The 144,179-nt window shown below is 32.4% G+C and overlaps 1 protein-coding gene across 1 annotated transcript; it reads right to left on the bottom strand.

Moving 5' to 3' along the window:
- Nucleotides 1–36,936: 36,936 nt before the first annotated feature.
- On the bottom strand, nt 36,937–129,153 carry LOC126886321 (uncharacterized). Its single transcript, XM_050653195.1, has 23 exons — nt 129,085–129,153; nt 127,599–127,739; nt 122,738–122,869; nt 113,682–113,835; nt 112,794–112,979; nt 109,710–109,909; nt 108,679–108,820; nt 103,003–103,172; nt 100,110–100,239; nt 95,641–95,779; nt 95,162–95,337; nt 94,436–94,623; nt 76,880–76,963; nt 71,012–71,152; nt 70,814–70,948; nt 64,308–64,461; nt 63,964–64,149; nt 60,316–60,518; nt 49,555–49,696; nt 46,237–46,409; nt 38,656–38,785; nt 37,231–37,363; nt 36,937–37,167 (listed from the first exon to the last, which is right to left on the bottom strand). The coding sequence occupies exons 1-23, from the start codon at nt 129,139–129,141 to the stop codon at nt 36,981–36,983; spliced, it is 3,483 nt and encodes a 1,160-aa protein (XP_050509152.1). The 5' UTR covers nt 129,142–129,153; the 3' UTR covers nt 36,937–36,980.
- Nucleotides 129,154–144,179: the final 15,026 nt, after the last annotated feature.

The raw sequence follows: 144,179 nt of genomic DNA, 5'->3' as shown, positions 1-144,179 counted from the left end.
TTAAAGTTTGAGGTTTATTTAAGGCCTTAAGGGTAGTTTAAAATTAAATAGTGCTATAGGCTGTTTTTTAGACCCTACTTTTCTAAAAAGTTTGGTTTTGATTTATTGTTTTAGGACAAACCTCAGAAAAAATATTGGCTAAAGAGCCAAGCCATGTTTTCCGTGAAAATGATTGACACGCTTTAACAAAAATGGCGGTCATCGGCAAACTAAATTTTTTAAAAAGAAAATGGATGCAATTTTATACTCTCTATAGACTGAAGTTTAAAAGGTAGAAAAATAAAAAATATTAAAAGTAGTCAAGCAACCACCTTTGGACCACTTGGCTTAGATTGACCCTTAGGGAACCGTCTCTCGCTGTCATTACTACTCTATTTGTTACTATGTTTTTTTTTATCCAGTTATTAATGTTCTTCACCTTGCATCTTCGTCGTATATCTGCACTTCTACTAGCTCTATCACATATGCATCGATTTTTCGAAAGATGTTGATCTCTGCTGTTTCTAGCATTCTTTTGTCGTTTCTGCATCAGGTCCTGTTTCTGCCGGGTATGTCATTATTAGTTTGATGACTGTATTGTAAATTCTGCCTTTAATTTTTTTCCGATATTTTTATTTCTCCATATTGTTTCATTCAGGCAACCACCGTTCCTGTTTGCTTTATTCACTTCTGCTTCGAGCTTTCCGTTGCTAGATACTGTGATTCCTAGATATTTAAACTCCATCATTTGTTCTATTATCTGACACTCCAACTTTAATCTACATATTATTAGAACTGCAGTTATAACCATTCATTTGGTCTTTTTTGGGGAAATTAATATGTTGAATTTTCTACATAGACCAGGGTAGAAAAATAAATATGAGCGATTTCAGGGTAAAAATCAATACAGGTATTTGAAGGTGCTAAGTGGTAGGATGGATGTAGTTATTTAAAAATACATGCAGAGGTACTCGTAAATCGACCTCATTTTTTTATAAAAAATGCCAAAATCAGAAAATATGGTTTTTTGCCTATAGCATTTTTGGTATCATATTAAACCGAATTGAAAAACGATTAATTTGAATTTTTATAAGTTAAAATCAATAAAGGATTAACCGAGATATTTGCAAAAAACCACGTTTTTTGCACTATTTTGTAACTGTTAATAACTTTTACCAAAGGGCCGTAAGGATCTTATTGTACCTTGATCACGAGGCAATTAAGAGCCTTTATTAGTTTACAAAATTTTAAGAAGATCTATTTGTTAGTTTACGAGTTATGTTAAATGTTTTTCCCACACATCGAATCTTTAAACAATCATTGTTGCCCTAGGAGTATGTTCAGAGTTTTTTGGCAAAGTACAATGAGTTCGTAAAGACTCAAAGTACTAAGAAAGTTAAAAAAAAGAATATATTTTTTTTTAAATGTTGTTAAACAAGTCGCTAAAAAATTGTGACTTTTTTCCTTAAAAACAAATAGAATATCTTTGTTATTTTTTCTGATAAATAATTATAATTGGCTGTATCAAAAAACTGGTAAAAAAACACATATTAAAAAAAGAAAAAACAACTTTCTAGGACCAATAATAGCCAAGTTATACTTTTTTTTTTAAAATCTCATCTCGATTGTTTGTAAATATTAAGAGTTGAAATTTTTACAGAATGATAATAACTATCTATATCTTATATTGCAATTGATAAGTACGGATTATCTTCTATTTAAAACGAGTAATAACCCTTTAAAGTGAAGTTACTCACGCTGACTGAGCTGGGACCATGTGATGGGGAAGACTGTCGGAGTCCAGTTCCACTCGTCGAGATTTTAATATAGAAAGTTCAATTTGGAGCGCTTGAAAAATTTTACAATATCTCAGCTTCCAGAGAACGTAGAGCCTTCAATTTTTTTAAATTGGAGTAACTCGACGAAAGAATAGCAACTAGCTAATTTTCATTTACCGGAAAAATCGGAAAATTCTGGAAAATGCACTTTTTTATTCAACATGCATTTACAACGTTAACACATATAACTTCATCAATATTGTCATGAAATATTATAAACTTGTGAATAAATATTAAAATAAAATTATAGTATATACCTTTTTATATACAGGGTGGTTCATTTTATTCGCCTCGGTGTCTGTACGGAAAACTACTTGATTTAAAAAAAAAATTCTTCATAGAAATATACCGGGCCATTAACACTGCAATCTAAAAATAATGTGAAATATACAGGGTGCTTCAAAAAAGAGTGGTATATCAAAGATATATTTTTATATGGAACACCCTACACCTGATGAAATTTTTAATTTGCGCTTAAAAAATAAGCTAGACTATACCTAAGTACAGGGTGTTTTGATTTATTTCAATTTTTAGAAAAATGTAAAGATTTAGAAAAAAAAAATTACAAATCTAAGAATCAGTGATATTTTTTTTCTTGTATCTTCATAATAGACTATTCAGCAAGTTTAAACAGATGTTTATTGTAACAAAATTTATAATTACTTAATCGTATATTTTTAGATTTAAGAATTAATTAAAAACAAGGACGTTCTCAAATTAAAAAAAAATTATGTGTAGATGATAATTATTCATCTTCGTTAATTCTACACAATTTTTGTACAGGTTGATTAATTTCTTCCACATTGTCCATAATTTCTTGAAATAAATCAATTGTACCGAGCTTTGCATAAATTGCAAAAATGACACTGGCGAAAAAAGATGCTACAAGCTTTTGACAGTTATTATAGATGACGAAAGTGGAAGTTGAAGAAGATTTATTTCAAAAAATTAGGGATAATGTTGAAGAAATAAGAAATTAATTAACCTGTACATAAACTGAGTAGAATTAACGGAGATCAATAATTATAATATATACACACATTTTTTTCAATTTGAGAAGGTTTTTGTTTTCAATTAGTTTTTAAATCTAAAAATGTACTATTAAGTAATTATAAATTTTGTTACAATAAACATCTGTTTAAAAATGCTGAATAGTCTATTATGAAGATCTAAGAAAAATTTGTCACACACTCTTGATTTGTAAATATTTATTTTTTTCTAAAATTTTATATTTTTGTAAAAATTTAAATGAATCAAAATACCCTGTACTTAGGTATAGTCTAGCTTATTTTTTAAGGGCAATTTAAAAATTTCATCTGTTCTGTAGCACCTGTACAATTCACATATTGCATACCTAGAAATGCGTAGAAAAAAGTTACAGAACAATGTTTGCGAAATAATGGGGAAATGGCCCAAAAATGCTGTGAGCGGCGAACTTTGAAAAATCCTATTTCGGAAACTGTAAATTGTAGAGACTTCTACCAAACGTCATTTTAAAGAGAAAGGATGGAAGTTATTTTTCTCTGAAGCACTGCCTATAACTATATCCCCTTGGAAAGAAGTTATGGGGCAAAAACTAAATTGCGTAATTTTGTGTTTTTTTTTGCTTTTATTTTGAAATTTTGTACACTAATAAAGGCACATAATTGCCTCATGATCAAGGTATAATAAGTTTCTTACGATCTATTGGGTAAAAGTTATTAACATTTACACAATAGTGCAAAAAACGTGGTTTTTTGCAATTATATCGGTTACTTCTTTATGGATTTTATCTTGTAAATATTCAAAATACTCGTTATTTATGATACACAAGTTTAGTGAAACAACTTTTGCCGTAAATGTAATACTAAAAACGCTATAGGTAAAAAACTATATTTTCTGACTTTGGCATTTTTTATAAAAAAATGAGGTCGATTTACGAGTACCTCTGTATGAATTTTTAATGAACTATATCCACCCTACGATTTAGCACCTTCAAATACCAGTTGTAAATCATATTCACTTTAACAGTATTATTGCGTCGTCTACATAGAAGATTGTTTTAAGTTGTTTTTCTTCCATGATCCATGATCAGGTTGAACAGTAGATGACTCCCTCCGTCTTATCCCTACAGGTTACATTAAATTGGTGCAGTATACGTTGTAAATCATATTCACTTTAACAGTATTATTGCGTCGTCTACATAGAAGAGTGTTTTAAGTTGTTTTTCTTCCATGATCCATGATCAGGTTGAACAGTAGATGACTCCCTCCGTCTTATCCCTGTCTAATTAAGCTGAAATTGGTGAGTTAGTTATTCTTATATTTTTAGTTTTGGTCTAATTATTGTGTTACATGCTCACCTTAGTTTTCTTAGTCAGTATTTTTAGAAATCTTTTATTTGCAAAATAATTGTTATTTGCTGCCAATATTTCCCTTTTATTTGTGACATTCTTTGTTCGTCTTTTTTACTTCCGCTTATTACTATTCTTCTTCTCCTCATTCTTCTTTTTCATGTTATACGTCTATAAACTCTGAAATTATTATTTTGATTTATTTTATTAGTTATTCCTAATTATAATATTTTTAAATAATGAAATGTATTCCTATTGTAATCTGTAATCCTATTTTACTACAATGTAATATTTTTGTCTTTTCTTGATTATATCTGAGTCCCATTTTATCCCGTCTTTTATTTGTTCCAGTATTCCATTTTGTATTTCTTAGCGTATCTATCTGAAAGACCATATTATTAAGCGTTTCTTAATGCATAACTAAGAAAAATAATAGTACCCTTTCAACATATACATGTACCTACAAGTAGTATTTTTATCCATATTTGGGTGTCATATGCAGCAGATTAAACTTACTTAGATACTTATTGGTTGTTAAGGTTAATCACGCAATTTGCAATTTATTTATTATATTTCGCAATAATTGTTTTTTCAATATCTTTTATTTTATATTGACGATTGACGATCTATGTAATAAGCTTTGTCCATAAAATTTTAAAATTTTCAATGACAGCCAAGCATATTATTTTTTATATACTATTCTATTAACAGATCCGCTTTGGTCTAAATATGTTTATCAAAATGATAAATATGTTATAATATAATACTGACATGTTAATGTCCGAGCAGATCTTTTTCAAATAACTCATTATCGCTCCTAATTGTTAAGCAGAGAAAGGACCAACAATATAATATTGAAGCGTCCACATTTCACGACGTTTTGACAGCCATAATAAACCGAAAACTCGTCGCAAAATTAAAGTCAAAAGCCTTCACATGTGTTTCTCGTGAAATATGTACACGTTGATGGTGATTTACAAAAGTGTATAGATCTGACGATCTCTCGTTAAAGTCAGACTTTATTTAAAGTACGTCCATGCAAGGGTGACTCGTTCAGGAAGGGTTCAATTTAAAATTGTTTTTAACGTAGGTGTCCTATATTGTTATGTTTATGATATAACTATATATACGCTACATTATTTCTTATCATCATTCAATCTTCGCTTGTCCACTGCTAGACATAGATCTCCCTCATAATTTTCCATCTGTTTCGATATTGTGCCCCTTGTATATAATTCCTAGGACAACGTTTTAGATTATCAGTCCAACGGGTCCTGCTCGACGACCTCTGCTTCGGTAGGTATCACTTCTTGGTCTACATTCCAATATCCGCTTTGTCTATCTGTTATCTGTCATTCGAGCCACGTGACCTACGAGTTGCATTACAGTGTTGCTGTTGTCTCTACTGCATCAGTCACTCCTGATCTTTGTCGTAGCTGGCGGTTTGGAATCTTTTCTCGTGATGAAATACCCAACATAGCACTACCCAAGTAGCACCAAACGGGTTTATTAAGTCTTTTAGGGATGCTTTAAAACTGTAGAATAAACAAAAATTAAAGCCATTTGGTTTTTAAGTAAACCTTAAGGTTGCAATAAAACCGCTTTCAGCATAAAAGGACCCACTCTGAAAGAGGTCAATAAAACCAAAAATAAAAACCTTCTTAAAACTTTGTTTTCTTAAGCAACTGGTTTTAAACCTGCTGTGACGGTGCTTTTAAAACCATGTTAAAAAACACTTTAAGTGCAGGCAGTTTTATAGCTGACTTAAAAAGGTTTCTTAAATGGAGACTTTTAAAAACAATTTACCATATTATATGATTTTTTAAACCGATATACTCCATACAGATCAACAAATTTTTACATGTGTTATGATAGGTAAATACGTATTTGTAAGCATAAAATATTAAAAACTGCTTGGTTATTTCGGACTGTCAAGGTAGAAAAACACTTGCGCACCCAACTTTATTGATAACGTTAACAAAAATAGTTCTAAATAACTCACGCGCCTTAAAATTTCAGAGTTTTGGCGATTAAAAAATAATAATAATAAAAAAATTTAAATCCGAAAAATATTAATTTGAAAGAAAAATAATTTTATCTACAATTTTATTGTTTTAATGTTAAAGTGAATCGAAGTTATGTCTTTAAGTCGATTATTTATAATTTTTATGTAAGCCTTATATTGTAATCTATCATGGCTTTCAGCACCTCCAGAAAGCAATATAGCCGAAATCCAAATAAAACTGAATGAAGTGAACATCCAAACACAACCCCCATTCATCATCCAAATAAAACTATTTAGTCTGTCGACAGAGAATTGTTAAGATCAAATGGTTTTATTTTATACCTTTCCAATAGCATATATCCTACATAAAAGCAAGGTGGCCCTGGAATTAAAACCGTTTAGACACGTACAAAGAATGTCCGAAGAACGACTCCCGAAACAAATCCTAACGTAGACCCCTCATGGTAGACGAAAAAGAGGAAGACCCCGCCTGAGTTGGAGAGAAGGCATAAATCGAGAAATGAGAGAAAGAGAATTGGATGAAGACCTTTGGATGGACCGAAGTGAATGGCGACTAGGCATCGGAAGACGTAGGAGAACGTTTTAAAACCGATATATATATATAGTTTTAATGCTGCTGTCAATAATGTCCCTCGGTTTTAATGTGAATCTAACCTAAAATCGAGGCGTCATAGTGCTATGTGTGTGCTTTGTATTCTTCGAAAAATAAGCCACTTCCACTTTTTACAACACACTACACCACTGTTTCGCTCTAAAACAAATGGCTGACTATTTTGGACATGACAGAAGAGGGGATGAGATTAGTCTTATTATTTCTAACAAGCAGAATAGTCTAGTCTTTACGATAACCAATTTATTCAGTTAAGAGCGTTTGGTTTTAATACAGCCTACTAATTGCTTTGAAGAAAGCAACTTTAAAGAAATCTAAAAAAAAAGTTTTAAGTCATATATTTTACTGACATAATAGTCTTGAGATCAAGTAGTTTTAATAATAGGTTTTATTAGTAATATTGGTAGAATCTTTAAGACAGCAATAAAACTAAAAGGTCACAAACTAGAATCTAATAAAACCAAACAGTCCAAAAGTTCTTCATAAAACTGATTAGTTTTAAAGTGAACTGAGAATAAACCATTTTAAAACTACAATAAGACAAATTATCTATTAAGATTAATTAGTCTTATTTGATAGTCTTATTAGATACTTTAAAACTAGTGACAAATGCTTAACAATTTTATAGTTCAGGCAGTATATCTACAAGGTAACTTTAAAACAATTATCTTCTTATTTACCACAATAAAACCTTTATAAATCTTTAATCAAACTAAAATGTTTTTATTGTGCTACTTGGGTATCCATCGCCCTTTGAAACACACGGATCTTTTATCACTGTTCCCGCGCTGTTCTCCTTGCCATGACCAACGATTCCCCTCCGTAACTCGACACTGGCAAAACAAACTGATTAAAAGTTTTCCTTTTAAGACATATTGGTAGGTTTTAAAGCATTGTTTCTTGATAGGAACAATCATGGTTCTACACCTTAGGACAGTATTGGCAGAACACTATGATCGAATACTTTCAGCTTCAGATTAATTGGTAAAAATAAAATACAAAAGCTACAAGAACAGGTGTGAATTTTGCAGAGTGTGTTAAATAAATAATTTATGGGATAACAATACAACAATGATGATTACAATATAACACTGAAAAGGTTTGTTATCTATACTTCCACAAAATTTATTATAACTATGTGACTACAGCTGTTTCGGCAGAGTGCCTTTCTCAAGTGATTTAGTTTACTATTTGTTTGCCTTTTTAAAGTCTTTAACTTAAGAAGCTAGGGAGTGGGGAGCTGTTTGTCTCGAGTTAGAATTCAGAATTCAGAGATTCAGAATTTTCTGTATTTTTTATTTTTATTAATTTCCATAGATTCCAATAAAGATAGCTTAAGGCCTTTATTTTGAATATGCAGTATTTGAAACCCTTCATTAAAAGAATGATTATGATCTAGAAGGTGAAGTACGTATGTAGAAGTGTCTGTTTTTCTATTGTTAAAAGCCCTTTTGTGCTCTGCTATCCGTTTGTCAAAGGTTCTGCCAATTTGACCGATGTAAGGTTGGTAGACACCACTCTGTAGTTGTTTTCTCTTTCGGCTCTTATTGTTCTTAATATATTTGCTTAAGTTGTTAGTTCTGAAAGCTGGTGTTATTCCTTTATTTTTTATGCATCTGGCTATTTTTGTTGTTATCTTGCCAGTATATGTGACAGAGCAGAAGGTATTGGGTTCTTTCTGTGGTGGTGGATAGACTAATTTCAGGGCTTTCTTATGGAGTTTTTGGTTTAAAATTTTATTAATTGTTTGTTCATTATAGCCACTGTTTATGTCATAGTCATTAAACAAATAACAGTAAACAATGGCTATAACGAACAAACAATTAACAAAATTTTATACCAAAAACTCCATAAGAAAGAACTGAAATTAGTCTATCCACCACCACAGAAAGAACCCAGTACTTTCTGCTTTATAACATATGTATACTGGCAAGAAAACAACAAAAATAGCCAGATACATAAAAAAGGAAAGGAATAACACCAGCTTTCAGAACTAACAACAACTTAAGCAAATATAATAAGAACAATAAGAACCGAAAGAGAAAACAACTACAGAGTGGTGTCTATAAACTAAGTTTTGGTGACTGTCCGAAAACTTACATAGGTCAAACTGGCAAAACCTTTGACAAACAGATAGCAGAACACAAAATGGCTTTCAACAATAGAAAAACAGACATCTCTACAAACGCACTTTACCTTCTAGATTCTAGATCATAATCATTATTTTAATGAAGAGTTTCAAATTCTGCGTATTCAAAATAAAAGCCTTAAGCTATCTTTATTAGAATCTATCTAAATTATTAAATTCAAAAATACAGATATAATTCTAAATGACCAGCTCGAGATAAACAGCTTCCCACTCCTCAACCTCTTCAGTTAAAGACTTTAAAAAGGCATAGTAAACTAAATCACTTGAGAAAGGCACTCTGCCGAAACAGCTTTAGACACATAGTTTTAATAAATTTTATGGAAGTATAGAAAACAAACGTTTTCAGGGTTTTATTGGTAGACGTTAAATTAATAAATCTAAAGAAAAAGACAATGTAACCGAAAAGTAATTCTGCAGGTAAAGAAGAAAATGAGAAAAAGAAGATAATGATCAGACTTTCCTGTAAAACTTTAAAAAGAGTCAAAAGAAAGAAAATGACTTAAAATCATACCAGAATGGCCTCAAAATGAATTAAGATTGACAGAAGATAACCAAATACAGTGGAACTATTATATGTGCGTAGGTATTGGGTTTAATGGGAACATCTGTAGATTTACATTGGTCTATTTATCGGAAGTGAAAAATTCCCTATGAAATACATCCAGTTCAGTAAGTGGTACTGTGATACTTAGAACAAACATTAAATGTTAGTTACAAGAACTTCATAGCAACTTTTCTGGACGATATTTTGGAGTCAAAGGAATACTGGCCAGATTTCCAGATAAATTTTTCTTCATCAATTGTTGCCGAGATGTAGAAGTGTAGTGTAAGAAATGCGACTTATGTAGCGGTAGAAAAGGCACTACAATAAGAACTTGTGGTAAAATGGTACAATATCTTTTAAGGGAGCCTTTTGAATGACATGCAGTCAATATTCTTTATTTACTCCCGATGCTATAGAGAAAAAACAAATAGTTACTAGTCGTAATGGATTATTTTTCAAAATGGTTTGAAATTACACCCCTTTCTAATCAACAAGCAACTACAGTACCAAAAGTATTTATAACGCACGTCGTATAAGACATGGAGTTTCCCTTAAAGTTACATTCTAATCAAGGACGAAATTTTAAATTAGAATTATGGCAAAAATTAATGAAATCCGCGAGTATTAAGAAAACTTGCACTATGCCTTTCCATCCCCAATCAGACGGAATACCTTTCAACTTCTAACTTGTTCAGCAGCGTTATGTTGAGTGTTTAAGCCTCCGTTCAATATAATAATATTATTGATCATACATCATCATCATCATCATCACCACCTAGCCCTTTGCGTCCACTGCTGTAAATAGACCTCCTTCATTTTTGGTCATGCTGCTCTATTTTGAGTACTTTGTATCCAATTTCTTGACATTTTCTTGAGATCGTTAGTCCAACGAGTAGGGGGTCTTCCTCTATTTATTTTGTCTAACCTCGGCCTCCACTAAAGTAATATCTTCGTCCACCTTTCATCACTGATTCGGGCGACGACATGTCCGGCCCAGTTCCATTTCAGTGTGGCAATTAGGGACATTAGATCGGTAACTCCTGTTCTTCGTCTAAAGTCTTCATTTCTAAATCGCTCACGAAGCGATGTACTCGGCATTGACCTTTTCATTTTCCTCTGAGGATTTTAGCGTTTTAGAATTTGTAGCTGTCGATGGCAAAGTTTCAGCACCATAGGTTATCACAGGTAACACACATTGGTCAAACGATTTACGTTTTAAAGAAATTGTTATATCTCTATTAAAGATATGTATGAGGTTCCGTAGCCTGCCCATGCTAGGTTTATTCTTCTTCGTAGTTCGCATGTTTGGTTGTCTCTTGTGATCTTTATTTCGTGTCCAAGATATATGTATTTTTCCAGCAGCTGTACTTCGTTGTCTCCAATATTGATATTTTCGATAGGTACTAGGTGTGTCATGGTCATGAATTTTGTATTGGAGATGTTTATTTTAAGACCCACACTGGCACTCACTAACTAAAGATCATGTAGCATTGTACATAATATTATCTCCTTGAGGTTGGCAGAGAACAAAACCATGTCATCTGCGAATTTCAAATTTAATAATATTCTACCGGCATTGTTCAGGCCTCTCTCTTCTGGGAAGAGAAAGGCCTGACCATACATAGCAAAGCAAGAAAACGACATCTAAGACTGATACAAAATAAGCTTTTTATTTTGTAAAGCCTGGTCGGGCTACCACTATTCACGCTCTTACTTCTTGTTTGTAATCAAGTTGATTGTTGAACCGGCAGCCAAAATGTTTTATTGGTCTATATATTCAAGCTGTTGGTGAATCACATTCATCGGAAAGGTAAATTTTTGTTCCTTGATACACACACCGGCAAAAAGTAGCGGAACATCTTAAAAATGGGACATGTTAAATGTCTCGAATTTCCTAAACCTGTTTTCTGATTTGAGTGATTTTTTTAGTATGTCATAGCTTTATTATTTAAGAATATAGGTGTAATAATATTGTTGCTAGACAGGTAAATGTCATGATATACCGGATATAACAATCATACTGTGTTTTTCCTTAAAGTTCGGAACACCCTGTGGAATATTCTAGCATATATTAAATATTGAAATTAAAACTCAATTTTAGCCTAAGGCTTTCTAAACAATTTCTATTTTGATTCATTAGCTTATGTTGGATAATAAAAAAGTTAGGTACTTTAACAACTAACCATGTCCTTCATCAATACAGGGTGTTTCTAAATAAGTGCGACAAACTTTAAGGGGTAATTCTGCATGAAGAAATAATGACTGCTTGGTTTATAAACATTGGTCCACACATCCTTATTTACTAAGATACGGGATGTTGATTTTTTTCTTACAAACTGACAATTTAATTATTGCCCTAAAACCGGTAAAGATAAGCAAATGAAATTTGGTAGGTTTTAAGAGATAGGCCTAGTTATGGTGCATTTTTTGACATACAATTAAGAACTTCATATTCACTATTGGCGTGCATACGGGTATAAATATTTTAGATACATCCCCTATGCACGCCAATGGTGAATATTAAATTCTTAATTGTATGCCGAAAAATGCGCCATAACTACCTCTTAAAACCTACCAAATTTTATTTGCATGTCTCAACCGGTTTTACAGCAATAAATAAATCGTCAGTTTGTAAGAAAAAATTCAACATCCCGTATCTTGGAAACGAAGCAATTGCGGACATATGTTTATAAAGCAAACGGTCATTATTTTTCATGCAGAACTACCGCTTTAAGTTTGTCGCACTTATTTAGAAATACCCTGTATTGATGAAGAACATGGATAGTTGTTAAAGCACCTAACTTTTTTATTTTCTAACATAAGCATATGAATCAAAAAAGAAAATGTTAAGAAAGCCTAAGGCTACGATTGAGTTTTAATTTCAATATTTTGTATATGCTAGAATATTCCACAGGGTGTTTTGAACTTTAAGGAAAGAACGCAGTATGATTTTTACACCCCTTATTAAATGACATTTACCTGTCTAGCAACAATATTATTACATCGATATTCTTAAGTAATAAAGCTATAACATACTAAAAAAATCACTCAAATCGGATAACATATTTAGGAAATTTGAGACATCTAACCTGTCCCATTTTAAGGTGTTAATTTTGCCGATGTGATTTTCATAACTTTGGTTATGTTGGTTAGTATTGTAAATTAGGTTTTTAAATAAATTGATTTTAAAGAAGTGTAGCAGTATTATTAGATACTATTTATAGCTCTCCGCCAATGGCTTTGGCGATCTAACTCTGATGAATGTAACGGGCTCCTGTGTAAATATCATGATTTAAACAACATCTACATGTCCTATACTCTGCACTGTTACTAAAAGCACCGAATCACCACTTTTAGCCAGGATATGTTCAATATTAGCATTTTTTCATCACCCGACATTTGCATACGGTCGCACATTTCATATCCGGTCCGTAAAAGGAAGATTACGAAGAGTAAATTTCATATTTTTTAGCGCAATTCGGATTTGTTAGAGGATTAGTAGATAATAGCGTTATGCCAAAGTAGGCTCGTCGAACAAAAGCTACACAAAACGCTGCTGTAATGTCATTTTTTGGTAGCTATGACATTCCTGTTTACGCAAACTAGGTATTTATTTCCAAAATGCGAAATGAGTGGTGCATAGGGAGTTTATTTTAAATAAAATTTCCATTGTTTCAGTTCCATTAACATTTTTTTACGAGAATTAAAATAAATAAATAGGTATCTAATTATGCCTCCTAAGGATGCAGCTAAGGAAGTATGTGAAACAAGTAAAAAAGATTCAACAAAACAAACAGACAGCGTAATTGTTCTAAGAAATAAAAAAGCAATAAAAGTAAAGTAAGAAGCATGGAAACAACATCTTCTTCTTTAGGTGCCGTCTTATTAGAGAAGGTTAGCAATGACTTCTACAAAGTCTTCTCTATTTTGGGCTTTTCTTATTAAACTTTGGAAGTGTAATCCTGTCCATTCTTTGATGTTGAGCAGCCAGGTCATTAGTCGTCTACCCGGGCCGCGTCTGCCCTCTATTTTCCCTTCTATAATAAGCTGAGGGAAATTATACCTGTCGTGTATAATTATGTGTCCAAGATAAGATGTTTTACGTTTCTTGACAATTTCTGTAAGTTACGCCTTAAAATTTCCTCATTTCTAAGGCACATTAAATTGAAGGAAACGTGACCGTAAGTACAAAAAAAATAAATCTGAGAATGCCGAAATTAAGGAGTTTGTCTGTACTACTCATGATGCAACTTCTCAGCAAAAATTGATTTTTTATGTTTTGTTAGGGCCAGATGTATTATTGATCAAAATTCAATATAATTTTAAACATCAAATTTAAATCCACAGAGGCTGCCTTTTACTTTGATTATTACTTCATGTATGTGGATAGCTAATATAAAAGTAAGTATTTGAGATAAAAGTACATACTTTAAAGATTAAAATAGCATAGTTATCTTCACGGAAAGGTGATTTTGATTTTGATATAATCGGCTGTCTAAAAACCTATACAATTTTTGATAAAATTAATGTTTGACAGTGTATTACGTTTATTGTGCCATCTTGTGCCACATTAAATCGTTGACTAAATGAAAGATTACAATGTAAGGAATAAAAAAAAATATAAGACAAACTGCGCAAAGGTGCGCAACTGAGTACATTGCGCATAAGTTTGCATCGGACGCCGCGTGCATTTGGTCTGAATTAATAATTGCACTCGTACGTATTGTTTATGTACAATGTACATTGTACATGTATGTCAAACACATGTCATTTGTTAGGATTACGAAAAGAGATTTTAGTTTTGATGAAGTAGTGCTATTCCTCAATAGAGAATATACTCTCTATGTAAATAACATACTCCTCACTCCTAACGATAAAATCATTAGTTTTCGAGATATTTCAACTTAAACAAATAAGTAACAGCACAGATATTTTGATTAATGTATTGTGTTGCTGAGTTTTTAATTTCAAATATCACGAAACCATGATTTTATCATTAGGGATGAATAATATACTCTTCAGTATTAACGATAAAATCATTGATTTTAGAGATATTTGAAGTTTAAAATTAAGCGGCACAATACATTAATCAAATATTTGTGCCGTTACATGTTTATCTTCAAATATCTCGAAAACTAATGACTTTATCGTTGCGAATGAAGTGTATGTTATTTACACAGAGAGTATTGGAGAATCGAAAAGTTGCACTAAAATGGCATTTCCGCCAGTGGTGTAGAATTTGGGAAGGGTCAACCGTTCACTGTCCCCTGTCGTACGTCTCTGGTCAGCCAGAAACGTTTGTTTACCATAATTTTATAGGGTGTGCAGTACCTACACTTTGTGCGAAGTATGAAAAGGATACGTCGAAAAGGTATAAACCACTGAGCAAAAATAATTAATTATTTATATGGGAAATAAGCCACAATTAAAATGAAAAAAATAATTTTATTAACGTTTCGACGCCCAAATCGGGTGCCGTTGTCAAAATACAAAATACTACTAATGGAAACAAAAATGTTGTTGGTTAGTAAAAAAAATTCTTCTAATAATTTATTTAATTTGACTCATTTATATCGGCAATTCAGATACATATGATACATTTTAAAGTAGAAGACTTTAAAATGATATTGCCAATATTTATGAGTTGCGTTCCTGGGACGACTTTACTGAAAGATAGTTCATTCGATTACATGAAATCAACCCCAACTCAAGAATATCCGTCACAAAAAAAAATCATAGCATGTGATCTGTCTTTAAAAAGACAACCACATGCAACGGTGACATTAAAATTCTAGTGTTAGAGATATTATATATATTAGAGATATATGTCCCAGGAACGCAACTCATAAATATTGGCAATATCATTTTAAAGTCTTCTACTTTAAAATGTATCATATGTATCTGAATTGCCGATATAAATGAGTCAAATTAAAAAAATTATTAGAAGAATTTTTTTTACTAAGCAACAACATTTTTGTTTCCATTAGTAGTATTTTGTATTTTAACAACGGCACCCGATTTGGGCGTCGAAACGTTATTAAAATTATTTTTTTCATTTTAATTGTGGCTTATTTCCCATATAAATAATTAATCATAAAAATGCCACAAGGAAATAGCTTCAGAATGAGCAAAAATAGTTTTTAATTTTTAAATAAAACCCTGTAACTCTTTAAGTAGCCACATTTTATTTAAGTGATTTGGGTTAAATCCTAATATTTTAAGGTCTAGAATCTACTCAAAGATTGGACATTCTTAATGAAACACCCTGTATAACGATATTTTTAAGTAACTCGCCCCCTAATGAAGGGATGAAAACTAAAAAAACGACCCCTATTATATATATATATATATATATATATATATATATATATATATATATATATATATATATATATATATAATATATATATATATATACTGGTTATACGGTATAATACCTCATAAATTCCAAGTTTTCAGCGAGATAACTTTTACAGTTTAAACAAATTTAGTTTCGATTACATTTTGACCAATTTTGAACACTGTGAGTCGGTTCATGGAATTTTCAGAACACGACGAAATACCCACATCTCAAAGCTCTCTAAACGTCGTAATGAGCTGACTGTTAACGTCCAAGCTTCCATGCTGTGTAATATTACGCTATATACGTAACACTTTATCATGTGGTATCGTTGGGGGAGATTCTCAATCAAACAATATCTAAAAAAGGTAAAAACAGGAAAGGAATACATGTTATGATGGAGTCTTGGAACCACGACGAGTAGGTTGGCTGAGGAATCATAATTGGAAAGGAATTGGTTACTTCTGCTAAAGAAATTCCTGTAAGATTACCCAGTGACCATCAAGAATGAGACAAAAGTAGGAAATTGTGTACCCGTCATGACCATAGTCCCTTAGACAACATCCCATGATTCCAACGACAAGTTCGACCAAATGGTTGCAGTTGCAGGCCAGTCTCTAAATCAGGCGGAGAAAAGGAAATTTCTTCGTCGCTTTCGTAACATCTTCGTACCGAAAGGAGAAAAGACTGGAAGAACAACGGTTGTCAAATATAAAATTTATACTGGTAACGCTAAACCAATTCTTCAAACAGCTCGATGATTACCACAGGCGAAGGGAGAGGAAGCTAAAAGGATTGTTCAGGAAATGAAGAAAGACGGGGTGACATAACCTTTTACCAGTCCACAGGTCCCTCTGGTGGTCCTGCTCAGAAGAAAGACAGAACTACGAGGTTCTATGTGGACTACCGTTTGTTAAAAAATGTTACCAAGAAAGATAGTTATTGTTGTCTAAGTTGGACTTGAAGTCTGGATATTGGCAGGTAGAGATGGACTTAGCGGATAAAGAGAAGAGAGCCTTCACCACTGGATCTGCATTGTGCTTATGCCATTATGCCATTAATGTGGACTCTGTAATGCTCCTGCGATCTTTGAGGGGCTTATGGAAAATGTGGTGAGAGGGTTATCCTGGAAGACGTACCTGGTGTATATACGTACTTAGACGATATCGTCGGTATACTGCGAAAACCAGGTAAATGACAAATTTTAAAATATTGAGTTAAGTATACCAGAATTCTTAGCTTTTTACGCTTTACATACAGTTAAAACCCAGTAAATGATACGATTTGCCATTCAGCAGATAATTTGTGTGATAAACAAACAAGTTACACATAACCAACTTTTCATTTTCAAGTAAAACAATATATCGCTACTTACTTCCACAAAATTAAAGTTCTGTTGCATGTAAAACCAAGTAAGCGCATATATATTATTTTGCCGGACAACAAATATATTTCTACTGCTGTATGCCATATTTAGTAAAAAGGTGATAAATGTCTTTAATACATTTTACATGTATATTTTATTTAAATTTCTCATTCATATCGACTGGTAAAATCGATAGTATCGACTATGTTTCTTTGAATGGTCAAGAGGTACAGATATGTGAGAAGTTTTTTTGTAAGACACTTTGTATATCAGCGTCGTTAATGCAAGATGTTGTAAGAAAAATTGATTTTATATGTTGTTATGCAAATACGGGCAAGAGGCAAGCATATACTGCCAAATAAAACAAGCAATGAAAAATGAAAAATTGTGAATGCTCATATTGAGTCTTTTCCAATCATGGTCCCACATTATATTCGCCAAAGTTCGAAGCGTAGATATTTGGACAAAAATTTGAGTATAAGGAAAATGTATCAACTTTATATCAATGATTGTCAGCTGAAGAAACCGGAAGGTAATGCGAAATTACATACCGAAGAATATTTTCTGACTCTGTTGTCAGCTGTTGTTACTAGGCCAAGGATGGACGGGTGATATCGACACCCGGACCATGAAAAAAGTTTATATGTTTTTGTGCAACGTGTATGTGGCCGTTTCTTTCTGTTTTTTTTGCTGTTTGCTGTTGTACGGAGGACTAAGTTAGCATTCAAAATTTAAAAATCAAATTTACTTTCCTAGGATGCACTTGTTTACACCTCTATATAGCGGTACTTTTTTAGTATTTGACCATTAGCTCCGATGATGACGTTTATGTCGAAAGCGCCCAGCTAAGGAAATAAATTATTTACACACTTTGACATACCACATTTTCATTTTCCCTTATTCATTCAAGTGTGTACAAACTTATCAGTCTTTCAACGAGATTTTTGAAGACCATCTGAAGAATTTAGAAGACGTTTATTATCAAGTCAAAGCTGCCTAGTTAAACGCCAAGCAAGAGGTTTGAAGAAAGAGGTACAAGAAATCCTCGAGCATATTAATCCATAAGCAGAAAATTCTATAAAATAAAAGAAAGCGCGCATTTACCTAGACTCTAGACTAAAATTGACGACTTGTAAGGACAAGGGCGGAGAACTATTAACAGAGAAGCAAAAAGTTATATAGAGAAGGAAAGAATACCTCGCAGAAAACCTAAACGCGGGGAACAGACAGTTGGCTTTATATATCCAATATACAGTGATGAGCGCGCTAATAACCGACAAAATAACACAAAAGATGGAAAACATAATACTTACATTGCGAAACAAAAAGAGATGAAACTAGTAGAGGTGGAAATTATTGGTATAAACGTATAAATTAACATTGAATTACAATTAGTCCAGGGCGCATCTGTTTTGAGATGGACGTTGAGAGGTGACTCAAATTTTTTTGCAGAAATTGCTTGAAAATTATTCATATAATAATATTTGAGTTATCCTTTCCCTCAAAAAGGTCCGGAACATTGTTTAAATAATCAAAATGTCAAAAATTGAAGGAAGAATTCGATTTTTTTCTTCGTTTTTTGATTATAACTTTAAAAGTATTCATTTCCGAGAAAAGTTGTACTGAAATAAAAGCTGCGTAATTAAATTTCCTACAATATAGAATTGGTTAAAAATTTAAAAAATAGTCACCCTAGCTGCAAAATAGCAATAATTGCGAAAAAACCATACAAAAACAAGTATTCGCATTTTATGTTTTTCAACAATTTATGCAACAATTAGGACCTTCATATTTCACGCGGAAAAACTTTATGATACAGTAAAACAATACTGTATATTTTATTAAGATGGATTCAACAGATTTTGCAAAATAAATTTTGCAATCCAGCTTTCGCAAAAAAAAATTCATTTTTCAAAATGTTACAGGACTGAAAATAAAGCAGATAGCAAGTTGATTTTTTTTTTGCTTATAGAAGTGTACTGTACCTTTCATTTGCAATTTTCAAAATTAAAATAGATTAATTACCACGGCGTCAGAAAATTTCTGAAATAAACAATAATTTTTGGTGCTACGCGCAGGACTGCGGTGTTCGATTCACACAAGTTGATTTCCACCAAAATTTCTTCCAATCTTTATCTAATATATTATTTTCTTACTCTATATTTTGTTGTATTTTAATATTTTAATTCCACAAAAATCAAACTAATTTTATTATTGTTTGTGAAATATTGTTTAAACAATTGCATATGCTTAAAAATAATAAAATTTTATTATTTAAGTTAAAATATATGAACAAAGAAAGTTTTTGCTAATAAAAGTGTTATTATAAAGGATAGAGTATGTGTTTTATTTTGCAATATACACATTTATTTATTTATATCGAAATGTAATAAAAATTAAAATCAATCATTATCAAAGGTCATTCGAATGCACAATCAGAGCAAACTATCCGCTGTCCTGCGCGTAGCACCAATATAATTAATATTTATTTAAAAAAAATCCTGACGCCGTGGTGTTAATCTATTTTAATATTGTAAAATTGCAAATGAAAGGTACAGTACAGTTCTATACGCAAAAAAATTTTCAACTTGCTATCTGCTTTATTTTCAATCCTGTAACATTTTGAAAAAATAAATTTTTTTACGAAAGCTGGATTGCAAAATTTATTTTGCAAAATCTATTGAACCGATTTTAATGAAATTTACAGTATTATTTTACTGTATCATTATAGTTGTTTTTCAGGGTGAAATATGAAGGTCCTAAGTGTAGCATAAATGGTTGAAAAACGTAAAATGCGAATACTTGTTTTTGTATGTTTTTTTCACAATTATTGCTATTTTGCAACAAGGGTGACTATTTTTTAAATTTTTAACCAGTTCTATATTGTATGAAATTTAATTACTCAACTTTTATGTTAGTACAACTTTTCTCAGAAATGAATACTTTTAAAGTTATAATCAAAAAACCAAGAAAAAAATCAAATTTTTCCTTAATTTTTTGACATTTTGATTATTTAAACAATGTTCCGGACCTTTTTGAGGGGGAGGATAACTCAAATATTATTATTTGATTTATTTTCAAAAAATTTGAGTCACCTCTCAACGTCCAAATGTACTAATATTTTTACAGATCCGCCCTGGTCTAAATAGTTTTCCACCTTTAGACGTCTATGACAGGAGTATTTTATAAAATTCTATTGTCACAGTGACAGTTCCCATATAGCACACAACGTCCGATAAACGTCCATATAACGTACATTTAAAGTCCAAACGTCCATGGACCAAAACTGGACGTACTATGTACGTCCATTACGCGACGTACATTGGACGTTTGATTTCAACGTACATTGGACATCCATTTGTGGTCCATGGAGATTTTACACAAAATGCGACTATTATTATGAGTAATTATATATAGCTTCTTGTTTTAATCAAAGCAATATTATTAGTAGAATACAAAAAGCTTCTAATAAATGTAGTCACATATTTTTTCATCATCGAATTAAAACACTGAACCACTAAAATTATTTTAATTAAACCTATATACAGGGTGGTTCATCTTATCCGCCGCGGTCTCTGTACGGAAAACCACTTGATATTTTAAAAAAATTTCTTCACAGAAATATACAGGGCCTTTAATACTACAACATAAAAATAATGTGAATTATACAGGGTGTTCCAAAAAAGAGTGGTATATCAAAGTTATATTTTTTCTTATGGAATGCCCTATATCTGATGACATTATTGAATTGACCTTAAAAAATAAGCTATACTTTCATAAGGGTTCCCTATACCTGAATACAGGGTGTTTTGATTTATTTCGATTTTTTAAAAATGTAAGGTTTTAGAAAAAAATAAATATCTACGAATCTAAGAAGCAGTAACAAATTATTTCTTGGATCTTAATAATCGAGTATTTAGCATACTTAAACAGATGCTTATTGCAATAAAATTTCTTACAGGGTGGTCAAAATATGAGATTGTTCTATTAACAAATTCAAGCTGTAATAACTTACTTATTTTAAATGGAACACCCTGTATCTTACTAGTCTAACGCGTAGAAAATTTACTTAGCTTTCAATTTGCACTAGGGTTTCCTATACCTATATTTTTACAGGGTGGTCAAAATATTAGATTGTTCTATTAACAAATTCAAGCTGTAATAACTTACTTATTTTAAATGGAACACCCTCTATCTTACTAGTCTATCGAGTAGAAAATTTACTTAGCTTTCAATTCTTATTAGTGTTTCCTATACCTATCTCCTTTCATTTTTTAAATATTTAAAAATTTCCTAATTTGTAAGCTTTAAAAATTAGAATTAAATACCTCTGTCATGGTTATGTACAACACATCACCAACACCGGCAATATACTTAAATATCTTAGTCAAAATAGTTTCATTAATAAAATTCACATTTTTATCATTTAATCACACAGAGTATTCTTATTTTAAATGCCATACTCCATATTCTATTCTTTATAATGGAAGATATTTAAAATCTCTTCAATTCCATGTTAACATTCTCAATACACATGTTATTCTGTAAATATAAATTCCCATGTTATTCTGTAAATACCCATTTTCACATATTTTTGTACAATAGGCTCGTTTTCGTCAAAGTAGCCATTGCATTTAATTGTTTGTAATTGCGATTTAAAGATTCAAACAAAAAGTGGCGTTCTTAAATTTACTTAATAACCGTTGGGTTAAGATATGGAAAATACTTATACGGAATGAAATATAATTTAAACATCTTCCAGAATACGGCATCTAATATAGGGTATGCAGTTTAAAATAAACATATTATTCAATTTCACATGTAGGCCAAAATCAACTAAAATAATACAACATTCTGTGTGATTACCTGATAACAATGAACATTTTATTAATGGCATTAACTTATCTAAGTATATTGCCGGTGTTGGTAGTGTGTTGTACATAAACACGACATAGGTACTTATGTCATTCTAATTTTTAAAGCTTACAAATTAGGAAATCTTTAAATATTTAAAAAATGAAGAGAGATAGGTATAGGAAACCCTAATAAGAATTGAAAGCTAAGTAAATTTTCTACTCGATAGACTAGTAAGATACAGGGTGTTCTATTTAAAATAAGTAAGTTATTACAGCTTGAATTTGTTAATAGAACAATCTAATATTTTGACCACCCTGTAAGAAAACAGGTATAAGAAACCCTAATACAAATTGAAAGCTAAGTAAATTTTCTACGCGATAGACTAGTAAGATACAGGGTGTTCCATTTAAAATAAGTAAGTTATTACAGCTTGAATTTGTTAATAGAACAATCTCATATTTTGACCACCCTGTAAGAAATTTTGTTGCAATAAGCATCTGTTTAAGTATGCTAAATAGTCTATTATTAGGATCCAAGAAAGAATTTGTTACTGCTTCTTAGATTCGTAGATATTTATTTTTTTCTAAAACCTTACATTTTTATAAAAATCGAAATAAATCAAAACACCCTGTATTTAGGTATAGGAAACCCTTATGAAAGTAGAGCTTATTTTTTAAGGTCGATTCAATAATGTCATCAGATATAGGGCATTCCTTAAGAAAAAATATAACTTTGATATACCACTCTTTTTTGGAACACCCTGTATAATTCACATTATTTTTAGGTTGTAGTATTAAAAGCCCTGTATATTTCTGTGAAGAAATTTTTTTTAAATATCATGTGGTTTTCCGTACAGAGACCGAGGCGAATAAGATGAACCACCCTGTATAATATTAAATGATGATAAAAAGATGGTAAACTTTTTCAGAATAACGGAGCTACATCGCGAATCGGTAATTATAGAACTTACAATAATTAAACACTACCAATTTAAATCTTAAATGTGCATTTTGTAAATCTTAAATTTCCCGCCAAACTAAATGAGAATCTTCTTGACAACGCTGTCGCTCTTCACGCTATCGGTCGTAAAAGGTAGTACTAGGCAGGTACTTTTAGGGGATTATCGCTTTTAATTGTTGTGGAATACTGAAGGAGGATTTATTTATGATAATTCACAGAATGGCAAACCCGCTTGCAATATACAACCGTACTGACTCTCAAGTTCTAAGAAATAATGTTTGGAAGGAACAGAGAGAAATAAACCTCTTTTAATGTGCATGCATTATCTGAATTTTGACTTTATTAAGTTATTACATATATACAATATAATACAACCTGCGATATCTTTGTGTTTGCTGTTTATCGTGCAAGTGTAGTCGTGCATTAATGAAGTTCCTATAATAAAGTATACATAATAAAGTTATAATAAAGAGAAATAAAAAAGATATTTTGTGTAATATTTTAAAGTATAAGTTTAGTATTTTAGGAACTACTTCCTATAACTAAGGCTTTTTGCTATGTATGTATTCAAAAAATTATGGACACTAGATTGCTTTCTGAAAAGTACCCTACAAATATGCATAAGACGTACATTGAATGTACATCAGATGTACATTGAATGTACATAAAATGTACACTGAAAGCTTCAACAACGTACACTGTACGTTTGTAGCGGACGTTCTATGGACGTCCAATTTTGTGAACTCTGGACGTTCGTTGGACGTCCATCGGATGTCCATTGTACCTTAGCGGGACGTCCATTGGACGTTCCAATGTACACAGATGTACGTCCATTGGATGTCCATAAAACGTACTTGTGCTATCTGGATTGTCATACTCGTCTGATACGTATAAAGGTGGGAAACTATGTAATGGTAATTATTTATATGTTTATAACCATAATTTCCACCTCCACTAGTTGCATCTCTTTTTGTTTCGCAATGTATTATGTTTTCCATCTTTTGCCGGTTATTAGCGCGCTCATCACTGTGTAAGAATAGAGATCAGAGGGAATGCTATAATTATAGGCCAATTACATTTCTAAATGAGAAGATCACGAAAACAATGGATCGACAACTTACTGGAAGCGCATTGAAAGGCAGAGTAATGTTTACACAAAAAAAAAAAAGAAAAATATGTAGTAGATGAAAAGGTAGTTTTCGTAGTTTGGTTAATTTATGTATACCAATCATATTTATTTTATAATGGCTACATCCAGTAAACAAATCAATACCTAAACCCTGGCATATGTCAGAAGTTGACAATTTTACAACAGATATTATTTCCAATTGAGATTAATTTAACGTCTTTTTCTATGAGAATATAATATTATACCGTAAATTTTCCCTCTTATACTTCTCTACAACTATTTTAAATCTTCTTGTACTAATGAAGGTATTGAACGGTCTCACATTAATACAGTATTCATCAGCTCTTTTCCTTCCGCTTTTGCTTTTTTCTTTCTTAAGACCGTAAAACTATATCTACTATCCCCAGTCGACTTCTTGCCGAATCGTCGAAATTGGCCACTATAGAAATGCCGCGGGTACTTGTCACGTCTTTTGAATTTAATTACCATCATTACCCAGAACATTTACTGTCGATTTCGTTTTGCATTCTTAGAATTCGTTCTCTTCTTGTTCTCCACACTGTCTTTTGTCTGCCTTTGGAAATTATGCCGAAGCAGTTTTTTCCTTTCTTATTCTCGGCTTTTTGTTCCGAACGGGATGAGATTTAATTGCTGTGAATTTTGATAAAAGATTCATTAGCGCTGCGACGGAAATCAGAGACGTCTCCCAGAAGGATTGGTAGTGACGATGGTAAAGCTTATTTTGGAAAGATTCGAATGAATAACGTGAAAAAAAGTAGGTATTTTAAACATTACATACATGTCCAAAAGTTTGGATTACCTACAAATAATATCTCTACGCCAATGGTGGTTTCAAAACTGTTGTTGATAACTATTTTAGAGCGTTTTTACATGAAAATGATAAAAACTTTGAATCGGTTTTGTATTATTTTGGTCATTTTGGTCACATTCAACTAATTAGCGTATTTACACATTATTTCAGTCTGCGTTTAAATTTTAATTGAGCCGTTTAATATCTCACTTTGGCAGATCTAGAATAATTGCTTTGTTACAACAGGGCTTTAGTCAAAGTGATATCGCGAATATTATTGATGTTACTCAGAGTGCTGTATCTGAAATTTAAAAGAAATTCCAAGGGACAAATGATCGTCCCAGAAGTGGTAGAAGTCGATGTAAAACAGCAGCACATTGATATCTCGAAGAAATCGTCTGGAATCCACAAGTGGTATATCCAGATAAATTTCTAGGCTGCAAGGACTGAATATTTCACGGCAAACAATAACATGCCGACTAAATGCGCTAAATTTGTATCGTAGAAGGCCCTTACATGTTCCTAAACTAACCTACCAACACAAAATAGTAAGGTTGCAATGGGCTAGAGTGCTAGAGAAATGGTGCAACATGGTCCTAACTGGAATAACGTGATGTTCTTTGATGAGTCAAAAATTGGCTTGGTACCTGATTCGCGAAGAACACTGGTTTGGAGGGCCACAGGACGACAAGCCCGACTAGAAACAGCCCAACCGAGTGTCCCGTTTGAAGGTGGCAGTATTATGGTTTGGGGTGGTATTATGAGTGGTACACGGAGGCCACTGCTGGTTCTGGAGAGAAATGTCACTGATGCTGTGTACATCGAGGAAGTTTGAAATCCTGTCGTACGTCTATTCTGAGGGGCAGTAGGTGATGAATTTGTGTTTATGCATGACAACGCACCTCCTCATCGAACAGAAGCAGTACAAAATTTTGTGGAAGAAGAAAGAATATCTACATTACAGTGGCCCTCGAATTCCCCGATATGAACGTTATTGAACATGCTTGGGACATTCTCAAGACACGCATCAAAAAGCGAAACAATCCCCCTATTACACTTCGCGAACTAAAAGATGCTACTCGTGAAGAATGGGAGAGAATTCCGCAAGCCCATCTCGACCAGTTAATCAGCAGCATGCCAAATCGCCTACAGGCATACATACAGGCCAATGGAGGAAATACTAATTATTAGTTTTATTAAAAATTAAAAAGGGGGTAGTTCCCTGGATTGGCTGTATACCTTATAGTTAAACAAACTGGAACATGAAGTAAAAACCACTTCTATGTAAAAGGTATATTTACTAAAAATTTTTAGAATCCCAATGGATTCAATAAAATGAGTTCATCAGAACGTTTTCAAACCTATCGGTCCATCATCAGTGATTTGAATACTTGCAAAATAGCCCCAGAACCAAACAATGGTTGTGATTATAAATAAATCTACATTATGTTGAAATAAATTTAAAATGGCTAAACGCCGATGTTAAAGGATTAAACCTCTGGGAACATGGTGAAACTCTACCCGAGGACCCAATCAACCAAATTTATTTATTTATAATCACAACCATTGTTTGGTTCTGGGGCTATTTTGCAAGTATTCAAATCACTGATGATGGACCGATAGGTTTGAAAACGTTCTGATGAACTCATTTTATTGAATCCATTGGGATTCTAAAAATTTTTAGTAAATATACCTTTTACATAGAAGTGGTTTTTACTTCATGTTCCAGTTTGTTTATTAAAAATTATTTTTTTCTTTACTAATTTATTTTTAATTTTAAGTTGTTCTTTCTAAGTTTTTCACTCCAAGAGAATAAATATTTTTCTTGCATATCGTTTATCTGGTTTTAAGATTTATTTGGTATTCTTAAGAATTGAAACAAAATGATGTTTAAATATTCAGAAAAGTTTATATATAAAAATCGATAAAAAGACGAAATATTCCAATATTCCAAACTTTTGGACATGTGTATATAGTATATATCGACCATTCAGATCCATTTTTATATTGAAATGACAGATAGAGTTGCTATACTCCAGCAAATAAAAAATGATATGAGTCATAAGAAGTCTGATCACTTGCGTTTATGGTATCTTTTAGCTATCGCTATGGTCAGCCTATTTGGTCATCATGTCAGCTTTCTCAGAGTTATAAGTACATTGTTTGTTGTATACAGGTGCCTTTGTGATTAACGATGTATTCCTTTTGTTTCATATTGTTTAATTTCATATTGTTTTATTGATCAGTTTTCTAAGAGTTTTGTTTTTCTTATGGGCTTTGGCTTACTTGATCCTTTCTACAAGTTATAAGTACATTGTGTATTGTATGCAGGTGCCTTTTTGTTTAACGATGTAGGTATTCCTTTTATTTCATATTGTTTAATTCGGTAAAAGTAGAAGAAGCTAATATTAAAAAGGAGAGTATAAATATGAAAGATTTCAGAAAAGTGACCAGCAAAGAAACAATTTATGACAATTATTAAAAAACCAATACTAAACTCTCAACCTACAATCAACCAACAAAATATCGAAAGAATTGAGCGATATTCATATCTGGGCACGAATTTAAATAGCCAATGGTACCACTCAACAGAAATTAAACAGCGAAAAATAAAAGCAAAAACAGCATACGTTAGAATGAGATCCATTTTTAACAGTGTCAGTCGAGACATATTATCATTCAAGCCTATTTGGTCACCATGTCAGCTTTCTCAGAGTTATAAGTACATTGTGTGTTGTATACAGGTGCCTTTGTGATTACCGATGTATTCCTTTTGTTTCATATTGTTTAATTTCATATTATTTTATTGATCAGTTTTCTAAGAGTTTTTTTTTCCTTATTGGCTTTGGCTTACTTGATCCTTCCTAAAAGTTATAAGTACATTGTGTGTTGTATACAGGTGCCTTTGTGTTGAACGATGTAGGTATCCCTTTTATTTCATATTGTTTAATTCGGTAAAAATAGAAGCTGGTATTAAAAAGGAGAGTAGAAATATGAATTGTTACCCAAAAAATTCGTGTTCTGAGTCAAAATACATAAAAAAACTTGGGTAAGTCCATCTGAATAAAGGAGGCCGTTGTACCCCCCCTGGCGACAGGAATATCTTATAGCAGTTTGACCATTTAATTTAAGCGAAAGGCAATGTTTATTTTTCAGATTAATATTTTTTTTCTGTTTTCTGACATGAGTTAAATGTATTTCGAATTAAATAAATTATATACATTCTCCTTTTTGTCTCAACTAATTTTATTCAAAAAAATTTTTGGGCACCCGGTACAACTAATTATGTTAATATTTATATCATTGAATAGATAATTAAATAGCCTTTCAAATGAGCTGTCACACGACACCTATCCTCATTTAAAAAAGTCATCGATTGCGTCATCACGCCCAGATGGATAACAACAATATCATGATATATATGCCAAACAATCATAATTTAAAAATAAAAATCGGCTTGATCCGTAATTTATCTCCAGAGTCGCCCATTCTCGAGAATATCAATTTATTCCAACTCAAACGTCCTCACTGTATCTATAACTTCACAGGCTTATATCTTGAAACCATGATTTTTGGAGCTACGCGCCCATTGAGTCTTTTGTTCTACACATCAAGGAGTACCAGAACCCAAAGTTTCAGACCATTTGACAGAAAGCCATTTCCCATAAGGTTTTTGCGGGGTCCTTTCGCGATATGACAAACCCATATCTCTATACACAACAGTTATACCCCAGTCAAAATTGCTAACATGATGGTAATTTTGGTGTTTTCGAACTCGAGGAATTTTCTTACACTGAATACAAGTATTAGACTAATGAGTAATGAATAATAACTAACAATTTCTATACCAACTGAGATTCTTAAATTGGTCTGTTTACAAAAAAAAAAGAATGTGTGTACTTTGTACGCACGTAAGCAGTTATACTTCTATTATAGATTCCAACGAAATTAATATGTACTTTAAACAGTTTATTTAGATTTTACTTAAATATTAAACTAATTTTAATACTTACTACTTTCTAAAAATGTTTATTAAAACAATACCAAAAATTAAAAAAATAAAAGAATAAAACACACACAAACACATTGAAAAATGCCACAAAGAAATGATTTCTGAACAATAATTGTTGGCAAAAATTTTAACTTAATACGCATTTTCCGACAAAAAATTATGTAGCCAATATACTTACATACAATCATAAAATTTATAAAAAAAATAAAAAAATAAAAATTTGCATTGGGATTCGAACCCGCGTTTATTCGACTGCTTAGGATTTCAAGTCGAATCCTCTGTTCATTTGGCCACCGACACGTACCTGTCATGTGCGAAGATAGGCCAACTGAACGTTTGACAGTTGTGAATTTAATCAAATTAGTTTGATTTTTGTGGAACTAAAATATTAATTAAAATACAACAAAACATAGAGTAAGAAAACAATATATTAGATGAATATTGGTAGAAATTATGTTAATAATCAATTTATGTAAATCAAAGCATTTCCTACTAGATAGGTAGGTACATACATTTTCCAAATAGGTAAGTATAGCTCGGTTACCGATAATTGAGAAATTTAAAGAGATAGACGAATTGGTGTACAAGTGGTATACCAGAGGGTGGTGTAAAATTTTCCATCCTTAAGGGTATACCGAACAAAATATCCATGTGCTTAGATCAAATGACATCTGTTTTAATAGTTCCTCTTTAATAGTTTGCCTTGTTACAGGATAGTATTCAGAAAAACGCAAAAATAAGTACTGTAAAATATAATTTCATTAGGTACAATTATAAATAATATATTATATTTAAATAAGTATAACTGTTAGGTCTATTTAATCAAAATAATGTTTTTATCTTTAATCACAATAATGTTTTTATTTACGCTGCTGCTAAAAGTTGCCGATGTAAGTTCCTTTTTATACCTATTATTATATCAATAAAAGTTTATGAGTTTATGACTCCTCTTACTCGATTGTCGGGTTCTTGTCACAGCCCTGCGCTGTGCTGACAAAGGTTTTTAAATTTCCACGAAATTCTGAACGGCCAAAAAGACTGATGTGGCTTTCGGTATTGTTATGTGTATTTATAATTTTTAGTTTAAACTCCCCAGGCAACCAAGTGACGTCATGTAACGTCGAGGAAACGTTAGTTTTGGTTGAATATATACACGTGTTTAAAAATTACGACATATAGACGTCTTTTGTAAGTGATTTTAAATACGTAAGATTAATGACGTTTAAAATACGTTTAAAAAACGTTTTCATTTTAGACAGTTTAAGTCTGACGTCACAATATTGGGAGGAGATGTTTGTATTACTCCAAACAATTTCGTTAAATAATGTTCATAAGAAATTTCTCATTTATTGTGTACGTGGTTTGTGTCTTGTGTAATAAAATAAGACTTTTCATTTAGATATTTAGTTGAAACGTGTTAATTAAGAGAGTTGTATTCGTTTTTGCTCAGTGAGTTAGTTTAATGCAATTTGCTTCTTGACAACTGTTTGAGGTTATGTTTATTTTCTGTGAATGAACTAATTATGTGTTATCGAGTTTAATTAAATTAATGTTTAGCCTTCTAAGATTGCTTCAGCAGTCTACAAGATTTAGCTATGAGATGGCAAAGAAAAATGACGCTCATGTACTAATGTATACAGGTATTCCAAAATGAGTTGTTCATGATTCTTTTTGATTTAATGGACAGCGGTAAATTAAGGCATTAAGTATGCTGGATAATTTGTTAATAAATTATTTATTAGTTTATATATGTTGTTTCAGTTTTGACACAGTAAGTAGGTAGGTATACTTATATAAATAGTGAAAATTCTGTAATGCGATGGCTGGTACAATCATGCCGAATCAATGTTAGATTGCTTCTAATGCACAAGCGATCTTAAACAAATTGTAGTATAATACCTTCGACACATGTTACGTAGAACAGGTTTCATGTTACCTATTTTTTATACTACCTATTTTGAAACATCTGAAGGAGGTGGCTTTTTGAAAGTATTAAAGACGTGATTTTACCGACGTGTAAAAGTCGTCACCTTTTTGACGTCAAATCGATGAGACAAATACACGTGATTTTCAACGTCGGTACTACGTCATAAAAACACGTTGGTCATGTTTATGACGTGTTATCTACGTTATAAAAACGTCGTTTGGTTGCCTGGGTCTGTAAAGAGAGCACGCATTTATTAGTGACGATTTCGCTATCAGAAAAAAATTAAGTAAATAAAAATGTGGCGTCCATGGGAGAATAGTGCATTAGAAATTTTTGAGAATAATGAAGTAGAAATTATTGAAGAAAATGAGGAAATTCTACCACCAAATAATCCTGAAAATACTGCTGGACCAAGTAGAGGAAGTATTAAAAAGCCAGAAAGCAAACATTTATCCAAAGACGCTAAAGAAATTGTGTTAAATGTGTTTAATGGATTATGTGAAGAACTGGAACGACACGAGAGTGTTTTAAAAACTGCGGCTTTAACAAAAGTTTCATGTGCTACTGTATATCGAATTATAAAGGAGGGCATTACAAATAGACAAAAAAGGAGCGACTTTGGACTACATCGATCTATTGAGCAACATCTTTTAGGTCCCATTTCAGAAACCATTTATAATATGTTTGCAGGTAATATTATACCCACACTTAACCAAATTTTAGCTGAATTAAAATCTAAAAATATTATTAATTGCTGTAAATCAACTTTAAGAAAATTTTTACTATCAAATGGTTTTAAGTATAAAACAATCAATAAACGACATACTATAATGGAAAGTGCCCGTTTAATAAAATGGCGTAATGAATATTTGGAAAAGATAACCGAGTACAGAAATAGCGGAAGAAATAGCTATTTGTATAACAAGGGAGGAAAGTGTAACTTTTCCTCCCGAGAATGAAGTTTACTGCCCGACGCGTAGCGGAGGGCAGTAATCATTCAAGGGAGGAAAAGGCACTTTACTCCCATGTTATACATATGGTTTTTCCACCTTCCTCAAATAACAAGTCATTTTGTCATTTTTACTTAATTTATTTATGTAACTAACCAACAAAATTTATTAGAACTAAAACAACAAGTAGGTACAATATAACTGTCAGCTGTCAAATATAAGTCAAATTATTAATGTAAACATTGTTAAATAAAAATAACAATTTACTGTTTTTTACCATTCTGCAAAATACAGGATGTTTTATAAATAAACGTTAAAATGTATAGATACTCCGTAATAGAAAATAGATATTATACAGGGCGTCAATAAGTTATATTTCATGAATGAAATATTATGACGTCACTTTTACTTTTCCTCCCTAGGGAGGAAAAATATTTTCCTCCCTAGGGAGGAAAAGTACAACTTTGCTCCCTACAATCAGGTCCGGAAAAGTATACTTTCGGTAGAGGTAGGTGGAAAAATTTATTACTTAGATGAAACGTGGTTTGACACTAACGAAACAATTGGCAAAGTTTGGAGTAATGACAATGTAAAGTGCAAAGTTAATGTACCACCTTCCAGGGGCAAACGAATATACATTTTGCATTGTGGAGGGGAAGATGGTTGGGTAACCGATAGCTTACTATTAAGTGCAAAAGACATTAAAGACAGTTATTTGGACTATCATCAAGATATTACGGGTGAACTTTTCGAATCGTGGTTTAAAAATAACTTATTACCAAATTTAGCAGACAACAGTGTTATTGTTTTAGATAATGCATCATATCATTCTAGACAACTTAAAAAAATTCCGAATAAATACTCTAGAAAGGATGAATTGCAAGATTTTTTATTATCACAAGATTTATATTTTGAAGATTGGTACACTAAAGACCAATTAGTAGAGGTACTTAATACAAAATTATTTGTAAAGGAATATATTATTGATAATGCAGCAAGTAAAAATGGACATACAACTTTAAGACTACCACCATATTACTGCGTTTTAAATCCAATAGTTGTTATGGTCTCAACTGAAATTTAATGTGAGACAAAAAAATGTAAGTCCAAAATGTTATAACACTGTCGTGAAACTAATAGATTCTGAATTTAAAAATATCTCTGAGGATAACTGGAAGAAAGCAATAGAGCACGTAAAAAATATCGAAAAAGAATATCTTAAAAACATTCCTGTTATAAATAAAATTATTATCAATGTGGAGAACAGTGATTCAGAGGAAGAAAGTGACGAAGTGTAATACCAAGACAACTTTCTCTCATTACTGAGCTTACCCGGAATATTTTCTTACATAATCAGGTGTAGGGATTATCAACATATATTCAACACCAAACTACTGCTTTAATTTTTTAAGAAAAACGTGGCCTTATTATGAACACTTCACTTATTGTTGCAATAAGTGCAAATCTTTGAAAATCAGTTCGTAAGAGAAAATAATAATGTAAGTAAGTGTTGAATAGATAAACTTTTAATTTTTACTTCAAGGTTTTATAAACTATTTAAATAAGTATATATTTTTTTATCTTTCACTACCTAGCGTTCGCTCCATTATTAATTAGTTTTTGTATACAAACCAATTATTGTTTGAACATCTTATAGAAAATGCATTGCAGAAATATGATAAAAGTAATTTAAACTTACACAAAATCATTAAGACATAAAATTAAGCTTTGTTTATAACAATACAAATTTATAGAACCAATTTCTTATAAAATATACCATATTATGTTTCATATAGGTCGGTACTATCCTGTTATTCGTCGGTCATAGTGCTGCTTATCGCATTTTTCTCAAATAAATATAACCGGATAATACCTATGTAATTTTTTATTGCAATACTGAAACATTTACAATAATTACATACCTGTTGCTTTTGAAAACTATTTAGAAAGTCACTACAATTATAAACTTGCTTTTTTCTCTGCCCTCACAACAATTAAAACTAATATACACAACATTTGTCTACCCATAACCGACATATTGAACAATTGTTGACAGGTTATTGTAATTACCCAATCAGAGCCTGTATAACGTTTAAGCTGCGCTCAGGACCAAGACTTTTGATGCATTCGCGCAAATATAAATTTACTCCCAACGCGCCTAAAGAAGTATTCAAACTTCAAAAAATTTAAGCTAAACTTTATTTTTACCAAAAGTATAAAATATAAGACATTGATATTATCGTCACAGCATGCTTTAAATATACCTAGTCATTCTGTTGCCACAAAAATTAAATTCAAGAAATTATTCCTTCTGGCTGTAAGACTCCTAAGGTCACTGAGTACGTATATTTCATCGTTAGGGGACGATTAAGACAAACAAGGCATTTTTTCTACCAAAAACCGAAGCCCTCCCGTTGATTCATCTTTTTCTTTTTATTTAGAGCTCTCATTGTTTTCTGAACGAAATACACAACACGACCCTGGCTGAAAGAGTTAAGAGCACACTCTTCGTTAAATAAAAATAATGGGTGTACTTATTAAGGTCAGGAATAAAATAAATTATTTTGGAGAGAGCTCAAGGACGTCTTGGGATGAAAATACGGTTCGAAGTTGGTAACACTGCTGAACGGAATTATCCCCTAATACAATTCGGTATAAAACAAATTTTCTAATGTTTGTCTCTAAAGCTGAAATAACTCTTTGGATCCAATACAATATTTTAAAAAACTGCTTACTAGTCCTTTTCCCTTTTCCTTGAGGATAGCACAAATCCTTAATGTTTAAGTCATTCATCAAGGATGTTGTGAGTTTTTAGCGATAATAATTAATTTTACTGTTTTACAGACAGGGCATAAACTATCATTCTAATAGCTTAAGCTGTAATTTCGACGACGATTTTGAATGACCATTCATTCAGCCTCAAAATTCCACTGCTGAACATAAGCCTCTTCCTTGTATTTCTAACGTATATCTCATGCCGTCCTCATCCAGATTTTAATCAGTTTTATTAAATCATAAGTTTATGTAGCTGGTCGACCGATTCTTCTCTTGTCTACCCTTGGTCACCATGCCAATAACCTCTTTGATTATGTGATTCAACTTTCACTGAACTTTGACTTTCACATAGCTTGTAAATACTCTTATGAATTATCTTTAGGAAGGCTAGAATCTGGCATAATTGGAAAATTTGGCAGAATTGAAGGAATACAATAACATACCAGCAAACGAATGGGAAAGATACTTGTAGGAATTGTTTAAAGGATAGGAAAATAATAATCAAAATAATAACTTACCTTAATTAAGACACGAAATAGAAATCAGTTTTTAGGAAGTAGAGATAGCCATAATTTCACTCAAAAAAAGAATGTCACCAGGACCAGACGGAATAACCAATGAGCTTCTAAAATACGGAGGAGAAAGTATAACCCTAGAGATGACAAAGCTTACACAAAAACTAATATTGTACTGCAATATACCAGACGCATGGAGAAACAGCATAATTACACCAATGTTCAAGAAAGGAGACAAAGAAGACCCCAACAATTATAGAGATATAAATCAACTGAACACCGTACTTAAGCTAATTACAAAAGTCCTAACCAACAAAATCAATAAACTAACAACTTAATCAGATGAACAACAAGGATTCAGATCCGGAAGATCCTGCGTAGACGCCGTATTTGTACTGAGACAAATCACAGAAAAGGCCACTGAGTACAATAAACCAGCATATCTATGTTTTGTAGACCTGACAAAGACTTTAGATCACATCCAAGTCGAAGATGTCTTACATTTACTTTATACAAGAAACATACCAATCATTATTATAAAAACCATCGAAAACATCTACTTTTATAATCAAAGAAAGGCAAAGATAAATGAAAAACTAACGCAGTTTATACCAGTAAAAAGCGGAGTCAGACAAGGTAACTCGTTAAGCCCACTGCTCTTTAATATAATAATGGACAAAATAATAGAAGCAGTACGCAAAGGTCATTGTTACAGAATAGGGAACAAAGAAATCCAAATATTATGTTATGCAGACGACGCCGCATTAATCGCCGAGACAGAAGACGATCTACAAAGATTAACACACATCTTCAATACAACAGCCAAGAAATACAATATGATAATATCAGCAGAACAAACCAAATGTATGACAACATCTAAATACCCACTACGATGTAAAATCGAAATTGATGGGAAAATAATAAAGCAGGAAGCAAGGGTTACATATTTGGTAATAGATATAACCAGTTATGGAGATGTTGAAGAGGAAGTATGACAACAAAGCTTAAAAGCAAGTAAAGCGGTGGGATCTTTTAATGACACGATCTGGAAGAACAAACACCTAAGACAAGACACAAAAGCAAGAATCTATAAAGCAGCAATTAGACCTATATTGACATACATGGCGCAGACAAGACCTGGCATATCTAAAACGAGACGAATACTAGAAACAACAGAGATGAAAATACGACGAATATCAGGGAAAAGTCTGTTGGATAGGGAGAGAAGCGAAAACATAACAAGATCATGCAATGTAGAAGACATAAATGGATGGGTCACAACACGGAAAAAGGAGTGGAACGAATACATTAGTAGAATGGCGGAGGATAGGATATAGTCGGTTCGCTAAACTCAGACCCAACTGGCTAGTTATTTTGGTCTGTAATTTTTTTGTTTTTTTGCCAATTTTGACAAAATTTGCAAAATTACTAACTATTTAGTAATTACTAACTATTTAGTAATTATTTTTTTCAATTTTATCAAATTGGCAAAATTACGAAAATCACTAGCCAGTTGTGTCTGAGTTTAGCGAACCGACTATAATACTAATAGCACGAGATAAGTCACAAAGTGGACGAAGAAGTATTGACACACCAAGAAAAAGATGGTGCGATAACTTAAACAATTTAGGAGGCTAATATTGAAGAAGAAACTGGCTTTAAAGCCTACATACAGAAGGAAGAAGAAGATTATCTTTAGGGACAATTTTAGGAGATGACGAGCGGTGTTCTTCGTATTTTTGGGTTTATTCCAGTTAATCATCGATTGTTTAATTTTAAGTAAAGTTTTACATAGGTTAATAAAGAATTGAACACATTTATAGACAATAATACATATACATATTTATTTTATATAAATTATTAAAAAGTGAGTAGAGGTTCAACAGCATATTTGCCATATATAGTCACCCATTTTTCATATACTGCATTTCTAGGATGTTGCTTGATTGATAAATTATCATCTATGTCCATGAAGTGGATATTGTCTGCATTCAGACGAGGCCAAATAACATTTTGGAATAGCTCTTCTTTATTCGGGGTGGGATTTCTAAAAAAAAAGAAAAAGGTTACAAACAATATTTCTTGGAGTCTAAAATAGTAATCAACTTACAACGTTTTGATAAAGTTGGTAAAAAATCCAACATATCGTTCTACAGTCGTAACATCTGAAGCTGGGTACTTAGATAGATCAGCACCTGCCCAAAGATATCGTCCATCTTCTCCATGTTCTACTCTGCCACAACCTAAAAGCATGATTTGGTCGTAAGTACGGTCAAATTTGACCGTAGCATTTTAACACGGCTGCTTTCTTTTTATTTAGTTAAGTCTTCCAAAGCTTATTAACAAATGATGTGCCAGCTGGCCCAAAACCGGGGATTTTAGAAAAGAAAAGGTAAACTATGAAACTTAATGGGCAAAAGCTACAACTTATGTCAAATATTTATCTACGTGACTTAAAACTCTTAATAGCCTTGCTGACTTCTCTCCTAGCTTTCACTCAGACAATCCGGGTTCAAATCCTGGCGTTGAATTTTTTTTTTATTTTAAAATTGACATTTTACTTTAAAAAATAATTATTTTTATAATACCAAGTTTGTATTATTTATACGAGACAATATAAAAAATCTGTATGTCTTTTATAGAATTATGCATAGAACTTATGAAATAGAACTAGGTATGCATTTGATCATAAATATTATGATCTACCTTAATAAGCAAAGTTGTTGTAAATGAACCCCTGAAGCTTCCTGAGTTAGTACGACCAATCTAAGTGAAAAAGGGGTTGCCCTCCCCACCCCCTCCCGACATTTTTTTTTCATTTTTTGGACAAACTATTTTTTCTTAATATAATATGATGTAGAACCAAAATATACATACAACCCTAATTTTTCACTTTTCTATCACCAACCCCCATTTTTTAAGAGCAATCTAAATATTTCCCTGTTCTCTATAAGAGGTTTATAAAAATTGATGTTTGTCTGTATGAGGATCGAGTTAAATTAATACTAAATAGCTTTGTCATGAAACATATCCAGTTGTTACAGCTAATTCCTTCCAAGCGGAATATATCCAATAGAAAATAGCTATCGAAAGTGTGCAAATCGATTAAAACACAATAAATCCGGTATTCCGCTGAATAACGCCCTTATTATAAAAATAATTATTTTTCAAAATAAAATGTCAATTTTAAAAACAAAAAAAATTCAACGCCAGGATTTGAACCCGGATTGCCTGAGTGAAAGCTAGGAGAGAAGTCAGCAAGCCTATTAAGAATTGTAAGTCACGTAGATAAATATTCGACATAAATTGTAGCGTTTTTCCATCAAGTTTCATATTTTACCTTTTCTTGTCTAAAATCCCCTGTTTTGGGCCAGCTGACACATCATTTGTTAATAAGCTTTGGAAGACCTAACTAAATAAAAAGAAAGCAGCCATGCTAAAATGCTCCGGTCAAATTTGACACTACCTCCCTGGCTAGTATGGAGCATATTAATAGTAATATGGAAAACAATTCAAGAATTTTGTCAACGTTTACCTTCATATGTGAGATTATTTCTTCCGAGTAAACCATGATAAGAAAACTGGTACAGGTACACGTCATCGTATTTGGCTTGCATTTGTGCGTATCTTATAACACCTCGAATGAACATATCGTCACTACGAAACTAAAAATAAAAAAAAAATTATCAGTAGTAATTGCACGACCCGAAGGGGAGTGAAATTATGTCAAAAGTGTGACGAGGGCAAAAATTCTATATTAATTTTAGAGATCGAGTGCAATTTGTTGCGATTATTTCATGAATAAAACTGTTCAAAACCAAAATTTTATTGTAATTTATTTATGTGAGTACAAATTAGTACAATTAAACACAGAGTTGTTATAAATATTTTACGGTTGAAAGTCATCACTTTTATAATTTTTAAAACATTAATTATTGTCATTAATGTCACTGAATGTATTTTCTCGTAGCAACGAAGGACATCTGACGTAATATACTTGACGACGGGAAATTATCAAAAATTATCAATTTAATTTAGATGTCTGTAGCTTTCTATTGTTCAGAATCTCCTATGAATGAAATAATCAGTAGTAATTGCACAAGAGCTCTAAAATTATCGAATATTTCCCGAGTGACACTTTGACAGTTTTAATTTCACTCCCCTTCGGGTCGTGAAATTATGTCAAAGTGTCACGAGGGCAAAAATTCTATAATAATTTTAGAGATCGAGTGCAATTTGTTGCGATAATTTCATGAATAAAACTGTTCAAAATCAAAATTGTATTGTAATTTATTTATGTCACTACAAATTAGTACAATTAAACACACAGTTGTTATAAATATTTGACGGTTGAAAGTCATCACTTTTATAATTTTTAAAACATTAATTGTCATTTATGTCACTGAATGTATTTTTTCGTAGCAACGAAGGGCATCTGACGTAATATACTTGACGACGGCATATTATCAAAAATTATCAGTAGCAATTGCACAAGAGCTCTAAAATTCGATAATAATTTTAGAGATTGAGTGTAATTTGTTGCGATTATTTCATGAATAAAACTGTTCAAATCCAAAATTTTATTGTAATTTATTTATGTAAGTACAAATTAGTACAATTAAACACACAGTTGTTATAAATATTTGACGGTTGAAATTCATCACTTTTATAATTTTTAAAACATTAATTGTCATTAATTTAAATGTCACTGAATGTATTTTTTCGTAGCAACGAAGGGTATCTGACGTAATATACTTGATGACGGGATATTATCAAAAATGATCAGTTTAGTTTTTATTTCTGTAGCTTTCTATTGGTCAGAATCTCCAATGAATGAAATAATCAGTAGTAATTGCACAAGAGCTCTAAAATTATCGAATTTTTCCCGAGTGACACTTTGACAGTTTTAATTTCACGACCCGAAGGGGAGTGAAATTATGTCAAAGTGTCACGAGGGCAAAAATTCGATAATAATTTTAGAGATCGAGTGCAATTTGTTGCGATTATTTCATGAATAAAACTGTTCAAAACCAAAATTTTATTGTAATTTATTTATGTAAGTACAAATTAGTAAAATTAAACACACAGTTGTTATAAATATTTGACGGTTGAAAGTCATCACTTTTATAATTTTTAAAACATTAATTGTCATTAATGTCACCGAATGTATTTTTTCGTAGCAACGAAGTGCCTCTGACATAATATACTTGACGACGGGATATTATCAAAGATTATCGGGTAAAATATTACAAGAGAGTGAGAATAAATTGAAAATTATGCGACAGTTTTGCGAAAATTTGTTGTCTGGCAATAGACATGAGAGCCCGCAGGGCTCGAATGGCTATTGCCCAATGACAACAAATTTGAGTAAATATTAAGCTTTATTTTCTTATTTATTCTTATTGTCGTGTGATATTCGTAAGATTTTTTTTAATACGTATACTATGGATATTTTCTTAAATGTGACAGTTGTCAAAACTAGGAAACTGGTTGCCATTAAACAGAAACAATCTACTTAAAAAAATTCTATCGGTAATTTTCTACAGTATAGTAGATAATTTTCAGTATAATTTTAATCTGATTGGACATAATTAAACACGTGATCAAATATCTTACTATACGATTGGAAGTTAAAATCATCAAAAAATGATCAGTTTAATTTTTATTTCTGTAGCTTACAATTGGTCAGAATCTCCTATGAATGAAATAATCCTACTTAATATACTCTCGGGATATTTCTAACATAATTTGTCATTTCTGATCATCAATACAATGTTGGTGGTCTCTAACTTAGTTGGAAAGTCTAACTCAGTGTACAGTAATATACTGGAGCTCCCTGACAACCAATGTGTGCTCCATAATGAAAGAAAACTTAAATAATAAACAATACAGATCATACAGCAAATCTTGTAATTGTTAGGAGAAAGGGACTGTTGAGAATACAAATACCTAGGATTCAATCGAGAAGGAGCAGTTAAAACACGTAGAAGCCACAGTCCAGAAGGCCAACATAGCAAGAGCGAATCTAAGAGGACTCACAGGCAGAAAAAGTAAACTAACACTCAAAACAAGGTTAAGATTGATAAATAGTATAATCCTACCGGTATTAACTTATGCGTCTCTCGCATGGGGACACGTATGTAATACACACAAGAAGAAGATCCAAGCAGTCCATAACAACAGCTTGAGGGAGGCCGTCAGAGTCCCAAGATATGTAGCTGAAAGATTCCTGTTCAGAGAACTCCAACAGGTGAGAGTCACAGAAACCATGACAGACAAGGCAAGGGTCAAATTCGCAGAATTAGGACATCACCCAAATTACATACTGCGAGAGACGCTAAGATACGACGAGTTCCACCGATGGAAGCACAGACGCCCGAAACAACAAATTATAGGATAAACTAAAAGTGATAAGTGATAGTAGTGTGTTCGTAGCTCGAAACAAGTGCCGAAGATAGCGTTACCCACGAAGTCCAAGTACCACGACCACCTCCAAGGTAAGCAAATATTAGAAAATTAGAAGGGCCTTAAGCCCCCAAAAAAATTCATATAAAATAAAAAAATGGCGAAAGCCCCCAAAAAAATTAAAAAAAAACCAAAAACACAAAAAAATTAGAGCATCGAGTCATCGGGCGGGGCCCAGCAGGGCCCAACAGGGCTCAGTGGGGCTCGGCACGATGACTCGGGGCCCAAGCAAGCAATTTTTAGTACCGCGGATAAGTTATTAAGAAGATAAAGGCATAGAGCGCATCACGCTGGGCCTAGTTTTTTTTGCATTCGATTAGGATACCACAGTGGAATCTTATTACCCAGGGTTCCATTGTGAAGAGCATTTGGCTACGATAGTTGTGCCTCCATCGCGCATCAGCGTGCTATGGGGGGGAAAGGGATGGCCTGGGGCATTGGAGCGAGGTGGGGTGATCCCTGTATAACTCGGGTCAAAACACCTCGCCCCAATGACTTGTTACACCCGAATGTACTCCTTCGAGAGGGTGAACAAATCCCACAGGTCGGGTTAAATCAAATTGCTTGCAGAAGGAGCAGTTGACTAAAATATTAAACCCAGTACAATACCAGTCGGGAAAGCTATAGAATATCTTAAAGGATTCTCTTGAAATAGAATATAACAAAAAAGAGAAAATTTAAAGCTCTGTTAAAAAGTATAACATGGCGATTAATAGTGAGAAACCGAAAAAGATACCGAAAACTTGAGGTAAACAGATATAGAGTACTAAAGACGTAGTACTTCTCATAGAAATAGAAAGAGCAAGATGGGCAGGATATCTAGCAAGATATCAGCAGAAGAATTATGATACGAAAATTCATATATGCCTAGAGGAAGTGGCAGATAGTTAAGCCAAATAGTCCAGAAAGCCACTGCGCATCCGCTAGGAAAAATATTCTAATTCGGATTTTTTGCATAATCTTACTCAAAAAGGACTCCTTTTAACAAATTTGCATGTTGCCAGGACCAAAAGGTGGTCAAAAATTTTTTAAACGTTTTTTTTTTGTTTTTTTTCCTAAAATTATTTTTTTTGCATGGAAAAAAGTTTTTTTAGGTTTTTTGGATCGTTCCAAACAGAAAAGGTCTTTAGTGACTTTTCTCTAAAAATGATATAAGTTTTTGACATATAAGCGATTAAAAATTGAAAAATTGTGAAATCGGCCATTTTTAACCCTCAAAAACTATGTGAAAAACTAAAAATTTGAATGTTGCCAAGGTAGTTACATATTCTTTAAACATCGATTGATAAAATCCCGAAGAGTTTTTTGCAATACAATATTCAAAACTCCTTTGTTTTTTAATTGCTAATCAAGCGTGCGCGGCACTATTTTCCACCGACAGTATGGTGCAAATGAAAGAAATAAATTCGTTATTTCGTAAACCGGCGATTTTAAGGAAAAATCCCGAAACAGGTCGATTTTTATTTTTAAGTGATGATATTGTGGCATATACGATATACTAGTGACGTCGTCCGTCTGGGCGTGATGACGTAATCTATGATTTTTTTAAATAAGAATAGGGGTTGTGTGGTAGCTCATTTGAAAGTTTCTTCAATTCTCTATTCAGTAATGTAAACATTTACATAATTATTTATACAGGGTGTCCTTCTACTTCTTTTTTTGTCAAATAATTTAATTTAATAAAAATTTTTTGGACACCCTCTATAAATAATTATGTAAATGTTTATATTACTTAAGAGAGAATTGAAGAACCTTTCAAATGAGCTAGCACACGACCCCTATTCTCATTTAAAAAAAATCATCGATTACGTCATCACGCCCAGATGGATGACGTCACTAGTATACCATATATGCCACAATATCATAACTTAAAAATAAAAATCCACTTGTTTCGGAATTTTTCCTTAAAGTTGCCGGTTTACGAAATAACGAATTTATTTCTTTCATTTGCACCATACTGTCGGTGGAAAATAGTGTCGCGCACGCTTGATTAGCAATTAAAAAACAAAGGAGTTTTGAATATTGTATTGCAAAAAACTCTTTGAGATTTCATCAATCGATGTTTAGACAATATATACCTTCCTTGGCAACATTCAAATTTTCAGTTTTTCACATAATTTTTGAGGGTTAAAAATGGCCGATTTCGCAATTTTTCAATTTTTAATCGCTTATATGTCAAAAACTATCATTTTTAAAGAAAAGTCACTAAAGTCCTTTTCTGTTTATAATGATCCAAAAAACCCAAAAAAACTTTTTTCAATGCAAAAAAAATAATTTTAGGAAAAAAACAAAAAAAAAACGTTTAAAAAGTTTTTGACCACCTTTTGGTCCTGGCAACATACAAATTTGTTAAAAGGAGTCCTTTTTGAGTAAGATTTTGCAAAAAATCCGAATTAGAATATTTTTCCTAGCGGATGCGCAGTGGCTTTCTGGACTAAAAACTTAGATGGAAGGATCATGGAAACGAAGATTCTAGAAAAATAAGTGCTGCAAACTGGCAAGGATTGGATAGGACTGACTGGCCAAATTGACTAGGAAGGTCACGGCTTTTCTATAGGTCTGTATTGATGATTATAACTACGGCTCAATTTGTGGCATTATTCCTTTTTTACACGAATATCAGATAGAAGGGGACACGAATACGTAAGGTCAAAAACAAAAGTCCAGGATATTGCAGCACAAAACAAATGAGCAGAGGCCATTAGATACACTACAAATGTAAATGATCGAGAGTAAAACTACAGACGCGATGACGACATCAAAAAAATAGACGAAATACATTGAAATTATATTGCTCAGGATATAGATTGATGGAACGAGTTGGTACTGACCTTAGTATAAACATGGACGATAGAAGGCTAAGAAGAAGAACCGTTATCAAATCTGATTCTGATATTATTACTTCTTCTTGTTCCTTCTTTTATGTAGGTTTTGAAGCCTGTTTCTTCTTTAATATTAGCCTCCTAAATTGTTTAAGTTATCGCACCATCTTTTTCTTGGTCTACGAATACTTCTTCGTCCATTTGGTAACTTATCTCGTGCTATTCGTACTATCCTATCCTCTGCCATTCTACTAATGTGTTCGTTCCACTTCTGTTTCAGCTTTGTCACCCACCGTCTTCTACATTGCATGATCTTCTTATGTTTTCGCTTCTCTTCTTATCCAACAGACTTTTCCCTGATAATCGTCGCACTATTTTCATCTCTGTTGTTTCTAGCAGTCGACTCGTCTTAGATGTGTCAGGTCTTGTCTCCGCCATGTATGTCAATATAGGTCTAATTGCTGTTTAATAGATTCTTGCTTTTGTATCTTGTCTTAGTTATTTGTTCTTCCAGAATTTGTCATTAAGGGATCCCGCCGCGTTACTTGCTTTTAACCTTTAACTACACGCGCTGGCGTATTTTGTGCGCCAGATATAAGAATTCTACTGCAAACATATTTAAAAATTTAATTTTTGACCTTGTTTATCTCTTTAACCTATCACTGGAATGTGCTTTAAAATTTGGTTTTAGTTTCTTTATAATCGGCGTTCTGGAAAGATCGTAATTTACAATTTATTATTTGTTGTTTCCGGTGGTGGACAATATACGCTACGATTATATTAATATAAGTAGTAATATAAGTACATATGTCAATTGTTTTTTAGTCATTATAGCACAAAATATATATTTTTCTTTATAAACAATACCTTTTCTCCTCTAAAAAATCACATTTCAAAAAAATTTTTATTAGTAATTTTTTTCATCATTGAATCCAGTTATTCCATGATTCCAGTTATAAATCTCAATTGGCTTACTGAGAAGGAACTCCAAGTATTCACTGATGCCAAATAAGGTTTATAACAAACAACTAAGTGTATTTAAAAAAATTAACAAATCCGCTGTTTTTAAGTGTATTTTCTTGTGGCGTATAAAATACGCCACGAGTGTAGTTATGTTATAACTTAATGCGCGGGTAGTTAAAAGCTAAGATTTGTTGTATTTCCTCTTTAACTTCCCCGTAACTGGTTATAGCTATTCCCAGATATCTAAACCTGGCATCCTGCTTTATTATTTTTTTATTTTTTTTTCTGCTGATATTTTCACATTGTATTTCTTGGCTGTTGTATTGAAGATGTGTGTTAATCTTTGTAGATCGTATTCTGTCTCGGTGATTAATGCGGCGTCGTCTGCATAACATATTATTTGGATTTCTTTGTTCCCTATTCTGTAACGATGACCTTTACGTACTGCTATTATTATTTCGTCCATTATTATATTAAATAGCAGTGGGCTTAACGAGTCAGCTTGGCTGACTCCGCTGGTATAAACTGCGTGAGATTTCCATTTATCATCCTTTGCCTATATTCGATTATGAAAGCAAAAGTTTTCGATGGTTTGTATAATATTGACTGGTATGTTTCTTCTATACAGTAAATGTAAGACCTCTTCGACTTGGATGCGATCGAAAGCCTTTGTCAGGTCTATAAAATATAGAATATGCTGGTTTATTGTACTGAATGGCCTTTTCTGTGATTTGTCTCAGTACAAATACGGTGTCTACGCAGGATCTTCCGGATCTGAATCCGTGTTGTTCATCTGATAAAGTTGTTAGTTAGTTAGTTTATTGATTTCTTGAGTTGTTAGTTTATTGATATTAAAACTTACTTACCCTTATTACTTCACCTAAGTGATGTTCAAAATCGCTTGTTCCGGTATAAACGTTTTTAATCACAGATCCTGCTTTTTTCAAAATTTCCGCATCCGTAATGCGCAGATCCCGGTTAACAAGTGTGGCTGGATTACTATCGTAAGTCTTAGCTGAGGACCTTAAACCTGCTTCATCTAAAAAATAATTATTGTAACAATGAATTGTATCTATGTAGACAAGGTGAAAACAGCGGTTTTTTTTAGAAAACATTCCCATGGGATTTTTTTGCATAATCACATTCGTGACACATTCAAGAATAAGATTCAAGAAGTTGCCCACGCTAAAAGTGGTCCAAATTTTTTTTAACAATTTTTTTTATCAAATTGCAAAAAATCAATATTTTCTGCCCGGACAATTTTTTTTAGGTTTTTTTGGGCCATTCTGGTTAAAAAAAAAGTTTCTTGTAATTTTTCTCTAAAGTTGATCGTTTTCGAGGTAAATGCATTGTAAAATTGAAAAAACGAAAAATGGCGATTTTCAAGGCTTAATAACTCGGTTAAAAGTTATTACTATGACAGTCAGAAAGTGACTAAATCAGTTCAAAGCCCCCCTTACAAGATCCTGAAGAAATTTTTGTCATTATTTGATTACTAAGCTGTTATTTTGTTATGATGAGTGCGAAAGAGATGCCAGTCAGGCAGTCCAATGGCGCATCTCACTCGCACTCACCTTTACAGCTGCGTCAATACGATGTTACCGCTCATTATTAATAATAAAAAAACCGCTTAGTAATAAATTAATGACAAAAATTTCTTCAGGATCATGTAGGGGGGGTTTAAATTTGATTTAGTCACTTTCTGACTTTCATAATAATAATTTGTAACCGAGTTATTAAGTCTTAAAAATGGCCATTTTCGCGTTTTTTAAATGTAAATTGCTTATAACTCGAACATTATCATTTTTAGAGAAAAATTACAAGAGACCTTTTTTGTCCCAAATGGTCCGAAGTATCTAAAAAAAATTGTCCGCGCCAAAAACATTGATTTTTGCAATTTGATTAAAAAAATCTTTAAAAAGAATTTGGACCACTTTTCGCATGGGCGACTTCTTGAACCTTATTCTGGGATGTCTCACGAATGTGATTATGCAAAAAAATCTCATGGGAATATTTTTCCCAACGATCCTGGCGTTTTCGCCTTGTTTAATGGTATATATTAACAATCATGATTTCGAGTTTGTAAATAACCAGTTTCTAACAATAAAATTTATCTAGACATTTTATTTTAGAGAGGTACATTCCATGTCAAATCACTCAGGCAAAAACTTTTGGATCTCTCCGATTTTTCTGAAACTTGTTGTATAATAGCTTCTGCGGGACGTAAAAATAAGAAATTTAAGGTCGAAATGTCTTCTTCTTCTCTTTTTTCTCAAAATGTTATTTTATGCGATTTTACAGTGATTTGGTGTTTATTTCAACAAATTTGCATTTTCTATCGTAAAGTATCAATAAAAGAAATAATATTCTAATAGAAGGGACTCAAATATGTTATTATATGGCATTATAACAAGCTATTTTGATTCAAAAAAAATTTTGATTAAATTTTATAGTGTAGAAAACGTTAAAATACTGTTTTTTACATTTCCCCCCATTCCCAAAATACATCATAATCAATTTGGCTGAACATTTGCCCACAAATATCCAACACATAGGACTGTAAGTGATTAGAAGGATTTGAATTATATTACAATACCAACAAAGTTACATGCAATAATATTAGACTCAAAAGTATAATAGTCCAGTCGGGATAGCATTTGACCTTGCATGCCGAGCTGCCCAAAATTTAAAATCGCGAATGAATTGCTCCGTTACGTTAGCCGCCATCTTTATTTTAAAGGAGAATCGTTTTTGCTCAATATCTCCGCTATTTTTAACTTTTCGACAAAAATGGTAGGAACTGCTATTGTTCCAAATAAATCATATTTGCAATTATTATAATTTTGTTTAACAATTTTTGTCGTAAGGGTGATATTTTCCAAGTAAATTGTACTTACAGTATATTTTTGACTATGATATTGTATGTAACTTTTTTAGTATTTATAATTTAAATCCTTCTAACCGCTTAAGTCCTATGTTTTGGCTATCTGTGGGTAAATGTTCAGCCAAATCTGTTATGATTTATTTTGGGAATAGAGGAAATGGAAAAAAACGATATTTTAACGTTTTATACACTATAAAATTTGATCAAAATCTTGTTTTGAACCAAAATCACTTACTATAAGGCCATATAATGACATTTTTGAGACCAATCTAATAAAATATTATGTTTTCTATTGATACTTTACGAGAGAAAATGCAAATTTGTTTAAATAAACACCAAATCACTGTAAACATTTTGAGAAAAAGAAGAAAAAGAAGACAATTAGACCTTAAATGTTTTATTTCTACATCCCGCAGATGCTATAAACCAATTTTCAGACAAATTGGAGTTCCAATTTTTTTTTGATCCAAAGTTGAGTGATTTGAAATGGAATCACCGTTTAACATCAATGGATATTCACAGAATCTGCAAGAGTATTCTGTCTTTCTCCTTTGGCATAATTTTTTCAAAAAAATTATAAAACGTGTAATCAACAATATACTTGTGGCTCATTCTAGTTTCACCTTACCTAAATTACCCAATTCATTGTGATATTAAGGGATAGCACCATATATGTTAAACTCTTTCTTTACTACCTTCCCTATATAATGCAGATAGGGCGCTTTTGAGTTTTTAAGTCAAAAGTGAAAAATGGCTCATTGGCTGGCTCAGCGCATCGCATTCTATTTGACTCCTTCACAATTTCCTGTGCAAGTTTTTTCTATTCCTTTCTATTTCTCGCTCTGTGCTTGACCTCTTTCCATCTCAGGATAATTCTTTCATGATCTCTTGTTACAGTTGTTATTCTTCCACTCTTCTTTGTTATAATCCACTCTTCTTCATCTTCTTTCTTCTGCTTGGTATTCGAGTCTGGTTACACTACTATGGTCTTTCCTTAGGGTACCTATATTCTAGCGGATTTTTAGCTATTTGTCTTGGTTTCTCTATATACACTTGTTTTTTTGTTATATCATGATGTATACAAATTGAGTGTTCTCTTATATGCTTAAGGTTGGTTTTATTCTGTGTGACCATTTATTTTTCATGTCTCTTGTCTAGTTTAGCCAATTATGTTTTGTTACCTACTTTTACCCATGTTAAACTACTTTGTTAAGCCTGGTGGTAACCACTTCCACGTAGTCAGTTGCTTTTCAGTTCCAATTGAATATAAAAAACACACCTATATAAAAAATATACGTACTGGAAGCCAAACTGATATACTCCTCAGAGTTGAATCCAATCACTAAGGGAACCCTATTGAACCGACCACTCTCCAACAGTTCATACATCGATTCGGTAATGAATGCCCCTTCATGTTTGCCTTCAATTACTGGCGCGAACATCTACAAAATATACAAAATATTCTGATTATTTCAATAGATTTCATCTCTAACAAAAAATAAAGCGGCCTGTGTAGGCCTGGATCCCGCGTACCAAAAAAGGTTGATTAATAGCAAGCTGAAAATTTGTCAATACCTTAACGGTGTCCAGTCGGACAAAATTTGATGTATGTGAACATTGGAACAGGGAAAGTTTTAGTTGTGGAACAGGTTACAGGTTTAGAGCGTCAGACTACGAAAACGTCCCATGTATTTTGTCGGACAGAACTTCCAATAATTGATTTGTTACCTTTTTATTATACTCTCATGCAAAAATCAGGCTGCTATTTACCACCAATATAACATATATCGCCTGTCATTTGAGATGTTCTACGTATTGGACTTATTAAAATGCCCAACATATTTTTCGGATAAACATTTTTTTTATATATAATATAAAGTTTGCTATTGAATAAACTTAAAAACAACCTACTAGTTTTCACAATCATAAACTTGTCAGGATGACACGTTCCACAATTAAAACTTCTGCTGTTCCAGTATTCCCGTAGATCAAAGTTTGTCCGACTAGACACCGTTAATCTATTAATAAATTTTCAGCTTGATATTAATAAACTTTTTTTGGTACGCGTGATCCAGGCCTAGTAGGCTCTGTATAAATATAAAATAATTTCACCCAATTAAAAATAGTGGGCTCTGGATGTAAAAGTAAATATTTTTTATAATAGTGTTTTTATTGATCGGAACGTAGGCAGGTTGGATGTGAAATGAAATTTTTAATTGCGCAGAATGCTGAATTTAATATTTTTAAATAATTTTAAATATTGCGCTATATCGCATTTGGTGCTATTAGTGCAGGGGCCGAATTGAATCCTGAACATTTTAAAACCTTGCTTAGGTTTTCGCTGCTTTCTTTCTTCTGCTCCCATTTTTTGTTGGAGAAGTCTAGAATCGGTACTTCTTCTTCTTTAGTTCCCGTGTCTGTATTCAGACGTTGGCCGTCATCATGTTTACAATTTCCTGACATCTCAGTCTATCAGCTGCTGCGCGAAATAATTCTTCTACTGTGCAGCCACACCATTGTCTAATATTACGCAGCCGTGAAAGTTTCTTTCGACCAATCCATCTCTTTCCCTCCATTTTCCTTGTACTATAAGGCGAAGTAGATGGTATTTAGGTCCTCTAGTTATATGTCAAAACGGCAAACAGGTGTATGTTTTCAAAAAACTTTTGATAGTGTGTAAAAAATAATTTTTTACACATTATCAAAAGTTTTTTGAAAACATACACCTGTTTGCCGTTTTGACCTATTTAGAAGTGTGTACAAGTCTTAGAGTCTTTTCCAATTCTCTAATTATATGGCCGAAGTATTCTGTTTTTCTTCTCTTTATAATGCTTATAAGCAGACGTTCTGAATTCAGCGTTTGAAGAACATCTTCATTGGAATTGTGCGACACTCACGATATCTTTAGGATTCGTCGATAGCACCACAATTCGAATGCTTCTATTTTGTTTAGCATTGTGGTTTTTAACGTCCATGTCTCACAACCATACAATAGAATAGACCACACATAACATTTCAGCACCTTCTTTCGAATATTCATCGACAGGTTTATATTACATACAACTGGTTTCCAGGTCATAAAAGCCTTCCGTGATATTCCGATCCTAGTTATTATCTCTTCATCAGAGTCACAATTTACATTTAACCAGCTGCCAAGGTACTTGAAATGATTTACCCATTCTAACTCCTCTCCATCAAGAGAAAGCTGACCTTGATCTATATTAATCTTTCCAACTGCCATCCACTTTGTTTTTGAAATGTTGATTTTAAGGCCTCTCCGATAACTTGCTTCTCTGACTAGATTTAGTAGTGTCTGAAGATCTTGTAAATTTTCAGCAAGAATGGCTGTATCGTCAGCGTATCTAATATTCGAGCAATATTAGATACGCTGACGTAGAATCTATACGAGAAACGGTACGAGCAACATTATTGGCTAATGGAGTTGAGAACTGCTGGTGGAGAGGGGAAGTTGAATGTGGTGTGTAATATCTAGGAAGCTAAGAGTAACGTGTCTTTTTGGATGTAGGAGTTGCCAACCAACCGTGAGAAAAAAATACCTCCGATGTTACCAGCCATACATTGGAACGGCCTTTAAATAGAATTTTAGTTTACAGCTTATGTTATCTGTGACATCTTATAGTTTCTTCAAGGACGTAATACTTAACAGGAGGTTGGTTACCGGTCAAGTGTAGAAGTTTGGCTAGAAGGAATGTTTGGTTGGAGGGAATGGATCTTTATTGGTGAGTATATGCCTCTGATGTTAGAGCTACCTCTAAGCGTATGGAGTATGTTTTGCTAAGAGAAGACGTTCCATTCTCTATCGTTTGGATATGACTACAAAATTCGACGGACACCAGTCGAAAGAACAAGCTGGTTTTAGAAAGGGATTTAGCACAATGACCATTTATTAAGTATGAAAATCCTTATAGAACGAGCAAATGAATACCACATTTCTCTATATATTATAGCGTTCACATATTTCGAAAAATTCTTTCGACAGTGTCGAACATTAGGCAGTGAAAAGTTCTTTGATTAACAGCAGAACTGACCATAGATATACCATGGCATTACTAAGTAAAATCCTCAGAGCCGGAAACCCGAGGTGGGGGACGAGGGTAGTTATAAGGGGTCAAATTCGCCGTTTTAATTATTTTTTTGTGACGCTCATGATAGAGATAGTGCACCAAAATTTGGGAATAAGTAGGTAATGAGGTAACTAAGTATAATCTCTAGGGGTAGAACGCTGCGTGGCCGATAAAGGGGTAGGGGTAGGTGTGAATATAAAAATATAAGGGGTTTTTTGCGACGTTCTAGATTGACATAGTGCACCAAACTTTGGAAATAAGTAGACCATGACTTAGCTAAGTAAGATCCCTAGAGCCGGAAACCAGAGTTGGGGATGAGGATAGTTTTAAGGGGTCAAAATCGCAGTGTGTATTATTTTTTTGTGACCTGTCACAACATTTGTCTTCCACGCAGCGTTCCGCCCCTGGAGATTTTACTTAGTAATGCCATGATCTACTTATTCCCAAATTTAGGTGCACCATCTCCATCACGAACGGCAAAAAAACCCCCATATATTTTTATACTCACCCCTGTCTAACACCCCTTTGTACCCTAAGCAGCGTTCCGCCCCTGGAGATTTTACTTAGTTACGTCATGACCTACTTACTCCCAAATTTTGGTGCACTATCTCCATCATGAGCGCCACAAAAAAAATAATAAAAACCGAGAATTTTACCCCTTATAACTACCCTCGTCCGCCACTCTGGTTTTCGCCTCTGGGGATATTACTTAGTTATGTCATGTTCTACTTATTCCCAAATTTTGGTGCACTATCTCAATCACGAGCGTCGCAAAAAACCCCTTACATTTTTCTATATTCACCCCTGCCCCACCCCTTTTTCGGCCACGCAGCGTTCCACTCCTGGAGATTTTACTTAGTTACGTCATGACCTATTTATTCCCAAATTTTGTTGCACTACCCCCCTTTTGTTGACCCCTTATAACTACCCTAGTCGCCCACTCTGGTTTCCGGCTCTGGGGATTGTACTTACTTATGTCATGATCTACTTATACCCAAACTTTGGTGCACTATCTCTATCACAAACGTCGCAAAAAGCCCCTTATATTTTTTATATTCACCCCTACCCCCACCCCTTTGTCGGTCACGCAGCGTTGCGCCCCTAGATATTTTACTTAAGTATGTCATGACCTACTTATTCTCAAATTTTGGTGCACTATCTCGATCATCAGCGTCATAAAAAAAATAATAAAAACCGCGACTTTGACCCTTACAACTACTCTCGGCCCCCACTCTGGTTTCCGGCCGTTGGTGAAAGTCATGTACACAACTAATTCAACATATCCACGTATAGTTTTTCCATATTACTTATCACGCACAAAATCCGCTCCCAGCTCTTAGACTAATACATAACAATTAAATAAAACAATTAAGTATTTAAAAACAAATTGAAACTTGTTGTTTTGAAGTCAATAGCATAAAAAAATTTCAATGTAAATCGAATAATGTTTAAATTGTTTTTATTTTTGTTTGTTTTTTTTTGGTAGTCAGTGTTATCACCTCTAGTCCGTATGTAAGCTTCAGTTTGCGTGGGCATGCTCCTAATCAAATTATCAACATATTGTTGTGGTAGGTTGCTCCATTCTTCAAGAGCAGCTTGTACTAGTCGTGCGGTGTTCTGTGGATTATCCCGGCGAGCTCTAATTTTCCTTTTAAGCATATCCCACAAAGACTTTATAAGGTTAAGTTCGGGTGAGCAAGCCGGCCACTCCAAACAAGGGATACCTTCTGCTTCAATGATGTCTCTAGTCACTCCAATGGTATGTGGAGGTCAATTAATATGCATGAAATTTAAATTCTCTCTTGTGCACCTCTCCAGAGCCTAACTATAGGTTATAAACATACCTGTGAGCAGTTAAAGTTAATTGGATGAAAATTAAAGGAGTTACGGATCACAATTCCTCTCCAGAACATTACACTTCCCCTTTTATATTTGTAAACAGATCTGACAGTTTTCGTTCTTTCTTGTATTCCTCGACCTCTAAATTTACCTCTTTACACAAATCCTGACGTTTTCTGAAAATAGCACATTTTGTCAATTCCTAATATTCCACTTTGGTGGTGAAGACACCAATTTTGGCGATCAATCTTGTACTCCCTGGATAACTCGGGAACCCATAATTGTCTCCTGCTGTATACTTCTTGGCACGAAATTTCCTTCTTACCGTTTTAACTGAAACAGTTACAGCTGTAGCTTCAAAAAGTTGCCTTTGGAGCTGCAGTTGAGAAATGGTTGGATATCTTCCAGCTGATTGAACAATTAATCGATCGTGGCGAGCCGTTATTACATTTTGGTTACTTTCCCTTGCTTTATTTTTGAGCTTTCCTAGTTTCTGTTACCTAGCATAGGTTTTGGAGAGAATTCCCTGTGTTACGCGTAGCTCTACAGCTATGTTCCTCTGAGAACATTACTTATTAGTTCTATAAGTCCCCCTATGAGGCATACTATTGTTTTTGGACGCAAAGGTTAGTTTATTTATTTTCGTTCAAGTTTTAATTCAAGCAAATAACCTTTACCTTACCGAGCTGTGCTATCTGAGTGTCTTATCGATTTGTTTATTTTCAATAAAAACCTTTATTCTTCGCAACAATAAAAAGTTTTTTCAAAAGAACTAATTATGCTATTAGGATTGAAAACTACTTCATCTTTCAATTGCCAGATGACGATAGTCACCTAATACCTTCACTTCGGTTGCAATGGGTGGGAAAACCTCTCGGCGCCGCCGCGCCGGTCAGTTAGGGTATGGAGAACAGTGCCTACGTTCTTTCCGATGAGGCTCCAATAAGAGCCGAAAATCGCGACACAGAGGACTGGACTGCGCTCCGTATTCTAGTTGAAAAGTAAGATTGTTTTGCCTTCGCATTGCAACTGAATAAAAGTGGTATACATTTTTATTTTAACTAATTATTGCTTTGAAATACATGGTGATTCCATATAAGTTTGGTCGTGTGTAGATTCAAGCTTCGTCAATACTCCTTTTGAAATGTCTATACGAGTTTTAATTTCTTCATCAGGATCTAGTGTCTCGTTTATCCAATGTCCTAGATATTTAAAATAGTTAATTTAAAATGGTTCGAGAATACAATTAGTAATAATTAAAAATCCATAATAGAGTATCATCACTAAAAAAACGGTCATTCCATATCAACTCAACACTCCTAATTTCCGCCCCCTCTTCAGATTTGGTTATAATTTGGAATACTCACAGTGGCTAATAAGAGAAACAAAAATACAAAATTTTAAATTTTTATCTCAAGCCGTTTCCGAAATACGGTTATGAAATTTTTTTTTAAAAAGCTCCAAAACTGCACGACCATACTTTATTAGAATGGTTGTAGAAGTTGACCTAATTGAGCTAGAATGCTGGGAGAGGTGTCATTTTGCAGCATTTTTAAAGCTCTTTACGGCGATATAATATACAGTATAACGCTACAATAAACAAGTTTTTCTCAAACAAAAAAAAATATATTTTGATTTTGATTTTGAAGTTTTTTTTCCAGAAAGTACATAATTTAAAAATTTCATAATATTCCAAGAAATACATAATACTGTTGCTAACAACAAAAAATTTTTTATCATGGGATGGTGATGGGTTCAAGATAAAAAAAATTAATTTCACACATACAGTATGGTGCAAATAAAAGGAATAAATTCGTAATGTCGCAAATTGGCAACTTTAGGAAAAAATTCCGAAACAGGTCGATTTTTATTTTTAAATTGCAATTTTTTGGCATACGTATCATACTAGAGACGTCATCCGTCTGGGCGTGATGACCTAATCGATGATTTTTAAATGTGACTATAGGTCGTGTGTTAGCTCATTCAAAACGGTATATAATTCTCTGTTCAGTATATTTATACAGGGTTGCAAAAAGCTTTTTTTTAATTAAATTAATTGACAAAAAAAGAATGTATGTAATTTATCTGTTTCTGGAAACAGTAAAATATATTTTAAATTAAATAAATTACACACATTCTTCTTTTTTGCCAATTAATTTAATTAAAAAAAAAGTTTTTGCTACCCTGTATAAATAATTATGTTCGATTAAAAATATATCGATTACGTCATCACGTCCAGATGGATGACGTCACTAGTATGATACATATGCTAAAAAATTACAATTTAAAAATAAAAATAGACCTGTTTCGAGATTTTTCCTTAAACTTGCCAACTTGCGATACTACGAATTTATTCCTTTCATTTGCACTATACTGTAGTATGTGTGAAAATAATTTTTTTTATTTTGAAACCCTTACCATCCCATGATAAAATTTTTATATGTTATTAACAACAGTACTATGTACAGTTGAGTCCCTGAATCTTTACCCGTGCGTCATCATTAAAAGCATACGAAATAAGTCGATGATAAGTTGGAAATTGAAATTTATTAAACGCAACAGCAAGTGACAGTAGTAAGTGACTTGCTGTCGCGTTTAGTAAATTTCTATTTCCGACTTATCATCGACTGATTTATTTCGTATGCTTTAAATGATGACGCACGGGTAAAGATTCAGGGACTCAACTGTACATAGTACTGTTGTTAATATCATATAAAAATTGTATCATGGGATGGTGAGGTTAGCATACTCAAGCAGAAGACTCCAAAATATTCTACATAGAGCCAGTTTATCGATGATCTGGGAAAGGTTACAATTTAATGGGTCAAATTTATTTTTTTTGAACAAGACATCGTAGGTATTGAAGATTTGCTTTTCGGAATGATATCAAATTCTGATTTTGATCGAATTATTTTTAGTTTACAAATAATTTATCAAAATTCATATCAAAAACAAAGAAATATACATTTAAATAAATTTAATATTCTTTTAGAATTTCTTTTAGAATTCTTTTAGAATCTTTTAGAAACCTAAATAGAAATAATGACATATTAGCGACAGTTGTCAATCTATCAAATAGAAATTTAAATACAACGGAAAATTTGGTATTGTCAAAAGGTTTAAACTGTGCTGTTACTCATCCATCTATTCCAAAATTAGACATAATTAGCTCAGTGGAAAAAATATCCCAGTGTTTACCAAATCATGAAAAAGAACAATATAGCGTACTATGTAAACTTGAATTGGAAAAATCTAATAAAATTGAACAGAACATCAGCAAAGAGGAAATGAAAGCTTTAAAAAACGTTAAAAGATGATGACACTATAACAATCCTACCAGCAGCTTAAGGAAATGCAACTGTAATAATGGATAAAATACAATATGAGGACAAAATTACAAATCTAATTACAAATGGACCTTATACCAAATTAACGAAGGATCCAACGAAGACACTGGAAAACAAAATCTATAGAACTTTATTCAAATTTAAAAATGATCTAACGTAATATCAAAGAAAATTAATGACACCTCATTATAATAAGACACCACATTTTTATGGAGTACCGAAAATTCATAAAGCGAATATTCCACTTAGACCCATTTTTAGTACCATCAATTCTCCTTGTAGTGAACTATCAAAATTTTTATAAAATATTATAAAACCATTTGCAAATAATAATGACACATTTATAAAAAATACACAACATTTTTTAAACAAATTATGAAATATTGAATTTAATCCAAATAATATTTTAGTAAGTTTTGACATAAACAATTTATTTACAAATGTACCATTAGATAAAACTTTAAACATAATTAAAACGAAATTAGAAAATAATAATACATTGACAACTAGGACAAGACTAAATGTATCAGTTATAATGGAGTTACATTATGTACCAATAATACCTATTTTCAACTAAATAATAAATTCTATAAACAAAATTTTGGTCTAGCAATGGGCTCCTCTTTATCTCCATTATTGGCTAATATATTTATGGAGGATTTCGAAAATAATATAATTTCTAAACAAAATTTAAAACCCACAGTATGGTGGAGATATGTAGATGATGTGTTTTCAATATGGCCTCATAGATCAGAATTGCTGGATACATTCCTGAATATTATAAACGATCAAGAAGAGACAATAAAATTTACAATGGAAAAGAAATACAATAACACTTTACCTTTCCTCGATATTTTAGTCTCAAAGAAGGATCCTGGATATGAGACTCGAGTGTATAGAAAACCAACACACACCAACAGATATCTCAATTACAAATCAAATCACAACAGCAACGTTAAAAAGGGAATAATTAAATCCTTATATGATAGAGCCAAAATTACTTGTTCTAACGAAAATTCATTTCTAGAAGAAAAACAATTGTTAAAATCTGTTTAATTAAAAAATTATTATCCTTTATCGTTTATAAATAAGGAATTTTCAAGATTGGATCGAATGGAACAAAACAACTTAGAGCGGGATCCTACAACATTCACAAGAAATAATACGAGGAAAATATCAATACCTTATACATATAAAAGGACTATCCGAGAAACTTAAAACAATTGGAAATAAATTCAACATTTCAACAACATTCAAAACAACAAACACATTAAGCTCTATTCTATCTAAAATTAAACCTAACAATGAACAAGAAAGAACAAAGAATTGCATTTATAAAATACCTTGTGAATGCGAACAATTTTATTTAGGTGAAACATCAAGACCATTAAACGTTAGAATAAGTGAACATCAGTGTTATATTAAAAATAGAGAATTTGATAGATCTCAGATATGTCAACACGCATGGGATAATGAACATAGAGTTCAGTGGAGAGATTCAAGTATAGTCCTGAAAGAATCAGATAGTAAAAAGAGAAAAATCAAAGAAGCGGCTCTAATTATGTTAAATGAAATCAATTGTGTCGCAAATTCCTCGGTAGAATGCAGTAGGATGTGGTTATCCATACTGAAAGAGGAAGTCAATAGAAAGAAAATAGCACGATTAGTAAGTCAATAATATATCGAGTTAGTACAAATTTTATATTTTAGTATTACTTATTGTATATCTATGTATTATTAATATTATTTATAATTTAAACATATTAAAGTCAGAATTTGGTTTTAGTTTTTTGAAGGTAAATTAAATGTAAGACCAAATACTTACGATGTCGGGATAGTATCACGAGGTTTTTTCCTGGTTTTCCCTCGTGATTTACTATGGAATCTCTAACGCGAGAATTTTACCGTCATCGTTGCATTTGATTGTCTTTTTAAAGAAAGATCACATGCTATGATTTTTTGTGGCGGATATTCTTGTGTTAAGATTGATTTCATGTAATCGAATGAACTATCTTTTAGTAAAGTCCTTCCCATGAACGCGACTCATAAATATTGGTGATATCATTTTAAAGTTTTCTACTATAATATGCATAATATACGTCTGAATTGCCAATATAAATGAGTCAGATTAAATAAATTATTAGAAGAATTTGTTTACTTAGCAACAACATTTTTGTTTATTCTAGTAATATTTTGTATTTTGAAAACGAAACCCGATTTGGGCTTCGAAACGTTAATAAAATCATTTTTTTTGGTGTAAAATTGTGGCTTATTCCCATTAGAAATAGTTTTGATTAAAAAAATGCCACAAGGAAATAGCTTCAGAACAGCTCAGCTTTAAATGATGACGCACGGGTAAAGATTCAGGGACTCAACTGTATTTGTAGGAATATTATGAAATTTTAAATTATGTACTTTTTGGAAAAAAACTTAATCAAAATATATTTTTTTTTTTGTTTGAGAAAAACTTGTTTATCGTAGCATCATGGTGTATATATCACTGTAAAGAATTTTAAAAATTCTGCAAAATGACACCTCTCCCAGCATTCTAGCTCAATCAGGTCAGCTTCTACAACCATTCCAATAAAGTATTGTCGCGGTGTTTTGGACCTTTTTGGAAAATTTTACATAACCATATTTCGGAAACGGCTTGAGATAAAAATTTAAAATTTTGTATTTTTATTCACCTGATCATCCACTATGAATACTCTAAAGAACAAAATCTAAATAGGTCAGGAAAAAAATTAATTCAAAGTGTGTTGATTTGACCTGGAATAGCTCTAAACTTACTGCGTAATTGCTTCCTGTTTTATGTATCTCCTCAGCATCGACTCTCATCAGTAAATCATAAATCTCTTTCGGTGTAGCCGTTTTGCTCATTGTGGGATCGATGATTCTGGCAATTCCTCTAGCTACGTGCAGACCACTTCCATTGACGTTAGCCCAACTATTTAACGCTGAACCGCTGTTTGCTATTGCAGCTCTAAATAAACCTACAATATATGGGATGATATTCATTATAATATTCTCAACTTTTATATACATTTTTTTTTGTATCAACTGATTTTTAGTAAGTAAACTATTGCAATATGTGCATTAAAATTGTTCATTCGATTGATTTACACCAGTTTCTATCCTATAAAAGACTCACCGGCACAAAATTCCGCCACCCAAAATTTTTTATTAAGTTTAACAATCTATAACTTTATTATTTTTACTCCGATTTTCAAGATTCTTACATCAGTTTGTAGGTACATATTGATATCGTTTGGTATTATTATGGTAATAAAAAAAATTTGCTTGCCTGGCATTATACAGGGGTGAATGGAAGCGTTGTATTTTCTCTTTATTTAAAAAAATCTGTGGAAAACTGGAATAGCTTATTTTGCTTCATACTCCTGTCATATTATCCCGTAGGCATCACTTAAATTTTATTTTTTGAATTATCCGAATACCTGTTTTCTTGTAAAAGCTGTACCATTTTCTGTAAATAAAAACACTGTTGACTCATAAAATAGAGGTTGGATTGATAAGATTAGAATGGCCCGCATGCAGCCCAGATCTCAATCATATTGAGCATTTATGCAATGAACTAAAAACGCCGTCATCCTAGAGCTGTAAAAAATTTGGTACAGTTGTGGCCCTGGTAGAGGAATATTGGACTATTCCCCAGGCAAGGATAACACATTTTTATTCGATGCTAAACAGATTACGAGCAGTAGTTGCTACAAGAGGTGGACATATCCGCTATTGAATTGTTTTATTTTGTTGTTAATTTGGTTTTGTTTTGTTAATTTTAGTGCGTTTGATATTTTTAATTAAATAAACCTTCAAAGCAGTTTTTTTGTTCACAGCTCTTACAAGAAAAGAGATATTCGGATAATTAAAAAACCAAAACCTTAGCGATACCTGCAGAATAATACAAAAAGGAGTACGAAACAAAATCAGCCCTCCAATTTTTCCACAGAATTTTTTAAAAGTAGGAGAAAAAACAACTTTTTCATTCACCCCCGTATAATGCCATCTAAGCAAAAATTTTTTGCTACCTACAAACTGATGCAAGAATCTTGAACATCGGAGTAAAATGATAAAGTTATAGATTGTCAAACTGAATCAAAAATTTTCGGTGGCGGAATTTTGTGCCCGTGAGTGTATTTTTAAATTGACCGTAGTTTAATAGATACTGATGGAATAGAATTGACCATTGATACGTTGTTAATTGATGATTCCGACTTGGGCCTACAACTTCGATAGAACTAACTTGGTCTGTGAGAAATCTGGTATGAAAATAAACATTAATATTTTAGTTATGTAAATCTGAAAAAATCAAAATGTACCTCAACCTTGCACAATAAATGCGCACATTTAAAGCTGATAGCAACCTAAAACCTGATCTAGAAATAAAAGCGGGAATAGAACCGACCAGAAAATCTTTAAAAAAAAAATCAAAACTGCTATGTAAGTAATCCTCGAATAAAACGCGAAATCCGACTACCTTCATCAAAATGCTACGTTTGGTCAACCATTTTCTCTGCAGATGATACGTAAACATCCCTTAAAATATCAACCGTAAACAAATTGGAGGCCTATGAGATATGGATCTTAGTACTGGAGAATACTCAAATTTCCAAGATTACTTGGATTTGAACCCCTCGACGTAATCGTCGAGCAAACCCTTCATGGTGACCTTGTACGCTGTATCTGTAAAAATTAGATTTTTATCAGCCTAGAGAACAGGCAGGTTTTTGGAAAAACTTTGGCACTAACGACCACCTACACTGCATAAAAAGAATTATAGAAAAATCTATCGAATTCAACCGACCATTGGTCCTGGCTTTCATAGACTTTAGTAAAGCATTTGCAACGATAGAAATTAACAGCATAATGAGAGCGTTGTAGGAAAGTCATATAGATTATCGGTACTCCAAATTGATAGCGAACATATTATACAACAATGTAACCATGACCCTCCGATTACACTAAGATACCAAATCTATAAAAATCAAAAAAGTAATTAGAGAGAGAGACACGTTATCTCCCAAACTCTTTACGGCAGTACTTGAACATGCTTTTAAACAATTGGAGTGGGATATTAACGGAATAAATGTCGACGACGAAAGGCTCTCCCACCTACGATTCGCAGACGACATAGTTCTTATAACAGACAATTTAGAGGAGATTAGAACTATACTTACTGATTTAGATGCCGCCTGTAAGAATGTTGGTTTAAACATAAATTTTGTAAAGACACAATACATGGCAAACCTGGTACCAAGCGAAAATCCAAAAGTCGACGTCAACGAAATAGCACTGGTCCATAAATATAAATACTTAGGGCATGAAATCCAAATTACCATAGCGATCAAACTGCCGAATTCCAAAGAAGGATCACCTTAGCATGGGCCGCATATGGAGCTCTATCAGACATCTTCAAGAGCAACTTGCCAAATTATTTGAAAAAGAAGACTTTCGGCCAATGTGTGCTTTTAGTCATGACTTACGGCGCCGAAACATTATAATTAAGCCAGGCTACAGCAAACAAATTTAGAGTGGCCCAAAGAAGAATGGAACGGTCACTACTTGGATTGACTCTCAGAGACAGGGTCAGAAACAAAGAAATCAGAAGAAGGACATGCCTCACAGATGTCATACAGCGAGTAGCATGGATGGCTGAAGTGGAATTGGGCGGGCCATGTAGCCAAAATGAAGGAGGAGAGGTGGACTCAAAAAATTACAGTGTGGAGACCAAGAGAAGATAGAAGAAGTAGAGGTAGAATACCTACACGATGGAAAGACGACGTCAAAAGGATTGTTAAGAATTGGTTACAAGGAGCCCAAGATCGACAAATCTGAAAGAAAATAGGGGAGGCCTATGTTCAACTTTGGATGCAGAAGGCTAGATGATGATGATGATGATGATGATCTGTATGTGGTATATTGGGCCCGTATTTCATAGGAGTAAAAGATGGAACGCCGTTAACTGTTAATCAGAAGCGCTACAAGGAACAGTTTATCACGCCATTTCTACATTATTTTCAGCGATTTTGTCGTGCTAGGAACCTACCACTTAACCAAGACGGGGCAACCTGTCACACGACCAGGGATTATCTCGAATGCTGAGCAATCATTTTGCTCGACTTATTTCGCGTGCCAGTGATTTTACATACCCATCGCACTCACCAGACCTAACCCACCAGATGGGTACACATGGGAAATGCTGAATGAGACTGTTTTTCGTACCTATCTACCATCTAACATTTCGGAATTGTGAGCTAAAATTCAAGATTTTTAGTAACATTCAACAGTCTTAGTTCATAGACATGATTGAGAACCCTCGTAAAAGCTACGAAAAAAAACTTGAAACTGAACGAAGAGCATCTTAAACCAATTAGACATGTTATGATGATTGTTTTCTTAAATTAACAATATAATATTTACCTTCTGAAGCAGGACTTAAGATATGGTAAGTTACAGAAGCTGCCCCAGCACTTTGTCCATGAATAGTGACTTTATCTGGATCACCACCAAACAGATGAATATTCTTTTGAACCCACTTCAGCGCAAATACTTGGTCCTTTACTCCCATATTTCCGGGAATGGTATCGTCATCCGTCGATAAAAATCCTTAAAAAATCAAGGATACTATGGATTTAAAGAACATTTTAAGTATACTTAAATTAGACTTATTTAGTAGATTCATAGCGAAATTACTTCAGGATTATGTGTTTCTTTTAATTAAGATTTTACAGAAAACTTTGTCGATAAGGTACTGAAATACTTACCAAATGGTCCAACTCTGTAATTAAATGTCACAAGTATAATTCCTGCTTCCAAAAAATAATCAGGACCTGTTGTTCCAATTGAGGCAAAGCCATGGGTAAAGCTGCCACCATAAATAGACACCATAACAGGCAAACCGCCTGATTGTCCAGGTTTCTATTTAGGAAAATAAAAAATTACTTTTTAATAAAGACCTCCATATTGGATTTTTTAGGAAAAGCTAGATAGGAGAAGGCTTATAGAATAGCTTAGAAAACGGTGGAAGGATACACTCAGGGAGAATCTGGAGAATATTAGAGTGAGGCAATGGTAAATAGTGGCACAGGACCGACAAATATGGATAACAACAGTAAACGCGACAAAGACTCATGCAGACTGGTAACAGCATTGATAATGGTAAAGACATTGGATTCAAACTAGGCCATTGCCGGTCTTAAGCCATAATCGAATCGAAGAAGGGTGGACATTTGGTTACTGGGTCTTAATTGATTCTACCAAATCTACAGCCCGACCAACTAATAATAGAATGTTTTCCTCCAACCCTAAATGTAGCCTGGTGTCATATATGCCAGGAAAGAAGAAAAATGTGCTCTTGGTTTTTAGTATGGACGACCAAGACATACAATACTGTGCTCTTCAGATAAAACTATCCACCTTAAATAACTTTTGAAACACTGATTTTTAGAAAAAACGCAAAAACACGTCAAATAATACTTGAAGGGGAGACAATATGATATATTTTAAGCTTGCCGGAAAAGGCACCCTCACATTCCCCGTATCATCCCGAAGTTATACTTCTTTACGCGCGATATGAGGGTGAATTTTTATATGTTAAAACCTACGATACTGGCGCATGCGCATTATAACTTTGTTCTGATTGGATGTTCAAATGACATGTCAAAAATTATCCAATATGGCAGCTGTAGCGCAGCTGTGGTTTGGACGGTTGACGGTTTGGTTATGTATGTTTGTTGCGTTTTAAAATTTGTGGGAAGAGAAACAACAAAGGTTAGTTAATAGTTATATTGCCTTTTTAAATAGTTTTCATATTATATTTTTGAAGTTATACTTCAAAATGTTTTAATTTATGTATGTATCAGTCCAGAAAAGGTGTGGAAAGAATATATTAGTGTTTTTAAATATATTTTTCTACAAACGTGTTAAAAATGCAATTTTTAGGACTCCATAGGAACGTTAAAAATGCTACTTTAAGGCACTAGTGCTTTAAAATTTTTAAGGCACTGCTGTTAAAAGTGAATTGTCAAATTGTGAAACGTCAAAATAATTATATTTCATTTATTAACATTAATATTAATAATACAACTTGCGCAATTTGAAAAATGTGGTTTAAAAGGTTTTTTATTATAATTTTGTGTCTTTGGATTTGTCGTCCTTGGGCGTAAAATAATAAAACATCTATTTTTATATTTCACTTGTCACCGTGATGTATAATTATGTATATCTGAAAGGTAAGTAGCATGCGGCTTGATGGCCTTGTTGGTAGAGCATTGGACCAGAGATCAAAAAATCGCGAGATTGCGGGTTCAAATCCCGGACGATTCATATATATTTTTTTTTAATATTTGGCATTGTTAAGTTTTGGTTAATTTTTGGTAATTATTGTTAATTTTTTGTATTGTAACTGTTAAGTAGTTATATTTATTTCGTTGAAATTATATTATAATAGAAGTATAACTTCTTACGTGCGTACAAAGTACACACACATCCTTTTTTATATTAGTTACACATTTTCTATTTTATATTTGGATTCTTCCCTTTGTCCTGATTTCAAAAATGTTTAACACATGGTGTTTAAAGTGATTAGTTTATGATAAAAATAAATACAAAGCAAGAAAACGGGATTGAAAAAAAAATAATTTTGTAAAAATTTTATTACATACAAACATTTAAAATGAACATTTCACTACCAAAATTTTTAACAATAATTATTCAAAATTTTAACAATAATTATTCAAAATTTCAAAAGTCATTTTGAATATTTATTGTTAAAATTTTTAGTAGTGAAATGTTCATTCTAAATGTTTGTATAATATAATAAAATTGATAAAAACATTTTTTAATCCAGTTTTCTTGCTTTCTATTGATTTTTCTTATAAACTAATCACGGTAAGCATCATGTGTTCTAAATTTTTAAAATCAGTACAAAGAGCACAATCCAAATATAGAATAAAAAAAGGAGGAAGTAATTTAAAAAAATTAAGGGATGATACAGGGGGAAGGGGTGCCTTGCCCGGCAAGAATACATGTGGCATAATTTCTCCCCCTACAAGTATTATTTGACGTGTTTTTGCGTTTTTTCTAAAAATCAGTGGTTCAAAAGTTATTTAAGGTTGATAGTTTTATCTGAAGAGTACTGCATAGACGAAAGTACGGGTGAAATGGTGAAAAATATAAACCACTAATTGTCTCAGAATATAACTACTCAAGGTACCTAATGTGGTGTTAATGTTGTCGACAAAATTTGTACTATACTAAAATCACAATTAAGATGCACTAGAAATAAAAAAAAAACCAAGGCACGTTGAGTGTTACAAGGAGCACTCCCAAATCATGATTTACAATGTATACAGAGTGTCCAGAAACTACCGAGAAATGAAGACACGAGATTCCTCAGATAATTTTAAGACAATTTAACCCAATTCACCTAGTCCGAAAATGCTTCCTAAGGGAGTTAGAGCTCTTTGAAGATGGCGTCATGTAATTAGTTTTTCTTAAATACCTCCAGAACGCTTCTATTTAGAAAAACGAAAATTGGTATGCATATTTACTTTCCAGAAATGAATCGATTCCATCCATTGCGAATTTCTAGTACCGGTCAAAGGCGTCTGTTTTGGGTAGGGCAACGGTTATTTTATCGCCTAACTTTTTTGTCTTTAATTTTTAAGCAGTTTTGACTCTGAATTATTAAATTGTGAGGTATTCTAGTACTAAAAGTTACTCTTACTTTAAGTCGATAGGGTACACCGTTTTATAGAAAAATCGATTTGAAAATTTTTCGTTCTTTGAATTAAAAAAAAAAACTATTTAGAAAGATGAAAACTGGTAAGTACATTTATTTATATTCCAGAGATTAATCGATTTCATTAATGGAGAATTTCTAGTACCGGTCATAGGCGTCCGTTGTGGGTAGGTTAAAATTTATTTTATAGCATAACTTTATTGTCTTTAATTTTTAAGTATTTTTGACACTAGATTATTCAATTATGAGATATTTGAGTACTAAAAGTTACTCTTGCTTTAAATTGGTAAAATATATCGTTTTTTTTTTAAATCTTTTTCATTTTTTTTTTCTAATTCCCAAAACTAAAAACTTTCAAATCGATTTTTCTAGAAAACGGTGTGTCCTACCGACTTAAAGTAAGAGTACATTTTAGTACTAGAATACCGCACAATGTAATAATGCAGTATCAAAAATGTTTAAAAGTTGAAGACAAAAAAGTTATGCGATAAAATAACCGTTGCCCTACCCAAAACGGACGCCTATGACCGGTACTAGAAATTCGCAATGGATGAAATCGATTCATTTCTGGAAAGTAAATATGTATACAAATTTTTGATTTTCTAAATAGAAGCGTTCTGGAGGTGTTTAAGAAAAACTAATTACATGGCGCCATCTTCAAAGAGCCCTAGCTCCCTTAGGACTAGGTGAATTGGGCTAAATTGTCTTAAAATTATTTGAGGAATCTCATGTCTTTGTTTGTCGGTGAGTTTCTGGACACCCTGTATCTAAGTGTATATTGTAAATTCCAAATAGAAAGGAGTAGGAGGGGAAGACCAAAGAAGACCTGGGGAGAGACGATAAGGCAGGACATGTTGGTAAAGGGGATTAACATTTATATCACCCAAGATAGAATTGTGTGGAGAAATGCACTTAGGGAAGCCGACCCCGCATAAGGATAAAGCAAAAAGAATGATAATGATGATTGTAAATTCTAAATAATGATTTAAAAAGTTTATACATTGTAAGTCAAGATTCGGGGGTGCTCCTCGTAACATTCAACGTATTTTGGTTTGTTTTTTATTGCATGTTTATTGTGATTTTAGTGTATTAACATTTGCTTAAGGAATATTCGAAGATGGTCAATTATTATTTGTTATACTATTTTAAACGTGGCAGGAATTAATTAAAAAATAAGATGCTGTCTCAACATTCCAAACGAACATATTTTGAGAATACAATATTTGAAAAAATTTGAAAATGCACCATTACATTCTCATATACAGGCACGTTCTGTAGTAATAAATATATCAAGAATTCTTCAGGTTCGATTAATAGGCCAGGGTAATAAGACAAAAATATACCCTGTTTGTGACACTTCAGCAGCCAGGGTACTGAAGCGTTTTTTCGACAAGTAATACCTATAGGAACAAATTGTAACTATTTGCTGCGTAGGATCTGGCGGCCATTTTTATTTATAAACAATTAACTGTGAAAAAATGACATTTTTCCCTTTTTTTTTCAAATCAATGGAAAACAGTGAAACTTATGAGTTTCTAGTACAAATATCTTTGAGATTATGGAAAAGCTTTAAAATGACATATTACAAAGTTTGATATACTCATTTATTTTTAATATAATTGCGAAAAAAGGTCAAGATTGCAAAAAAAATTATTTTCGCAATAACTATTGTAAAAATTAGTGTACAGGATTAAAATTTTTGTCAAATGAGGGTTCTTTGGTGCTTAATATGTGATAAAAATTTCAAAGTGATTCATTCCATTGTTTAAATTTTATTCGAATTGTTTATTTCAGAGAGCATTTTTTTGCAATAACATAAGTCAGAAAAAATTGACGTTAGAACCATTCCACAGATGTCAAATGGAAAAGCATGAACTATATTTTCAAATTGGTTTAAAAAATGCGAATAAAAAATTCATTTATTATTAATAAGTAATTATGGAAAAGTATCGTAAATCTTTCCTTATAAACTTTTTGGATATCTTTTTCCAAAAAAATTAACTGTTTTACCCTGCTTTAAGTGCACAACTACCAAGTAATGTTATTTATATCATAATGGATACAAAATTGTAATAAATATATATAATTTCTTATATAACAAAATAAAAAGTTTATAAGGAAAGATTTATGATACTATTGCATAATTATTTATTATTAATAAATACATTTTTTATTCCCTTTTTTTAAACCAGGTTGAAAACATAGCTTATACTGTTTCATTTGACACCTGTGGAATGGTTCTAACGTCATTTTTTTCTGACTTATGTTATTGCAAAAAAAGTGCTCTCTGGAATAAAAAATTTGAATAAAGTTTAAACAATTCAATGAATCGCTTTAACATTTTTATCACATATTAAGCACCAAAGAGCCCTTATCTCACAAAAATTTCAAAGCTGTACACTAATTTTTACAATAGATATTGCGAAAAATTTTTTTTTTTACAATTCCGACTTTTTTTCGCAATTATATTAACAATAAATGAGTATATCAAACTTTGTAATACTTACGTCATTTTAAAGTTTTAAAGCTTTTTCCATAATCTCAAAGATATTTGTACTAAGAAAACCACAAGCTTCAATGTTTTCCATTGATTTGAAAAAAAAAAAGGGAAAAATGCCATTTTTTGACACTTAATTGTTTATAAATAAAAATGGCCGCCAGATCCTACGCAGGAAATAGTTACAATTTGCTCTTATAGGTATTACCTGTAGAAAAAACGCTTCAGTACCCTGGCTGCTCGAGTGTCATGGGAAAAGCCTTATTACCCTGAACCATAAGATATAATATAATATGTGTGGCATTGAAGAGTCTATTTGGCCTGCTCCTCCGAGGATTAACATACCTGGAAGATGCAGTTATGTTATTGTGACTGACAACAAACCAAAAAAGGTATGTTTTTTTCGTAGTTTTTTTTAACACCAAACAATTTTATTAATATTTTTTGGTTCCCTTGTCATCTTACTGTTTAAAAACGGTAGTAAAATATTAGTAGTTCCTTTCTTGGATTTCTGGAACGTAGCTGTTAAGATCGTTTAATATTTCATAAAGTTGTCAAAAAAACTGGAGGAAAAAATCCAATACGGTCCCAATTAGCTGCTATAAAAATCATGCTTATCCTTAAGTAGACATTATTAAATAAAAATACAATATCCGGGCTGACCGGAATCTAGTTATTTAGTAACTTGTAACAATAAGAATGATCAACTAACAAAGTAGGAAAACTCGACTAAATGCTATAAATAGCTCATCCAATAATGTTCAAGTGTGTGCATCTTTTTATATACAATGTTAACTAATTGATTCTTTCTCCTTCCTGTTTCTGGTCAGTCCTTTGTTTTCTATGTTCCTGTAATTCAGCTGATGATGGCTCGTGCAGAGCCGAAACGCGTCCTTATTTTTTAATAAATAAAAAACTTTGTAGTACCTCTTCGAGTTTTCCTACTTTGTTACCTCGAGAGCACATTTGAGAAATATGGATACTTCTCTTCATGGTGTATGAACTATTTGAAATGAAAAATATAGGCTTACGATTGGTGTGTAGACGTTCAGTATGAGGCAGTCCTCTGTTTGTGGATAATGTACTTTTGAGCTAATTTGATAGCAAATCTTCTTATTGTCTTTCGCTTCAAAAGTCCCATTCCAAGGTTGTACCGGCTGTGGAGGCTAAAACATTTTTTAAATGTATTAAACAAACTTAAATCACTTTACATCAATCATCAATGATACCTTCATTCGTAGCTGCCCAATGGGAGCAGCAGCAAAAGGTATGCCCAGGTAAGCATAAAATTCTGTTTTGTCTCTTATGGTATAAGCAGTAAGACCCTCAATTGTTCCGTCAGAAAGATGGATAGTTGGACCTTCGCCAATCTGAAAATAAAAGTATTTCTATACTCCAGTCGCGTTAGACGAATAACAGGCCTAGCATTGCATTAAGAGCTGCCCCAAATTTTATTTTTCTAATCTTCAGGGGGGTCAATAGTAGTGTAAATTTAAAATCTCGACTGAATTCCGCCGTTGCGTTAGCCGCCATCTTGATTTTAAACGAGAACGGTTTTTGCTCAATATCTCCGCTATTTTCAACTTTTCGATAAAAAGTATAACAACCAAAATTGTTGAAAATTTGATTTTCTATCATTTCTATTATAATTTATTCGTGTCGTCGATATTTTCCGAGTTATGGGAGAAAATAGTGATAGAGAATATTTATTCAATTATCTCGTTTATTATTAGTTTTACGACAAAAATGTTCCTATACAAAAATAGAGAGAATTATATTCTACATAATTTTAATTTTTTTCATTTTTTTGCCAAAGTTAATTTTTAAGGTAGTACGTATGCGATAATGGCGTGAGCGTAAGACTTGATTGATTTTGTAGTAATTGTTTTAGTTCAATATCTACGCCATTTTCAACTAAAATTGTTCCAGATATGATTTCTTATAATTTCTTTTTAAGAATTTTTGTCATGCAGTTGATATTTTCCGAGTTAAGTGGGAAAATAGAAAAAAAATGGTGGGGGAGCATAATTACTTAATTGAATCTTGTTTCTGAGCTGGCTCAAATTTTAAAATTCTATCCTTTAGGGGAGATCAATAGTAGTTTAAATTTAAAATCTCGACTGAATTCCGCGGTTGCAATAGCCGCCATATTTATTTTAAAGGAGAACCGTTGTTGGTTAATGTGTCCGCCATTTTCAAATTTTCGACAAAAACGGGTGCAACTAAAATTGTTGGTAACGCAATTTCCTACAATTTTTTTTCCACAATTTCTTTTCCACAATGGAAGCGAAGGGGAAGCATATTTATTGAATTGTCTCATTTATAATTAACTTTACGACATAATTGTACATTAACAAAAATACAGAGAATTATATTTTATACAATTTTTGAAACTTCCTACAAAATACCAACCAAATATGTCTGGATCCCGCGTATGAAAAAAAAGTTGATTAATAGCAAGCTGAAAAGTTGTTAATATCTTAAGGGTGTCTAGTCGGATAAACTTTGATATATGGGAACACTGGAACAGGGGCAGTTTTAATTGTGGAACAGGTTAAAAATTTGGAACGGTCACACCACGAAAACGGCACATTTATTTTGTCCGACAGAACAGACAAACTCTCCGAACAGAGATTAAACTCTCATGCAAAAATCAGACTGCTATTTATCACCTGTAATAATTCCTGTCATTTGGCATATTCTACATGTTTCACTCATTAAAACGCCCATTTAGTGATAAATAGCAGTCTGATTTTTCAAGAGAGTTTAATCTCTGTTCGAAGAGTTTAAGTCTGTTCTGTCGGACAAAATACATGTGCCTTTTTCGTGGTCTTACCGTTCCAAATTTTTAACCTGTTCCACAACTAAAACTTCCCCTGTTCCAGTGTTCCCATATATCAAAGTTTGTCCGACTAGACACCCTTAAGCTATTAACAAATTTTCAGCTTGCTATTAATCAATTTTTTTTTCATACGCGGGATCCAGACCTAAAACTAAGTACATAAAAGACATAAATAGTAACTTATATGCATTAAGTTCACTTAATTTTATTAAATAGCAGGTTTTATTGGTTGAATTTGTCTGTCGATAATTAAGTTTCATGTCAACATATTTTAATATTTTAACCATTTTTTTTTAATTTTTGACCCTGTTGGGGGGAATTTCCCCATCCGCCCTTCTCGTAGACCCGCCACTGGTTCTCTCGAAAAATTGTAGTAAATCGTAATTGCAACAATTTCAGTCCTTACACTTTTTCTCGAAAAGTTGAAAATGGCGGAGATATTGAACAAAAACAATTGATATAATATCAATCAGGTCTTACGCTCCCGCCTTTACCGCATATACTAGTTTTCTATATACATACTACCCTAAATATTGATTTTATCAAAAAAATTAAAGAGATCAAAATGGTACAAAATTTAATTCTCTTCATTTTTGTTTAGGTTCAAATTTGTTGTAAAACTAACAATAAACGAGATAATTTAATAAATCAATAATTATGCTCTAACTGTCACTATTTTTTCCCCATAACTAGGAAAATATCGACCGCACGAAAAAAATTATACTAAACAAAATTATAGAAAATCGTATTTTCAATAATTTCAGTTTCTACAATTTTAGTAGAAAAGTTGAAAATGGCGGAGATATTGAGCAAAAACGGTTCTCGTTTAAAATCAAGATGACGGCTAACGCAACCGTCAAATTCAGTCGAGATTTTAAATTTACACTACTTTTGAGTCCCCTAAAGATAAGAAAAATAAAATTTGGGGCAGCTTGTAATGCAAGGTCAAATGCTATCCCGACTGGGCTACTAGTACAATAATGAAAATGTAGGCTAGGTCGAAAATTTATGGTGCTCTAAGACGGGGCTGTAATCAGACAGGATCCTGATACAGGCTCTTGTGCAACCCCGTGTAGAAACCGCTGCTAACAATGAATGGTATTAATATTATAAAAGAATGTAGTAGGAATATAAATAACAATACCAAATACAAGCATCCACGTATATTTCAAGATTGAAGAAATACAAGAATCCACACATATTCGTACTCAGCAACCTTTAAAACTCTAGATGAGGGGCCTTAGTAGTGACTTTGGATTTTGTTACTGGGGGTTTGCCCCACAAGTTTTTCCATGTCGAAAAAGCTGCTGGTAAAGATTGGTTGTATGGTTTTGGAAGAAGATACCCAGAAATTTCCTTGGGATGTCCTGAAGCGACCTCGGCTGCTAGAACAAGAGCCTTCAACAAACCGGTTGTGACAAAGTTCTTTAATCTGTTAAGAGAGATTTATGCAAAAAATAATTATGCTCCTCACCAAGATTATAACGTAGACGAAACTTCGATTTCTACTGTTCCCGGACGAAATTAAAGGATATTAGCCAAAAAAAGGTTCTAAACAAGTCGCGAGGGTAACATCAGCGGATCGCGGAATTTCGACGAGAGCTGTAGTTTGTGTATCAGCTGCAGGAACTTTGGTACCCCCAATGCTCATTTTCAGCAGGAAGCGAATGAAAGCTGAACTGACAGACAGAGCTCCTCCGGGTACCATATTTGCTTGTAATGAAAGTGGTTGGATGCGTACAGAAGTTTTTAAGCAGTGGTTTGTTCATTTCGTGTCTTTTGTGAAGCCAAGTATCCATGAGCCCCTCTTACTTATACTAGATGGACATTTATCGCACACCAGAAATCTCGATGTTATTGTTAGTGCCAGAGAAAACTTTATAACCATATTGTGTTTACCTCCTCACTGCACGCCCAAGCTGCAACCGCTGGACGTTGGTGTTATGGGACCACTTAGCGTTTATTTAGACCAATCATTAGAAAAATGGTTGAATCATCATCCTGGTAGAACCGTGTCAGTGTTTAAAATCAGCCAAATATTTTGCGAAGGCTACTTAAAGGCTTGAGTACCAACAAATGGGATAAACGGGTTCCGCAAAACTGGCATATTTCCATTTGACCCAGAGGTTTTTTCAGATGTTGACTTCTTAGCAGCTGAAGTAACTGACCTTGATCATGGTGAGGATATGGCTCAATAATCTAGTTTACGTAAAATAGCTGATTTATCGACAGGCATAACCAACAAAGCACATAATGGATCTAGCGAAAAAAAGTATTCTATGTACCAGAATCCTCAGCCTGGGCCCAGCTCAAGACGAGACGAACAAATGGATTCATTGTTTAAGGTTACACCAAAAGACTGCCAACCTTTTCTTAAAATTCTAGGCAAGAGAAACACGAGAAAAAGAAAATCTTGTGCAAGTGCAGTGTTAACTAGCACGCTATACAAAACTGCCCTTGAAGATGACGTCAACAAGAAGAAGGCAAATGAAAAGGCAATTAAATGGAAAAATGAAAACAATAAGAAAAATCAAAGCAACAAAAGAATCTAAAAGAAAGTCTATCCGACTCTTCGGATTCAGAAGACAACCAAAGACATGTAACTTGTCTCTACTGCTCCGAGGAATATTATACTTCAATTTATGGATGGATTCAATGCTGAAAATGTTTGGAATGGGCTAACGAATTGTGTGCGGAAGTTGAAGAAGACGAAGGTGAATTCCTTTGTGAACATTGCTGCGATGTTCCCTTTACGTTAGCCAGAGTTCAGAGAAAGATTTGGTTTAAAGACATTTTTTCTTGATATTACATTTGTTTTTTGTAGAAGGGATCGTTTTACCCCCAATATGCGGGTAAAATGATCCCGTTGCTATATTTTTTTTATTCTGTGTATTTTTAAAAAGTGAGTAACGATTTTTTCATAAAAATTTGTGTTCTGTTAAGATAAAATACTCTTTTAGGGGTTTACCTTATTAAAATACAATTTTAAAACTCCACGAGGAAACATTTCCTGTAGTTGGCTGTATACCATTACAAAAACATAAAATCCTTTATAAAAGGTATATTTGTTAAAATCCCTATACAGGGCTACATCAAAGACAGAACTAGTTTTCGATCGGTTGACCGATCATCATCAGTGCAATCTTAGAATCTACATGCAAGCCACCAAAATAAAAATAACAGGGTAAAAACCCTTTACAATTGATCCTTCATCGGAACATATGACAAATATGTGAATTATAACATGGATGATTAAGATATCCAATGTTTTTTCGCCCGAGGTACCAGATAGAGCTCATTGGTACCTCGGGCGAAAAAACATTGGATGTCTTAATCATCCATGTTATAATTCCCATCTTTGTCATATGTTCCGATGACGGATCAATTGTAAAGGGTTTTTACCCTGTTATTTTTACTTTGGTGGCTTGCATGTAGATTCTAAAATTGCACTGATGATGATCGGTCAACCGATCGAAAACTAGTTCTGTCTTTGATGTAGCCCTGTATAGGGATTTTAACAAATATACCTTTTATAAAGGATTTTATAACTTTTAAAACTATTTTGCCATTTTTAAGAAGTTTTTTAGGACGATCATTTTACCCCCTCTCCCCTATCTTTTATGACTAAACTATACGCTCTGAGCTCCGCTGGAGTCGCTACTAGCGGATTATTAATCACTTTGACATTTATGTCAAATTTCCACCGAACGTTCACTGATTTGTCACTACTGGCGCTCGCGGAATTTTAAATACCCCCTCTACCTACGAGCTCACAGCGTATAGGTATTAATTAATCCATTTACTCACGGTTTTTGCTGAGAATTTTAAAGAATAATTTTTTGTATTAATATGAAATTTGGCATATACGTAGCTCACTTAACAAAGAAAAAGCGATGTTGTGCTGATGTGTGGTCTAGCCCTGGGGGGTCAGTACCATCCCATCTAAATCGATAGATAGTTCAGTTTTAAGCAAAAAGGGTTATTCAAGAAGAAAATTGATGATTTTCTACATAAAAATGCATGTTTCTGAATGGATAACCCTAAAGCAGTATGTATGAAAGAATGTAATATGTACATTCGTACACTTATTGCTACTAGCTATTAACGATTGGTTATTAGAATATTCCGGTTATAGAAATATTTTTGCATGGTCTGAAGGCTATCGCAATAAGCGGATCCGACTGTATACTATTGTTATTTTGAATATTTAAATTAGTCATGTTATTTCTATATAAATTATTTTGTGTTGTCTTACCACAGAGCTCACTCCAAAAATTAGCAGTATCAATAACATCTTTACTACAAAGTATAACTGACTTTGTAACCAACATAAACGTTTTTAGAAATGCAACTAATATGAAAGTTGAAGTGGTGCATCAAGTGTTTTTAACTATTGTGTCATTATCATAAATCTTTACTTTTACATATTTTTTAGTTTGAAATACTCAAAAACCATTTAGTATGGTTATTTTTAGCAGCGTTACGTATAATGTACATACAACTATTTTTTTTGCAACAATCATGACACTAGAACTTATCGCAATAATAAGATCAGTGATTATACTTTTTATCACAGTCTGCATATATCCAAGTAAAAACGATAAACGTATGTGAGAGATAGATATCACATTTTACATAAAAAAGCCATATTATAATTTTGTTCGCTAGATTAACACTTTTTGAGCTATTCGCACTTGAGAAAGTATACTTTTCGCAAAAAAACGATGTTTTCCAATGCTTTCTAACGAATGCGTCAAAAATAAAGCGTTTTCTTAAAAAATGTATAAGAAATACAAATAAAACCCATACAAAATAAAGAGACTGATTTTTTATCGAGTTTTGTAGTTTTTGATTTATACAGGGTGTTTCATTGGGAAACGGAAATACTTTAATGGTGAATAGAGGTCACAAAGGCGGTTCTAGGTATACTACATATTTTGCCCTACCGACTTTTATATCCGAGTTACAGGGTGTTTTATCGATTTTGCTCATTTTTTTCCTAAGCCATAACTTTAGAACCACCTTGTATATTTTTTTAATATTTGGTACACATATCTCCCATTCAAACCCAAACGACCGACATACTAATCACAAGAAAAATCCAGGTCCGTATTAACAAAAAATTACAAAATAATTGTGACCTTAAAACAACACCCTGTATATTGAAATTTTGAAAATCTGTTTGCATATTTGAAAAGAGCAGAAGAAACTAAGTCTAATAGTGCGCTTCGATTTTTCGGCCAGACAATTTTTTGACTTTAATTTTGAAATTATATTGAATTTTTTTAAGATTTCCACATTAAAAAGCAGGTATTATTAACTTTTAATTATAAATTATTAAATTTATTGAATAAATACTCATTTTAAAATGAATCAATATTTATTTACCACATTGGAATGACCAATTATTAATCACACGAACAATCCAGGTCCGGATTAACAAAAAAACTTTAAGTAATTGTGACCTTGAAACAACACCCTGTATATTGACATTTTCAAAAATTGTTTGCACATTTGAAAAGACCACAAAAATTCGAGTTTATAGATTTACTTTGACCTTTTGTGCAAAACTTTATTAACTTTAATTTTGAAATTAAATATATTCAAATTTTTAAGAACCCTGAAATTAATAAGCAGGTTTTTAATGCACTTTTATTAATAAATCATTCAAGTTAATGAATAAATACTATTTTTAAAAATAATCAGTTATTATTTACAGCATTAGAAGGACTTACTTAATAATCACAAGAAAATCCAGGTCCGTATTAACAACAAAATACAAAGCAATTCTGACCTTGAAAAAACACCCTGTATATTGAAATTTTTAAAATACGTTTGCACACCAGAAGATAGCACGAAAAACTAAGTTTAATGTCCCGCTGTAACTTTTTGTGCAGACAATTTAATGACATTTCTTTTGAAATTATATCGAAATTTTTATTATGAGTTCCCAGTGTTCTTAAAAATTTCGACATAATTTCAAAATTAAATTCATTAAATTGTCTGGCCAAAAAATTAAAGCTAACGATTACACTTAGTATTTTGTGCTCTTTTCATACCTATGTGCAAACGGATTTTGAAAATTTCAATATACAGGGTGTTGTTTCAAGGTTAAAATTACTTTATATTGTTTTGTTAATCCGGACCTGGATTTTTGTTGTGATTTGTAAGTGGGTTATTCGAATGTCGTAAATAAGTATTCATTATTTTTAAAATGGGTATTTATTTAATAGCTTTAATAATTTATTGTTGAAACTGCTTTAAAACTCTGCTTTTTAATTTCAGTGTTCTTAAAATTATCAATATATTTAATTTCAAAATCAAAGCCATTAAATTTCCTTCACGAAAAATTAAAGTAAACCAATAAACTCAGATTTTTGTGGTCTTTTCAAATATGCAAACAAATCTTGAAAATTTCAATATACAGGGTGTTGTTTCAAGATCACAATTATTTTATTTTTTTTTTGTTAATCCGGACCTGGATTTTTCTTGTGATTAATAATTGGGTCGTTCCAATGTGGTAAATAAGTATTGATTAATTTTAAAATAAGTATTTATTCAATAGCTTTAATAATTTATAATTAAAAGTTAATATTACCTTCCTTTTAATGTCAGAGTTCTTAAAAAATTCAATATAATTTTAAAATTAAAGTCATAAAATTGTCTGGCCGAAAAATTGAAGCAAACGATTAGACTTGGTTTTTGTGCTCTTTTCAAATATGCAAACAGATTTTCAGTATTTCAATATACAGGGTGTTGTTTTAAGGTCACAATTACTTTATAATTTTTTGTTAATCCGGACCTGGATTTTTCTTGTGATTAGTATGTCGGTCGTTTGGGTTTTGGATGAGACACATGTGTACCAAATATCAAAAAAATATACAGGGTGGTTCTAAAGTTATGGCTTAGGAAAGAAACTGGCAAAATCAATAAAACACCCTGTAACTCGGTTATAAAAGTCGGTAGGGCAAAAAATGTAGTACACCTAGAACCGCCTCGGTGACCTCTATTCACAATTAAAGTATTTCAGTTTCCCAATGAAACACCCTGTATAATTATTTGAAGATGACTTTTTAATTCTTAGGGTACGTATTCTTAGGGCTATGTATTAAACATAAAATATCGAAAAATAGAAATAATTTTCGATAAAATATCATAGAATACTGTTTAAGAAGTTTTAAAAAATCTTTGATCAATATTCCCATACAATTTCCACTAAAGGAAGCTAACTAATTTCGCAGGTGTTTTCCTCCATGGTTAATAAGTCCCACAGTAACATTATTGTTATACTGTGTATTTTTTTTTTGTTTTATGTCCTGTCAATTTATTTTGTATTGAAACAGACTGTATGACTTGTACACACTTCTAAATAGGTCAAACCGGCAAAAAGTTTTAAAAAAAGTAACACTAATAGAGGTACAATTTCCCACATATTGGGTTTACTTAAATTATATTTATCACAAGATTTCTTTTCTTTTAACAATATTATTTATAGACAGGCACAAGGGGGAAATCCCTTAACCCTTATCCCTTGCAATGGGAAATCCCTTATCACCCTTACTAGCAGATTTGTTCCTAAATAACCTTGAGTGTAATATCTTTGACAATCATTCCTCAGATCATAATCCTTTACAAAAAATCTTGTAATGGTTCAGATATGTGGATGATGTGTTAGCTATTATAGATGGAAATTCCTCTGATGCAGAAAATATTCTAGTTTCACTCAATAATTTACATCCAGCCATAACATTCACTTTAGAAGCAGAGTTTAACAATTCTATTAATTTTCCAGACCTAACATTGACTAGAATAGAGAACAAATTAAGTTTTTCAGTCTTTAGAAAACCAACTCAGACTGACCACACTATCCCTAGATCTTCTAATCATTCTTTTCAACAGAAGATGGCATCTTTTTATTGCTATATCCACCGTTTACTTAGCTTACCATTATCAGACACAAATTTTACTTCTGAATTAGATATTATTAAACAACTTGCATATAGTAATGGTTACTCCCCTACTTTGGTTGACAACATACTTAACAAATTAAGGAATAAAAGGAACAGATCTCTAGCTTATAATGCTACTCCTGACAATTCCAAAACAGAAGTTATGTATAGATCTATATCATACATAGGTTATCCTTCAGACAATATAGCCAAAATCTTAAATAACATTCCTAACTTAAAACTCTCATTTAAATGTAAAGAAAACATCAGGTCTATTTTTTCTCATACTAAAGACAGAATTAAAAAAAACTTCTAAAAGTGGCATATATAAATTGTCATGTGGTGACTGCCCTGTGACCTAAGTGGGTAGAACGATGCGACCGTTGAATACACGTATTAAAGAACATCTTTCAAAGATCGATAAATCTAGCTTTGGTCATCATTTGCATGCATGGAAACACAGCTTTAGTCCCCAAAGAGATAGTAGGATCCTACATAGCATACCTAATAATAACTGTACTAAAATGAATCTACTAGAAGATCTAGGAATAAGTAGAGAAATGAAAAGAATTCCTCAAAACTGTATTAACACTCAGATTCGATTAAATTGTAAATTTGATCCTATCTTTAAGAAATTTCTTTAATAATTTTGGTTTAGTATACAGTATACCCAACAATTGCTGTAGGTATCTTGAACATTACTTTTTCGGTATTATTGAGTATTCTTTCATTGATTACATATAAGTAGAATATTTGAGATTTGACTTAGTCTATTGGTAAAATTGTTAATTTTATAAAATAACAGCTTTCGAACTCTGAACTTGACAAATGAGACTTCTCCTTGGTTTGTTTTCATCTAACTTCTTCCACACTTGGTCAAACCATAACGGTTTGTTTTTAAAAAAATTTTGATAACTTACATACACGTTAACATTTCACTTCAATATTAATAATTGTAATTTTGAAAATTTAACTTTAAAAAATTTGGTATCTTCACTTAGAATTCATTTAACCAACACATGGCTTTTTAGCCTTTTTCAATTTAATTAATTTTTAATTATTATTTACCTACCAATATAGAGGGCGCATAAATTAGTGGTTCCTTCTTTATCATTTTAATGAATGACAGCGCTCAGCTGTTCACGTGAACTCACAATGGTTTGACGCAGCCATGTTGTAATTTTAAACTAAAAAAGAATTTAGATGTGATAAACTTTTAATTTTAAGGGTTTTATACCCGATATCTGCGGCTTTTGCCCAGTATCCATGATTTATCATGTGAATTTTAACAATTGCTCTTCTATGAAGAATTTATGAGAGGACGTAAGTTTTTTCAATCTTTTGTTTATAAAAAATCTCTTATCTTAAATGTCCTTTTAGGAAGCTCTGATGATGGCACGTTATGTGTTGAAAGTACTTAGCTGATTATTAAAATTTTTTTACACACTTTCAATTTCTTTGAGAACATACACCTTTTTGCCGGTTTGACCAATTTATTTTGTTATTTGCCGTTTCTAGCTGTTTATCTGTTTCCTGGTATATCCTATTTACGACATTGTATGTACTCCTTATATTCAACAGGTCATTTAAATATTTGTTCTAGATTTTCAAAATTTTTGTGGTTTCTATTATGAAATAGTTGTTAGATTCTTCAGTATAATATATTTGTGTGTGGCATATAACATTTCCTCATCGTCTTACGCTATTTGTAAAATTCGTGGGTACTGTTGGCAATTGCATCTTTTGTTACTCTTAATATACTTTTACATAGCATTCTCTATTTTTTAGGCTAAAGATTTCCATTGTATTCTTTGTTTATGTTAAATTCTTAACTGTTGTCTTTAAGACAATTGTAGCATTCTTCTTATGACTTTTGCTTTAGTATCTTGGGTTACTTTGTATTCATTGTCGTAGAAGTGTTTTATGTGTGTATTTTATTTTTTTTTACCAGGTTTTCTGCTGAATTTGCTATTGCTAAAATGCATATTTAATATTACGAACATCTTTTTATTCTTTCTTCTACGACGACGGTAAAATTATCCATTGTATAAATTCTAACTGTTCTATATGCTTTACAGTAAATGATCCTTCTGAAAAAATTGAAAATAATATTTTTAAAGATTTTTTTTTGTTAACAGCCGCTGTTAAAATAAATACGGCAATTAATTCTAACATTTTTGTGCAAGAATACACACAAGCCTTTTTTGATTGATTATAGATAACTAATTGATTAGCAATTAAACAGTAATTTTCAATTAAATATTTCCGGTATTACAGTTACTAAGTTATACAGAATATTTCAGCATTACTTTGCCAAAATATCATTAAAATAATTAATGTTTATCAAAAACAAATATTTTCATACTATTTACTTATATGTATAAGGTGGTCTTTAAGTAATTGTACAAAAAGAAACAGTCGATTCTAGACTTTAAAATATTAAGATTTAAACCCACTTACTTTTATTAAATGCTGATATTAGGAAAACTACAGGATGTTGACGAAAAAAACTACAGTTAAAATTTAAAAGTACTACTACCTTGTTTTCCAATTTAATAATCTTAACACTCGTAAGCCTTCCTCCACCTGGTCCTTAACCTTCCGATGACCAACCTTTTTTTGTTACACGGATGACGAAGGGGGGGAAAATGACCCCAGGTCAAAAATGACAATTAACAAAAAAATGAAGTTTTTTCTTTGTGGTATGGACTTTATGTCATTCAGCCAGTCACAACATGAGTATTAGTGTCATGTGTAGTGTGTATGTTGAGTAAGTGTCTTGTTACTTTGCAAAGTCGACGTCATTAGCGTAAAACTACTTGTAATTACACATAATAGACGCTATTTTACTAAACATCAACTTCAGAATATATTTTTTATTCGTAAAATATAGGGAATTTTTTTTATTTCAAAATATGAGGATATCTAGAATGATATTAAAGACAAATAAAAAAATAATGATTTAAAAATTGAAAATACTTTTGAGTTTATTAAATAAAAACATATGCTGGCGTCAAAATTTCCCCCGCTTGGTCATCCGAAGGTTAAATCGAGATCTGGGCCGATATGTTTACTCATTCCATCTGGTTTTTGGTTATAGATGTGTTTTGACGGCTCCATCTTGTTCACTCTACGTAGCCTAGCCACCGCAGCCTATTTATTTTGATGGACTTGACAATATTAGGTTCATCATAAAGGCAAAACAGATCAAAATTACAGCGATTCAGCCATAATCCGTTTTCCTTTACGCCTTTATAAATATCGCACACCTAGTTCAATTGTGCCACAACTGCAAAAAAATCGAATTTTGGGTTAAGGCTGTAAAATATTGCCTATATAATGGCAATGGCCCATCTAATGCAATACAGCCTGAACTAAAATATTGTCTTGGATAAGTATAAAGTAAGTTACTTCGGTATTTCACTGTAGGGTTTTTGGAGGTTTTGAAAATGCAATATGGCCATAACTGGGAGATGTGGCGATAATATGCACTGCCACAATACAACGGATGTAATTCAATACGTTCAAAACGGCCACAACTGCAAAAATCAAGAGAGATGTGGCGATAATATACACTGCCACAATACAACCGATATAATTCAATACGGCCCCAACTGCAAAAATCAATTGATTTTTTCATTATATTGCTGCCGTATCTCCTAGGTATCGTTTTATAAATGACTTTCTTCACAATGCAATATCGCCATAACTATCAAAATAATATTTACGTTTTATTTTTAATAAATTGTAATAAGATCCAGCCAATAAGTGTATAATTTGCTACCTAAATTGTAATTTTGAAGCCAGTCATTCTCAAAATAAATTATTTACAGGGCATAACGCGTTTACTGCAGAACGTTCTGCTCATTTCTCGAGAATATTGTGTTTTGCACTCGTGGCGCTATTGAACTAGGTATGCGATATGTCTGAGGATTTTACGCTCAAAACAGCCTAAACGGTCTTCATCGCTTTTTGTCATCGTCCACGTTTCTGAAGCGCAAGTGAGAATAGGCTTGACAATAGTGTTGCATATCAATACTGTCGTTTGTTTTGTAACTATGTTTGATGTTAAAAGTTTCTTTCATCAATATTAAGCTTTATTTGCTAGATATACACTTCTTTGGTTTCTGCAGTTACTGTGCTGCTTTGGCTGATTTGTGACCCTAGACGAACTCTCTTACGTTTAGGGTTTTGCTACTTGCTTAATATGTATTTGTCAGCTTCATATAAGGTAAGTGCTCCAAATATTTCCATGTTCCTAATATTTCCACTTCCCATAAATTTGAGTCACAGATGGCCATGTAAGCTCAAATATCGAATTAAAACAACCACTCTAAAAACGTTATAGGTGGAACCAGTCAGTATTGGTGTTCACGGCAAAGCAGCGTGTATTTCGCGCGATTTGTTTATAAAAACGTGGGAAAACTGTAATGATTGTTATAAGCTTGCTAATACCGATTATAGAACGGCGAGAACGTTATCAGGTAGGTACATTCAAGTACTTTGTTAATCCATATTGTGTTTAATTAATATAAAAGAGAATAAAATATAAATCGCCATTTTTGTTCCGCAATAGTAATGATCTTTTTGGTTAAAAGCGATGACACCAGCTAACATCATCTCTGGGTTCAAAGCAACTGGAATATTTCCTTTTAACCCAGACATCATACCTGAATCAGCATTTGCACACGTATATTGAAGAAAATGTATTAAAACCACCAGACGTCGACGATAACAACGTAAATAAGCCAACAACTTTTACAGTTAATGAAAACGGTCGCTGCTCAAGTGGAATAAGTAGTAAAAAAATCAACAAAACATCTTCGTTTATATAGCGAGTCGTCTCATTGTGAATCAGATTTCAGTGTTCATGATAGTACATCTGATGATACAAACAGCGAAGATGAAAATATGGTACCATTCACTCCCGAAAAAGTTCCAGAACCAGACACTTCCTTTAAAGATATGGGCTTACTAATTTCGCCCCTAATCAAGATAACTGCTACAAAGCGAAAACCAGCAATTAATAGCAAAGCTCAAGAAATTACGGAGGATTTATTTTCCACAGCGATAGAAAAACCACCCAAAGGTAAAAGTAATAAAGAACCTTCCAAAAAAGAAAAATTAAAAGACAAAAACGAAGAACAGGAAGAAAAGAAAATAAACAAACATCAAAAAGAACAAGACAATCTGAACAAATAAAATAAAGAAAAGAAAATAAACAAGAATTTAAAAAGTAGTGAATCATGGTTCTCTCATGTATGTAATGAAGACCGCCAGGCTGATATGAGATTATGTCTTGCATGTGGCCAATACCTGCATGGTGAGTGTGTGGGTGTTACTAAACATGATAAGGATAAATTCATATGCCTCAATTGTTCTCAAAAATAGTCAATGTTTCACATTAGTTTTTTAAATGTTAAGGTTCAATATTATTACTTATTTTTATTAACAAAATACCTGTTCCTTTTATTGCCAGTTCTGTGGCAATATTAAGAGTCCAACAGTGAGGGGTCCAAATAGGTTCCAAATATTGCCAGTAGGCAATCGTTAAAAAAAAAGAAGAGTATATATTTTTTTGATTGTTTTATTTTTATAATTGTTTAGAAATTAGACTATAAACATGTGTGCTACTTGTTTAATAAATTTACAGCTTATTTCAAATAAATTTGTATTTAATAAAAAATAATAAGTCTTAGCATGGCAATATTTAGCTCACTTTACTTTGTTTTACTGGTATTAACGTGCAGACCCATTCCTTTTGCTCCTGCTTCCAATGAAGCGAACGATTGAACCAGGTCAGCCTTTCTTCTCTTCTAATATTGATGTCATCTGCATACGCTACACTCCTATTAATACTGGTTCCCCTTGTTGTTATCCCACATTCTCTAAAATTGAATAGGAGACACGAGAGATTATCTCCCCGCTGAAGTCCAATTTTTGTCTGGAAAGTTCTTGTAATCCGTTCTGCACTCTAACCTTACACTCGACCGTTGAGAGGGTTTCTTTCAGCAATTTTACCAAGTGTATTGGGATATTGAATTTTACAATGGCTTTGTATACTTTATTCATGTCTACACTGTCATAGGCTTATCCAAAATTCACAAACAAATGGTGAGCATGTTTGCATGTTGCATGAGCAAACAATTCCATATTCAAAAATGAATAACCATTTTCAATTTCGTTGCAAAACGAAAATACAGCTGAACCATATTCTAGTCCAATCAGAGAGTGCAGCAAGCACCTCTACCGGTTTCGAAACTTATTAGTCTCTCATCAGGAGGCATATATGCTGCTCTCCCTGATCCAACCAAAACAAAACCCCAGCGTGCAGTCCCGGATTGCAACGAACGAAATAGCATAGATAGAAGTTTTTCACTCTAATTGCATATAAAACAACATAATGCTATTCTACACCCTACCAGAATGAAAACAATGGGAACCTTCTCTGGTTACACCTCCAAGGCTTCTACAATATGCAAGCCATACGGATGCTGAGACTAAGGAAGATGAGGGAATTCTACAATTTACAATTCTCGTTGGAACTTTACCGCGCTGAGCAGATGGGACGTGAATTGTAAATTGTAGAATTCCCTCATCTTCCTTAGTCTCAGCATTCGTATGACTTGCATATTGTAGAAGCCTCGGAGGTGTAACCAGAGAAGGTTCCCATTGTTTTCAGTCTGGTGGGATGTAGAGTAACATTACGTTGTTTTATATGCCATTAGAGTGAAAACTTAGTCTAATTCTATATTCATATGTTTTTCCAAAGCTTGTGTTCAAAGGAATCTTTAATTGATAATAATTTGCGAAAAATGCGAAAAATCCACAAGGAAGAATTTCCTGTAGCTTGCTGTATAACATTAATTCCAAGTAAATTTAATGAAAAAGTTCCTCTTAGCAAAACGTATATTTATTGAAAAAACGCTTAAAAGGGCCACAAATATCACAGAACGTTTTCGTTCTCTAAAAAGAGCATCGTAAGTGTTATCTAAAAGAGGAATAACCGTATTATGTAGTTAAGACAGAAGTTAACATTTTAACTTTAAGGTTTATATTCACTAATACGGTTAACATTTAAAGTTAAAATTTTAAATTTCGTCGATTTAGAGTGCTGGTTTGCGCTCTCAGTTCTAAGTGAAAAATAAGACAGTTTTGCCTTCGCATTCAAACTGAATAAAAATGGTATAATGGTATACATTTTTATTTCATTTTAAAATTTTAAATTTAATTTTGTCTTCACTCATACGGTTACACATTTTAGGTAACACTGATGTTCTGTGAGATTTGTGGCCCTTTTAAGGTTTTCAATTAAATAAACCTTTTACTAAGAGGAATTTTTTCACTAAAACTGATAATTAGTTATCAAAAATTGTTTGGTCTCTTTTCTTGTGAATAGGTATAATTATACTTATACGCCGGTCAATGGGAGCAAGAATAGGATATTATCTCCGAATTCTATCCTACTGCATGGGTTTTAATGAAATTTTGGACCAAGCCTCTACTTGTCTCCTAATTCAAAGTGTACCCTATGCCGATGTGTGATTTATCTTGGGGGTGGTTCCCTCCTTCTTACGGGAGGAAAATTTTTTGGTAAAAATTACCACGGAATTCGCTAGAGAATATAATTCTAAGCAAAAACTGTTCTATAATTTTTTTTGAAAACTCAATACTTTTTGAGATATTCGTTGTGAAAACTTGGCCATTTTTATTGAAACATAATACCTTTTCAAACCGTTTTTTTGCGAATACCTTAAAAACTATGCATCTATCTAAAAAAACTATATTAAACATTTTTGTAGGTTATAAAAAAAACAACGCTTGCCTTCACAAATCTACCACTTATAATACAAAAAGAGATATGGTAGGTGAAAAGAGTTTGTTTTTTGGTACATTCTCAAATTGGTGTATTCAACTTGAAATAACAGAGAAACTGTCGATTCTAGGTGTACAGTGCTACTAATACCTTTTGTAGTGCTTGAAAAGACCTTTAAAATGAGCTGTACTAAAGCTCCATTGCGTGAAAACTAAGCGAGATATGCTGCAAACAAAATTGATATCTAATGTATTTTAAGAAAAAATGAGAATTAATTTTAACGCCCATCCACCAAAATGTAAATCCATCGTTTTCCTTACACAATACCTTTTATTATAGTGTTATTTCTATGTTCAAAAAGTTAGACGGGTTTAAAATGAATGGTTTTTGAAAAAAAAAAAAGAACAAATTATAGAGAGCATTTTTACATTTGCTTAAAAATCTTTCTATTTCTCCATGTAACTTGAAAACGATAAGAGATGCAGTAATGAAAAATACATAGGAAATTTTCATCTGAAAAAACCCTACATTTTTGTTTGGTATCTTTTTTTCGTATCTCTTATCTTTTTCGAGCTACATGGAGGAAAAGGAAAATTTTTTAAGAAAATTTAAAAATGCGCTCTATAATTTGATCTTATTTTTTTTAAACCAATAATTTTAATGCAGTCCAACTTTTTTAACATAAAAATAACACTATAATAAAAAGTATTCTGGAAGGAAAACGATGTATTTAAATTCTTATGGATGAAGGGTTAAATAAAATTTTCATTCCTTCTTAAAATACATTAGTCATCAATTTTTTGCAGAATATCTCGCTCAGTTTGAATGTAATCGACATTTAGTATTGATCATTTTAAATCTCTTTTCAAGCACTACAAAAGTTATTAGTATCATTATACACATAAAATCGACAGTTTCTCTGTTATTTCAAGTTGAATACACCGATTTGTGCATGCAACAAAAAACAGCAAACTCTCCGTACCTACCATACCTTAGACTTAAAAATCTTCCTTTTTCTCCATGTAAAATGAAAATGATACGAGATACAGTAATGAAAAATAAAAAAGAAATTTTATCTGAAAAACCCCTACTATCTCTTATCATTTTCGAATTAAATGGAGAATAAGGAAGATTTTTAAGAAAATTTAAAAATGCGCTCTATAATTTGATCTTTTTTTTCCAAAAACCATTCATTTCAAACCAGTCCATCTTTCTGAACATTGAAGAAACACTATAATAATGGATGAGGACTAACTGATGGATGAGGTGTTAAATATACTTCTCATTTCTTCTTAAAATACATTAGTCATCACGGTTTTTTGCAGAATATCTCGCTTAGTTTGAATGTAATCGACATTTAGTATTGCTCATTTTACAGGTCTTTTCAAGCACTACAAAAGTTATTTGGATCATTATACACCTAAAACCGACCGTTTCTCTGTTATTTAAAGTTTAATACAGCGATTTGAGCATGCAGCAAAAAAACAAACTCTTCTTACCTACCATATCCTTCTTTTTATTTTAACTAGAAGATTTATGAAGGAACAAATCTCTTTGTTTTTTTATAACCTAGAGAAATGTTTTATATAGTTTTTTGTTAGATGCATAGTTCTTAAGGTATTCACAAAAATCCGTCCGAAAAGGTGTAATTTTTTAATAAAATTGGCCAATTTTCAACCAAGAATAACTTAAAAAGTATTGAGTTTTCAAAACATAGTTATAGAACAGGTTTTTGCTTAAAATTAGGTTCTCTAGCCGCTTCCGTGTGTATTTTAACCAAAACATTTTTCACGTCCGAGAAGGGGTGGGAACCACCCCCAAGATAAAAGCGCTCATTGGCATAGGGTAGACTTTGTTTCTTGAGCTATTCCCTACTTACTGTGAAAACATCAAGTAAATCGGTATAGTAGGATGGAATTCGGAGCCAAATAACCTCATTGACTTCCCTATTAGGTTACAGTCTTCTGGTAGTTTTACCTTTTTCAAAATCAGTTCTACTAGTCTACTTATTACAACCACTATAAGGCCAGATTTTTGCGCCATGTTTTAAAATCTCTGAAGGATTGCCATATGCTCGAGGACCTTTGTCTTCTTTTTCTTTATTGCTAAAGTGTAGAATCTACTGATTCTTTTTTGTGCAATTGCTTAAGGACCACCCTCTACACATTTAGATTTATATCGAATATTATAATCGTGGGCGTTTATGTTAGTGTATATATTTCACCTAACGATGAAATTGATAACGGCCCAATATTGATTTTACATTAACTAATTAGTTTAAAACAACTGAAAATCGCTAAAATTGGAGAGTTAAAACTACAATAAACATTTGCGAATCGGTACATTTTATTACAAAATTTTCATTTTATTATTAATTTAATTATTTTGGAAATATACACTGAAACCATTAAATTACATCATTAAATTACACAGGTTATCAAATATATTTTGATTTTTTTTTAATATAACCCAAAAAGGGCATAAAGTGTTTTCCTACCTATAAGATAAAAATCAAAGTTAAAAAGTTAAAATTTATTTTCTAAATGTGCGCTAGTGATTTTTGAAAACTGCTACAGTTAAGCAGTAGCAAAAAAACTATATTAACCTGGATTTAATCCATTTAATCCTGGATTTAATTGGATAGTATTTAATCCAGGTTAATATAGTTTTTTTTGCTATTGCTTAACTGTATGTTTAATCCAGGTTAATACAGTTTTTTTTTGCTATTGCTTAACTGCAGCAGGTTTCAAAAATCACTAGCGCACATTTAGAAAATAAATTTCAACTTTTTGACTTTCATTCAATTACTTAATTCATTCAGTTCATTCAGTTATTTAATAACTGTAGGATTGAATTATATAAGAGATACAGAAATCCAAATAAAAATGAGAAGTGAAAAAATCCAAAAAAAACTTGCGATGAAGACAAATGAATGAACATACCATACAAAAAAAAATAGTGGATGGAACAAGGAAGTAGATCCACAAAGAGCAGAACATACAAATTAAGGAAGAATTAATAGCGAAGGGTACGGTTCTAAAACACTATCAACCAACATAGATACTACTATTTCTATCTATAAAACTACCTCTATCTATAAAGGGTGTTTCATTAAGAATTGTCCATATAGTAATTGGAGAAACCTTAGCACAAAATACGAAGATTTAACCTAAAACACTTAAATACAATATGGTTCCTTACTAAGTTACACGGTGTTTTAATTTTTGCTCAGCATTTTAAAACTACTCTACGTATCCTTTTCATACTTGTTAGAAAGTGCGACTACTAGACACCTTACTAAATTGTGATATACAAACGTTTCTAGCTGTTACCAGAGGCGTACGACAGGGGATGGTGAATGGTTGACCCTTCTCAAATTCTACGCCACTGGAGGAATTACTATTTTAGTGCCATTTTTAGATTCTCCAATAATTTCTACGTAAATAATAGACCATTTATTGGTAACGATAAAGTTATTAGTTTTCGAGATATTTGCAGTTAAATATGAAACGGCACAGTTATTTTGATTAATTTATGATATGATTCATATGATTAAAATTTAAAAATTATTTGTACCCAGTACTTTAAAACTATTTGTCGTATCCTTATCATACTTGACAGAAAGTGTAGGTATTAATTGCTATTTTAGTGTAATTTTTTGATTTTGCAATACTTTTTATGTAAATAATATACTTACCTACTCTTCATTCGTAACATAAAATGATTAGTTTTCGAGATATTTGAAATTCAAAATGAAGCGACAAAATACATTAATCAAAATAACCGTGTTGTTTCATCTTTAACTTCAATGATCTCGAAAACTAATGACTTTATCGTTACGAATGAAGAGTAAATTATTTTCATAGAAATCATTGGAAAATCCAAAAATTGAACTAAAATAGCAATTTCGCCATTGGCGTAGAATTTGGATAGGGTCAACCATCCACTTTCCCCCGTCCTCTGGTAATAGAGAGAAACGTTTCTTTAACATAGTTTAGTAGTTTGTACAGTACCTGTACTTCCTGCCAAGTATTAAAAGGATAAGTCGAATAGTTTTAGAATGCTGAGCAAAAATATTTTTTTAATTTTTAGATAAAACACCCTGTAACTCAGTAAGGAACCACATTTTATTTAACTGTTTTAGGTTAAATCTTCGTACTTTGTGCTAAGGTTTCTCCAGTTACTATATGGACAATTATTAATGAAACAACCTGTATAAGGATACAGCTGTCGCCGCCTTTTTCTTTCAGCCAACGTCTCGAGTCCTTTCTGTTCTGTCATTCTCCACTTCTAAGGTCTTATCTTTCCATGACTTCGTCCACTTGATCCCTCCATGATCTTCGGGGTCTACCTCTTCTTTTCTTTCCCATTAGGATCAATTGGGATATTCAATACGTAATCTTTCATATCCACCTTATACGATTTGCTCTTCTCACATGTCCATACCAAATTAAACGTTTATTCTTTGATGCAGCTGAGTATATCTTATTCTACTGCCATTTTTTATTTTATCTCCTCATTCCTAATGCGACATGTTCTTCTAACTTTGCAGCTTCTTCTCATGAACTCCGTTTCAGTTGCGGTAATTTTGAACCTGTTTCGTTTGTTTATTACCCAATTTTCTGCCTCATAGGTCATCACACTACGTATCAAGGTGTTATTATATTCTCGTCTTTGTATTTCTTGAAATCTGTCTATCCAACAGTACCCCATTCATTTGTTTAATACATGTCCTTGTCTGTGCTAATATGCTGGTTATCTCTTGCTTGGTGGTTCCACTCTTTGAGAGTACGAATCATAAGTATTTGAATCTTTCAGTGCTGGTAGTTTCCCTAACATCGTTCATTTCCAAGTTTCCCACTGGTTTTGGTTCTGTTGTGAAGTATTTGGTCTTTTGTAGGTTTATTCCCAGTCCATTTTTTGTGTATTTCTCTTCTAATTTTTGGAGCATATAGAACAGATTTTCTTCATCTTGATCTGTTTCCACTTGGTCATCTGCAAAACTTAATGTGTACAAGAAGGTGTCCCGGATTCGTATTCCCATCCCTTTACATTTCCTTTTCCATGGTTTTAATATTGGTTCCATTAATATCTTGAACAGTGTCGGAGATGTAGAGCATCCCTGCAATAAGCTTTTTGTGGTGTTTCTATGGGAGTATTTATTGCCGGTTTTATTTCTTATCCAGCTCACTCATGCTATCCAGCTATCCTTTGTCAAAGGTAACGAATTTTTCGAATATTAATGACAAGATTGATTTTGGCAACGACAAGCAAAAACCAACTAAAAATAATAAAATAATGTCTAATGATGAGAGACAAATTAGACAACTTACAAAAGAAGTGAAAAATAAAATAAGAAAACAGACGAATGTATTTCTTTTCTATTCAAGCTCCACCATTACCATATTATAAACTTATTTTGAGATTTACCTGGTCTCCTAATTATTAGACTTCTTCCTTAAAGGTTTTCTTGTAGTCATCATTTTGTTTCTTTACTATTTATTAAGATTGATAACATTAGTCAACAAAAAAAAAAAACAAAACAAAAATTTCGAATGATGTTAATATGGCTGTACCGGGGAGTTTAAAGCGTCCTGAATGCGAATTCCAACACTAAAATTTTCCACCGCGTATAGATTTTGAATTATCTTCTTCTTAAAGTGCCGTGCATTTCTGCGTAGGGGTCCACGCATACATTGCCTTGTCAGGTGAAATGTTAAATGTTGAGTTATAGAATGTATCAAATATTGCTGTTTATTATAAACATTCTTTTATACTATATACACATAAGTTCAGAACTAGAAACAAAAACCATAGTAAATCTTTTGTACACAATTCTCAGCCTATCCCAATTTTCCCATAACACTATGTGGATTAATACAAACACACATTTTATCCTGCATAGTAAAAAACTAGGATAGCTCCTGGTTACGGTTCCTAAATATTGTAAGTTTTACTGGCTAGTAAATTCCATTTAAAAAAATCCATTATTGTAATGTAGAACCTAGAGATAAGCATGTGATTTGGGCAAGTAAAGGTCTCGAACTAAATCATGTAATTCGGCTTGTTGGATGCAATAAAGTGATTTTTCGTCGCTTTCGGGAAAATAAGAATCATTCTTTTCTGATACATCATCGGGTTTACTTTTATCGCCATACATTTCCAAATCTTTTTCCCAATTTGCCGGGGGTCCTGGAACTGGTAAATCTTCTCCATGGAAAACCGGTTTTATTGCTGAGGTAATATTTGGATATTAAATTTTATGCTTGCCTTTCCTTGGTTAAGGCTACAATTGAGTAGACACTTTTGTCATGCAGAAGTAACAGTCGTTAAAACGGTTTAGAACTAATAAGATTAAATGGGTAGGTTTACTGCTTAAGGATTACCTTTGGTTTATTCTTTATTTAAATGTTATTCGTAGACATTAGATATCCCAGTGTTGTCAAATTACGCACAATTTTAAGGAAAAACGTCAATTTGATAACATCACTCACCGATAGATTACAAATGACTGTTTTAAAAAATTTTAGTAAAATACTCATAACTTAAAAATCGCAACTCATTTTTTTTAAAATCATAACTCAAAAATCTTACGTGTTAGGAACTTTTAATCATCCTATTCATATTTAGGGAGCAAAAATTAACAAAAAACAGCATTTTGCATTCCAGTCGCAAATTGGTTGTAAACTAGTGGAATCGACAGTTTGTTATTCTTTTATGAAACAGTTAGTATTCTTAAAAAAATATTTATTTATAACAATTTAATAAGTTATTAGTGTCCCAGTAGCATACTGGTTATATATGTCAACCCATTTCTGGTAAGAAAACTCCCTTGGATGCTGTTTTACCATTAAACTCTTATCAATATCCAAATACTGCATCTCAGAACTAGTTAACTTGGGCCACAGGATATTTTCAAAAATCTCTTCGTGTTCTGGGGTAGGATTCCTAAGAAAAAAAGCTTTATTGTAATATTTTTTTCAAATGTCATAAGATACTAATGTTAACAAAGATTTATATATCTAGACTCTGAAAAATAATCACTATATCACTCCTCTGGTTTTTCTATATGTGTTCTTTAATTTTAATATATACAGGCTACTGTTTCAAGTTCACAATAATTACTTCATATTTTTTTGCTAATCCGGACCTGTATTTTTCTTATGATTACTAAGTGGGTCGTTTCAATGTAGTAATTAAGTATTGATTCTAGGATCAATAAAATTGACAGTTATGTTATGTTATACTTACAGATATTTGATAAAATTAGTTATCAGTCCTAAATATCGATCTACAGTTCTGACATCTTCTTCGGGAACTTCACTATAGTTTTTGAAATATGTCCAAAAATATCTTACATCTTCGGCATGCGCAACTCTGCCTGGAACTCCTAAAGGTATGCGGTAGCAGTACAAATAAGTATATAAAATGTAATACACTCCCAAAAAAATCGGGACACCATAAAAATGGGTTATTTTGATGTCTCGAATATCCTAAACCTGTTGTCCGATTTTAGTGATTTTTTAATATGTTATAGCCTTATTCTCTAAGAATATGGATGTAGTAATCGTGTTGATAAACAGGTAAATGTCATTGTATACCGGGTGTAACAATAATACTGTGTTTTTTTCTGCTTTTTGACTCACTCACTTATGTTGGATAATGAAAAAGTTAGATACTTTGACAACTAGCCATGTTCTTCATCAATACAGGGTGTTTCTGAATAAGTGCAACAAACTTTAAGGGGTAGTTCTGCATGAAAAAATAATTATAGTTTGATTTATAAACATATGTCTGCAAATCCTTCGTTTTCGAGATACCGGATGTTTAATTTTTTCTTACACACTGACGATTTATTTATTGCTCTGAAACCGGTTCAGATATGTAACTGAAATTTGGTGGGTTGTGAAAGTCAGTTATTGTGCATTTTTTTACATACAATTATGTATTTTATATTCACCATTGGCGTGCATACGGGTCATATTACCCGGTCATATTACCTGTATGCACGCCAATGGCGAATATAAAATTTTTCGTTGTATGTCAAAAAATGTGAAATAACTACCTGTTAAAACCTACCACATTTCATTTGCATATCTCAACCGGTTTTAGAGCAATAAATAAATCGTCAGTTTGTACGAAAAAATTCAACATCCCATATCTCAGAAACGAAGCATTTGCGGACATATGTTTATAAAGCAAACTGTCATTATTTTTTTTCATACAGAATTAACCCTTAAAGTTTGTCGCACTTATTTAGAAACACCCTGTATTCATGAAGAACATGGCTAGTTGTCAAAGTACCTAACTTTTTCATTATCAAACATAAGTAAATGAGTCATAAAGCAGAATGTTAAGAAAGGTTAAGGCTACAATTGAGTTTTAATTCCAATATTTTTTAAATGCTAGAATATTCCACAGGGTGTTACGAACTTTCAGGAAAAAACACAGTATTATTGTGACACCCGGTGTACAATGACATTTACCTGTTCAGCAACACTATTACTACATCCATATTCTAAGAGAATAAGGCTATAACACATTAAAAAATCACTAAATCACTAAAATCGGACAACAGGTTTAGGAGATTCGACACAAAGATGGCCCACTTTTAAGGGGTCCCGATTTTTTTGGCCAGGAGTGGAGATGACGGAAGCCTTATGGACCTTGGGCCCACACGCTAAACAAATTTATTACCTCCCTCTTAAGATTTTTTTCATTTAGTTATTTACATATGTCTAGTCGGACAATTTTTTTATTTCGGAAAATTTTCGGGAGGGACGCGTTCCGTAAATATAGAGGTTTCTATACTTTGGTGCGTCCTACAAGTGGGGTACGCTTAAAAATTTATCGGACAATTATACCAGTAAATTGTAATTATCTTTATCAAATACTCCTGCAAAAATCAGCCGTATGGGTATACATTTTATGACTCTTTATGATGCGCGCGCTAACCGTTGGGGGGGTGGGGGCGCACCATGGAGTCATATGACAAATTTTTTTATCGCCAACCGTTACTTAAGTCATTAATTATTTTACTTATTTGCTCTCATTTGCGGCAGTAAAGTAACACTTTATTGTACTGAAAGAATAATTTTACTTTACCTGCCGCGATTAATCGAGATTGATGTAAGTGGTCGATAGCAGTAATCGATTATTTATTTGAGGTAACTTACAATTTGTTTACTTTAATTATAAAAAATATTATACAAAATTTACGACAAATTTAATTAAATTTATGTTAAAAAGTGAAATTCTGTAGTATTTTATAATTGTATTCATAAAAAATATATCAAAACTACCGATTTAGTAATTATTCAATATTGATAACTATCGATTAAAAATCGAAAGCGGCCATAATGCAAAAGTCATCTTTCATCACTGTCAGTAAATTATTATGACGTCTAAAATTTAAAAATTTCCTAAATTGTAAATTGTTAAGTGTTAAAACCAATATCAAATTGTTGGCGATAAAATTTTGTATGCACCACGTCATTAAAAACCCTTTATCGAACTCGTCTGTTATTCGCCTCGTTCGCTGTGCTCGCTCTGCTCATAATATCAGACTCATTCGATAAAGAGTAACTTTACTGACTTGGTACATAAATAACTATTGTAGAATTATTTGATAAAAATTCTTACAATTTACTGGTAATATTGTTTGACAAGTTTTTAAGGGTGCTCCAGATGTCGGACACGCCAAAGTTTAGAAACCTCAACATTTACGAAACACCCCTTTCTCGAAAAAGTGTGGGCCCACGGTCTATTATATCGATCAGGGTCTTCACGGTACCCTGCATAGTAATTCCATTAAAAATTCTAGTAAGTACCGGGTGTCCCAATAAGAATGGCTCTCGGCCATATCTCAGGAACCGTTTATAGTAGAGCTTTGAAATAAAAAATTTTATAACAAAAGTTGCCTCAGGAAAAGCCTGGAAATTATTTTCGTAATTGTGGGACCACCGCTAGAGGGCGTAATTGAAAATCGAAAATAAAAAAATCTAAATTTTACAAAATTTTCCTAATGAAAGGGCACTGGAAATCCGATCGTCGTATTCTTCATAAAATTCTACGCATATTTGATTTGACAAGTTTAGGTCTACCTTTGGAAATAAGAGGTGGGGGTGAGTGGGAACCTTGTTATTAAAAACTGGCTGTGAGTCCGGTTCTGCTTAATCAAATTTTGCAAACTTGGTCTTGTTGAAGACAGATCTTTTTCGTCAATGTAAAAGTTATGATTTCGAACCAACTTACTGAGTAATACGCCAGCTAGAAGGCGTTATTTAATTTTTTTCAGAAACCTAGTGTTCCTTGGAAAATATTAAAGACAAACATGCATTTTTAATACCATATTACAAAATTAGACAAAATTAGCAACAGAATAGCGAAAACCGCATGTTAATACCTTTTTTCTATCTCGAGATATGTTACAAAACATGTAAATTTAAAAACATAACTGTTACTGTCACCGGTAAACGAAATTCATTAAAAGTAGTGTGCTATGGAAACAACAAAGAAACATTTTCCAGCTGTCAACGTATATTAGCTCTCTTCAACGCTTCTCATTTGTTTCGAGCCTCGTTCATATCTCGTATATCAATATTATACATATATTATACGGCATATGACAGAGGCTCGAAACAAATGAGAAGCGTTGAAAAGCCCTATTACAAAGAAATAAAAACAACTATTTAGTGATGACATAAACGTTCAAATTTTTGCCCATCATTTTCGTTGCAAACATTTACTCTTTCAAGAGTAGATTGAACAGCAGTCTCAATTTCTGCTCTCGATATGCTTTGAATGGCGTTTCGTATTCTATGGATAATGTATTCTAGAGTAGTGTATGATGGGCAACAATTTGAATATTTAGGTCGTCACTAAGTAGTTCTTTTTGTTCTGTGTTTTATTTAATTTTAATAGTATTGTTTCTCTTTATATTGTTGTTTTAATTAATTATATTTTTATACGTTGACATCTGGAAAATGTTATTTTGTTTTTTTCCACAGCACACTACTTTTCATTAACTTAGTTTACCGGTGATAGTAACAGTTATGTATAAAATTTACACGTTTCTCGAGATATCTTGAGATAGAAAAAAGTTATCGACATGCGGTTTTCGCTATTCTATTGCTAATTTAATCTAATTTTATAAAAAATGATTAAAAATGCAGACTTGTATTTAATATTTTCCAAAGAAAACTAGATTTCTGAAAAAAAATTAAATAACGCCTCCCAGCTGGCTTATTACTTATTAGGATGGTTCAAAATTATCACGCTTACATTGAAGAAAAACATTTGTCTTCAACAAGACCCAGTTTTCAAAATTTGATTTAGCAGAACCGGACTTACAGCCATTTTTTCATAACAAGGTTCCCACTCAACCCCACCTCTTATTTGCAAAGGTAGAGTTAAACTTGTTAAATCAAATATGCGCAGAATTTGATGAAGAATACAATAATCGGATTTCCAGTGCCCCTTCATTAGGAAAATTTTGTAAAATTTAGATTTTTTTATTTTTGATATTCAATTACGCCCTCTAGCGGTGGACCCAAAATTATGAAAATAATTTCCAGGCTTTTCCTGAGGCAACTTTTGTCATAAAATTTTTTATTTCAAAGCTCTACTATAAACGGTTCCTGAGTTATGGCCGAGAGCCATTCTTATTGGGACACCCGGTATATTAGTATTAGTAAGTATATAAAAAGAATTATATTTACCATCAACTGTTGCATTATTATTACCTATTATACCATGATATGAAAATTGGTACAAAAATACATCGGTAAGCCAGGACTGCAGTTCGGCAAAACGTATAACAGGGCGAACGTAAGTGTTGTCACTGCTGAACTACACATAAAAAAATAATAATTTTATAAAACTCAACACATCTTTGTGTTTTTTTTAATGTATAATTGTGCCATATGTACTACAGATTGTAACAATGGCTCACCACTCCCACCAAAGATCCACCACTACCGTTGATGCACGCTGGAGTTGGAACATGGGCAACGGTATAAAACGCCATCCAAGAGAAAAGAGCTATCTTGAGGCATCTCAGAGCTTCTTGTGGCATTTTTGTAATTTACTATTTTTATTGATAAATAAGCCACAATTTTACTAAACAAATGATTTTATTAACGTTTCGCCGTCCAAATCGGATGCCGTTGTCAAAATACAAAAAATATTAATAAATTAAACAAAAATGTTGTTGCTTAGTAAAAATTCTTCTAATAATTTATTAAATCTGACTCATTTATAGGAAACAATCAATACCATATATAAAAGGACTATCCGAGAAGCTTAAAACAATACGAAATAAATTCAACATTTCAACAACAAACATATTGAGATCTATTCTATCTAAAACTAAACCCAATAGTGAACAAGAAAGAACAAATAATTGTATTTATAAAATACCTTGTAAATGCGAACAATTTTATTTAGGTGAAACATCAAGACCATTAAACGTTAGAATAAGTGAACATCAGTCTTATATTAAAAGTAGAGAATTTGATAGATCTGAAATATGTCAATACGCATGGGATAATGAACATACGTAGAGTTAAGTGGAGAGATTCAAGTATAGTCCTGAAAGAAACAGATAGTAAAAGGAGAAAAATCAAAGAAGCGGCTCTAATTATGCTAAATAAAACCAATTGTATCGCAAATTCCTCGGTAGAATGCAGTAGTACGTGGTTACCCATACTAAAAGAGGAAGTCAATAGAAAGAAAATGCCACGATTAGTAAGTTAATAACATAGGTATTGAGTTAGTACATTTTTATATTTTAGTATTATTTATATATCTATGTATTAATTATATTATTTATAATTTAAAATAAGATACGTACATATTAAGGTCAGAATTTGGTATTAGTTTTGAGAGTAAATTAAAGCAAGACCTAATACTTACGATGTCGGGATAGTATCACGAGGTTTTTTCCTGGTTTTCCCTCGTGATTTACCATGGAATCTCTAACGCGAGAATTTTACTGCCAACGTTGCATACAATTGTCTTTTAAATGACAGATCACATGCTATTATTTTTTGTGACGGATATTCTTGAGTTGGGGTTGATTTCATGTAATTGAATGAACTTTCTTTCAGTAAAGTCGTCCCAGGAACGCAACTCATAAATATTGGCAATCTCATTTTAAAATCTTCTACTTTAAAATGTATAATATATGTCTGAATTGCCGATATAAATGGGTCAGATTTAATAAATTTAATTTTTATTTAATTTATTAATAGTTTTTGTATTTTGACAACGGTACCCGATTTGGTCGTCGAAACGTTAATCATTTTTTTAAAAAATGAGATAAAATGGTTAATTAAGAGAACAGAGAACTACATCCAGATAATGAAATAAAATGTAGAGTTGAGATGGCTCTCCACTTTTCTTTGACACGTAACATGAAACTATAACTTCAGAAAGGTATGCTTAAATGTTATATATGGTCAGTTCTCTTATATTGTATCGAAGAACCAAGAGGTCAGAGAAGAAAAAAACATATGATATTCAAGGACTTTGAAAATATATACCTACTATTAACTGCTTCGAAGCTTTTGAAATCTGGTTACACAAACGAATACTAAAAATACCATGGATTACTATGTCGACAAATGAAGCAATTTTCAACAGAGAAGAAGCTACTCGTTAGCTGATTCATACCGTCAAATCCAGAAAAATAGCAAAGCCTTGATATCTAATGAAGAAAAAACAGTATACCTACTGTTCTACGTCCAATTATGATACGTAAAATAAAAGGTTTAAAAGAATGAAAGAACATACCTAAAATTGTTCGGAATGATGAAAGAACTGGACCTAGAAACCGGAAAGATATGCCTTAATATGAATTATGGCAAGACCAAAATCATAACAAATACAGATGAGGACATCACAATGAGGATCGGACAAGATGAAATAGAACAAGTTCATTATTACATATATCTGGGTCAAATTATAAAACTTAACAAGGAAAACCAAACAGCAAAGATCAAAAGACGAGTTAAACTGGCATGGGCGGCATTGGCTTAAGACCAAGGTATACAATCAATGTGTACTCCCTGTTATCACTTATGGTTCCCAAACGGACAAGATCATAAAAATGCAAAGAGCAATGGAAAGGCAAATGTTACACATAAGACTAATGGATAAAAAGAGAAACCGGTGGATAAGTGAGAAAAAAAAGTTAGGGATGTTAGACAAGAAGTTGCAAAGTTGAAATGGAGATTTACCGGACACACTATAAGACAAAAAGAAGACCGATGGAACAAAATTCTCATAAATTGGAGACCGTGGGAATATAAACGAAGCAGAGGATGGCCACAAATGAGATGGACACATGATGTCAAGAAGCACGTGGGCTCTAGGTGGATAACTGTAGCGACAGACAGAGAAGAATGGAAAAGGATTGGGGAGGCCTATGTCCAAAGATGGACCGAATTAGATAAAGAAAGATAGAAGATAAAAGGACGTGGAAGGTAGAGCAACTGCTCAGATCAGCTGGCTTGCCGTATTAATCCCTAACGCCAAGGGGTCTTGTTAAGGCACGTTAAGAATATGAAATTTTTTGGAAACTCAATACATGTTTAATCAATAGTTTGTTACCTGAATTGCTTTTCCAGGTTCATCGGCCAATGAGTCAGTTGTGTAGACGTTTTGAATTTGCTCTCCAATAGTTTCTTTTGTAGCCATATCCTGGACGTTCATATCTTGATTAACCAGGTTTTTGGGATTACGGTAATTTTTCTCAATAATTTTTTTCCAATTCGCCATATCTATAATATTGGTACATTTTTTGCGAATTAAGAAAATATTGGGTAGATTATAAAATATATAAATCATATAATAAATTAAACAATAAGGTTCTGGAACTGTTTTCTTGTGTCACGTCAAAGTTAAAAATATTTTGTTTATGATTTTTCTCATGAGCATCTTTCAGTGCGTCACAGTTTTTCGATTTCATTCTAACGCATTAAATTGTATGTGACAGGAAAAAACCGCACGTCGGTGATTACATTTCATCGGTGACATTTATAACATTTATTCTAGTTGTCAATAGATGGCGCTATTATTGAAAAAAAAAATATTTACGAGTTATATAATATATCTACGAATATAATCTGTACAATTTATAAGACTATACAAATCAAAGAAAATACCGTTTTATAAATGCAGTAAACATAAGTGATTTGTTTTTATGCCAAATTGCAAATAAAATGTGACAACTGTCAGATTTAACTAAAATGTCGGTAAAACGGGGTAGTTGTAAAATGAAAATGGCCTTTTCCGGGTACGCTAAAGGTTTTCACTGGGCGGCTTGTTTCTTCCAGGGGTATTTGAAAATATCCCTGCTTCAAATCGAGGGTTGAGATAAAATTTGCTTCCTTAAGTCTATCCAAAATTTCTGATATCCGAGGTAACGGATATGCGTCCTTTTCTAATAGTTCGTTGACTCTTCTTAGTCCTGTCGCCAGGGGGGGTACAACGGCCTCGTTAATTCAGATGGACTTACTCAAGTTTTTTTTATGTATTTTGACCCGTAGAACACGAATTTTTTGGGTAACAGTTGATCCGGATGTCGATAAGATTGTTATAGACCAAGAACTTGAGGAATCAAATAACAGCGATTTTTGGCAAAACAAAACAATATTTTGTATTTTTTGGGCCATTTTAAGTAAAAAATATTTCTACAAGTTTTTTCGTAGGATGCACAGTTTTCGAGATAAACGCGGTTGAACTTTAAAAAAATCGAAAAATTGCAATTTTTGAACCCGAATAACTTTTGATTAAAAAATAAAATAGCAAGTCTGCTTACCGCATTTGAAAGTTTAAGTCAAATTATATCGGTTTTGATTATTTGCATTGGTAAAAATTTATTTTTTTATTGTTTAACAAAGCTATAAACACGTAGGGTTTCCCGTGCTTTTACATGCGTTTTAACGCATGTAACGTAGAAATAGTCTTGATTGCACTAGTACCTATTCTACCTACTCGTTCGATTTTAAATGAGAAATCATAGAAACATCACTCACGCACTAGTTGTTTGTAGCTTTGTTTAGCAATAACACAATAAATTTTTAGCAATGCAAATAATCAAAACCGACATAATTTGACTTGAACTTTCAAAGGCGCTAAGCAGAATTGCTATTTTATTTTTTAATCAAAAGTTATTCGGGTTTAAAAATTGCAGTTTTTCGATTTTTTGAAAGTTCAACCGCGTTTATCTCGAAAACTGTGCATCCTACTAAAAAACTTGTAGAAATATTTTTTGCTTAAAATGACCCAAAAAATACAAAATATTGTTTTGTTTTGCCAAAAATCGCTGTTATTTGATTCCTCAAGTTCTTGGTCTATAACAATCTTATCGACATCCGGATCAACTGTTACCCAAAAAATTCGTGTTCTACGGGTCAAAATACATAAAAAAAATTTGGGTAATTCCATCTGAATTAACGAGGCCGTTGTACCCCCCCTGGCGACAGGACTATCTAAAGTCAATGCAAAATCTGTATGAGCTATCCTTTTTTCTAACTAGTACAATCGGTGAACTCCAACCACTTGCAAGTGAAATTGTTCGATGGTTCCTTCTTTCAACATCTTGTTCACCTTCTGGTTGATGATCTTCAGCATTGCGGGATTGTGCCGCTTATACGACTGTTTGACGGGATCGCACCTTTTCTTCAATTTTATTTCGTATTTTATTAAGTTGGTGGGTCCTGTTACCCTCCCGAATTCCCTAAGTTCTTTTCTTAGGAACCTTTCTAGCTCTGTATTTTGAGTGGACTCTTTTATAGTGTTACATGTTTCTTCTTGCTGTTGTTCGTAATGTTTGGACGTATCCCTGTCGAACTTAAGTTCGATCGAATGTTCCCTGAGAAATTCCACTCCTAGTATTGCATCTTCCGTTAACCCTGGAATTACTATAAATGTTTGTCTTGTTTGTAAACTATCGATCTCGCAGTCAACTGTCAACTTCTGGTTAAGCTCCATTGAAGATCCGTTTGCTAGTCTAGTTTTTCCATTATAGCTATGTAAAGGGTGTTTGAATATCTGCGCTATTCTATCTCCGGAGTAATTTTTAATGGTCCCTGTGGCAATTAATGCTCTGTAAGATCTTTGTCCGATTTTCAGTGATGCGAACAGTCGCATGTCGTTGCTTGCTTGTTGTGCAACAGCGAGAACGAACGGAGTCGAATCTTGCTCCTCAGACTGGGACGACTCCTTGTTTCTCCAGTCTATTATTCGTTTCCCTGACGTCTGGAACAGCAGTCACTGCTGTAGACCCCTTCTTTTCCGCATCGCGAACAAAACTTTTTCCATGGGTTTTTACAATTCTTACGGAAGTGACCTGGCATCTTATATCGAAAGCATGTCTTTTTGGTATCGTATTCTGTAGGGTCTGTAGGTCTCCAATTTCTGCGAAAATTTTGATTTTCTCGGGTCCTTTCGTCTTCTATAGTTTCGTATTCTTGGGCTAATTCTTGTAATTTCGAAGTCTCGGCGGCAAGCATAAAGCTTATATTATATATCCTTTCAGCATATTATTATATATCCTTTCGAGTTCTAGGTTTCTTGAAAAAGATCCTTCTTGTCTGATGTTTGAATATCCGTGATATATCTATCCACTGGTTCGTTTTTCCTTTGCTTCCTGTTTCTGATTTGCTCCTCTAGTTGTAGCGAATATTCTCTGGGATAGAATGCTTTCTTAAAATCTTTGCTAAAGTCCGTCCATGAATTCCAATTTCTGTTGTTGTTTCGGTACCATAACAATGCATGGTCTCCTAACAATTCTGGTAATGCTTTTAGCAGATCTTGCTTATCGACCTCGTAGGCTAGGCTTAACTCGTCTATTCTCTCTATGAAGTCTACCGCATCCGAATGTTTCTTGTCGAAGTGTGTGTTCCACCTCCGTAGTTGATTTAACAAATCTGATTGCCTCATTTTTATTTGTAATCCTTAAGTCTTGTAATTGGCTTCTGATTATCGAAATTTCCTAGGTCAGTGTGTCTGGTCCGGCTTTCTTGGCAGTATTGATTTTTGGGATTGTTCCTGTTGCTTCCCCGCGTTCTCTATAGAAGGTTCTGAGTCTTAACCTTAACTCGTCGACGGTTCCTTTGGAATCTATTCCGCATCTTTCGGCGTTGCGCTGTAATTCTTCTTTGGAAAGACGATTTCTCCATGCCGTACCTGTCGTGGCACCTGTTACTGAATCTGTGTCTTTATCTGTCGGCATTTTTGGTGTTTTCCGTGAGTCGAGTAACGACGTTTACATGCGTATATTCAATTTTTTTTTGCTCGGGCGCCAATTTTGTGATGGGTAGTTGTTCTAAGACGACAAACTCAGTAAAACACAGGTTAAACCAAAATATATCTATTCAGTCTAATTATTTACAAAATAAATAAAAAAATATATCTCATTCTCTTCGTCGCAGCGAAGTCCTCCTCTGGGTAGACGTCTGGAAAAGAAGAACAAATTTAACAATGTTATTCAAATATATACGTTTATCGGGGGCCCGCTCACTACGCGTGTCTCCGTTTACTTATGAGCCGCAAATAACTTCACTGCGGTGCACCTTGCGGCTCGAGTTTTCCTGCCTAAGTTTGCGAATCACGTCAGTACGGTGCACCTCGCTACTCAGGTCGGCCTGCCTAGCTTATCTCGCTTGGCTGGTATATCGAGCCCAGAACTGTCGTTTCACGACTGTCGGATCTCTGCTTGCGGCCTCGTTAAATATCCGTGTGCCGGTGTTGTTTCGGAGAGGTGGAACTGGGTGGGGGCATCTGTGTGATTTGAGAGAATCGCACGGTTCCAAGTGTCGATGTGTGTTCCGCGTATCAGCGTATCATTACAATGTCACTAAAATGTATATTATAACGGACTTACCTTTTTTCTATCATTTGTGACGCACTGAAAAATGCTCATGAAAAGAAGCATAGATGGGATTGTGTCGTCATAACTCATTGTGGTAGGGTAGCCCAAGAGGGGATTTTTGCAGTAACCCGAGCGCGTCAGATTATCATATGGGGAGAAACCTGGTAACCTGTAGCTGTACCTCTACCATATATTGGCACTAAACACAGGAGAGTTCGTTAAGGGGGGGGGGGGCGAAAAAAGAATCTATCCTTAAAAAAACTCGAAATCGTTAGATTAAGATATGGTAAGTACATGTACAGTGTATATTTCAAAAATCTAACGATTTGGGCGGGGCGTAAGGAAATGGGTGAGTTACAAAGTTTCACAAGAAATAAGCGAATATTTCGCGAAATGAACGATAGATCTAAAAACTAAACAAAGCGTGCTCAATATTTATCAAAAATCTATCGAATGATACCAAACACGACTCCCCACACAGAGGGGTGGGGAAGTAAATTTAAAATTTTAAATACGAATCCCGCGATATTTCGCGAAATGAACATCAGATCGAAAACTTGAAAAATACACTTATTCAATATGTTTGAAAAATCTACCAAATGGCACCAAACACGACTCCCCACGGATGTGGGATGGGGGTTACTTTAAAATTTTAAATAGGGTCCCCCATTTTTTATTGCTGATTCGGATTCCTTGCGTAAAAATAAGTAACTTTTATTTGAAACAATTTTTCGAATTATGGATAAATGGCACTGCAATCGGAAAAAACGATTATCGGAAATGGAAAATTAAATTAAAAATGGAAATTCCTCACTAAAATGGAAAACTTTACTTAACTTTTTTTGGTTTTAGAACCTACTCTTAGCAACCCAATAGGTCCCCAAAGTGCTCGAATGACTGCACAGTTAGCATACTTTTGTTCAAGTTCATGTTTTTAAATAAAAAATTTGACGTTTCGATTTACACACACTGCGAATAGTGTTCAAAAGGTTATTTAAGAATTGTATGAAAAGATCAAACAACGACATCTATAATATGCCCTGTGAATGCAACAATTTCTAGGGGTGGCCCGCAAGACCAGGATAAACAAGCTTGAAAGATACATTAAAATGGAGGACTTCGACCAATCAGAGATATATGTAAATATGCGTGGGACAATGAACACATAATACAATTTAAAGATGCATCAATAAAAGTTATAAAAAATCAAAAAAAAATTGTAACAATTTTTTTTACCCCAAAGAGTTAGCTCCAGTTTACTGTGTTTTTCGATAAATTAAAGACATCCAAACAATCAACATGTTATACTCATCATATTCAGAATGAAGCATAAGGGTAGTTTTTTAAATATTAAAAAATATCCCTCCAAAAATATTGTCTCCGGTTATAAATTACAGAAAATACATTACCGTTAGCATGGAAAATCTGTTCTTCCGAGCAATATCCAATAAGCAATGGAACTTTATTAATATTACCGGTTTTGATCGTTTCATACATTGGTTCAGTAATAAAAGCATCAGGATGAAGACTTTCTATTACAGGTGCAAATTCCTAGAACAACGAAATATATTTTTTAAAACATTACCAAGCACTTTTACTTTTTAATACAGTAAAACCTGTTTTAACGGCCACCTGCCAACATCGGCCACCTGTCCTTACGGCCAGTTTAAAAATTTCCCAAATTAATTATATGTAGACTACAAAAACTGGAAATAGCGGCCACCTTTCTATATCGGCTAATAAGTCTTTCATTTTTAGTGGCCGTTACTGACAGGTTTTACTGTACACATAAATTAAAACAGGTTCACATAATTATCGAACTACGTTTTTATTATCATGTTTCAAGGATATTGCCTTGCTTTCTTTGTGATATTAGGAATAATTTTAATCTTTCTATGAAAGTTTACAACGTTATTTTTACCCCTTTAAGTGCAAGATATTACCTAGTATTCTGTCACTTAAGGACCCCTTCACCTACATATCCGTCGGGCATCATCATTATCATCATCCAGCCTTCTGCGTACAAAGTTGAACATCGGCCTTCTTTAATTTCTTCCAGTTATGTCACTTGGAAGCTATTCCCAGGTAATTCCCAGTGATTCTCTTGACGGCGTTTATCCATCGTATAGGTGGTCTACCTTTGCTTCTTTTAACTGCTCGAGGTCTCCACACTGTAATTTTTGGGTCTGCTTTCATTCATTTTGGATACATGGCTTGCCCAGTTCCATTTCAGCCATGGTATGCATTCTATGACATCTGTTACGCCTTTCTATATTTTTATTTCTTTGTTTCTATCCCTGACAGTTAGTCGAATTACCACAAAAAATAATTTTTGGAAACCATATAAATAGCCAAACTCATTTTATACAAACACTAAGTTATCATGACAAAAACTTTTCGTCTTAAATCTGGCAAAAACGGACAATGTAACCTTGCTTACCTTATATTTATCTGCAGTACCGTCTATCTTACTAACATCTACACTTTGTAAGAATTCAAGCAGTTCAGCAGAAGATCGATTAGTTCCAAAATTGGAATCTATCTCTACAGCTAGCCCATACGCTGTTTGCCTCGCGTTTCTTTGGTATGCCCAGGTACAAAGTGCTGAAGCACTCTCAGCTACAGCTGCCCTAAATAAACCTAAAATTTAAAGCCGATTAAGAGAATACTTAAACAAACTTGCCTAAAAGGATGATAAAATATATGGAACTCTTTTTGTGGTCATCAAATCTATCTTTCTTTTAAGTTATACATATCTATAAAATATTCTTGTCTATAAAAGTATCTCTTCAACTGTCAAAATCATCACCGTTATTAATGTTTTCACCTATTTTGAAAAGATGTGAAAATTTTGAATCATCCATATCTGTATGTTTCTGAGACTTTGTAAATACAACTTCTCCGTCATTAGACCAGATAGAATGACAAATGAGGTGTAGAATGAAAGCTTATAGCCATGGATGTTATAAAATAGAGGTGCAACCGAAAGTACCATTTTACAGTAGCTGAAAAGCAAGACCAGAACAAATATATATTTCCGGTTTCATACCTGTCTGTCTATCCATCTGTCTCTCCGCTAATATAACTCCTCCGTTATTAAAACAGATATAATGACAAACGAGCTGTTAAATGAGAGCTTATAACACAAAATGGTTGCAACCATTGATATCAGTTGCAGATCTGCAATCGGAATAGTCGCCGAAATATTACAAGCGATATATTATTTGACGCGTCTTAAGATGGGAACAAATGTATACTTTTGGTGTTTATGTCATTTCCGGTTAAAAAGTTCTAAGCGGAAGTGCCATATAGTCTCAGAAATATTACATGTGATATGTCAATAGACGTTTATTGACAAGTCGAGCTTGAATCTTTAGTTCCGGTTGTGACGTCTTTTCCAATTTTGACGTCAAAATTAGTGAAATCATATATGTCAATCGACAAAAAGTACACTAATAGTGCAAATATCGACTTCCGGTTCTACTTTCGATCACTTTGGGTGAAAACCTAGGACTTACGAAGTCCAATTAGCTAAAATTTTAGAATTTTAGAGGCCTCGGAGATGTAACCAGAGAAGGTTTTCATTGTTTTCAATCTGGTGGGATGTAGAGTAATATTTTTAGTATTATTTTATGTGCTACTAGATTGAAAACTTAGCATTTTGCTAGCAGTTGTCGCTAGGGCATCCCTGCCATTTCGCTCTTTGCAATCCGTGGCTGCACGCCGGGAACTGTCTTGGTTGGGTCAGAGAGGGCAGCATATGTGCCTCCTGATGAGAGACTAATAAGTTTCGAAACCGGTAGAGGTGCTTGCTGCACACTCTGATTGAACATATGATGCGGCTGTAGTTTCGTGTTGCAACGAAATTGAAAATGGTTATTCATTTTTGATCTAATTAGCTGCTCATTTAATATTGGTACCATTATCTTTTCAAAGCTTTTTTGAAGTAATATTTCTTTAGGCGCGATTGAGAGTAAAATTTCATAATACTGCGCGCATGCTCACACAGACAGTATGGCGTTTAGTTGCTAAATATTTCTAGTTATGCATAAATATATCAGTGCAAGAAAAGGTGCAAAAAGAATATATTATTGTTTTTAGTAAATATATTTATTATCATTTTTGTGTCTTTGGATTTGTTTTCCTCAGGAGTAAGATGAGTATTATTAAAACATTTTATTGTATATTTATTATAATCTTATCCGTCTTATCCATCAGTAAGAAATTCGATTACATTCAGAAATACACAAGCTAGAACTAACCTTATGTTGAATTCTCCTCTATTCGTCATGTGCAGCTACTGTAATGCCTTAAGTATTTACTGCGATATATTAAACTGCAGTTTAAACTAACTTATTTCTATGGCCAAGATCTACCTAGGTGATTAATAATTTATTTCTTTACGTTCAATAATATGTTGTTCGTTGCTAATATTTCAAATTATTTATCAGCGCAAATAAGCCACTAAAATAATATATTAGCGTTTTTAGTAAATGTATCATTTATTATAATTTTTGTGTCTTTCGATTTGTCTTCCTTGGGCGTAAAATAATAAAATACCTATTTTTATATTTCACTTGTCACCGTGATGTGTAATTATGTATATGCGAAACGTAAATAACAGGCGCCTTGATAGCCTGGTTGGTAGGGCATTGAACCAGAGATCGCGATAGCGCGGGTTCAAATCCCAGACGATTCATATTCTTTTTTTATTTTTTTTTATTTTTGGCATTGTTAGGTTTTGGTTAATTTTTGATAATTATTGTTAATTTTTTGTATTGTAACTGTTAAGTATATTTATTTCGTTGAAATTATATAATAGAAGTATAACTTCTTACGTGCGTACAAAGTACACACACATTCTTTTTGTGAATAGTTTGACAAGTTTTAAATTATTGCTTTGTATTAAAATGTCAACTACTTTATTTACCTATATGCTGAACCCTTAATATTTCTGATGTCAGTGGCAAGAATCGAATCCGTGCCTTCTTATTTAGCTTGTTAGTCCAATAACATATGAAAATGAAAATGAATCACAGCCAGCTCAGATAAAGGTGAAGTACAACTGCAGGATGATCAGAACTTAAGCTCTGATTTTGAAGATGACACTGGATAATAACTACTGTTCTCCCAGAAAGGGATAGACGATTTGGTGAGAGATCTGGACAAGAAGGAAATCCATTTAAAAAATAATAAAAACTAGTCTGAATGTTTATTGTAGCGATAATAAAGTTTTAATTATTCTATTCAAAGTTCACGCAATGACGGCTCTTTATCGACATCACATCGCAGTTTAAACAGTTTGTGATATAGAAAGGGACTATAAGAACTTCTTCTTCTTACAGGGCGTATCCGATCTAGATCTTGGCTATCAGCATGGCTTCCCTAACTTTGCTTGCTGCTATTCGGAATAGTCCGGTTGTAGATTTGTTGAACTACTTTTCTAGGTTTGGGAACTTGGCAATGAATATTCATGTACAAAAACATACTGCAGTGATAAACAAAAATAACTAGCTTTACTTGCCTTTTGATTGCGGACTTAAAATATGATAAGTAACTGAAGCTGCTCCTGCACTCTGACCCATGAGGGTTACTTTGTTAGCATCTCCACCAAATAGGTGTATATTCTCATTGACCCATTTCAAAACAAACAATTGGTCCTTCAACCCCATGTTTCCTTGTATAACATCATCTTCAGTTGACAGAAATCCTAAAATTAAATTATATACTCGTATACTTGTCTTAGAGAGTGCACCACATAATAAATTTAAAAAAGGCTTTAAGTGTGTTTGTTTATCTTGTATTTACATCTGTTTATCTCAGGACATAAACTCCTATCCCATTTTAGGCCTTAACGTCTAGTTGAACCTTTACGTAAACTATTCTTTCTTAGAAATATCAGACATATCTACAGTCTTCTAATTGGTTTGCCAGCTTCTGGTGTACCAGGAGGGCGATTCTTTGGTTCTGGTTGCATTAGCAAGACCACTGTAGAACATTACCTAGTTATCTAACATAATTTGTGATTTTGCCTTTTACTTTGTCTCTTGAATTGCACAAATTATATTAAAATTCTTCTCTATAAGTTCTTTTGTTTTTTCTTGTTCCCTTGTGGTTAGCTATTTTACGTACCACGTACTGATTCAAAGAATATCTTTCGTTTTCCTCTTTCTCACATTGGTTATCATCGTTTAATATGTCCTGCTTTGAGTCATAACCCTATCTCTATGGGTAAAGTATTTACAAAGGTGCCGAAGAATCCCTCCTCCTTTATACGGACTGGTAATAGTACTGTTAATCTACTCCTGTCTATCCGACAGCACTGTTGGTGGATTAAATATTTTTTTCAAAACACCACAAATTGTTACATATCAACTAAAGCTTTTAAATACGTAAGTAAATAATTACTTACCTAAAGGTCCTATTCTGTAATTTAATAGTACTACTATAACGTCTTTTTCGATAGGATTTTGTGGTTGTAACGTTCCAAACCAAAGGGATCCATGTATGAAGGCTCCTCCATAGATGTAAACTAAGACGGGTAAATTAGAATTTGTGCCTGGTGCCTAAAAACATACAGAGAGGTCCTAAATTATGGAATAAATTCATTTTCTCTAAAATGGACGACTTTAGAGAAAAATTCCGAAACAGATCGATTTTTATTTATAAATTACAATTTTTTGGCATATATTTCATACTAGTGACGTCATCCATCTGGGAGTGATGACGTAATCGATGTTTTTTTTAATAGGAATAGGGGTAGTGTGGCACCTCATTTGAAAGGGCGTTTAATTCTCTATACAGTAATATAAACATTAATATCATTATTTATACAGGGTGACCAAAGTAATAATTTTCGAAATAAATTAATTGACGAAAAAGAAGAAGGTATGCAATTTATTTAACTCAAAGTACATTCTGTCGCTGTCAAAAATATAGAAAAAAATTTTTATTTGGCAAATAAACATTGCTTTTCGCTTAAATTAAATGTTCAAACTGCCAAGAGGTAGTGGTAGGGGAGCAAAGTATGCTAAATGTGCAGTCACTCGAGCGCTTTGGAGACCTATTGGGTTGTGAAGAGTAAGTCTTAAAACCAAAAAAAGTTAAGTAATATTTTCCATTTTAGTGGGCGCTTGCCATTATTTAATTTAATTTTCCATTTCCCACAATCGTTTTTTCCGATTATAACGCCATCTATGCACAATTCGAAAAAATGTTTCGAATAAAAGTTACTTATTTTTTCGTAAGGAATCCAAATCTGCAATAAAAATTGGGGCTCCTATTTAAGATTTTAAAGTAACCCCCCACCCCACCTCCGTGGGGGTCGTCTTTGGTGCCACTCGATAGATTTTTAAAAAATATTAAATAAGTGTTTTTTACAGTTTTTCGATCTGATGTTCATTTCGCGAAATATCGCGGGATTCGTATTTAAAATATTAAATTTACCCCCCACCCCTCTCCGTGGGAAGTCGTGTTTGGTATCATTGGATAGATTTTTATAAAATATTGAGAACATATTTTTTGAGTTTTTCGATCTGTCATTCGTTTCGCGAAATATTCGCTTTTTTCTTGTGAAACTTTGGGACTCACCCATTTCCTTACGCCCGGCTCAAATCGTCAGATTTTTGAAATATACATTCTTTTGCATGTACTTAACTTACCTTATCTTAATCTGACAATTTCGAGTTTTTTAAGGATAGATTTTTTTTTTCGGACCCCCCTTAACGAATTCCCCTGTGTTAAGAGCCAATATATGGTAGAGGTACATCTACAGGGTACCAGGTTTCTCCCTATATGATAATCTGACGCGCTCGAGTAACTGCAAAAATCCCCGCTTGGGCTCCCCTACCATAGGTGGGAGGCTGTTTGTGATTTAATTTAAGCGAAAAGAACATTTTTTCTATTTACTGACAGCAGTACAATGTATTTTGAGTTAAATAAATTACATACATTCTTCTTTTTGGATCAATTAATTTAATACAAAAATTATTTTTTGGTCACCCTGTATAAATAATGATATCATCGTTTATATTACTGAATAGAGAATTGAATACCCTTTCAAATGAGGTGCCACACGACCCCTATTCCCATTTAAAAAAATCATTGATTAGTTCATCACACTCAGATGGATGACGTCACTAGTATGAAATATATGCCAGAAAATTGTAATTTAAAAATAAAAATCGACCAGTTTCAGGTTTTTTGTCCAAAGCCCTCCATTTTAGAGAAAATGAATTTATTCCATAATTTAGGACCTCTCTGTATACGGAGAAATAGTATTAAACGGTAAAGCTGTGATACTTCCTTACTAATTGTCCTTCACATTACATTTCGAACATTTGTACTAATTGTAGTGGCATTTTCTAGCCGCTGATCACAGTTTAAAGAAGAAGAATAAGAAAAAAGAAGATATTAGGCTTCTTGACACGTGACGTGGGCACATCACTGCTTTTTTTCTGTGCGCGGCTGATCACACGCGTGTTCGAAATAATTTTATAAAAATTGTTAAAAAGCGTTTAAAATGCCAAAAAGGTCATCAAAGAGTGATTGTTTATCCCGAAAGCGGCGGAAATATGAAGAGTTGCAACAGAAATTGGTAAAGTTGAGAGAGAAAATGGATGAAAAGGACTGAGGTATTTATATGATATTTTTTTTGATTTTCTTATGGTAGTTAAATTAAATTTAGCGTGAATAAATAGAGCTATATTTATTAATTATTTACAAAGTGACAATTTTAATCAACTTCAAACATAGAGACTTTTATTTTGTTGTTATCAATATATTTTTCTGTTGCCATAGTACCTGTTTTTTCGCCATCTTCCTGTTCGAATAAAAAACAGGCACTATGTTGCCGGACTGAATTTTTTTTACTATTAATGTTTATTTCGTAGAAAATGGGTTAACATAAATGACATGCAAAAACGTCACATTTTGCAAAGAAAAATTATATTGTTTGTCTCAATAAGGGTGCCTTGAGGTAGTCCAAAGTAATTCAGACTAAATAATTAAGGATATAACAATAAATCAGAGGGTACTTTTAAGTTGCCCAGAAAATCTTTATGATTATGTGACCTGCTTCTATTTCTCAGGGGCACTTTATATTAGCCCAGAAGTATAGAATGGAATATATTTTTATTTAACTAATTTTACATATTTTACTTCGAATTTACATCACAAGAATAGCAAGTTACTTACACAAAATTTGTGTTTGGCTTGTCTTCAAACAATAATACTAGGGGAGCGGGTATGTTTTAATAGCCCAGAAAATCTTTATGATTTATTTGAGATGCTCCTATTTCTTAGGCTCTATTTTATAGTAGCCCAGAAATTTAAAATACAATACATAATATTTATTTAAATATTTTTTTGCACATTTTACCTTGATTTCACTTTTCAAGCGTAGCAAGCTTACTTACACTAAATTTTTGTTTGGTTTTGTCAAAATATTAAAAATAATATTACAGAAACCATTGTGGAGGTGCATAGCCCGTCAGTTTCACTAAATAATACAGACAATGAGATCCAATGCAATTTGAGCATAATTGAAGATTTTGGGGCAAGTAAAGATCTACAACCAGCAGTACTTATTGAGGAGGCGCAACAACAAACAGAAGATTTTTTCATTGGAGAGGTACCTACACAGAAAGAATCTATTTCTCTAAATATGATTAACTTAATTGGGGAAGACCCATTAAAAACTAACCTGAATGCTTCTGAAATGTTGCCAGATGTAGCAAAAAGGCTAAACTATTCTCTTTCCAAAGGTTTAGACAAAAGTATTGTGGGTAAACTTACAGAAAAATTCTTACCTGCTACAAACTGCGAAAGACTTTGCCCACCTCAGTTGAATTCTGAGGTTTTATCTGCCATAAAAGATAAAAATAAAATTAGGGAAGATAAATACTTGCAAACTATGCAAACAATTTTAGCTGCAAGTATTATGTCCCTTTATAAAGAGGTCGAATTAGGATTAAACAAAAAAAAAAAGGAATATCGAAACAATTGCCAATTCCATAAACTTCAATATAGAAGTGTTTTATAAGATGTCCTTTCACAGAAGATTTTTGCTCAGTTCTTCAATAAATTTAAAATTTCATAATTACTAGACGAGCAACCTATAGATAAATATTTATTTGGGGAGAATTTGACTGAAATATTGAAAGAAAGCAAAGATAAAAGATCGGCAGCTTTTCAAGTCAGCTCTATAATGAAGCCACAAAAAGCCACTTTTTATCCGAAGACCACGCCACAACGCCAAGCTGTTTTTACCACTCAGCATACAACAAGAGTTCTTCCAGAATCTAACAACTTCAATCAGCAGAGTTTAAACTTCAATCCAGCCTCAAACAGACCAAGATTTCGACAAAGCCAGTACCCAAATCATCCTCAACCAACATCGAGATACAAACAGTCGAGCAGACAACAGCACCAAAACCCAACCAGAACAACCAGGAGGTCATACTAAAGGTAAATAAAAAATCAGCAGGAAATGTGGCTAATTATTTTAAAAACCGGAAAAAGATTACTTCAGACATCAAAGTTTTAAGTTGGGTCCAAGGTTTTAATATTTTATTTAAAACAACACCGTCTTAAAAGAGAGCACCAAAAGTTTTTCATAGACCAAAATGAGTCGTATGATTTAGCTATAAAGCAATTACTTGATAAGGGAGCTATTTCTCCTTCTTCACATACAAGAGAGCAATTCCTTTCTTCATATTTCCTAGTGCCCAAAAAGGACGAAAGTCATAGATTTGTTTTAAATTTAAAACAGTTAAATTGCTTTATGGAAGCCCCACATTTTAAGTTGAAAGACTATAGGTCAGTTCTCAAGCTCATTTTCAAGGGTTGTTTTATGGCAAAAGTAGATTTACAAGATGCCTATTTTGCTATTCCTCTTCATGAAAATTTAAAAAAATATATTTAAAATTTGAGTACAAAAATATTCTATATCATTTCAACTGCTTACCATTTGGTTTGAACATCTCGCCTTTTATATTTACGAAAACCTTAAAACCAGCCTTAAACAATCTAAAAACAAGAGGCTTTACTTCTGTCATTTTTTTTAGATGAGACTTTACTGATTTCAAAATCATATTTGAAATTTAAAGAAAATATTGTTGAAACTTGTTCTATGTTTTCCCGCCTGGGATTTACTATAAATAAAGAAAAAGTATACTTTCACCCACACAAATTATAACTTTCCTTGGTTTTACGTTTGATTCTAATAAAATGATATATTTTTCTCCTGCTGACAAAAAAAAAAGAAAAAATAATTAATAGTATTCAGACCATCAAAAATAAAAGTACATGTATGATAAGATCATTTGCAGCTTCAATCGGTCAGTTGGTAGCAGTTTGTCCTTCAGTTAAATATGGAACATTATACTTAAAAAATTTAGAAAAGGAAAAGTGGTTTGCTCTTTCTAAAACTAATAGTTTTAACACAAAAATGACCATACCTAAATACTTGTAAAACGATTTCAATTGGTGGTTAGGTACATAACATACCAATTAGTGAACAAAATATAAAAGAATCTAATTATGTACTTGAAATATTTTGTGATGCATCTATTTTAGCATGGGGAGCATGCGGTAATGATAATAAAACGCATGGTTTTTGGAGTTATGAACAGCGAGAACTACATATAAATGTTCTTGAGTTATTGGCAGCATATAATGACTTGAAATCCTTTTCCAAGGAATATAGGAATTGTAATATTTTGCTAAGAATAGATAACACAACAGCTGTATCTTGTATTAACAAGATGGGGAGTTTGCAATACTCTAATTTTAACAACATTTGCAGAGAAATTTGGCAATACTGTGAAAATAGAAATTTAAAATACTTGTATCTTATATCAGTACAAAAGAAAATATTATTGCTGATTCAGAGTCAAGATCTTTGAATATAGGAACAGAGTATTCTTTAAGTGATAATTGTGTTAATATAATTTTTAAGCAGCTTCATATTCCAGAAATCGATTTGTTTGCCACATATCTTAACAAAAAATGTGCAAGGTATGTATCTTGGAAACCTGACCCCGAATCGGAGAAAGTTGATGCCTTCACTATAGATTGGCATGGATTAAAATTTTATGCTTTTCCACTCCACCTTTTGCTATTATTCCAAGAGTTTTAGAAAAAATCATATGTGACAAAGCAGTAGGAATTGTGGTAGTAGCAGAATGGCCAAATCAGATTTGGTAACCAACCTTTAATAAACTGATATCAGGCAAAAAGATAATTTTGAACCCTTTTAGGCTTTCATATCCGGGACACCAACATCTTACCCTGACTATCGCATGTTTGTCAGGCAAGATTTTTTAAGAAAAGGTATTCCTGAGCATTCCATCGCAATTGTGATTGCATCTATTACAACAAAAACGCTAAATTTACATGATACAGTTTTCAAGAGATGGTGGAGGTATAGTATAGAAAAAATATGGACCCTTTTGCTTATGAATTATCAAATATTATTAATTTTATTAAATATATCGTAGATCAGGATTATACATATAGCTCTATAAACATTCATAGAGCTGCATTGGCATTGATAATAGATATACCAGAAAGTCATAAAAACATGTTTAAAAATTTTTACAAAAGTATATATAATCTCATACCTTCATTGCCCAAATATCAATTTACTTGGGACCCTCAACCAGTATTATTTTATTTAGAAACATTATTTCCTCCCACAGGTCTTTCCTTGAAAGAACTTACTTGCAAACTTGTAATGTTGATTGCTCTGACTACAGCTCACAGGTTACAATCCCTATCTCTAATAAAAATTCAAAATATTTTCATGCATCAAGATAAAATTGCGATTTTGATAACAGATAGGATAAAGACTTCTTCGAAAAATAAAAATCAACCTATTTTAAGATTTCTCTATTTTAAAGAAAAACCACAGTTGTGTGTAGCATCGACTTTATGTCACTATTTAGAGATTTCTAAAAATATTCATCTTCAATCAGAGGACAAGTTGTTTATAACAATAAAAAAAACATATAAAGCAGCATCTACGCAGACTTTGAGTAGATGGCTAAAAGATGTTTTAAAATTATGTAACATAGACACCAATATTTTTAAAGGGTATAGTGTTAGACAAGCATCTACGTCAGCAGGAGCTAGGGCTAGATTAAATAAGTATAGAAACTATTAGAGAGACGGCGGGATGGACAGAAAATTCTCAAGTATTTAATATTTTTTATAATAAACCTCTAGCAAAAGATTACGGACTCTTTGCAAAAACTATATTGTCTGTTTAGTCCATATATGCTTCTGCGTTTGTTTATTGTTTGTTATACATTTGTAATTATATGTTTATATTATTATTATTACATAAGAACAGTAAGTTTCTTATTATTATTTAAAAACATTACTGTTAATTGTTCTAATATATTCTCTCTTTTTTTGTAAAGTTCCTAATAAAAAAAAAATGTAAAGTATCGATTTTTGGATTGCAATGCAGTTTTGTTTAATTATCGCACAATATTGCTTAATCTTTCAACAGCCTACAATTAGTACAAATGTTCGAAATGTAATGTGAAGGACAATTAATTGATTGGTTGACTTACCTGTTAAGGAAGGACAATCATAATTGTCCTATCTTACATTTCGAACATTTGTACGCTCCCTCCCTTTGATTCTTTCGAACCCACCCGTTTTTGTGCGATCAAAATAAAAAAAAAAAAAAAAAAAACAGTGATGTGCCCACGTCACGTGTCAAGAAGCCTAATATCTTCTTTTTTCTTATTCTTCTTCTTTAAACTGTGATCAGCGGCCAGAAAATGCCACTACAATTAGTACAAATGTTCGAAATGTAAGATAGGACAATTATGATTGTCCTTCCTTAACAGGTAAGTCAACCAATCAATTAATTATACATATATTTAGGGTTATACTAGCGGACAAATATAATTTCGGGAATGATTAAAAGTCAATGACTCAGTCGATGTAAAGTTTAAGTGCAGAGGATCAGTCTAACTTAAGGGGATGGGTACGTAGTTTCGGCTCTAATGCTATTTAAATGGGATTCATTTTTTTCAAATCCTGAGGAAACTAATAAGTATTTTTGGAAAACTTAAACGCAGAATGAAAGATTACGTTCTTACCGAGGGCCGAAAATCCCTGAAAACTTCTGTAATGTTTACTTTTATAAGTTACAGGGGTGAAAAACTAAGAGAGAATATACTGTGATTTTTAATTTCAAATATCTCGTTCAAAAGAAACTTTTTATTTATTCTAAGGGACTTTTGGCCCTCGATAATAATTTAGTCTTTCATTCTGCGTTTAAATTTTTAAAAAATATTTTATTAGATTTTTCAGGATTTCAAAAAAATTGACTCCATGTCAGTGGTGATATTTTCCAAATCGAACATTCGCTATCTTTGTCATACAACGCACTGAGTCAAATAGAATATGATGACAAGACAGTGACAATTTTATATATTTGACATGGCTGAAGTACTTGCGCTAATAACCGCAAAACCAAGCAGTAACTGGATTTAAAATAAAACATTACAAACTTAAAGTATTAAATTAAACGAAACAAAGTTGATGAAAATGTATTTTAACTATCCGGGAAAAGCATATGTCAGAGGTGTAACCAGAATGATCCTAAGGAGGGGTTAAAGCTACTTGATGGTCTCTGGGGGATATGGAATAGTAATGGTGTTAAGTGTATAGACCTCAAATTACATCCAAATGGGTGGGGGTTATAACTACCCCCCGGTTACGCCTATGGCATATGTCCCTATTCGAAACAGGAATTACATCTTTCTTGGTTTGTAATAATCTGACAACTAAGCCTGAAAACTTAGTTGCAACCCTATGCCTAAGGGTACTTTGAGTTTTTGAAGTTATACTTCTTTAGGCGCGATTGATAGTGAATTTTTAATATTCTGCGCGCATTCGCACACAGACAGTATGGACTTATGTAGTTGCTAAATCTTTCAATTTATGTAGATATGTATCAGCGCAAATAAGGTGCAAAGCGAATATATTAGTGTTTTTAGTAAACATATTTATTATAATTTTTATGTCTTTGGATTTGTCTTCCTCGGGGTAAGATAATAAATATTATTAAACCATTTTTATTTTATACTTCACTTGATCTATTTGTCACCGTGATTGTAATTATGTCCGAGAAGCGATTAGGTCATTGGTAGATCATTCGGCTAGAGATCGAAAGATCCTGCGTTCAAATCCGGACAATTCATATTCCTATTTTTTTGTTTTTAATTTTTGGTGTTGTTTTAGTAAAATTTTTTTTAAAGTAATAAGTACTTATTAAAATTAGTTTAATATTTAAATAAAATACAAATAAACTGTTTAAAGTATATTTATTTCGTTTAAATCATATCATAGAAGTATAACTTCTTACGTGCGTACAAAGTACACACACATTCTTTTTTTTTAATGAATAAAGTAAGTCGTGGATAAAATAGAGAAAGCTGTACTTACCACTGGCGTATATACATTAAGGTACAAACAGTCTTCACTTATGTAAGATGCCGTTTTTCCTACTTGATGACATGCTTTGTTATTTTGTTTAGTATCTAAGATACCAGTCCATGGTTGCACAGGTTGAGGAGGCTAAAAGAAGGAATGCGAATTTTTTATATAAAAGAAGTTATTACAAATTTAAATTATTATTAATACAACTTTTTGTAGCTCAATAACAAAATAATATAATAAGGCGGAGGATTTGCTCTCTCCAAAAAGGAAAAATAAATTTATTATTGCAAGAAATTGTATTGGATCTTCTTCTTCCAGTGCCGACTCCACTAATGAAGGTTGGCTATAATTATTGCAAAATCGGCTCTCTCTTCTGCTCTTTTAGAAGTGTCTGTTTATTTAACCCGGTTTAGTCGTGAATATTTTTCAGCTAGGATATTTGTCGCCTACCAGCAACCCATTTTCCTTCAATATTATACTTCATAATCAGCTTTAAAAATTCGTACTTATCATTTCTAAGTATGTGCCCCAAATATACTGTTTTTCTCCTTTTAATGGGGTTAAAAGTTATCTGTCTCTTCCCATTATCTGCAACACCATTTCGTTTGTCCATGGTATTTTCAAAATTCTCCTAAAAAGCCACATCTCAAAAGTTACATTCAACATTAATATTCCAAGCTTCGGCACCATAAAGAAAAATATAGTGGATATAACATTTTACCATCCGATATCGGCTTTGCAGATTGAGTCTTTGGTTACTCAGAAATTTGCTCATCTTCTAAAAATCTGCTCTTGATTGCTATATTAATCCTAAATCCAAACCCCTAATTATTTTATTTTATTTAATTTTTCAATATCTTCATTTTTTAACTGGACTCTTGTTATGACTTTACCCCTCTTACTGCTAACCATGGTTTTGGTTTTCTTTATGTTTATTGTTAAACCAAAACCAAACTGTCCCCCAGTATCACAAATTGTGTTTAGTAGCGCCTGCATAAGGACTGTATACAGGGTGTCCCGGAAAATAGTACTATTTGTTTTTGTTTACTAAAATTATTTTCTTTTGAAATATATTAAAATGCCTATTGCATAATTCTAAACGAATTACACACCTTTTAACATAAGAACACATCTTTTAGCTGAACTAGTATTAGGTATTTAGTAAGGTTTAAATGTGTTGAATGCTGAGTATTGCTAAGGGCTTTAACTGAACTAGGTACATAGTTTACAGCGGAACTTAAATACACCAGATAATGTCTCAGTAATTTGTTTACTTGTGAACTGAAATAATTAAGTTGTACTTACTTGAAAATAATTATTATACTGAGTAGATGTTCCAAGTAACCCACTTTCACAAACATCATTCTTACGACAAGAAATACCGGCAAAACATTTTGAAAGAAATTAATTATTATGCGTCTCCATTTAGTGATCTGCTGACATAAATAATAATAATCAACGTAATAACATAATACGTAATGCACTCACGATCCGAAAACATTTTCGGCATTGACACTAAACAGGATTCTTTAAAACAATCTGTTTACTATCTGTCTTCTATCTATTTACATGGGACATGGGACTGTCTATGCTTAAATTTGCGTACCGCACATAGTTGTCAGATTTAAATTTGCATACCAAAATGTATTTTAATTTTTTGGCCAAATGGTTGCATTTAGAAAAAAATGTTATAAGAGTTTTTTGTTCTACATGGTGCCTTCTACCTATAACTTTAAGGAACGCACTATTTTCCGGGACACCCTGTATGTATAGTCGGCATAACAAATTGTTTCGAGAAAAGTTAAAAAATAAAAAAATTGGATGAGAGTTCGATTATATTTTTCCTTTATTTAATTTTCATGATTTTCCTTTTTCGTTTATGTGTTTTAAAGTATGTGTCTTTTTTAAGCAGATATTAATACTATTAGCTACACTTTTGGTCATGATTCTTTCTATCAAGACACATTGTTATATTTCAGTAAATCTTCTACTTAAATTCTCCTTTTTACCGTATTTCTGTATTTTTATGTTCTTAATATTATTAAACATATCTAACAAATATTTTTGCTTATCTTGCCATGTACAAAATGCAAAATTAGTCCAGAAAGCCACTGCGCATCCGCTAGGAAAAATATTCTGATTCGGAATTTTTACACAATCTCTCAAAAAGGACCCATTTTAACAAATTGGCATGTTGCTGGATCCAAAAGTGAGCTGAACATTTTTTAAATATTTTTTTGTTTTTTTTTTCTAAAATGATCTTTATGCCTCTAACAAAGTTTTTTATATTTTTTGGATCATTTCAAATAGAAAAGGTCTTTGGTGACTTTTCTCTACAGTTGATAGTTTTTGACATATAAGCGAATTAAAATTTAATAATTGTTAAATCGGCCATTTTTGACCCTCAAAAACTATGTCAAAAACTGAAAATTTCAATGTTGCCAAGGTAGGTGGATATTCTTTCATTTATTGATGAAATCCCGAAGAGTTTTTTGCAATACAATACCGAAAATCCCTTTTTTTTTTATTTGCTAATCAAGCGGGCGCGACACCATTTTCAACCGTTGCTGCATGTAGTATGCGGAAAAATATTGGATCCAATTTTTTTTCGCCATTTTACGTGAAAAGGTCCCCTTTTAACAAATTTGCATGTTGCCGGGATCAAAAAGCAGTCAAAAATTTTTTCAATAATTTTTTTTCCTAAAACTAACTTTTTTGCATCGAATAATTTTTCTTAGTTTCTCTGGATCATTCCGAATAGAAAAGTTTTTAAGTGACTTTTCCCTAAATGTGATAGTTTTCGATATATGCGATTAAAAATTTAAACATTGCAAAATCGGCCCTTTTTAATCCTCAAAAACTATGTGAAAATACGCAAATTTTAATGTTACCAAGGTACGCAGATATTCTATGAACATCAGTTGATGAAATACTGTAGAGGTTTTTTCAATGCAGTATAGAAAACCCTTTATTTTTGAATTCCTAATCAAGCGGGCGCGACACTATTTTCAATCGTTGCATGTATAGGTAATATGTAGGTAATCGGAAAACAAAAATTATTTAACAAATTTTTGTCCCATTTTTGACCCTGACAACATGCAAATTTGTTAATAGGGAACACTTTCAAGCAAGAAGGCAAAAAAATGGAAACAGAATATTTTCCGGCTAATATTTTTACGCATATTAATTATTACATAATTCAATGTTGTATACATGCAATGACTGAAAATAGTGTAGCGGGAGCTTGATTAGTAATTAGAAAACAAAGAGGTTTTTGATGTTGTATTGCAAGAATCTCTTCGGGATTTCATCAATCAATGTTTAAATAATATCTACCTACCTTGACAATCTGAAATTTTCAGTTTTTCACATAGTTTTTAAGGGTTAAAAATGGCCGATTTCGCAATTTAGAAATTTTTAACCGCTTATCATAAGATGTCAAAAAATATCAACTTTAGAGAAAAGTTACTAAAGACCTTTTCTGTTTGCAATGGTCCAAAAACCTAAAAAAAACTTTGTTCAATGCAAACAAAATAATTTTAGAAAAAAAAAAGAATGTGCGTGTACTTTGTACGCACGTAAGAAGATATTCTTCTATTATATAACAGGTAATTTAAACGAAGTAAATATACTTAAAATGTTATTTGTACTTATTTTATTTAAAAATCAAACTAACTTTCTTTATCTACCACTTTCAAAAAAGAAGAATATCTTCAAAAATTATATAATAATATACTTACAATCATAAAGTCTATAAAAAAAATAAAAAAATAATAACTTGCTTGGGGCTTGAACCCACTTCACGTCTACCGCGCCGTACGAAAGTTGACGCCATTTCAAACTGCACCAAACTTTCGTATACATCATGTGGGAATATACACAAACTAAACGTTTACACCATAAATTTATATGAATTTAAAAAAAATTATTGGTTTGATTTTTGTCGAAATAAAATACAACAAAATATAGAGTAAGAAAACGATATATGAGATGAACATTTGTAGAGAGTTTGTTCGTAATCAGATTATGTAAATTAAAGCATTGCCTACTAATAGGTAACTACATTATTTTGTTTACATTTTCCAAATAGATAGGTATTGAAACTATTAGGTATTTCCAACTAAAATATTTAGAATTACGTACCTGCGGCTTTTCAAAACTATTTAAAAAGTCACTATAACTATAAATTTGATTTTACTTCTGTCCACACATCAATAAAAACTAATATTATACAATATTTTTGTTTACGGATAACCTCCATATTGAACAATTATTGACAGATCATTTCAAAATTTCAACACCCAATCAGAGCTCGTATAACAACTAATACCATACTGTCGGTGTGCGCATGCGCGCGGATCAATCAAATTTTACCCTCAATCGATTCGCCGCTAAAGAAGAATATCTTCAAAAAAACAAAAAAAAAACCTTTAAAAAATTTTTAATCCACATTTGGACCTGGCAATCTGCAAATTTGTTAAAACGGGTCCTTTTTGAGTCAGATTGTGCAAAAAATCAGAATCAGAATCGTTTTCCTAGCGGATGCGCAATGGCTTTCTGGACTAACTATCATAATAATGTGTCAAACAGTAGTGACATATTTTCTGAAATGACGTACATTTGTATTGGCTGCTCGTTTTCGATAGTTTTAATATTTTCAGACATATTTAAAATTTTGGGTGGCTATATTCCGCAAATAATAACACCCAAAGGAAACATAAAAACCCTGAACACAAGAACGAACGAAGGACGAAGTGAATTTAACATTGAAATCAAGAACAGTCGGTAAATATTTGTTTTGATTATTTAAATAATATATTTTCAAATTTTTATCGACATTTCTTCTCTTAATTTTTTTTGTACTTACCATAAACCTGAGTTTACCTACAGGAGGGGCAGCATAAGGCACTTGCAAAAAAGCATAAAATGGCTTCCGGTATCGTATGGTTTTTGTATATACTCCACGAATTTTTCCATAGGGTAATGTTACCTCTGGATCTTCACATTTCTAAAAAAAATATTTAAAAATACTAGGATTATCAGGGTCAAAATAGAGTCATATAATGAAAATATTGATGAGTTCTGCACACTCACATGGGGCTATTAGGACTCGCAAGTAAAAGGAAAAGAAGAAAGGGAGGACCAAGGAAAAAATGGATCAATCAGATCAAAGAAATAGGAAGAAGGAAAGGAAAAACTATTGAAGAATTGAAAACGACAGAAACGGAAATATTGATAAATTGAAAGGCAACCTTAGCCTAATAGTCCAGAAAGCCACTGCGCATCCGCTAGGAAAAATATTCTAATTCGGATTTTTTGCACAATCTTACTCAAAAAGGACCCCTTTTAACAAATTTACATGTTGCCAGGACCAAAAGGTGGTCAAAAATTTTTTAAACGTTTTTTTTTTGTTTTTTCCTAAAATTATTATTTCTGCATGGAAAAAAGTTTTTTTAGGTTTTTTGGATCATTCCAAACAGAAAAAATCTTAGTGACTTTTCTCTAAAAATGATAGTTTTTGACATATAAGTGATTAAAAATTGAAAAATTGCGAAATCGGCCATTTTTAACTCTCAAAAACTATGTGAAAAACTGAAAATTTTAATGTTGCCAAGGTAGGTAGATATTCTTTTAACATCGATTGATGAAATCCCGAAGAGTTTTTTGCAATACAATATGCAAAACTCCTTTGTTTTTTAATTGCTAATCAAGCGTGCGCGACACTATTTTCCACCGACAGTATGGTGCAAATGAAAGGAGTAAATTCGTTATTTCGTTAACTGGCGACTTTAAGGAAAAATCCCGAAATAGGTCGATTTTTATTTTTAAGTTATATTATAATATTGTGGCATATATGGTATACTAGTGACGTCATCCGTCTGGGCGTGATGACGTAATCGATGATTTTTTTAAATGAGAATAGGGGTCGTGTGGTAGCTCATTTGAAAGGTTCTTCAATTCTCTATTCAGTAATGTAAACATTTACATAATTATTTATACAGGGTGTCGTTCTACTTCTTTTTTTGTCAAATAATTTAATTTAATAAAAATTTTTTGGACACCCTGTATAAATAATTATGTAAATGTTTTTAAACCTAAAAAAACTTTTTTACATGTAAAAAAAATAATTTTAGGATAAAAACAAAAAAAAAACGTTTAAAAAATTTTTGACCACCTTTTGGTCCTGGCAACATGCAAATTTGTTAAAAGGAGTCCTTTTTGAGTAAGATTGTGCAAAAAATCCGAATTAGAATATTTTTCCGAGCGGATGCGCAGTGGCTTTCTGGACTATAAGAAAATTAAAACTTATAAATATGTTTCAATATTACGAAAAAATGATCTTCGGTACTTACAGTGACAACTATAAAAGTACTCAACAATATTAATATTAATTGGTGTATACAGATCATAGTTGTTGATTGCTTACTGATTTCAAATGCATATAAAATATTGTTTTAAGTAGTTATTTTCGTTTGTTATCTGATATAGATGATATTGTATCGGTACAGCTGGTATCCACTTTCCGATATATAACAAATATTGTTTGCTACAATATTAAATACTAGGATATTAGGTACATACATGCACATATAGTATATAAACCTATGCACACACATACATGCATACAGTCGGAAAAATGAAAGAATACCCATGAACGAACATAAAAAACACGCTGTATTTTCCTGTCACCTTGTCACAAAGAAAATTGTCCAGTGCAAGTACATGTAACAATAATTATTACATGTACTTGCGCTGGCCAATTTTTTGTGTGACACGGTGACAGGAAAATACAGCGTGTTTTATAATATATTCGTTCATGGGTATTCTTCCATTTTTCCTACTGTAGGTAATAATAAATAAAAAAACAAACGAAATACAAAAAAATAACAAATTGAAGAGTCTCAGATGCAGAATCCACAATTTAGTAAAAATTAAAATGATAAATAGTAATTTAAAACTGAGAATTTTCGTGTTGAAAGTTCTTTCTGGTACATCCTTAATCTGCGACTTTTTCAATTAATAAGACCGCAGACGACGAATATAGAAAACAAAAAGGAAACCATCACATTCCGCTTTCATTCGTCTAGGAAAAAAGGACAGAAGAGGAACTTTCAGTACTCAAATCCGAGTAAAGATAGAAAAATAATAAATGATGGTTTTGCTTGTTTTCGATTCAGAGGGTTGCACGCCCGCTGGACAGGCTGTTTCTACCATTTCAGGCGTCCTCAGCAGCGTTCGTTAGCGTGCACTCCTCTGAATCTAAAAGAGCTGGACCATCAATTTAAAGGGAATCCTTTGGTCCAGCTATTTTTCGATTCAGAGGGGTGCACGCTAACGAACGCTGCTGAGGACGCCTGAAATGGTAGAAACAGCCTGTCCAGCGGATGTGGAACACCCGCTGGACTTATTAATTAAAAGTCTTATTAATTGAAAAAGTCGCAGATTATGGATGTACCAGAAAGAGCTTTCAACACGAAAAGTCTCAGTTTTAAATTACTATTTACCATTTTAATTTTTATTAAATTGGTGGATTCTGCATCTGAGACTGTTCAATTTGTTTTGAGATGTCGCTGTATCGCGTCCTAATGGGGAATTTGAAGTATCTTTCAGATTCCCTTTAAATTGATGGTCCAGCTATTTTTCGATTCAGAGGAGTGCACGCTAACGAACGCTGCTGAGGACGCCTGAAATGGTAGAAACAGCCTGTCCAACGGGTGTGCAACCCTCTGAATCGAAAACAAGCAAAACCATCATTTATTACAAAAAAATTAGTTTAAACATTAAATTGACTCGTAAACGTACTCCTTATCTAGGGCCCTAACCAACTTAAATTGATTTACAAAATAACGCATTCACCCTTCACCCCTGACATACGGTATGCCATACCACGACGAAAATATATTTACCTGGTATATAAAAGATTCCTAGAACACCATCTGTGTACTTTAAAGTGGTGTCTAAATGTAGCTGTATGGTCACAGAATAAATAACCACACAGAAGCGAATCTGACTGTCGTTTCCACTGATTTTGTTGGGACCGAAATATTTGACCTTCTACACCAGTTGCAGAATAGAACTTAATGTTCTAAGGAATAGACCATTCCAAATTAGGTAATATTTTTGACAAAGAGTTATTAATTAAATACGAAATATAAAATTTAACTATAAAATATAAATAAAATATAAAATAAAACATATATAAATATAAAATTTAACTGTAAACAACTGTCACGTCAGTCGCAAAAGTGAGGTTGCACCAGTTACGTTGACACACGAGCATGAAAATTATGTTACCGTTTTCGGCAGCAGTTTCGCTTCTGTGTGGTTATTTATTCTGTGGTATGGTTTATTCTTTGAGCTACGTTGACATAAAGTTTTCTTGCGCTTTCACGTACCGCATGTACGTATGCTTACGCTTCTATAGTTAACAGGAATCCAGTGTTTCCTTTCGCTTTTAGTATGGCAGCAAGTTCATTCAGTTGTTACAGTTTCAAGTGCTCTTAACATTATTTTACTATTTTTTAGTTACCAGTATGTATTCAAATTTTTCTTGTAACCCGGTTATAAAGGATTTTGTAAGAACCTCCACCTGCATGCATTCATAATTTTCTCAAAAAAATAAAGTTTATTTTATTTAGACCAGTATTTTTTTCTACTGCATTGTGAATAATTATTTCGCAGTTGATGTAATAAACAAATATACAGAGATATAAGACAAATTCATATTGAAAACAAAGGAGAATAGGCAAAGGAATGACATCGCCTCTGGTCTAGGTTTTAAGATGACTGTTTTTGGTGTCTCCGTATAGAAAGCTTCCATAGTAGAGAATTAATTCATTGAATGCTTTAATTCCTTTTCTATCAGCATCATATCCTGCACGACTTAGCGAACACGCCATCAATGTGACCAAAGTGTAGGCTTACTCCACACCTGCTTGAATTTTTTTGTATAGGCCAGCAGAACACCTACTGTGAGTAGGCTATCCTATAAGCCTATATTTTAGCCTATATCGCGCCAATAGGACGAACGTGATTTGTTTATTTAGAGTATTAATTTAACAATCTTACATATTAACAAATCTAAGCAACTACTTAATATTAGAATAGAAAAATATGAAATGGTTGAATGGCTGCAATATATTATGAAATTTACGGAAATAAAAGGAAGATATCGAGCACGGAGTGTATTAAATTTTGTCTAAGTTTACTTTCACTCCTAGAGAATCTTCAGGGCATTTCGTCAAAACAGGAAGGTATACTTGAATGTCATAAACATTTGTTTGATTTGTGGTTGCAAAATTAACATAACATATAACATTCACTCAAACAGATAAAAATTAATTGCCGGTAGTACTTCTACATCAGGTACATATTGAACATGGAGGTACAATGATATACACTAGGGAGAAATTTTGGTCTGAAACTTTTTAGATTTTGAAAATTTTATGATAAAAACATGTATGAAACCTAATAATTATATCTTTCTCTTTTGTTTCAGGTAACCGTTGGGACGCGTCGCGTCGGCGTCGGTTGGTAAATGTTAACGGGTAAAGGTAAGAGTATACGTGGAGATCAAAATATTTAATCAATTATCATTCATAAAAAATATTACCTATTTAGATTATGATAATTTATCAATATATTGCATAAATACCATACAGTTAATAACTTATTATTGACAACTTTGTTTGTGAGAGTCCGAGTATTTTTTGATTGACAGATGAGATCACTCGACAGTTTCTGGGCCAATAAAGATAGTTCTTGAGACCTTAAAACATCTCGTTTTAGTTGTAAGAGGCTGATCCAAGTGCTTCCCAACAACTGTTTATGATGGAGATTTTGTTGTCAAGAAAGAAGTAGAGAAGAGTGAAATACAACAGTTTAAACAATACTGAACAAAATAATAGAGGAAGGTTGAGAAAAGGAAGGATTGGATATTTACTTTAGGAGGAGGATGTCCCAAATTCTTCATTAAGACAGCTGAAGGGTTTACTAAGAGTAACTGTCTTGTGATGGGGTGGATAAATGTCAGAAAAAGATGGCCGTCGCTGGGATCAGAAGATGTCCGGAGTGATATAGATTCGGTATGGAAAGACCATCGGTCGTTCGTTAGCAAAGTGCCGTTTTTAAAGACTTTTCGGAGGTTTGCGTTAACAAGTGCCGTTTTTAAAGACTTTTTGGAGGTTAATGGAGGAGCTGACATTGGTTATTATGGTAAGTCTTTTTAAATATTGTATTTTTTTTAATAAACTTTATGTACAAACTGTTTATACAGGGTGTCCCGAAAAGATTGGTCATAAATTATACCACACATTTTGTGGTCAAAAATATTTTGATTGAACCTAACTTACCTTAGTACAAATATGCTCATAAAAAAAGTTAGAGCCCTTTGAAGTTACAAACTGAAAATCGATTTTTTTCAATATATCGGAAACTATTAGAGATTTTTTATTGAAAATGGATATGTCTCATTCTTATGGCAGGAACATCTTAAAACAAAATTATAGTGAAATTTGTCCACCATATAAAAATTTTATGGGGGTTTTGTTCCCTTAAACCCCCCCAAACTTTTGTGTACGTTCCAATTAATTCATTATTGTGGTACCATTAGTGAATCACAAAGTTTTTATAACTTTTTTGTCTCTTATTATTTTTTCAATAAGCCAGTTTTTATCGAGATGCGGCTTATTTTTTAATATATTTACATAAAAAAATTTATGAGGGCTTTGTTCCTTTAAACCCCCAAATGTTTGTATACGTTCCAATTTAACTATTATTTTGGTGAAATTAGTTAAACACATTGTGTTTAAAACTTTTTTGCCTCTTAGGCTTTTTTTGATAAGTCACTTTTTATCGAGATGTGGCTTCTTTTTAAAAATATACCTAAAAATATAAATTATAAATAAATTTTCAGATTATTAACAGATCTATAATAATCGTACTTAACCATATACAAATATGTGGTGGATTCGAAAAATATTCAAAATATCTCGATAAACAGCGGCTTATCAAAAAAGTACTAGGAGGTGAAAAAGTTTTAAAAATATTGTGTTTCACTAATGGTGTCACAATAATAATTTAATTGGAACGTACACAAAAGTTTGGGGGGTTTACGGGAACAAAACCCCCATAAAAATTTTATGAGGTGCACAAATTTCACTTAAATTTTTTTTAAGATGTTGCTTCCATAGAAATGCCACATGTCCATTTTCAATAAAAAATCTCTGAGAATTTTCGATATATGAAAAAAAAATCGATTTTTATTTTGTAAATTCAAAGGGCTGTAACTTTTTTTGTGTGCACTATTGTATATAGGTAAGTGAGTCTCAATCAACCTATTTTTGACCCCGGAATCTATGGTATAATTTATAACCAATCTTTTCAGGATACCCTGTATTAACCCAACCGTAGTCCAATATAAACAACACAAAACAAAATTTTTTTTTGCTAGGAGCGTCAACTATATAAAAACGCCATGGGTTCATGAAAATTCATTATGTTGTACAAATAAATTGGAAATAGCTGGTACAAACAGTGTGCAATATTTTTATGGAGTTGGCAATAATAGACTGCGTTCTTTTATACTTTTATTCGGTTATAAATCACTTCGACAAACGTCCATGTGTTTTGTAAAATAATTAAAACTGTAGCGAAAATTGTTTTTTAGAAGGGCCGTTGCAAAAACATGTTGGCCAAATCGCAAAACGCCCGCAAATTTGTTTGCTTTTTGATGAAACCCATAAATTTGGGATGGTTTGTTTAGGTCTCGAAATCCGAATATAGAAAAAATCAACAATTTTGAATTGCTATTGGCTTTACAATAATATGTAGAAAATATTTTGTAATGTATAGCTAATTGATCTACTAAAAGGCTGATAGTTCATGTGGTGAGACCGCTCCCGTCTGAAAAACATTTCTAATTCGGTTTCTCTGAGGATTCATATTCAACAATGTCCCCTTTAAACAAATCTGAAGGGTGCCGGACGGAATTTTTGGGCAGAAATTGTTTAAACAATTAAAAAAAAAACAATACATAAGATCACATTTTATTGCTCCAAAAAATATATTTTTAGGTTTTTTGGGTCAGTCTAAACAAGAAAAGTATCTTGTGATTTTTCTCAAAAATTGACAGTTTTCGAGTTATAGACGACTTAAAATCTAAAAAAATGTGAATTTTCGAGGCTTAAAAACTCATATTTAGATTAGTATTTTTAAGGTTGCCAATAACTTGGATTAAAGTTTAAACATTTATTTTGGAGATTCCGAAGAGTGATCGGGTCTAACTTCAATTTAGACTAGTTTTTTAATTGTTAATTATGCATGTCCATCCGATTTTTTGGCCGGTGCGACGCGCCCTATTTCAAAAATTTCCTATTTTCCTGCGAAAATAGCTATTATACAAAATAGCTATTATAACAAGGGAGGAAAGTGCTACTTTTCCTCCCGAGAATTAAGTTTACTGCCCGACGTGTAGCGGAGGGCAGTAATCATTCAAGGGAGGAAAAGACACTTTACTCCCATGTTATACATATGGTTTTTCCACCTTCCTCAAATTAATAACAAGTCATTTTTTCATCTTTACTTTATGTATGTAACTAATCAACAAAATTTATTAAAATTAAAACTAACAAGTAGGTACAATATAACTGTCAACTCTCAAATATAAGTCAAATTATTAATGTAAACATTGTTAAATCAAAATAAAAATTTACTGTTTTTTACCATTCTGAAAAATATAGGGTGTTTTATAAATAAACGTTAAAATGTATAGATACTTACGTACTAGAAAATAGATATTGTACAGGGCGTATTTCATGAATGAAATACCATGACGTCACTTTTACTTTTCCTCCCTAGGGAAGAAAAATATTTTCCTCCCTAGGGAGGAAAAGTACAACTTTGCTCCCTACAATCAGGTCCGGAAAAGTATACTTTCGGTAGAGGTAGGTGGAAAATATTTTTTCTAGATTCTTTGGGACATTCTAAATAAAATATTTATTGGCACCCTTAAAAATACTAATTTAAATATGAGTTTTTAAGCCTCGAAAATGCGTATTTTCGCATTTTTTAGATTTTAAATCGCCTATAACTCGAAAACTGTCAATTTTTGAGAAAAATCACAAGATACCTTTCTTGTTTAGAATGACCCAAAAAACCTGAAAATATGATTTTTGGAGCAATAAAAAGTGATCTTACGTATTTGTTTAAAAAAAAATTTTAAACAATTTCTACCCAAAAATTCCGTCCGGTATCCTTCAGATTTGTCTAAAGGAGACATTTTTGAATATGAATCCGCAGAGAAACCAAATTAGAAATGTTTTTCAGATGGGAGCGGTCTCACCACATGGACTATGAAATTTCTGTTTATGTTCAACTCATGTGTTTTCCAAAATTGTCAATCAGCATCTCTGGTTCTTTGTAATATTGATATAACTCGTTATTGAGTACCTGTACCTTCATTTCCTCAAAATATTGTCGGAGATGGGTCTCAATATCATTCTCAATACAATTCTTTCAAAAGTGTTAATAAGGTTTATTGTCTTTTCTGTCACGATCCATGTTTCTGCGGTATATGTTGCTATTCACCATGTGCAAGTACAATATGGTAGGGGAGCAAAGTATGCTGAATGTGCAGTCACTCGACCGCTTTGGGGACCTATAGGGTTGTGAAGAGTAGGTCCTAAACCAAAAAAAAATTTGAGTAATGTTTTCCATTTTAGTGGGGACTTTCTATTTTTAATTTAATTTTCCATTTCCAACAATCGTTTTTTTAGAATATAGCACCATCAATCCATAATTCAAAAAATGTCTCGAATAAAAGTTGCTTATTTTTACGTAAGGAATCCAAATCTGCAATAAAAAATAGGGGCTCCCATTTAAGATTTTAAAGTAATCCCCCACCCCACCTCCGTCGGGGGTCGTGTTTGGTGCCATTGGATAGGTTTTTCAAAAATATTGAATAAGTGTATTTTTCAGTTTTTCGATCTGATGCTCATTTCGCGAAATATCGCGGGATTCGTATTTAAAATATTAAATATACCCCCACCCCTCTCAGTGGGAAGTCGTGTTTGGTATCATTCGATAGATTCTTGAAAAATATTGAGATGTTTTTTTTTAGTTTTTCGATCTGTCATTCATTTCGCGAACTTTTCGCTTTTTTCTTGTGAAACTTTGGGACTCACCCATTACCTTAGTACCTCAAATCGTCATTACCTTAGTAGCTCAAATCGTCAGATTTTTGAAATATACACTGTTTTGCATGTACTTAATTTACCTTATCTTAATCTGAAGATTTCGAGTTTTTCTAAGGATAGATTTTATTTTCGGCTCTCCTTAAAGAGCATGCTCCCCTGCGTTAAGAGCCAATATATGGTAGAGGTACATTTTCAGGGTACAAGGTTTGCCCCCATGTAATAATCGTACGCGATTAGCGGAGAAATCGTGCAAATTTCTTAAATAATTCATATTGTCAATTAAAATTGTCAAATTGACGTATATTTTATACCTATTGTCATTGAAAAAGAAAAATTATACGTTCCTCCACAATATTGATACAGCATGCAATTAATATATAAAATTAAATTTAGATAGTTGTATTTTGCTTGCAGTACTGCATTTTAATAAATAATTGTATTTACTACATGCAAGTTTTTACATTTTAATAACATAACCTTAATTTTACTTTTTCTTTTTATATTTTTTTTGGGTTATGGCTTTGACAATTATCCAACAACCAGAAGTAATATAATTGGCCAATATAATTAAAAGTGCTAAAAATGTTGCTGAGCTATGAAACCAGGTGTCGCTTGTCCGAACTTGTATGGTCCCAGTTGGTGGTATGATCGTTTTATGTAAGTACGAGTATTTTAAATTGGTCTTTGGATGCAAACACTTGCAGAGCCTAGGTATTTAAACTCCATCACTTGTTCTATTATCTGACCTTCCAGCTCCAATTTACATCTTATAGTCTAGTCTAGTAAAATAAAATTACACTACATGTAAATCAAAATGCAAATTCGTACAGGTTGAAACAAATTTTATATCAAAGTTTAGGTGGGTACAAAAGATATTTTCAAGAAAGTATCCAAATCATATAAGGGGATCATTATTTAAATAATTAAAAAGGGGTCATTTTTGCAAAAAAATTACTTTTTTAACTGCTAAGGTTAGTCAGTTACTAATGAAGGTCTATAGGATTGTTTTCTGCAAAGCTGAAGGGAAAATCTTTCACATAAGATTTACTAAATTAAATTTGACCCCCTATTTATTTAAATAATTATACATAAAACTTTAAAAACAAATTTGCAAAAAATTATTTTTAGCGTTTTAAATAAGCACTATAAAATATATTATTTTACAAGAGAATTTGCTCTGTTATCAGTATTAAACAAAAAAAAATTGGTCGAAAAGTATTTAACATTTTTTGAGATATTGAATTTGTTTATTAAATGTTACTCTATTTTCAAATGCAAAAACGCGGTTGTTGCCAAAGAAATATTCACCCGTATTAAATCTTTTTATTTTTATTTTTATGTATATTTTCTATAAATGTATTGATAAATTCAAATTTTAATTACACTTCCCCCTAAAATGGCATTTGAAAATTATTCAAATTTATTTTTTTAATAACGTCGCAAGGCATAAATATTTTGACATGCCGTTTCGATAATTCGGTTCCTGGGAATTTTTCAATAATTACCAACATTTTTTCTTCTTTTTTCCTCTTCTTTTTTTTTCTTGGAGTTATATTACTACTGGCCCTTTTAGGGTTAAATTTCATTAAGAATGTCGAATCTCTAAGTTTTAGATTCTAGACCTAAAAATATTAAGATTGGTCTAAAATCACTTAAATAAAATGTGGCTACTTACTGCGTTACAGGGTGTTTTATTTAAAAATTTAACAATTAGTTTTACCAAGTACTTTCAAACTATTTGACGTATCCTTATCATACTTGGCAGAAAGTGTGGATACTATACAGTCTACTAAATTGTGATAAATAAGAGTTTCTAGCTACTGCCAGAGGCGTACGACAGGGAATAGTTAATGATTGACCCTTCCCAAATTCTACGCCACTGAGGGGATTGCCATTTTAGCAAAATTTTTCGATTCTCTAATACTTTCTATGTAAATAATATACTCTTTACTGGTAACGATTAGGTCATTAGTTTTCGAGATATTGGACGTTAAAAATGAAACAGCATAGTTATTTTGATTCATTCATTCATTCATTTTAAACTTCCAATATCTCTCAAACTGATGACTTTATCGATACCAATAAAGCTATTTACATACAAAGTATCGGAGAATCGAAAAATTACGCTAAAATAGTAATTCACTCAGTGGCGTAGAATTTGGGAGAGGTCAATAATTCACTATCCCCTGTCGTACGCCTCTGGCACAAGCTAGAAACGTTTATTAATCACAATTTAGTAGGGTGTATAATAGCCACACTTTCTGCCAAGTATGATAAGGATACGTCAAATAGTTTTAAAGTAGTTGGTAAAAATAATTTTTAAATTTTTAAATAAAACACCCTGTAACTCAGTAAGTAGCCACATTTTATTTAAGAGATTTTAGTTAAATCTTAATATTTTTAGGTCTAGAATCTACAACTCAGAGATTCGACATTCTTAATAAAATTTTACATTAAAAGGGCCCGTAGTAATATAACTCCAAGAAAAAAAGAAGAAGAAAAAACGACAAAAAAATTTTGTTAATTAGTAAAAAATTCCCAGGAACCCAATTATCCAAACGGCATTTCAAAATACTCAATCCCCACGACGTTATTAAAAAAACAAATTATAAACAAATTTGAATAGTTTTCAAATGCCATTTTAGGGGGCAGTTTAATTGAAATTTGAATTTATCAATACATTTATCGAAAATATACATAAAAATGAAAATAATGGGATCTTAAGCAGGTGAATATTTTTTTGGCAACAACCACGTTTTTGCAATTGAAAATATAGTAACATTTAATATACAAATTCAATATCTCAAAAAATATTAAATATTTTTCGACCAATTTATTTTTAGTTGATACTGGTAACATAGCGCAACTTACACCGTAAAATAATATATTTTATAGTGCTTATTCAAAACGCTAAAAATATTTTTTTGCAAATTTGTTTTTAAAGTTTTATATACAATTATTTAAATAAATAGGGGTTCGAATTTAATTTAGTAAGTTTTTTGTGAAAGATTTACCCTTCAACTTTGCAGAAAAAAATCTCATAGACCTTCATTAATAAGTGAATAAACTCAGCAGTTAAAAAAGTATATTTTTTGCAAAAATTACCACTTTTTAATTATTTAAACAATGATCCCCTTGTATGATTTGGATACTTTCTTGAAAATATCTTTTGTACCCACCTAAACTTTGATATAAAATTTGTTTTAACCTGTACGAATTTACATTTTGACTTTTTTTTATTTTATTAGGCTATTATTGGATCTGCTGTTACAACCGTACACTTTGTCTTTTTTGAGGAAATTAATATGTTAAATTTTCTGGGGATTATGTTGAATTGGTGCAGCATATACTATAAATCATTTTCACTTTGAAAGATTAGTATTGCACCGTTCGCATAGCAGATTATTTTAAGTTATTTTTCTCCCATTTAGTATCCTTTTTTAGTTCTTACTTTTTTTATTACTTCGTCCATGATCAGGTCGAACAATAAAGGACTCAAGGAATCCCCCTGTCTTATCCCATTGCCGGCTTCAATTGGGTCAGTCAATTCATCGTCCACTTTTATTTTTATCGTGTTGTTCTGGTAGATGTTTTCGATAGTTTTAATTGTTTCTAAAGGTACCTCTCTTGAGTATAACAAATGGATAACGTCCTTTAACCCTGGTTTTCGTCTTTAATATGTGAGTATTCGTTACTTTTCTCTCTCCAAGTGATTCTGTTGCAGCGCTTATTATGTTATCTTTGAGTTTTTGCCAGCTTTCATCGATGTTACCGTTTTCTAATATTCCATTCTCAGCAATTTCCATTCTCGTTTCATAACATAAAGAAGAAAAAGAAAAATAAAACTAAGTAAAAACTGGGTTTAGATATGAATTCTATGGAATGACAAAACGGGTCGTCAGGGATTATTTCGAATATTTTTAAATAAATATATAATTTCCCTTATATATAATTTTTTCCTCGTTGCCGTATCCTGGGAGGCCCTAACCTTTCGTAACGTAGAGCCGCAGACAGCAAAATATTTGCCGCCGCCACGCCAGAGCCAAAGCCACCTCGGCTAATTTATCAAAAATTTCAGCAAGTCACTCGACGGGAGTATCTCGCGGGAGACGTTACCCCAAGAATAAAAATCAATTTAGATCCTTCTTAGGGCCACTTTGCAATTTAAATCGCCTGATACTAACTTACTTTATATTCATTAAATATTTAACGTATTTTGAGAGATCGTATCTGTGTTCGCGAAACACTTTATGGCGCAGGCCGTGGACTGGATCGCACGGAAAGGACATCAATGCCAGGTGGAAAGGTACAATCGCCGCTAGCTACTGGAATATTCAACTTTCTAGATATACATATATAAATTTATAATTATGGTGTTTTACTCAATTGGTATATATGTAAATACTCAACCTCAGCAGCCATTAGCAGTTGATTTTATTGTTAATGGTTTTGTTCCTTCAGTCAAGGTTTTCCTCTCCGAAAACAATTAAAGCATTTCGCGAACTTCTCGTTTAATTTTTCTTCCTTGAACATTTAGCCCAATCAAATAAAATAAAATCAAAATATAATTCCGTACAGGTTGGAATAAATTTTTTATCAAAATTTAGGTCCAAACAAAAGATATTTTTAAGAAAGTATATGATTTATATAAGCGGATCATTGTTTAAATAATTAAAAATGGGTAATTTTTGCACAAAATTTACTTTTTTAACTGCTGCGGTAATTCATGTTTTTATTAAGGTTTTTACAATTTTTTTCTGCAAAGCTAAAGAAAAAATATTTTATATGAGATTAACGCCCGGTTTCCGAAAGGATGATCATCTCAAAAATTATGTAATCGACGATTAACAATAGATTAAATGCGTCAGAAACGTCAACCAAACTAGTTTTAACAACAGTCGATCACCTGACAAAAGATTAATCGTTAGTTAACAGCCGATCATGAGTGTTTTGAGTCTCGGAAAGGTCAATTAACCAGTTTCGCTTGTCAAACGGCGGTAAAAATGGACTGTTACCTAATCTGCGACTATCCGTCGATTAACGGGCTGTTAAGAGTTTTTTTTTAGTTTTTTAAATACTGTAATTAACAAATACCGGGAAAAATTGTCAAATAACACATATATAAATGATATAAATCATATTGTTCAATAAAAATAAGATTTTTTTATGGAAGAAATAATTTAAAATATTTATTTAACTTGCAGAACATGGATATCTCGGACATTTTTTATATTTGATTATATAATTTATATTTTTTTCTTTTAAAAATGTAAGATAACAAGGATGCTAGACTCATATAGTTATTTTTTGAGAGGCCAGAGCTCTAAAAAGCAGAACATAATGATTATAGCGATGTAAATAAGAGGGAAAACGTGTGAGAAATTATAGCTAAACTTTGAAGACAATAAAACAACCGGTAAATAAATTAAAAATAAATATAAAAAGTAAATATATAGACCAAAAATAAAAATACGATTATAAAATATTATAGATCATAAATAAAATGTTTTATATCTCCAACTCTCGTCACATTACCTAGTTTCATTTTTAAAATGCCCTCGTTCAATTCTTGCTCCAAACAAAAGTGACAGTACGTAAGAGAGAATGCACCTTTAGAATCTAAAGATACAAGTTTGGACTTAGAGGTTAATATAATTGAAATTTTGAAGGATAACAGCCAATTGTGACAGTATCGCTACCAAATCGTATGTCAGATCATCGATTACATGATCTATGATCATGCAATTTTACAATTATTGGCGTTTGAGAAACCCATCACAGGTTAACAGTTGATCAAACCTGACAGCCGATTAGATGATCGGAGATTTGAATAACGTTTCGGAAACCGGCTGTTACTGAATTAAATTTTGACCTTCAATTTATTTAAATAATTGTAAATGAAAATTGAAAAAAAAATTTCCAAAAAAATTATTTGCCTTATAAATAACCACTATAAATATTTTGTTTTGCAGAAAAAGTTGCGCTATGGTACCAGTATAAACTGAAAAAATTGGTTGATAAATATTAAGTACTTTATGAGATATTTAATTTGTTTATAACAAATTACTATTTTTTCAATTGCAAAAATGCGGTTGTTGCCGATAAATTATACAAGTTTTTAAGGTCTCATTTTTTTGCTTTTATGTATATTTTTGATAAATGTATTGACATATTAAAATTTCAATTAAACACTCCTCCAAAATGGCGTTTGAAAATTGGTGTAATTTGTTTAAAATTTGTTTTTTTAGTAACATCGCCAGGATTGAATATTTTGAAATTATTTTTAGATATTGGTGTTCCTGGTAGTTTTTGACACACTTAAAAAAAACAAAAAAATTCTAGATCCATTTTTTGCTGAGATAGCTTTTCCAAGTTTAAAAATTAATAATTTTTTATTTATCAATATTAACATTTTAAAGTACATCTATCAAACCTACTACTTAACAATGTCATTTATACATAGGATTAAAATTTTAGGATATTTTAAAAAATAATCATTTTCGTAGCGACCTTTAATGAAAACTTTTTGCATGAAGAGTGGTGCAGTAGTACTATGCAATATCTTCGTTAATAATGGACCAATTTCAATGTTTTCTTTAGTTTAGGGTAGCATATAAAAATAATCACATCTAAATGACACTTTTTACAATAAAAGTATTCGTCAACTGGTTATAAACAATTTTTTTTTAAATTTTTTTTTCTCTAGATGTGATAAATAAAAATTGACACAAAAGATTTTTTATAAAAAAAATTAACAAAATAATGCTGAGTCTGCATTAAAAAGTTGGTAAAGCCTTTTTTCTTTGTACAATATTAAAATATATATGTATTATTGTGTTTTAAATTTTATCAATCACAGGCAAAATGAAAATTAAATTAAATTTTTTTTTAAATAACGCGGGCACATAAATTTGATACACCCTGTATATTGAGCTGTAAATATTTATTAGAATTTAGTTTGGACGTAAGTGGATTTCTCTTTTAATGAGCTTTCCGATGAACCATTAAAGACTTTTGTGAATAATTAAAGTGAAAAGGACGATGTATTTAGGTTTAAAATGGAGAAAGTTGTTTACTACGGAAACTATAGAATCCACGGCGGGATGTAATTATCATTTTCGAGAAAAGTGGTTTTAAAAAAGAAAGTTTGGAATTTTAATATCTGTTTCTACCCGAGTGAATGTTGTAGAGTTTCCCCGAAAGTAATTAAGGATGATCGGAATAATTTTGAAAACGACTGTTTGTTTGTCGAA

Source organism: Diabrotica virgifera, chromosome 6 (assembly GCF_917563875.1).
Source record: "Diabrotica virgifera virgifera chromosome 6, PGI_DIABVI_V3a".
Lineage (NCBI taxonomy): Eukaryota > Metazoa > Arthropoda > Insecta > Coleoptera > Chrysomelidae > Diabrotica > Diabrotica virgifera.
Note: the sequence above shows the minus strand (reverse complement) of the source record. Positions and strands in the feature narration are given on the sequence as shown.

Excerpts from the sequence above, each read along its gene's own strand:
- LOC126886321 (XM_050653195.1), bottom strand. The coding sequence starts at position 129,141 with ATGATCTGTATACACCAATTAATATTAATATTGTTGAGTACTTTTATA. Across the intron at positions 113,836-122,737 it reads TTAATGTATATACGCCAGTG|GCACCAGGCACAAATTCTAA; the intron begins GTAAGTACAGCT and ends GTATGTTTTTAG. Across the intron at positions 100,240-103,002 it reads AACCTGGAAAAGCAATTCAG|TTCAGCAGTGACAACACTTA; the intron begins GTAACAAACTAT and ends TTTTATGTGTAG.